Here is a 121,896-nt window from a genome sequence, read left to right on the forward strand (position 1 = left end):
CTGCCAATATGATGTCTTCCTCTCATTTACAATGACGAGAGCTTGTCTACCCCACTGGCCGTAAGAGAAAATCGTTACACTGTTCCATTGACCTAGTTTATTTTACAATTTTTCTCATTCTTGGTGAAAAATCTCGTACTATAATAATGGAGATTCAATTTAAAGTGCGAGAGGCTGCCCATTTTTCTTTAGAAAATACTAAGGTTTTTAGAGATAAATTCAGCTGAAATGAGAAATTTTAAATTTAGTTTCGACATATTTTTGCCACCCACACAATATTCTAAATATGCTTAAATCATCTACTTCAGTTAATGTGTTAGAAATCAACAATTTTTTACACCTCTCAAATTTTGCTTTGGTACTTTTGATGCATATTTATATTTACAGTAGAAACTCATTTATCTGCCTCCCGTTTATCCAGATCTCCGGCTTCTCCGGATCAAATTCGTAGAGTTAAAAAATATATTCACTATAAACTGACAATTCTAAATTAATGATAGTAAGAACGAAACTATAAATGTGCCAAATATTCACTTATTTTGATTAAATACACAACTGCTATAACATGTATATAGGTCCTGCAATAAATTATAGTCATCTAATGAACTACTTGACGTATTTGGAGTGTCAGTCTGAGTCTGACCTGACACCACTGCAGCTGAACTATTAATGACTAAGTATTTGCGAGTAACAATCCTATGTAATTTTTCTGCAAAAGATCGTTTTTCGCTGCTAGTAAAAGATAAGTCTTCTTATTTGCGAATTAATTACTGCTTTTTATTCGTACATTCCGGATTTTCGTTTATTCAAATTGTCTTTGGTCCAAGTTAGTCTAAATAAATAAGGTTGTACTGTAAATGGAAATAAGCTGAAAAGAAACTCACTGAAAACATGTAATGTCAATATGTTTAAGATTTGTGTTTTTAAAAAAAGGTTAATAGAAAGAGTTTTGATATCAAGCACATTAGGTATCTGTTTTTCTAAAAAATGTTTTTCATATGTATGCTAAATACCAGAGGTGAGGAATGTGCGTCCTTTATAAAAAAAATAGCTCTTTTAATAATTAATATTTAACTATACAGATTATACGGCAGTTTAAAATGTGTTGCATGTAAAATTTTCAAGGTAATGTTCAAATAAGAAAATCTGTTCGATTCGAGCTATTGTATGTTGTCGGATTAAAGTCTATATACTAAGTAGAAGCAATATTCAATTAATTTCACGTGAGAAACAAAAACACGTAGCCCACTAAATATTTCATCGGAGTTAAAATTATTTCACACATTATTGCGACATATTGTTGAATACTGTTATTTTTCTTACAAATGTTTTCATAGTAGTATAATATAAATACTTAAAAATAAGTAATTGAACCCATTTCTGTTTTATTGTTTTCATTTGAAGTGGTTATTTTAAATTCGCATCGCGATACATTTAAAAAGAAGTAACGTCAAAGAAATTGTGAAAAGATGTCTGTGGCGTGCCTGCGTCCAGGAGACCTCAGAGCACCTACAGCCTTAAAATTTTGTACAAAATTACTTCGATCCCCAAGGATTTGAATCTAGGGTTATTTACTTTAAATTTCTAATTAGTTTTTTTTTTTTTGTAAAATATTTTTAGGCTAAAATTTCACATAAATTGTTTTTATAGGGATGAAAGATTTCTCACATCCCTTCAAAAAATTAGCTCTTCACTTAAACTCTATTTTCTATGGGAGGGAGAGGGGAATTTTCACTTTGTTCGAAACGGAACTCGTATCATGTTTTTCAATCTGATTCTTTCTCACAGACGATTAAAATCTTCGTGAATCAAATATGGTTGCGAAGCAATTTTCGGGCGTTGGTATGAGTCAGCGAGCAGGGGGCAGAGCCACCTGATAAAAGAAATAATGCAACAAGTTGTTAATTACTCCCTTGTGAAAATACAAAATAGTTTCAGTTGAAAAAATTCGTATGTCAAATAATAAATAAAATATTTAGCTATTTTTACCCACTATCGAAATTTTAAAAAATTGCAATCCAGTGATAAAACTATAAAAACTTATAACTACATAAAAGTCGCATTTATAGGCTTATCAATACATGCAGCCTCCTTATCACTGCCTAAGTTATATTTTTAAAATAATAATTTTTTGATACTTATTTTTTATGTGGGGGGGGGGGAGGCGCCAAAACGAGGTCTTGCCCCTGCTCGAAAATGACCTAGTTACGTCCCTGCCCATCATCGTTGCAGCAACGTAAGCAATGATTTTACAAGTGTCCCCAAATGTGACCAAACATGTTTTCAAATGTGTTGACGAACCATCTTCTGCCTGGATTCGTGTGCTGGCACTCGAGGTTCAGTATCCAGAACACATTCGGAACACTTTCCTTCTGACGAAGCTTATTCAGAACACTTCATAGCGCAAATTCACATATTAGGATCACTTTTTCTGAAACAAAGTGTTCCAAATTGTGCAGGTTTATTTGCAGTGTAGTTATTTGATGATTATTTTCTATTTCATATTAATTTCCTGCTCATGGTATTTTAATCCAAAACCTTGTGTGTCTCAAGAGTAAGCATATCAAATACAGTTGAACTCGCTTAATAAATTTAAGTTTAGGTTGCTATCTAATTGCATTAAACATTTCATATTCAGGGTTAACCTGCAACACCTTTATTTTCGCAACCGTTAGATGTATACTTCCAATTGCAAAAATGTTCAAAATCAGATGCAGAGTTAAGATATTGAATGTTTAAAACAAAAATAAAAATGAGTCAAAATATACAAAATTTAACTTTTTATACGGGCCCTAGGTCCCCTGATCAATATTTAGGAAAATAATCTTCATTGAAAAGTAATTCCAACACAAAAAGTTTCAAATCAGTACAACCAATATTCACTGAGATATAAAACACAGTGTTTTGTGACTTAGCACTCGCCATCAATAACACCTTTTGGGGGGAAATATAGCGGTTAACAAGTGTTTAAAATGATATGTGTGCATAGAGTGTGGTTTTTCAAATTGTTTGAGGTTTTATAGTGTGTTTTTGTGTTTCACGGCATAACATTTGCATTTATTTTTGAACAGCAATGGAATATACAAATACCTTGTTTTTCTTACTTTGACGACCTGTCATTCTTCTGAAAGGACGATATGTTCCAATCTCATCTTCTGTATGGTCCCTTGAAACTTTGAAATGGAATATCTCCTTGAGTTTTGGTCGCACAAATGTCAAGTTTCTTAAGCCAGTAATAGTTTTCAATGGAGATTATTTCCCTAAATATTAGTTAGGGGACCTAGGGCCCGTATAAAAAGTTAAATTTTGTATTTTTTGACTCATTTTTATTTTTACTTCAAACGTTCAATGTCTTAACTCTGCATCTGATTTACAACATTTTTGCAATTGGAAGTATACATCTAGGACTAATGGTTGCGAAAATAAAGGTCTTGCAGGTTAAAACGGAACACCCTGCATGATAGATACATTAAATTGAAAGTTTTGGCTCAGACAAACAAAAATTTGACTTCTTTACTCTTAAAGTATTCGTGATTAAATACTGTAATTTTCTTTTTAAGAAATAATGCGCCATTTTATTAGGTAGTAGAAGTCCCATTGCATACAGAGAAGAAAATATTTAATATTTTGTATAGAAAGTAAAGCCCGTCCGTTTGTTTACGTGTGGACATTTCAATTTACTCGGAGGTAAAACTTCATTTTCATTGTGAATTGCAACCTATTCAGCGATTGTCGATTATCATCTTCCTTTTTCAAACATATGTACGACTAGTTAGATTACAATGTGTATTAGTAGTAGCGATGTAAAATACCCGGGTATTTATTTTTAGGGGTAAATACCCAAAATGGGTTTTTACCCGGGTATTTATTTCAAAAATTTATATTCAACTAAAATACTTTTCTGTATGTATTCCACTATGTATATATATAGGGTCTATTCCAAAAGTGACGCAATTGTTTTTTTAAAAGTAATTTATTGAATAGATTTGCTCGAAACATTTAAAATTCTTCAAAGTAATGTCCTTGGGCTTCCGCACATTTCTTCAATCTTCTCTGCCATCACTGAAAGGCATTTTTGAGGGCCTCCCCTAAGGTCTTCGTCACAGCTGATTGAATCTCTTCTAGGGATAAAAAATGGGTTCATTTCAGGCCTGCCTTAATCCAAGGGAACAAAAAGAAGTCTGCCGGGGCAGCGTCAGGACTATAGGGGGCTGGGACAGCGTTTTCATCTGGTGTTTAGCCAGGAACTCGCGATTTGCTGCGTGTTATGGCAAGGTGCTTCGGCATGAACTTGCCTCACACTTTTCTCATCGCTAAATCTTGAGTAATGCGAAGCACAGCAGTAGACGACATGTTCAGTTCATTTGCAACCATCTTGATAGTTAATCAAGGGTAAAAGTCCAACAATTGAGGAACACGAGACAAATTGTTGTCGGTTTCGCTGACTGACGGCCGCCCAGAGCGTTGTTCATCTTGAACCTCTTCCCGGCCCTCTTTAGAGGTCTTTAACCACCTCAAAACTTGTGAATAGGACAGAGAAGAGTCGCCGTAAGTCTTACGAATCATTTTGTTAGTCTTCGCAAGAGATTTTGTTGGTTAAGCAACAAAACTTAGTCGCGTACCATTTTGCCCGTGACACGGTCGATGCGCAGAGGTTAACATTAACTTACGTCCGGCTAGTTCCACAGTTTGGAGAACATCGAGACTGGTTTTCAGGAAAACCTTAGGGTCCCCTCACCTAAACCAAGTACGGTCGGACCTCCATATATCGAAGTAGCAAGTTGTTGGAGAAAAAATTCGATGTATAGAAATTTCGATATATAGAAACGATCTTATTTTATCATAAAAATCTCCTAAAACATTAAAATTAAAGCTAATTTTCATGTATGAAACCCAATTTCTAATTTATACGAGAATTAAAAAATTTACATAACAATACTTGAAACTATCATTCTTCTATAACCAGGTAAACCATTACCTAAAAAAATAAGAAAAAGCCTTTTTTTTTACAAACGTACGCTTAACTACGAGAACACAAGCAATACGTTATATATTTATTAGTATGCTGTAGGGGAATGAGGGGCAAAGTGAAATGGTGAAATAATTACTTTTACTGCCAACAATCTCGTAATATTTTAACTATATAGTAGCACATGTACTCTATTCCAGAAAGGAAAAAAAATACATCTGGAGCTTAAAATTAATGATAATAATGACAATTTTCAAAAAAGGACATTCATATTATAATATTTTTATGTAAGTCAAAAATTATTTTTGTAAGAATAAAATGATAAAATTATTGTTACTAACATTTTAAATATTAATTGAGACCTTCTAATATTTAATGCGGTATATTTTACTTTTTTAAAGTTAATTTTAAGCTTACTTGTATTTCTAATATTGGCAAGGTGAATGGGATAAAGTGAAATAGTTTATTTCGTTTACTCACTCAATTATTGTTCGGCAAAAAAAAAAAAAAACTTCAAAATGTTTCTGCATTTCGTCTGCTGATTCTTATGTAAAATGACCCCCTGAATCCGAATATGACCTCCGTTTTCTCCCTATACGTACCAATTTTTTTAAAGGCCCCCCCCCCCCAGGTTTTTTTCAATTTTCCTCACTTTTAGTTTTTCTTTTTTGGAGGTGAAAGGAGCTTTATATTAACTGCTAACATAGTTTTGGTGGGCAAGAGAGGTTCAAAGTTCAAGATCATGGACACCCATCGCAAAAAAGGGGCACTTGGGGGTATACCCCCCCCCCTCCAAACATAAGAAAAATCACGAAAAATGATCTTTTTATTCTGCTTTTTTAAAAAAGAAGTTTGTAAAAAACATTTCGGTGTAGAATGAGAGTATAAGACTCCCTTCTATGACTCCTATGTCCAAAAAAATTTTCGCGATGTAAAAAAAATTAAAAAAAAAAAAACTGTCTTATGAATGTCGCACGTTGCATACGAGTTGAATCGCAGGTCTTCATTCAAATAGATATTCTTCTGCCTGATTCTTATGTAAAATGACTCCTTGTTTCCAAATACGACCACTTTTCCCCCTATCACGCCCCCTTCTTAGAACCTCCCCCCTCCCCTGATTCAGAGTCATTTATTGTTTTACATTTGGAGGGGAAAATGAGCATTACAATAACCGTAAACATTATTCTGAATGGCTAGGGATGTGCAAAGTTCTAACTCTTGTGCATATATAGCAAAAAAAAAAAATGCCCCCCCCCCCCAAATAAAAAGGGGGGTGTGGCTCTACAAAAATCGGTACATTTAGGAGGAAAACGGAGATCATATTTGGATTCAGGGTGTAAATTTGCAGAAGAATCTGGTGGAATAGCCTCAGAAGCATTTGAGAGTAATTTTTGCTGCACAGTGTGTCTGGAAGGGTGCCCCCCCCCCCTATTTCCCTTTTTGCTACATATGCATAAGATTTTGAGCTTTGCACATCTCTAATCATTCAGAATTATGTTTACGGTTATTGTAATGCTCTTTTCCCCCTCCAAATCAAAAAATGGCGGGGGAGAAGAGGGGGGTAGGTTCTAAGAAGGGGGCGTGATAGGGAGAAAGATGGTCGTTTTTGGAAACAAGGGGTCATTTTACATAGAAATCAGCCAGAGGAGTGCCTTTTTGAATGAAGACCTGCGATTCAACTCGTATGCAACTGCAACATTCACATTTTTTTTTTTTTTAACGTCGCTAAAATTTTTTTGGACATAGGAGTCATAGAATCGAGTCTTATACTCTCATTCTGCTCCGAAATTTTTTTTACAAACATGTTTTTTAAAAAATCAGAATAAAAAGATCGTTTTTCGTGATTTTTCTTTTATTTTGAGAGGTTTTCCTCCCCCCCTCCCCCCCCCAAGTTCCCCTTTTTGCGATCGGTGTCCATGATCTTGAATTTGGAACCTCTCTTGCCCACCAAAACAATGTTAGCAGTTAATATAAAGCTCCATTCACCTGAAAAAAAAAATAATAATTGCTCTAAAACTAAAGAAAATTGAAAAAAACTTGGGGGGTCCTTAAAAAAAAATTTCGGATTTTGGGGGTCATTTTACATAAGAATCAGCCGACGAAATGTCAGAAGCATTTTGAAGGTTTTTTTTTTTTTTTTTTTTTGCCGCGCAGTGTTATTTACAAAATCACTTACGAATTCATTTATTAATTTATTTACATTCCTTCATTCATTAATTCACTTATTTATTTATGCCTTCACACATTTTCTTATTTATTCACTATTTTATACGGTCATTTATTTTTCTTCATGTATTAAGTATTTTATTCATTTAAGTATTCGTTTATTGTTTCATTATCTTTTTATTATTCATTCTACCCTTCTTTTACTCATTCATTTGAACAAATACATTTTTTATGAGTGAATAGAACATTTTTCATTCAGAAAAATATTTTATTTTTCGCTCTTTTTATAAAAAAAATAAAGGGAAAATTTTCCACTTTTTTTTTTACAATGTTCTTTTTTTGTAAAGTGTAATTTTCAAAAGAAATCTCTAATTTGTTCATTAAAAAAAAAAAAAAACTTAGCCAGCTTAGCAATTTTGCTTTACCCCACATTCCCCTATTTTTTCTATAATAATAATTTAAAACCCAAGATTCCTTAAAAATGCCCTAAATGTACAGTTTTAAAACTGCATTCTTACATTTTTCCCTAGAGGTATCCTTTCCCCCTCTACATACTTTTCCCCATCTTTACATAATCAAAGGCAGCTTAAACATACACTGGGGTGCAAAAATTAAGGATGAGACGGTTTTTTCAATATAACTTAATACAAAAGCTTTCCAAATCAACACATTTAATACCGTAAGATCCCCAATACGTAAGGACATGTGTAATGTAAGCAACACTTACTAAAAGAGAAATCAAAGGGATAAAAAGAAGCTTTATTGAAAAAGTAGCATGGAGCGCAATGCAACTGAAGGCCGAAACATCCCTGTGATGGGTGTCCAGCAAGAAACATCCGGTCTTTAGTAGGGGATATGATCTCTCCCGACTGCTAGGCAGGTTTCACAGCGTCTGCCCATGCTGAGAATGAAGGTGTCAATGTGTTATCGAATCCCATTCGTCTTGCAGCGCCAATCGAAGCTCCCGAATCGTTACTGGTGGTAAGGTACGAGCTGCCAAGCGTCTGTCTAGAAAATCCCATACATGCTCGATGGGATTGAGATCCAGAGATCGTGCCGGCCAATCCATACGTTCAATATCCTCACTCTCTAAGAGCTGTTCGACAGCTACTGTGCGATGACATGGTGCATTGTCGTCCATGAAAAAGAACTGCGGACCCATAGCGCCTCTAAAAAGACGCACATATGGAAGAAGAATCTCGTTACAATAACGGGTCCCGTTGACTGAACCTGCGTCGAAGATGTGAAGGTCTGTACGGTTACCAAGCATGATGCCTCCCCAAACGAAATCACCGCGACCTCCATACCTGTCCCTTTTAATGATGTTCGAGGGATGATTGCGGCTTCCCCGCTCTCTCCAGATGAGTATGCCATGAGAATCGCTACTCAGACTGAAGTGCTCTCATCTGTAAAGAGTACTCGTCCCCATTCATTGTCTTTCCAATTCCGGTGTTCCCGGCACCACAGAGAACGCCTTCTCCGATGGGCAGGCGTTAGAGGTACACACCGTGTAGGGCGTCATGCAAACAGACCACCACCGTGCAGTCTTCTGGCCACGGTAAAACGCGATATCAGTCGTCCAGTCGCCTGTGTCGTGTGTCTAGCGATTTCTCCCGCTGTCTGCCGCCTGTTTCTTCTTGCCTGTAAGACAATATACCGGTCATCTGCGGGTGTGGTTCCTCGTGGACGACCACTACTGAACCCCCGGATAGCTGTTCCTGTAGTTTGAAATTGTCTCCAAAGTCGTAAAACGATGCTGTGAGCACACAATTCCGAACTCTGCAGCCACACTTGTCACACTGCGGCCTTCCTCCAACTTCCTAATGATTCGACCTGGGGTAAAAGCATCCAGATGTCGTCTAACAGATTGATTATTCGCCATTTCTCGCTGAGGCAGCAACTCGGTGTGATTTTAACTGCTATACGGCGTGCAATCTCTTTGCCAGAACAGAAATACTGATCTTACACCGACAACATGCTTTTTATACTGCTCAAACACTCCCCCATTACGTCTGCCTGCATATCTGCGCATGTGCTACCGTACATCACCTTACTTAATCTCCTGATTGGTCTTTCTGTGCGCTCTGCCTCTTCGTTCAGCTGATATGCTAATTTTTCGACTTCGTCCTTAATTTTTTGCACACCAGTGTATTTTAGACTAGATAAATCTCCGAGGGAGATCTCCCTACGCCCTTTCCAGAACTGTAAAAATGGCTTAAACTTGCGTTACTAATATTGAATTCGGCATTTTTCTCAGAAAAAGGTCTGATATTTCCTGTTTCCTCAGTCTGTGGTCACCCTTAATCTATCTCTCAATGTGATAGAACATGTAACAACTAAATTACAATTGAAATAGTTTTTACACTGCAACAGACATCACACTGTTACAACCAGGGGTTCCAGACGAGTGAAAATATTCCCTCTAAGGTGAAAGCATACTGCCTGAAGGTGCAATGCAGGCCAGAAAATAGAGCACAGGAGCCGAAACAGCATGCAATCTCAAAAAGACTCATTGCGCATGCGCTTTTGCCTTAGACATTCATTCAACCACCTCAGTATGGCGGACAAATGATGATTGCGTTTGTGTGTCTTTCACACTGAATGAAGTACACTATTGGATTAAGACACAACTTTTCTAGGATTAATTATCTGAAATTACAAGTAAGTACAGCTTTTGATCACTTTGTAGCTTTTAGGGCTTTCAAACATAGTTAAGTGTTTAAAAGTGCATTTATTGCGTTTCAGTTACCGTTACTGTTACCGTTACTAGCGTGAAATTTCCGTCATTCAAAACGCTACGAAAAATATCTGTCATTATTTTCTTGAGTACTCGATAAGCAGCTTTTATTTATCACAAAAAAAAAAAACACCTTCTATAAGTTTATAAATAATCAAAAAGTGAGAATCTTAATAAAAATGGTTCTTGTGCTTCGTAGATTATAACAGAGAGCTAACGAAAAAAAAAAATCTCTCTCAGTCTAGCACTTTTTTTTTTTTTTTTCATTCAAGTGTTAGAATCATTTCCTGTTAGCGGTTAATGTCTCGATAGCGTTAGAAATCTCTTTTGGTTTTTTAACTATCGAAAAACTTCATGTGCATTTCATTCTGTTACTCTTGATTAACGTTTATGAAACGATTTTGTTTTTCCGTAACTGTAATATCCCTGAATATTTTTGACTCTTCATGTAAATAATTCATAGGTACAGCTATGCTTCATTTTCGGAATGCGTCATGTTTTAATGAATGTATAATTTCTGACATTATTTAAATAATTACTCGTCTTTAAATTGGAACGATTTGTGACAGATCTTTGATACCAAGTAAAGGGGTAGATATTTATTGTTTTATTAATTTTTAACATTACTTTTGGTAAAAAAAAAAGAAACTGATCAGAACTCTGAATTTTTCACATGTTTTTAACGGCCCCAGAGTTATTATTAATATAATTTATTTTATGAATTTTTAAGAAAACGATAAAGATTTCACTGGTCCGCAAAGTTTTTCATTTGCTTTTACCGCGCCCGTGGGTCAAAAGAGGTTGAGAAACACTGAGTTAGAGCAATGAGCACTTCTTAACTATGTTGAAAACTCTGAAATATGATCAAATGCTGTAATTACATGTTTTAATCATTTCCAGTACCGAGTTCAATGTGAAAAATGTTCGAAACGTAGAATATCCTAAATCAAAACAAAACTAGAAAAAAGAAAAAAAAACACAACTGTATTCAAAAACGCACACAATACGGGGGAGGGGGGAGGAGGATCTATAGTAAGGGTGCCATTTCTCTCTCCAAAGGTTCCTTTTTTCACTTCGGCTGTCTATTTTTTAAAAGGTGCCTGTTTCTCACCCTATTTAGAGGTGCGATTTCGGCTCCGTATTGGGTGCCGCTGGTGAACAAGCGTTTCTCCCTTGAAAGGTGCCGAATGCATCCTGTAGTTTTAACAGTGCACGTCTAGTTATCCAACAATTTTTACTAAGTCTTTAATGGAACTTTTCATGATTCAAAAAAAAAAAAAAATGTTTTTGTGTTTACCTTATCAGGTTGTACCTGTTTTACAAAGAACTAAAGTTTTTTTTTTTTTTTTTTTTCCCTGAGAAATAAAGGGTGAAAATTTTTTTTCACATGTTTTTTATCACATGGCAAATTAAAAAGTGGGATTAAAGAAAAAACTATTAAGCTTTTTTTTTCTGAACTAGCGGTTTTAACTATTTTTGTGTCATGACCCCATTTTTAAGAACACGAGATCCGATACATGTATTGTACATACTCAAAACACACATTTATATAAGGCACCCTGTTTGCTCTAACTGCTTTAATGATTTCAAAAATTTGAGTAAGATACTTAGTAAGATTTTAAGCTAATGTTTTGAACTCAGATTAGGGTCATTCCATACAGATTCAACGGATGAGTACGCTCTACCATTTTTAATTTTTTTTGAAACTCATATCTCAAAAAGATGAATGTGAATGATGTTTAAACCCACTTTTATTTTTTCTCTTCCCTTAACCCTTGATTTTTTAGGGGTCATCAAAAGTCATTTTCGTAGTCAAAAATGGGACTATTAGACCTTTGCATTTTGGCCCAAATCTAATTGAATAACAATCATGGCAGAACATTTTACATTTTAATGTTAAAGTACATAAGGTAGTAGCCTCACACACTGAGTCATGTAGCTGTAACTTAATAATTAAATAATGGCAGCAGGCAAAAGGTCAAATGTAGAATTTTTCCTCATTTCAAAGGGTCATAACTCGCTTAGGGGATAAAAACACAAAGTGAAATATGGCAAAAACTAATCACTGGAGTCACACTAATGAGAAAATATAGCTGTGTAATAAAATATGTACGCAGTTATATATTGTGTGTTAGTTTACCCTTTATAAATTATAGCTCCTCAAAGATCAGAAAATTGAGAAAAATAAAAATTTTTAGACCCCTGTAAACCAAAAGGGGATGGAATTAAAAAATGAAATTTCTTGGCCAATTGGATATTCCATTCAAGTACTATACATGTTATATATATTGTTCTGTGTATTTGTTTTTTAAAAAAGATACGAATCTTTGAAATTGAGCAATTTTGTTAGTTAATTCACACACTAAAACAGAAATGAAAAGTGTGAAAACTTCATTACGCTTTCTTACGTATAGTATGTAATATATTATACAGGTAAAAGATATTTTAAGTATAAAAATAATTATTTTAATTTGATAACTCAGAAATATTTGGACATAAATGAGTAGTTCATACATGATTGACAGCTTAAGTAGTTAATTTATAGACTATCTACACACACAAATTTTCAATACATACAAATTTTCAATACATACAAACATACGCTCTGTACATTAACTTATGTAACTTGCCTAAACACATGCAAAAGCATTATCTACATAGTTGAAAGGAAAGAAAAGGTGCGTTTTTCATTTCTTGCTTTAGTGTAGATTTAAGAAAATGAACTCACACAGTAGTACTATAGTTCTGGTGGTGACACGGCACGTGGCGTACTGAAATACTTTACTCAAATACACAACAAAAATGGAAAGAACTTTTTTAATTTACGTAATCACGAAACGGGTGTCAACTTGAGAGCTGAATGGCCTTTCTATGCAATATCACACGACAATGGACATTGCAACAGAATCAGAAGAACCGTAAAAAGAATTGATACTATTAAGACTAGCTTGGAAAGAACTACTAGAAGTCACATTTTAATTCCTACAGAAATGTATACCTTCTGCATTTTTGCTACTAAACATTGCATGTATCCTTGTGAGCATTTAGTATATTAAATTAGCTGAAAAAATGCTGCAAGAAACGTTTGACTCTGCAATAAAAATCCCAATACAACATTTAATCACTGCTTTATGCCACCGTATTTAAATATTATCACTGTAAAATTATTGTCCCCTAGCAATAGATATGAAGAATAGTGTGTTACTAAAAAGACTATCAAAAGAAAATGCCCATTTTTGTCAAAAAAGTTATTACATAGCTTGTGTTGATCACTAAATTTAGAACCCCTGTCATTGTCTTGCTCCTAGTACATTTTCAAAGTATCAAATTACGAATGTGCCTTGGTAAAGCATTCCAAAACGCCATATACTTGAGTCTCCATTACAACTATAGGACTACTAGGTGAGTTCATTTTTTCAAAACTACACTCAAACAGGAAATAAAAAACGCACTTTTTAAAATTTAAATTTTGTATATATAATGTTTTTGCATATGTTAGATACGTTAATTATGGCGTAATAATACGTTAATAATGGCAATTTAGATGCGTTAATGTACAGAGCATATGTTTGTGTGTATTGAAAATTTGTGTGTGTAGATAGTCTATAAATTAAATACTTAAGCTGTCAATCAAGTATGAACTAATCATTCATGTCCAAATATTTCAAAGTTATCAAATTAAAATAGTTTTTTTATACTTAAAATATGTTTTTTTCAGTATAATATATTATATAGGCCATTTAAGAAAGTGCAATGAACTTTTCACACTTTTTATTTCTGTTTTAGTGAGTAAATTAACTAGCAAAATTGCTCAATTTCAAAGACCTGTATCTTTTTTACAAACCAAATACACAAAACAATATATATAACCTGTATAGTACTTGAATGGAATATTCAATTGGAAAAGAAATTTTATTTTTAATTCCATCCCCTTTTGGTTTACAGGGATCTAACAATGTCATTTTTTGTCATTTTTCTGATCTTTGAGGGGCTGTAACCAATAAAGGGTATGAAAACACACAGCACAGTTACATATTCTTATTAGCATGGATCCAGTGATTAGTTTTTGCCGTATTTCACTTTGTGTTTGCGTCCCCTACGCGAGTTATCCCCCTTTAAAATGAGTAAAAATTTTACATTTGACCTTGAGCTTTAACCTGTTGCCATTACTTTAATTATTAAGTTACAGCCATGTACCTCAGCATGCAAGACTATCATCTTATGCACTTTAACATCAAAGCGTAAAATTAACTGCCATAAATGTAATTCAACTAGATTTTGGCCAAAATGCAAAGGTCTAAAAGTCCCATTTTTGACTGCGAAAATCACTTTTGATGACCCCTAAAGAGTCAAGGGTTAAGGTTAGAGAAAAAATAAAATTGGTTTTAAACATCATTCATATGCATCTTTTTGGGATATGAGTTTCAAAAAAATTAAAAATGGTCGAGCGCACTCATCCGTTGAATCTGTATGGAATGATCCATTATTCATTCGAACAATACTTTGCTTGGCATTTCTGCAAAACATCGATCATGAAACTCAAATTTCATGATTTTTTTAACCTGCAACAGATAATAAAATTAATTATCCATAAATAAGATGCTAAATGGTACGCAATATTTTATCCTCAAAATTCAAGATAAAATTGATTGATATGAAACATTAGACAATATATTTTGCCAAACATCATTACTTAGAAGAATCTTGATCTGTGGACCTAGGTTCGAATCTCATTCATACTATTGTGGTAGATTTTGATCATATTCAAGTTTAACCTAATCTAAGCCGCAGAACCTTCAGCGATTCATTCTTTTTCGGTTTGTTAAACCAAAAAGTTGTGCACAAGATGATCGATCTTATGGGATGTTTACAAGCAAAAATACTAACGTATCAAAAAATTGCTAACCAGAAAAACAAAATCACCTGAACTATTTGTAAAAGCAAAAAGTAGATGACAGAACTTATAAAAAGCATTTAGATAAAAGAGATGCTTTTTTTAAGATAGAAACTGAACAGCGTAAGAAATGCCCTACGACCTTCATTAGAAATGTTTTTGGGTCATAACCTGTAGTTTAGGAGCCCTTGTTTAAACCTTTAATTCCGATGTTCTTAAAAAATTCTAAATCAGAAGATAAGGACAGGAGCCCTAAATCAATCGTCAAAATTCAAAATTAGAATCGTAACACGTTAGTCTTAACGTAACCACACAGTTTTAAAACACATGATTTCATTTTATTTCAAAATTTAAGCGGTATGGTAAATTATTAGTTTATTTAAAACAAAAGTATGAAGCTCAGTTAATGTACAAATACAAAAATCATCTGTCAAGAACATAAAAAAGAAAAGTGGCGTACCTTTTGAGCATTCAAAAATATCACGAAAATGATTGCGGCCCATACAGATTGTTTACAAACATGGCGTAGCAAAGAAGGTGTCGTGCCCGATGTGGACAGTGTTGAGTGACCAAGAAGAATCGTAGCTCAGGCGGACAATGAAATGTCCATGGTAGTTGAGGCTGACCATCAGTAGGAGTTCCCTTGTCATGACAGCGATTGACACGGTACCTGTTTTCTTGCTCCTTAATCCTTCTTTTGTTAGTCGTAGCAGTGGAAGCCCTCTAATGCTTGCTTATTACTCACACATCAATGAGTAGGTACTACAAACCATTTCCACACTGTACAAGATTAATCCTCCCACGTGGACTCAATTTTGTCAAGCGAAGATAATTTTTCCATTCTCATTTTTTTTATTTATTATTATTATTTTTTAATGCCTAGAATTAAAACTAACTTGGAATGATTTTGCTCCATTGATGTACCATTGCAGAGGGGGAACATCCCAAAAGAATAAAATTAATTAACAATCCCATTAAATATTTTAAATTTTTTTCTCCGTAACATAAGTAACTACGAGTATTTCCAGAAAAAAAGGAAAAAAATAATAATAAAGCCAGCACACACGTACAAGCACTAGGCATATTTCAATAAAATCAATTTGGTTTGATATAGGAGTAATACTGGAGTCGGAGATCAGTGTGAAAGAATGCATAAAACTCACTTTATTCACTGATTTTTAAATCAAGCGTAGATTACATCGTGATTCGTAATTCCTTCTTTATTAAATAAGTGAATATCGTCACCTCAGAGCAACAGTAAGATTTCTTAGTGTTATTTCTGGGATTAGATATCTTACTGTTGCTCTGAGATGACGATGTGTACCTAGAAAAATCATTTCAATGAAGCAAGTTGAAATTATGGATTTTTTTTTTTTTTTTTTGAGCAATCACATTGCTTATTGTTCTCATTTGACTGTTTCGAATTCCTATGTTTCATTTTCCCCCTGCCTCCCTCTGCAGCACCACCGTCGATCGGCCCCTCCCGATGCTGGTCCTTTTGCGAAAACCGTTTCCAGGTTGCGTCCATTATTTGCACACACACCTACACACATACACACACCTATACACACACACACACTCATGCCTGCACACAGACACAAACACACACGCCTACATACACACACACACACACACACTCGTGATTGCGAAAAACATAATCTGAATTCCAAATGTCAAAATTCAAATTAATTTTCATAATTTTTTTTTTAATTCTTTTTTTACATCTTACAAGAGATAAAATTAAGCATACCACATGGCAAAACCATAATACTAATGGAAGCGGCACGTTGTACTAAAATGTAATCTTATCTGCATCATGGTCTCACGAGGAAAAACAGTAACAGCTACGAAATTCGCAAAAAAATAGTTTCTAAATATTTCAAAGAAAAAAACTTAAATAGCGAAGTTATATTCATTAAAATTAATTTTCTACAGTTAAATAAAACCCAACGTCTTTTGAATGCGGAATGCTGGTGTGGGGGGTGGGGGGAATGGAGGGGGGAGAGCTGGGGTATTACACTCTCTCATGGGGCCTCAACATGAAGCTATGGATCTGTGATCTGTTTCAATAAATTCTTGTTTTAATCATTATGCTGCCTTGCTGAGCACAAAAGTCGTATCTGCACTTTTTATCAAAATTGAGTTACGGTACCCAAGGTGGTTCTTTGTCACATATTTCACCTAAATACAATGCAGTCATAACAAAAACTCATCACAAATGCCTTAATAGATTTCATTCAATGTAATATTTTTTAAACCTTAGAATTTTTGTATCATGTATTTATAAAATGTTAGTAGACACTATGAAATAAGATTTTAATTCAGACTACATGTTTGCCCCACTGATTTAAAACTATGTTAACAATGTTTCGTAAATCGTTTGGAATACAAATAGGATTAAATTTTACATTTTCAGTTAGACATATATTCCTCTAGCGTCATATGCTAATTTTTTTGTGAACACTCAAAATTAATCAGTATTTTGAAGACATTTAAATATTGTAGTTTATTTTAGCACTTAATTTTCTTATTTTTTAGCAAACAAAATTATTGCTAAAAAATAAAAAGCCATTAGTTAACCATTGTCATCAAAATAATTTAAAGGACGCAGTCTTATGCGATTATGAAATTTTCTAACTTTTTAAATACTCAGGTTTTTATTGATTCCAAGCAGTTAAGAATAAGGATTAAATTTGGGTATCAGGATGACCTATATAGCATGAATTTTATTATTTTTTTTAATGCACAATCTAGATACCATATTTAATGAGTCTAAGACATACTGTGAGATGCTGTCGTAAAAAAATTTCCTATCAGAAATACCTTTGAATGTATCAAAATTAGTTCAGTAGAATAAACCTGAAGTCTTTTTTTTTTTTTTTCAATGAATTTGACAAAAATAGATACCTTGAAATAAGATTTTTTAATTCAGACTAAAATATGTTCACCTACTGTATAACTACTGTATATCTACTGGGAGCAAAAACACCAATATGAGCTCCTCTGATCAAAGGACCTTGGTGCCAAAATCACTTAAGATCCAACGAAAACTGAATTTGAATAAGCAAAACCTTTTCCAATGGGAGGTGGGATAATCGACCCTGACCCCCCCCCCCCCCTCACCATAGGAATGAGAAGAATCACCCTCTGTGAATTCTTGAGCGTCAAAGTACCTTCGCACAACATTTATAAAATGAATAATCGAAAAAAAAAACCTTAAGCCTTCGAAAAAGAAAATCGCAAAAATCATTGTTCGTTCGATGTTAATGGTATCTGCAGACTTTTTTCAGATTTTACTTTAGCGTCAAATTGTTTTTAAATTTGTGGAGAAATTCTTGAGACAAATTTAGCAAGCTGTGAATGACTCTAAAATGTTTCAAAAAATTCTTGAGATATTTTTGAAGCAAAACAAAATCTTAAAATATCTTCAGATTTCTGCAGAATTTCTCAAGAAAGCGGCACTTTCTAGAGAAAATTTTGAGATCCTTTTTAGTGGAGATGTTTCACGGTCTTTTGTCAATGGGAATCATTTTCAAAGAATTCTAAAAAAGTTGCATTTGAATCAAATACACGGAGGCGCAAAACTTAAAAAGACAAATGTTTCTAAGTAATACTGCGCGTTATTATAACATTTTGATGAAATTATATACGGCGAAGTAATTAATTGAATTAAAAAGTTGAAACAGATAATTTACTTCCCCTTTCGAAGTAAATTAGTATGTAATATTTCAGTACTTCAAGATCAACTAGCTTTATGGGTTCTTCCAAAAATAAATCAACGAATAAATAAAACAAATTTAAAAAAACATTTGAACAGAACTTCATGAGAGCGATTTTCTTTTTCTTTCAAAGAAACAAATTGCGTAGGTGGAAGGGGGCACTTTTTACTCTTCTAGTCCCCCTGCAGAAACTATTTCTGTTCCGCCCCGACTAGATTTCAAGAATCAATTTAACGATAAATAGTTAATGTAATGGTCTCTTTGAGATCACAACCTGGGCTCCCTCTCAAACAGAACCTTGGCTACGCCACTGCAAACTATTGACCAAAAACTAAGGGTTCCACGAAAAAAGTTAGCATTTAAAAGGGTTCCACTGATCAAAGAAATTAAACACTGTTCTATAGGATCGTTACCAACAAGTTAAGAAACTAAATAAGATTTATTACATAACGTAAATATTCAATCGCACCCCTAATGCAACAGAGTTTTTCATAATATCTTTATCTGCATTTTTTCTTCATCTGTTTACCAATTTATATCTTAACCTTCTCGAACCAATATCACGTAACGTAAGATATTAAAGGGGAGAAGCAGTAACAGGCCACTTTTTACAAGAAACGCGATACAGCTCCTATATTAACTCAATGTATTATTATTTTGAAACTCAACTGTTATTACAAGACTCAATTGCGTTTTTTTAATTTTTTTTCCAATAAAAAACAAATATTTGGATTCCTATTAAAAATCTAAATTACATTTGAAAAAGTATATGTATTTTGAGTGGGACAGCTGTGGTGCATAAGAAATAATTATAATACATAGATAAAATTATAGTTTATTAAATGATATTGCAATTGGTCTCATAGAGGTTATTTGGTAAAAAGACAAAATCTTCAAAACGTAATTTTTAGAATTTTTTTGTGATTCCTGAAATATTGTAAAATTTGAAGCTGTCCCTTTCTGGAAAGGAGGCCATGAATTAATGCAAGAATACTTTCCCTTACTTATAATGATTAAAAAAATTGCAGGAATTTTTTATTCTGATTTTAGGTACTTTTCAAAACAGATTTTTTTTTTCTGTTATTGAAATGCATAATGCTTCATTCTTCTAAATATTTTCTTTGGAACTGCATTAGAAGATACTAATTGATAACTTTAAACATTTTCTAAATTATAACAAGAAAATAGAGTGTGCGACATACTAAATCCGAAAACACATCAGCATTATTTTGTTTTACTGATGAAAATAAGATTTTTCTTTCTTTGTAACTTTTTTTTTTTTTTTTTATGGAACTAGATATCTCTCTACAATATAAAATAGAGTTTTTGAGTTAAAGTACATCATTAATATAACTCTGAAACATCATTAATTAAAATATAGGCATATATTTACGTTGGAGGAGGGGAGGGGGTAATAGGCTTAAAATGGTACTTAAAATGATTTACCCTCAATTTATGGTTTAATTCCTATTTTGCTCTTTAAATATTAATATTAAAATTTCAGATGTATACTATTTCTATGAGTTAAATAACTGTATTATATATAGCGCATATTTTAGTCCTTTAATTTCGATACTAAGTTCCTACCCTAAGAAATAGATCAGAAGCTGTTCTTAAAAGACAAGCAAATATTTGCCTATCCCTTAACCAACCTTCTGAAAACATTTCATGCGTGTGTGTGAATAGAGTTAGTAAACCAAGAAAAAATCAAACATTTTATATTATTGTTTTGATTCTTCAATTCCCTTAAATGAAACAAATCTATTTTTGCATCCAGTAGGTATAAATCCAATTTGTCCCATTTATGCAGTCTTTGATGCACATTTGTAAAACACTGTAATAAATTGCATTCAAATGAGAATATAATCTTTCACAAATTAATGAATTGTGATAACTTTAAAATAATGAAAAACGTGTCAGAAATGAAATCATACGCAAAATAACAAAAAAATAGCTTGGTAATTTTCTATGATACAAGTCCACTGCCAGCATGGAAGAATTTCGTTTGAGATAGGGAGGAAGTCTTAATAGAAAAACACATTATATATGCAGCAAAAAGGACATAAGAATGTATTTTCTCCAGTTTAAATTTTATCGATCCGTTTTCAATTGTAAGCAGCCAACAAAAGAGTAAATGCTGAGCAAGAAGACAGGTGCCGTGTCAATCATTGTCATGACAAGGGAACTCCAACTGATGGGCAGCCTATGGACATTTCCTTGTCCGCCTGAGCTACGATTCTTCTTGGTCCGCCCCAGCCACTGTCCGCATCGGGCACGTAACCACAAAGAAAGCAGTGATTTCACAAGCACTCTTAAATCTGCGCGCGACGTGTTCTCAAGTGTATTCCCAAACTTCGGCTGAATAGAGATTCCCAGCAAAACACATTCGGTGCACTTTTGGAACGTTTTCTTTATAACGGAACGGATTAGTAAAACATTTCAGCTTCATTTCTTTGTACATAACACATTCGAAATACATTTTAGCACATATTCAGGCAACTGGAACACTTAAAGAGTTTCAAATGCGTACCGATTATTTGCAGTGTAGGAATGATAATCAACAGACAAAAGGGATAACTTGAAACTGATTTTACAGTGTTACTTGTAACTACTAAGATTGGAAATAGCTTGAAGGGTAAGAACTCCAAAACGGAACAACGACCTATCTACAGACAGCCCTCAACCCCAGATTCCTCATGAGTTTCGTAGTAACCTTCAGTGAACATAGTTTTGTCCCCTAACCTTCATCTTTCATGAGACAAACAGTTTACAATGGGGAAAAAAATCTCCGAATGTCTCGAAAAAAATTTCGATATATAGAAACAATTTTTCTATGTAATGAACATAAATATATTCTGGGATTTCGATGTATAGAAAATTTTGATATGTGGAAGTTCGATATATGGATTATACTCCGACCAATAAAAGCGATCTGGAAAAAACCATTACACTACTTTCGGAATACACATTGTATAACCTACCTCATAAAAACAATAAATTTTTGCCCAAAAATTATATTTTGATCACATAGTTAAAGAATTCTTGTGTGAAACAACTTAGCAAACTAATATGACATTCACATTAAATATGTTGGATATACCTAATCAATGTTGATAGCTAAATTTCAGATATAAAAAGCCATTCTACGAATAGTAAAAAGCTTAACTGATTACAAAAAAATCAATTATGACATTGAAAAGGAAGATTCTTTGGATCACGATACGTTTCTTTCATAATTTCATCGAGTCTTTTAATAAAAAATATTATAAACTGTGTAATACATATGTATGTATCAGTTTTACCAATGTTCTCATATTTAGATTTTTTTTTAATTATCATTCTTGTTTTGAATTTTTTTTTTTTTTTTTTGTAAAATACCCAGTTTTTATATCCAAAAAATGTTTACCTACCCGATTCACATCACTAATTAGTAGTAATGTTTTTAAAAGCATTTCTTCATTTTTTTTTTTTTTTCACAGTATCACTTATTCATGGTTGTTACGAATAACCGCTAATATGAACAAATTCGTGGATTCTTTTTCTTTCGTATTCAAATTCAACTGTATCAACATAATGTTAGTTCAATTTTACTGTTATAGCTTCTGTTCAATAATACAACTAGCACAGCATACTCAATTATTGTAGTAAAAAAAACCTTTGTGGTAGTATAAAGTGCCTTCCGGAGTACTTACTTACCTTTAGATTAGAAGAAAACGGGAATAGTTATCTTACTAAATTAATCTTACACTTTACCACAAGAAGCATCTCATCTCCTCTCTCAATGCAGCAGGTGATGCAATGCTGCCTAAGCGTAGCATGTATTATGTGCCTGTTTGAAAGTCATACACATACAGCAATTAAGAACCAGGAGTGGTTCAAAAGAAGACCAAAAAAAAATCTTTGGAGTTTTCATTTCTTCAAAATTAGAATTTCAAAAGAAAACACAAACTGTTTTTGGTTTTACTTTTTTTTTAATTAAAGAAGTTTTAAACAATTTTTTTTTTTTTTTTTTGAGAACTAGGATTTTTTACAGTTTAACAAATTATGAACTGATATACATTACAAAAGTATTTGCATGTGTGAATTAAAATTTCTTGGCTAAAATTTAGCATGCTTTTATGTAGATAATGAAAATTCGATTAGGTGTCTGATATATTTACTTATCACCAATGTCAATGGTGTATAAATTTTTCATACTAATAAATTTTCACCAAAGAATAAGAAATTCTTGCAAATTCAAAGCTTTATAGAATGAAGCAGCTTCCATTACTACTTCAAACAAAACTAGTTAATCTAACATTCCTTTTCTCCTCTACACACATAACTAGAAATTAAATAAATGTAGTTATATGCTCCTTAGTAAAAAATTAAAAACATGCATATTTCAGAACCAAATGATGGAAAAAACTGAAAAATTGAGAGATAATAAAATAAATTGTGCTTTAGTAATTTTGTTTTCTTCATCGAAACAAATTAATTCTCAGTCTTCTGACGCTAGAGAACATAGGCAAACAACAAGTTTTTATTTTCAGAAAGATTACTGTAAATTTTTCGGAAAAAAAAAAAGAAATGTGCACATTTTTCAAGTTTTTCAAAAACTTATTTTTTACTTTTAATGCTAGAGATATGGAAAAGCAGATACTGAGAAGTATAATTTGGGGAAATTTTAAATAAGTATAAATAGAATTATCAGCAACCAACAAAGTTTAATTAAAATAAAATTTCAAAACAAAAAGTTCTAAAGACTATCAAAAGCAATAAGAGCAATGGATGGTAGAAAAGCAAAAACTAAAAGCATCAGGTTGTAGAAATCATGCTAGGGATGGTAGAAATATATAGATGGTAACTAGCCAAAAAAAAAAAGCATCTGGTGGTAGTAATTAAATGCTGGAACAGCTGCAAGTGGTGCTATTAATTGCTGCTAGGCAAGCAACTTATTAAAACAGCACAAGTTAGAATATGTATGCTAGTTAGCATAAAAAGTGGGCCAAAACAGTGCATGGCATGCTAGCAAGTCTAATAAAACTAGCAAAAAATTAAAGCAACACATGGTAGAAATCTTGCTAGAAAAACGAAAATAAGAGCAATCGATGTTAGTTAGCAAAGAAGAAATAGCATCTCGAGGCAGTAAACTACTGCTAGAATAGCATCAAGTGGTGTTAGTAATTGCTGCTAGGCTAGTAACTTATTCAAGCAACACAAGCTAGAATATGTATGCTAGCTAGCATAAAAAGTGGGCCAAAATAATGCATGGCATGCTAGCTAGTCAACTAAAACTAGCACAAAATTAAAGCAATACATGGTAGAAATAGTGTTAGAAAAGCGAAAAATAAGAGCAATGGATGGTGGCTAGCAAAGAAAATAATATCATCTGGTGCAAGTAAATTACTGCTAGAGTAGCAGCAAATGGTGCTAAAAATTGCTGCTAGGCTAGCAACTTATTCAAGCAACATAAGCTAGAAATTTCATGCTAGCTAGCATAAAAAGTGAGCCAAAACAGTACATGGCATGTTAGCTAGCATAAAAAGTGGGCCCAAATAGTGCATGGCATGATAGCAAGTCGGCTAAAACTAGCAAAAAATTAAAGCAACACATGGTAGAAATATTGCTAAAAAAGCGAAAATAAGAGCAACCGATGGTAGCTAGCAAAGAAAGAAATAGCATCTCGTGGTAGTAAACTACTGATCAATCTTAAATTTTCATTAAAGCGTAGACTTGTTGCGGAATAATTCCATGCAGACCAGCATCATCGGTGCAGGGAGGAACGCGGGGGGGGGGCATCATTTGGAGGACGGTAGGAGCCTTCAAACTAACAAAGATTGAAAACACTCACTACCTTATAACTCCACTTGTCACATGTGTGTCTGTTAGCCAAACAAGGCACACTGTTAAAACCAGAAGTGCCACAGGGGTAAAGAATTTCACCCTAGGGTGAAAAAACGGTGACTCAGGGTGCAACAGAGGCTAGGAAGTGTCGTTAAGGTGCTTTTGGTTCCTTAGTGGGTGAACAACGTTAACTTCAAGTGCTAAAAGACCAATCAATAGGAGAGCGACTCGTTGCGCATGCGCCCTGACAACAACTCCAACGACAACTTCAGTTTGAATGGCGAACGAAGGAAGTTGCAATGAAATTTACTTTCACATTGAATGAAGTACAAAACTGAAAATTTCGTGGATTAATCTTCGAATCCTCGCGTAAGTAAAGGCATTTGATCATATTGTAGCTCTTAGAGCTTTCGAACATATTTAAAGTATGTTGACAACTGCTTATTGTTCCGTTTACCTTATTTGCTATTTATATCCTGCAAAACTGTTACCTAAAACTGTCTATCAGTACTATCTTGAACAACAACATTTAAATTAAAAACTTTAAATCAGTTGATAATTCAATAACTAATTCCGGAATAAAAATGCATTGACGCGACGTGAGCAGTCTACATACCAATGTATATTTCTTCTCAATGAAATAACTACGTAGTAAAAACGAACAGAGCAGCAATGGCGGAGGAAAAAAAAACACGTAAAAAGAAATCTCTCTCACTCAGTGTGACTCATGAGTTTCACATCGTGTTTTGGTTAACGTATCTTTCTTAGGCATTATTGCATGAAGCGAATGTAGTTGTCTACTCGTTTTTATTTTTAATCTGACGGAAAACTTGACATTGGAACGAAGGGCTTTTAAATTAGTATTTATCTTGTACGCATAAGGAAACTCAAGTATTGAATCTTATAATAAGTATTGATATGTTACGCTCGATTAAAATTTTAAGCGTTAATGAAACGCTTTTATTTTCCCATGATTCTAATCTAATGTTACCTAATATTTCTGGTTGTTCCGACAAATGATTGATAACTACCTTCCCTATTCATTTTCAGTACGGATCATGCAGTAAAAGTTGTCAACAACATATTAATTACTGAGCAATCCAAGTGTGAATGCAAGAAAGTTAGTGCACGAACAGACAAATTAAAGTCATGAACACTTCTAAACTATGTTCGGAAGTTGAAATGTGATGAAATGCCTTCGTATATATAAATCAAAATAAATAAAACACAATTGTATTCAAAAACTCACACAACACGGGGGGGGGGGAATCTCTATAGGAAGCAATAAAGGTGCCATTTTTCTCACCTAGAGTACCATCTTTCACCTACGGTGCACGTTACGTGAAGGGTGCCAGTTTTTCACCCTTGCTAAAGGTGCAATTTCGGCTCTCTTTCGGGTGTCGCTGGTGAACAAGCGTTTCACCCCTGAAAGGTGCCAAACGCAACCTGTAGTTTTAACAGTGCATCAGAGGCTTTGAAGTAACAAAATCTTTAGTCATGTCAGAGGAAGCACGAAGGGGAGGAGGAGGATCGCTGGATGCCTTCCAGAAATTTCTCTTAATTTTAGTCTTAAAAACGCAATTTTAGTTAATTTTTCTTAGTGTTAGGAGAAAAAGCTCAGTTGGGGCGGAAAATTTTCAAAGCTGACCCAAAAACTACAATTTTAGGCAATGTTTGGTAATGTTAGGAGAACGGATAATAGGGTTTTCTCTTAAATTTTGAAAAAAAAAAAATCTAAGTCAATTTTAAGGTATTTTAGGAAAACTAAGGGAGTTCAGCTATTCAAGCCTAAAAAAAAAGCAAATTTAGGTTGTTTGATAACAATAGAGGAAAGAAGATGGGATTCTTTCCCGAAGTTGTGTTCAAAACTGAAGTCAATTTCAGGCTATCTTTGGGAAGAAAGGATTTGAGAGATCGACCTAAAGTCTAGCTGAAAACAAAATCTCAAACAAAGTGGGAAGTTTAGGGAAAGAGATGAGGGGCTGAACTTCCTCAGAAAAATTTCTGACTTGAAGTTACAAATCGCGATTTTAGATTATCACTGGAGACGTTATTCGGGGAGGGGGGGGGGACGGATTTGCTTCGCAAAATGTTAGAAACTGAAATCGTTAAGACGCAGGCTAACTTTAGTACTAACTTTAGGTTAAGAGTGGTGTGGCTCGGAGCCTTTCCCTCGAATGTTGAGAAGCTGGGGAAGTAGTTGGGTATAATTTTTTTTGAAATCGAGCTGGTTTAAGGGCTCTCCTCAGAATTTAGGGTCTGAAAACGCAATGTTAAGCAATTTTTGGGGATATCAGGAGAAGGAGGTTTCTGAAACGCTAAAAGCACAAACTTTAAAAGCACAGTTTAAAGCTCTCTTTGGCGATATTAGACAAAAGAAGGGGACAGGGTTTCCATCAAGAAATTGCTTGAAAGAGATTTTCTTCTTAAAGCGTTCGAAATTAGAGTCCTGAAAAGGTAATTATTAATCATCCTAAACTCTCTTTGGTCTCTTAACTTCATATCAATTTGTCACCCTCAAAAATTGCCGCCCGCGACGCTGTAAGCTACAACGAGCAAAAACCTTTTTCCTTTGCATCACCAGAGGTAGCCAAAAACTTTTTTATTCAAAATTGAAATTCGGAAAAATTCAGGTAGAAAATTGTTTAACATAATCAAAAACCCGCTAAAACTGCTTTTTGGAGCTTCAGTTTTGAAAAATGTCCATGGGGGAAATCCCAAGCCCGATTCATTCCTATAATGTCATCTAAAGGTAGCCTACAAGTGAGTATTTTGGACTATATAGTCCGTTGGCCGAATCCCTTTTTCGTTCACTTTCGTTCCGATGCTTTGGGAGCAATTTTTTCTTTGTACGAAAAGACTAGAAATGTTTAAATATTTTAAATTTAATAAAGTTCTCCAAAAATTATTTGGTTATAATTTAATAATAATGGATTTTATTTCGCACTCTTTATTGGACGATTCATACTCCCACCCAATGAAATCAGCAGATATTTTTTTCCTTTGTTAAGGCAACCAATCACACGTGAAGTATTTTCTTCCCACAGTCCCTTTAGCAGCAATGTTTGTAAACAAAGTTTAAAGCCCCAGTAGCTTAGCGTTATTTTTCTGCCGTTTTAATCATTTAAAACGTATTTTGATTTTTAAACAAGTAGTTCTTTTAAGAGCCAACTATACATTTGACATGTAATTACACCCTTTTACTATTTGATTTTAGCTTTTAAAATTGCGCTATGGGAACAATGTCGATAAAGCGGAACTGCTGCTTGCATTCGGAGAACAATTTTTCCGACATTGTTCATCCTTTTCCCAATACTAGCTGGCAGAAAACTAAGGAGTGTATGAAAAAATGGGTTACATTGAAGGAATGTGCCGAATATGAAAGCAGCGCGAAATTATTTGATATTTGTGTTGATGAACATGCACAACTGCCAAGTGAAGATAACGGATATCATAAAAAATTTTATCAAAAGTTCACTGCCAAAACTAGGATTGGCAAGGCGGAAAAACGATGTGCAAAACTTGTTTCAGAAAAATCTGATGAACCTGTTCTAAAGCCGCCAATACGTACTCGCAGCAAAACAGACAAAAGCTTACGAACTTCAGATCGATCATATATTCTTCCTTAAATTTGCATTATTTGCAAAAGTGAAAAAAAAAAAAATTAAAGAAAAAAAATAAATTGAATTTTTTCATCTTGAATTCAAATAATGTTTTTCGCAATCACGAGTGTGTGTGTGTGTATATGTAAGCGTGTGTGTTTGTGTGTGGGGGGTATGTGTATGTGTGTGGGGGGTATGTGCATGTGTGTGGGGGGTATGTGCATGTGTGTGGGGGTATGTGTATGTGTGTGTAGGCATATGTGTTTGTGTCTGTGTGCAGGCATGAGTGTGTGGGTAGTTGTGTGTATGTGAGTGTGTGTATGTATGTGTGTAGGTGTATGAATGTGTAGGTGTATATATGTATATGTGAGTAAGTGCGTGTATGTATGCGTGTAAGTGTAGGATATTGACGAAACCTGGAGACGGTTTTCGCTAGAGGTGCAGCATCATGAGGACCCGGTCGACGGTGATGCTGCGGAGGGTGGCGATGAGAAAAATGATAGGAACGTCAAAAACAGTCAAATGAAAGCAATAAGCAATCGTGATTGCTCAAAAAGCATTCTGGGAAAAGAAAATGAACTTTTGAGTCGCTGTGAGACTCAAAGTAACAGCTTGTTGCAAGCTGTAATAGAAAAGAATGATGAAAATCTTTTGCTATACATCCAGAACAAAGACCTTGTTGCAATTGAAATGCACTACCACAGGTCGTGCTTCAAGAACTACACAAAGTTTTTGTCAATGAAAATAGTTCCTGCACATGAAGTTGACTTCCAGTACGAAAAATCATTCAGAATCTTTTGCACTGATGTCATTGAAGCAAAAATTATTAAAAAAACATAAAATTTACGAAATGAATAAATTGAATAACTTATTTGTTCAAACAGTATTGAAACATGAAAATGAGGACATTTGCGGTTATCGTAATGATATTTTAAAAGGAAGGATTTAAAAACGTTATCCTCAACTGGATTTAGTAAAGAGATCTTCCAAGAATTTATGCGAACTTGTTATTTACTCATCTTCGTCGTCATCCAGTGTTTTAAAATTTGAACAGTTTTGTAGTTCCACTGAAAGCGATAGCTTAACTGATGATTCATTAAATCACAACTCTTCATATACACCATCATCCACTGAAATGTTAAGAAATTTATATTCTTCTGCACTCGCCCTGAAAAATATTGTGATTGAAACTGCGGTGATTTGAAACGGTTTCGGCATGGCCCCCAAATGGTTATGATTTGACTGTTGATGCTGCTGCAGATATGGTTCCAATTGAACTTTTTAATTTTTTAGCGTGGATGATTGGTGTGTCTTCAGAAGAAACCTTAGAAAAATCTATCAACGTCCCATATGATATCAAGCTAAAAATTCTTTCTATTGCTCAAGATATCATATATTTAGCTTCAAATGGCAGGAAGCAAGCACCAAAGCCCTTAGCTTTAGGTATGACTATACGTCATGTTTCAGGATCCTCCACTTTAATAGGACTCCTTAATGGTTTAGAGCACTGCGTTTCTCGTACCACAGTATTAGATCATGATACTGTTTTAGCCATGCAGCAGTTAAATAATAACTGCCTGTATCCAGAGAGTTTTGAAAAGGGTATTTTCACAACATTAGCATGGGATAACAACGACTTCGGGGAAGAGACTTTGACAGGATCTGGTACCACCCTCAACACAAATTGCGGTAACTTACTGAATATACCTGCCTTGCCTACAATATTCGAGTTGAACCGAACTATTGCTTCGGTCACTCGTCTGGTTAGAGCTAATTCTGCATTAGCTACCAGTTTGTATGGCTCTCTTGGCTTCTTAAGAGGTTTTCCACCTCCAGCTCAGTCACTCCTATGCCGGGCTGATGAGTGCTTATAAGCACGAAACTGCAGTCCTCGGCTGGAATTAATTGAGTTGGCGGTGTATTTCATGTACAAACGGCATAATTTTGCAATGGGACATTATTTCCAATGAGTCAGAGACCATTGATAGTACGGTACTTCCAATTCAAAAAATATCCAGAAAACGTAAACTGCAAATGCCATTGCCTGATATACATTATTTCAAAGGGTAAAAAAAAAAAAAAAAAAAAGCCTAAACCTCCTTCCTATGAAAAAGTACCTTCCATCAGTGATGAGGAAAATTTACTTATTCAAAAAGAAGCTAGACTCATTGATGATGCATATTTTTTATGCAAAAATGTATCAAAAAATCTTCTTCCCGGTTGTACTGGTTTCAACAACCAAATTGCAAAACCAACAAATGATATTATGTGTAGAACCAAAGTTGGTTACCTTCCTATACTAGATGTGAATCCCACAGAAATGTGTCAACAGTGAATACCATATTGTATCGTAGCATAGAAATAGCTAATAAACTTGAGCTGGAAAATATAGTTCTCGTACTTGATCAAGCTATTTATGCAAAAGCTCAACAGATCAGGTGGCAAGATAGTGAGTTTAATAAACGGTTCATAATTAGACTCGGAAAGTTTCATACTTGCATGGCATTTTCAGCTGTCATCGAGAAAAGATTTTGTGACGGTGGATTGCAAGATATTTTGATTGAATCAGGTATTGTTGTTGCTCAGAGCTCCATCGGTCGTGTGTTAAACGGCCATCATTACAACAGAAGTGTTCGAGCTCATAAGCTTTTTTGTGAAGCATTGCAAAGAATACGGTTTGAAGTCTTTCTGTCAGAACAAGTATTTGAATGTAATGAAGTAAAAAGTATTGTTGAACAATTTTGTGAAGGATACCCTCATTACTCCTTGGACGATTTAAAACACAGCAAAGAAATCGAAATCATGTGTAGACTGTATAAGGAATGCATTGCTTCCAAATGTGCTCAAAACCCCACCTATGAATTCTGGAGCTTTTACACTGAAAAGATTGAACTATTGCTTTTGTTCATAAGAGCAACTAGACAAGGTGATTGGGAACTGCATTTATCAGCTGTGCGATCAATGCTTCCTTATTTTTTTGCATATGATCGCATAAATTATTCAAGATATTTAACTGTTTACTGGTGAGGAATGCAAAACTTAAAAAGCTCAAATCCCGCGGTATATGATGAGTTCATAAGGGGCAAATTTTCAGTTCAGCAACAAGATAAATATTTGTTTTCAAAAACACCTTGCGATCAAGTCATCGAACAAACATGTAATAAAGCTTCGAAAACTAAAGGTGGATTAACAGGAACATCTGTAAATAAAGGTGCTGTTCATCGATGGATATTGTCTCATCATTCAAGAGCAGTTATCTCGCATTAATACAATGTAATGGGTGGTAAACAAAGTAGTAGCCGCTCAAAAAAAGAACTAGACTTCACTCAAATGAAACAAGATGAAATGCATGTTGTCTCAATTTGCGATACCATACAGTGTATGCACAATCCTTTTAAGGATAATATTAGTACTAATTCCTTATTAAATATTGTTACTGGTAGTGTTGCTCCTGAAGAGGTAACCCAAGTCTGCTGTTGTTATTGATGCAATGGCTTTTATCCAACAATCACCGAAATCATTCATCACTTTTGGAGAATTTGCCAATTACACTTTAGCATCGTTTATCAAACTGGTTAAAGACTATAACTGCACACGAGTTGATTTTGTTTCCGACAGATATGATGATTTAAGTACCAAATCAGCTGAAAGAAACCGAAGATTTGCTGCGGGAATACAAGTAATCAAAATCTATCAGGCAAATCAAAAAATGCCCAAACAACTGAATAAACTTTTGGCTTCTAGCGAAAACAAAGAATTGATTTCTTTTTGATTCAAATTTTGGAAAACATTAAACCCTCACATTTTTGAAGATATTGTGCTTTACGTCACCCATGAAAACATGTGCCATAAGTTTTTTAATCATTCAAATGAGCTTATTGTTCAAAATGTTACTGATCTTGAATGTGATCATGAAGAAGCAGATTCGAGAATGTTTCTTCATGTTGGACATGCTGCCCTTTCCTTTGAGAAAGTTTTAATCAATAGTCCCGATACTGACGTGCATATCTTGGCGGTATCTTTGATCCACAGGGTTAATACTTCATTATTATATATCCACGGCAGTTCTCAAAATCTTAAATTATTTGATATTAACTCTATATGTAATTCATTAAGAAGTGATGTATCCCAAGCATTAATTGGTCTACCCGTGTTTACTGGATGTGACTCTGTAAGCTCTTTTTAGGGTAAAAGCAAAGTTAAATCGCTCAAAACAATGTTGTGCTCAAACATATTTATATTGGCATTCCAAACACTTGGAAAGGATAGGAATTTATCCAGAACTTTAATCGAGAAATTAGAACTTTTTACTTGTTCAATGTATGGACAATCTAAGTGCTCAAGTGTAGATACTTGCCGTTACAATTGGCTCAGAGTTGGTTGAAAATCTGACACTATGTTGCCTCCCAAATAAAGGTAGTTTAATTAAGCATATGCAACGTGCTAATTATCAGACTGCAATATTTAGAAGAAATCTTTCACAAAAAATGGATGTACCATCACCCCTAGATCATGGCTAGAAAATGGAGGGGAGTAGCCTGGAAATAGACTGGATGTCTCTCCAACCAGTTCCTGATAGCATAATAGATCGTGTGAATTGTAAATGCACAAAAAGTGCTTGTAAATCAGCTGTCTGTTCATGTTTTCGAATGAAAATGCAATGTACAGATCTTTGTACATGCCACAATTGTGAGAACTGCGATGAAGTAGAAACGGAGACTGCTTCAGAAATTGATGAAAATGGATGAAATTGTGTTTTGCAGTCAACCTTCTCAATCGGTTCAAGGAAAAAATGTCCCCAGCAAAACGTGCCCGGAAGAAAAGTCCCTGGAAATACGTCCCCCATGAAAAAACGTCCCCCTGGAAAAAATTTCCCGTATAAAAAAAATTGAGATGCTAAGTTTTGTATCATTTTATGCAATTTATTAAAACTTTAGCAGCATTTTGGTTGAATACATTGAATTAAGAAAGGGTTTTAGTGGCGCCATCTATTAAGTAACTAGTCAACAAGAGACATACATCATTGCCTGTTGTGAATTGCTCCAACTTCCTACAATAGTACGGCTCTAGTTAACCAGCTAGCTAATAGATGGCGTAACTAAAATATTTTTAATTTCATTTGTAGTTTTCTTGGCGCTTTAAGTTAAAAACTGAATTTTGAATTTTTTACGGGAGATATTTTCTTTTTTCTCTTATCGCTAAAAGTGAATTTCAGGTTTTAAATATTTTAATGCTTTGATGCTTCCCTGCTATGGACACTGTGCAGAGGAAAATAAGAAGCTGACGTTAAGTGCTCATGCGCTTTTTTGAAAACTACAATTTTGTCGCCAAAAGACTAGTGAAAGTGCTCTTCGTTGCATTTGACGCTAGACGTTCATTGTTGTATTCTACCTCGTCTTGCAGTGGAAAATATTTGTGGAAATGCGAAATGCCTTTGACATTTGCAAAATCATATAAAGGTAGAAATGTTTTGCACGATAGGGGATATTCCTATGCTCAAGAAATTTCTGCATTTAAAAGTGCCTACGAGCCTACGAAAACTGCACGGTGTATTCTATTTTAGATAACCTATTTAGAAATAAGCCGCTGTTGTAAACTAACAATTCTTTTTTTTTTTTTTTCTCTCTTTACTTTAGTTTTTCAATGTGATAGCTTCAAATTAGATTTTCAAAACGAGTTTGGTGTTTGACATTTGCTAAATAGCGTCAAACCAAAATAATTGCGTTGTCATCGTGAACGGGGTATTTGAAATATTCGAAAAATAATGCATTTTTGATAGTTTCAGAAATTTTACAATTTCAAAATTGTTTTTAGTTTAAAAAGAAAAAAGAATGATCTTTTAAATCGCAGGAAATAGTCACCAAAACTAAAACTAGCTTGCTAACACTTAAATAAACGTTTTCCAAATACATAACTTCTCAGAGGTTAAAATTACTGCTGGAAAATAAGAAAATAGTGAATAAAAATGTATTCCTCTTTATTAAACTGATTGAACTTATTAAGGGGTCTAAGGACCTTTAAACTTCCAAAATTTTCGATTTTCTGGAAAAAATATATGTTATGCACAGTTTAATTCTGAACAATTTGACACCTTATTTATTACTATACGCCAAAAACTTTTCGAGTTATTGTAAAAATGCCTAAACTTTCCCCATAGAGATTTATATTAACAGTAGCTGTTTAAGCCTCTTTTTCTCAGGTGCCGGTTTCTTCGGTTTACTCGTTTTGCGCGCATGATATCTCAGAAAGTTTCTTATATGTGTCCGTAAAACTTTTAATGTATGTTTATCTGGTTTATATTTATGACCTGAACCTAAATTTATTTATTTATTTAAAATTATTTATTTATTTTTTTGAAATTTGGTAAGTTAATATCGAAAATTTCCAAAATTTTGGGTAAAAAAACATTTATTTTTAAATATTAACTTTAATTTTTTAGTTGAAATTAAGGTTCAGATCGTTAAGATGTATCAGACAAACATGCATGAAAAGTTTTACGGAAATATCTAAAAAACTTTCTGAAATATCTTGCGCGGAAAACGAGAAAACCGAAGAAATCGGCACCTGAGAAAAAGAGGCTTAAATAGCTGCTGTTCACATAAATCTGTATGGGGAAAGTTGACGCATTTTTACAATAACTCGAAAAGTTTTTGGCGTATGGTAATAAATAAGGTATCAAATTGTTCAGAATAAAATTATGCATAACATATATTTTTTTCCAGAAAATCGAAAATTCTGAAGATTCAAGGTCCTTAGACCCCTTAATTAACAAAAATAATTATAAAACTCATGGCGAAACAATCGGATCGAATATGAAAACTAGGCATTTAAGTAAAATGTAATATTAATAAAATGCTTACGTGTGAAATGTGACAGTTCCTCCCTTGACACGTACAGCAGTAGTGTGCCATCTCGCACTTGTTATTTTGAATTAGAAATTCAACTGAACCAAAGTTTGGCAAACATGATTCCGTAGAAATTAATGACATGGAAGACGTCGTCTGCTACAAAAGCCGTAAGTAATATGATTTGGTTTGTGAGCAATGAAAAGGTTGTCCTTGCTCAGTCTACTCTTATTACACTTTGCAGCAAAAAAGAAAAAGCCTTTCAAAATGCTTCTGACATAATTCTTGCTGATTATTATGTTAAATGACCCACCCAATTCAAATTTAGCCACTAATTTCCTCAATCAAGTGCCATCTTTTGACAATGGTAGCCCCCATTTTTTTTTTTTTTTTTTTCATTTTTCGACTGTTTTATCGTTATTATTTTTATATAGAGGAAAGGAAAATATTATATCAGCCATTAACACTCTTCTGACGGTCTAGAGAGGTACACTGTTCAAAACATGAACATTTTTAGCAAGTTCGGAGACTCAAGGGGGTATTCCCTCTTGAAATATTTTATTAAATAATCAAAACCAGAATTTTTCTTTTCTTTTTTTTTTTTTTTGCTTTCTATGGGAATGTTTTTACATTTTTTTAACATAAATTTTGGCACTAAAAGAGTATATTGCTCACGTCTATAAGAACCCATGTCCAAAAAAATGTTCATTGTAAAAAAATAAATAAATAAACAAGCATATTGAAAACATCTCGTTTTGCATAGTCAGAGTCACATCGTAAATCTTTAATACAGAACCTGTTTTTCACTATATCATGGAGTGATAAACAATGGTGCTAATGCATCCCCAGAAATAGCCACGTTCCATCTAAGCACAAACCTTAATTTAAAAAAAATATGATAACAAAAAATGAAATGCATTGCCTCTTGCCTACCTTAAAGGGGGGGGGGAGTAGCATTTTGAAGTTTTAAAAAAGGGATTTTTTTCTTTTTTGCTTCGTCTTGTAGTTAAAAATTTTAAAAATATATTCCCAACATTTCAAGTCGTTTCGAGCAAAATTTTTCAAGTTATCAAGTATTCAGTCTTCGCTCCTTCAATTTGTAGCTCCGACAGATGCCGAAGAATGCAGCAGTTCCGACTGCTGCGGACACTCAGAATGACAGTCCTGCCTGCGTAGGGTTAGCTAAATATAGTATAAATTAATAATGAAAAAGTAATAGGCTGAGGAGATTGAAGCTGCTCTGTACTCTATGGAGCTGGAATTGTTGCTTTTTAGTTTCTAAAACTTTGAACGCGTTTTTTTTTTTTTTTTTCAAAACCGCTTTTTCAAAGTCTGTGTTCAGTCCCATTTAAAAAGAATTGACCAATTCATTTAAAATTTAGTACACACATTCTGGATATAAAAAACCTCCCCCCTACGTTCAGTTTGCGATTTTTTTTTTATTGGCTTTTTACAAACAAAATAGCGGAGTTTTTCGTGAAAAATAGCATTTTTAACTTCAAATGACCGCCAAACATTTTAAAGACAAACAAAAAAAGATCTGAAAACGTAGGGGGAGGGATTAATTAATACTTTGACTAAATTCAAATAGAGTTTGATTTCAGATAAATGTCAGCTGAGATACACAGTAAACACCGCAAATCACCTTTCTCCAAAGTTGCTCTGTCACCGGCTTGTCTGCGGATATTTTTTGATCCAAAATTTATAAAATAATTTTAAAACCAGACATAATAATGCACAAAAAAAAAAAGGTTTTAATAATTTTTATTTCCTACACGTTAATATTTTTACGTTACTTTTGTAAGAAGAGAAACTTTGAGCGAGGAACAAAAATTTGAGCAATTCCTTGCTTTGGTTAGGACGTTTTTAGAAAGACTTTTTTGCTTTTTTTTTACATCTAGTTGTTAAAATACTCACAAACTAATCCGACATTAATTTTACAAGTCAATGTAATGAATCTGTACCTCAATGTAATTCACACAATCGCTACTTTACAGGAGAAGAGAAAATCATTTGTCTGACGCACGCTCTTTTAACACTGGTAAGTAATTACAGAGGCTTAACGTTAGCATGTGACTAAGATTCTACATACAATGCATTAATAAACAGAAAATCGCAATATTTGAACTTACAACAGTCTGGCTTTGAGATACAGAAATGATTAATTGTATTTATGCTTCTTTGGTCATCTGTAATCAAATTTTACGGGATGTGAAATAAACCGACCGGCACTGTCCAGAGCAAACCGGAACGTCTGGCAAGCCTATTTATACGTAATAATGTTTGTAACAAATAATTATTGTAGAAATCAAAGAAAGATAGCTAATGTGATTTTTAACATATATTTTGACATTTTCAAAATTATTTTACTTAATTATTGATTTTTCAACTTATTATGCATTTAGGGTAAACACGAGTCATACAAAATCAAATTTATTGAGTTCCAAAAAAGTGTCATTAGTACAATTAGCTGTTGATAAAACAAACTTAAAAACAACTTTTTAGAAAAAAAATTTAATAATGCACTTTCATAAAAGATTAACCGCAAATAGCATCACTATATTAAAAAACTCCGATTCTGTCGGAACTGTAGAATCAAGAGGGAAAATTGAATATTCATTTAAAAGCCTTATACTACTAAAAATCAATTCAGGGCCGTGTCCAAGGGGAGGGTTTTAGGGGTTAAACCCCTCCCATTGGGGAAAAAATTAATAAGCCAAATTAAGAAAATGTGTATTTGGTTTTTATTAACACAAATGTAAAAGTTAGTGTGCAGCAATATCGGAAAAAAATAAATAATAAAAAATAAATAAAACTTTTACTTTGAAGTTATATGCAATTTACAACTGTGAGAGCTTTATTAATTAGAATAATACTTTGGAAAAACTATGGAGAATGAACCACAGAATGATTTGTCAATACCAAGCATTATGAACTTGGTACTGTCCAACCACGGATTGCATGGAATTTTCAAACGTCTAAATAAGACTAATCTATGTGAATAAGGGGGAAAAGTAAAAATTTGATTTTTACTTTTCCCCCTCATTTGAATGAGATTCTGCTTTGCAAAAGCTGACATCGGTAAAAAATAATAGATTCGTCCATTTCCGGCAGTAAAACGGATGTTTATCTTTCCATACAATCCGTGGTCAGACAGTACATGTTGCAGCAATGAAGATGCGTTGATTGTGTTTGGTAATGTAATTTGCATCTTCAATAAGCTTTTTCTTGTCTAGTATAATAAGCATTACTTCAGTATATGAAGCCTGATATACATGCTACATTATAAAAGAACTTGTGAAAAGCTTTTTAAACATTTTTATTCCATATATTGGAAAGTAAACAAATTTGAATAGAAAGAAACAAACAAAGTTTTTTGAATTTTGAATAAAAAAAAGCTGTAAAATGATGGAGTACTGCTGTTACTTTCTCAGCCAGAATTATCCTTCAAGTGCAGGAAGGGGGGGAGCAGTCTTTACATGTGTATAAATGTCATACTGGGATCGGCAATTGAACATAAAACTAAAGTTTGTAAGGGATTGAACTCCCTGCCCCCCCCAGTTAAGGATGTACTAGTTTTAAAACCCCTCCCTATATGAAAATCTGGACACGGGCCTGAATCAATTTCAATTGTTTTATTTGCTAACAAATAGAAACTGGCAACAGATAAAAATTTTAAATCATTGTGTTTCATTTCCTTGTTCGTCAACAATGAATTCGGTGATCAATAGAGTGAATTAAGGCTTAGCCGTTATTGAAATCTGCTTTAAAAAAATGTTGTAGGTCGAATTCTATGTAACATGGAGGTTTCAAGAATTCCATCAGACGTGGAAAAAATTTCTCTAAATTTTAAAATATGTTTTCCCTGCAAAAATCACGGAAAACCTTTTAGAGGTTTTTAATTAAAATCTTCGTTAATTAATATCCTCCAAAGACGCAACCTAGCTAAAAACACTCTCGATCGCTCTCCTTTCGAAATTTTTTTTTTTTTTCAAAATCGGTCCACCCGTTAAGGCGCTAGAGTACCACAGACAGATACACAAACACACAGACACGTCAAACTTATAACCCCCTTCCTTTGTGTGTCGGGGGTTAAAAATGAAATAGATGCTTTTTTTTTTCTCCTGTAAAAGTTTTCAAACTGTGTAATATAGTAATACACCGAGTTAGGCCAACCCGAATTACACGAACTTTGATTTTCGTGGTTTCTTACTTTTTATCACATGGCCAAGACAGAATTTGTTCCACCAATGTTTTAGCGGCTTTATTTAACTTTAATAAACCAAAAATACTTTTTTAATATAGTCTCAAATAGCAACCCGTAAAATTTGTTTACCAAATATTAAAAGTATATATATTACAAGGTTGAGTCCTGAACATCAAAAGCTACCAGTTTTTTAAATGTGATTAATGTATATTTATTCTATTTTGCTTCAACACTCATGGTATAAATGTCTTCCTGCAATCTATGTCGGGAGCATTCGTTTGCGTTTCGATGGTACAATGTAATGACTGTTTACATGCTAGTATTCCCGCACAATGATGCTATTTAAGAGCCATTATTTTGAAATTCAGACAAAAAACGGAAATTTTGGCAGTGACCATTTTTGATTTTCCTAATTTTTTTATAGCTCAAAGTAGGCCATAAGAAGTAAACATTCTGAAATTTTTAGCTTTCCAAAAATTTTTTTTCGCTCGTTAAAAATTCCCAAAGTTTGACGTTTTGCAGCGCTTTTTAGAAAAATTCTAAAAGTCGCATTTCAGTGCGCTTTAGCTCTTTACAGAAACACCACCCCACGGTTATGTTTATATTTATTGGTTGTACTGTATCTAGTGATGACGACTTCATAGTTATGCTGGTTGGGGGTTGTTGCTTTCTTCAGATAAGGGGTCGCAAAGTATGGATTTTATCCGTTTTCGCGCAAGTTGAACCTGCGTTATTTCCCCCAAAAAGCCACCCCCCGAAAAAAATGTAACATATACTGAAAGTTTATACTATGAAGAGAGTAAATGACACAACATTTGTTTGAGGTTTAATTTTTTTTAGGAGAAAAATGCCCTGATATTTTTCAAATTATCAAAAATTGTGCTTTTTTGATCACAATTAACTCAAAACAGCATCACTAGGAAAAAAAAAAACCTTTTATATATTATGGTACCTGGCTATGTGTAAAACATCATGAAAAAGAAAGCAGCATGGGATCTCTTCTTGTTTTCCAGAAAAGAATTTTTTTTTGTAGCTCATTTTATGCGTTTTCTCGTACGTAAAACGTGTGTCCAGTATGCAGATTAGATCTTCTAAAACTTTAAGGATGTAGTAAGAATGTATATATGTGTGTATAGAGAAAGAAAAAGACTAGTAATACTTTATTTTTCTGATTTTTACAAATTGATGTTATTTTAATTGCAGGTAACTCAGAAAACGATAAATCGATATCATATATATATATATATCGTATCAATCCCAAAATAATTCTTTCTTATTTATGTCCGTAGCAATGGAAGAAATATCATGAACAATATCTGTTTCATTTTCCTCTAAATGCCTTTTTTTTATGTCATCTTCAAATACCTCTAAAAGGCTGTCGGTTCTTGATAAATCAGTATTATTCGCTTTTTTTCCTTTGTACATCGGTTAAAAGCAGCTTCAATTTGACTTTTTGTCAGATATTCGTTCGGTTGGAATATTTTTATGTCTTCAATCATCTCTATTCTCATTGCATGTTCTGCAACAAAAGAGGAAATAAAGAAGAAAACATTTTGGAAATCTTATGTGAGGGGTGGGCTCTCGTAAAAGTACACAATTTTCATTGAAACAAATAGAATTTCTTTATGAAAAGTTCCTCTATGGTAAAAAACCGGCAGAAAACAGACGTCCGACCAAGTAGAACATGCAATAAGAACAGAGATGATTGAAGACATAAAAATATCCCAACCGAACGAATATCTGACAAAAAGTCAAATTCAAACTGTTTTTAGCTGATATCCTAAGCAAGAAAAAGCGACTAATACTGATTTATCAAGAACTGACAGCCTTTTAGAGGTATTTGAAGATGACATAGAAAATAGACATTTAGAGGAAAGTGAAGCAGATATTGTTCATGATATATATATATATGATATGGATTTATCGTTTTCTGAATTACCTGCAATTAAAATACCATCAATTTGTAAAAATCAGAAAAATAAAGTATTACTAGTCTTTTTCTTTCTCTATACACACATATATACATTCTTACTACATCCTTAAAGTTTTAGAAGATCTAATCTGCATACTGGACACATGTTTTACGTACGAGAAAACGCATAAAATGAACTACAAAAAAAAAAAAAAATTTCTGGAAAACAAGAAGAGATCCCATGCTGCTTTCTTTTTCACGATGTTTTACACATAGCCAGGTACCATAATATATAAAAGGTTTTTTTTCCTAGTGATGCTGTTTTGAGTTAATTGCGATCAAAAAAGCACAATTTTTGATAATTTGAAAAATATCAGGGTATTTTTCTCCTAAAAAAAATTAAACCTCAAACAAATTTTGTGCCATTTACTCTCTTCATAGTATAAACTTTCAGTATATGTTACATTTTTTTCGGGGGGTGGCTTTTTGGAGGAAATAACGCAGGTTCAACTTGCGCGAAAACGGATAAAATCCATACTTTGCGACCATTTATCTGAAGAAAGCAACAACCCCCAATCAAAATAACTATGAAGTCATCATCACTAGATACAGTACAACCAATAAATATAAACATAACCGTGGGGTGGTGTTTCTGTAAAGAGCTAAAGCGCACTGAAATGCGACTTTTAGAAATTTTGTAAAAAGCGCTGCAAAACGTCAAACTTTGGGAATTTTTAACGAGCGAAAAAAATTTTTTGGAAGGCTAAAAATTTCAGAATGTTCACTTCTCATGACCTACTTTGACATATAAAAAAATTATAAAAATCAAAAATGGTCACTGCCACACCTTGTCTGAACTTCAAAATAATGCTCTTAATGACTATAAAAGCGTGTTTAAACAAATACTGAACAAAATGCAATTGGTTAGTGGAAATGGTAAAACACTTTGCATCTCAATTTTGTTTATACGGAACGCATTTTCATCAGGGACGTTTTTTTCTAGGGGACGTTTTTTCCGGGGATGTTTCATCCGGGGACGTTTTTTCCTGTCACCTTCTCAATCTGCAACTGTCTAAAGTCGACACAAGATTTATTTCTAAGTTATCTACTGCATAATTGATTTTTCAGTTTGTAAATCTTAAATCTACCTTTTTTGTATAGAATTTTTTGTTGTTCACCGTGTACTAAATATTTGTGGAAGACATCCACCGGCATTCATTATGAATTTTATGCATGATCTAAAACTGCTTAGAAATTATTCGAACAAAGTTTGTAAATACCATAATGTCCAACGCAAAGAGGTGAATTTTTATGTTTTGTGTTTAAATTAGTTGTTTCACTGTGCTACATGTTTTGAATTTAATAAGTGTTATTTTATCATCTCATACTGCGCGCAGAATTTTTCAAAATATAAGTGTCTTAAATGCACCTTTACATAACATTTGGTCACTTAAGGGGGAATCGTGGAAATCGTTAACACTTGAGTGCTTGGCACAGGCTATGATTGTATTTTGAGGTTCTCTACGGCATAAGTCATTTTTTAGTTTATAAATATTCAATGTACCCATTTTGGATAAAATAGTAAACTTTTTGCATAGTAAATAAATGCTATTATGTTTTGTGTTTAAATTAGGTTTTTCACTGTCCTACATGTTTTGAATTTAATAAGTGTTATCTCATCATCTCATATTGCGGGCAGAATTTTTCAAAATATAAGTGTCTTAAACGCACCTTTACATAATATTTGGTCACTTAAGAGGAAATCATGGCTCACACTTGGGTGCTAAGTGCAGGCAGGTTATGATTGTATTCATAGGTTCTCAACTGCCCCCCCCCCTCCATACCTCATTTTTCAGTTTGTAAATATAAAATCAAACCTTTTCGAATAAAATAGTAATTTAGTTGCATAATAAATAAATGTATTAACTGCCTTTGAGCAATTTGTATATAACGTTTTACTGTTCACCGTGTTCTAAGTATTTTGTGGAAGGGCTGCATTCATTATGCAAATGATCTATTTTTTTTTACTTATTTTTATTTCCCCATCTCATACTCACTGATAGAAAATCCTTTTGGCTGCTTTGTTATTTGGTTGTTTATAGAGATGCTGTAAACTTTGACTTTTTGGAGGGGGGAAATTATCAATTTGCGGAACAGAACTCCAAATATTACTGAGCGAAAAAATATGGGTCTACACACTTTTGTACATTGAATGAAAAGGGTAAAATCTAAGCGATTTTACCGTCCCTGCAATTGATGAAGAATGTTTCTCATGACCCTTTAACCACTTCATAAATCTTCCCTCACGAAGAACATGCTGTGACTGCATTAATACATTTGAATACTGCCTCACTTATTTTAAGAATATGTAATTATAAAATCTATTATGCTCCATGTATTTTTGCAAGATTTATTATGTGATGCAATAAATACTAGTTTATATATTGCTCTCATTTCTGTTTCTAACTTCTTTGATTGAAAAATTTGAGAATAGTTGGATTAATGCTGTCCCCAATAATGCTGGGTTTTAAAAATGCACAAAAGTACAATACAATTTTAAAAAAAAGTCTGGGATTTTCATCAAAATATTAAGCAGTTGATTCCTAAAACAATTTTAAATACTCGATCAGATAACTTTTCAAAATTTGTTCATAGAAATGCAACATTGAAAAAAGAAAAAAGGTTCTGATGCAGAAAATTGAGTGGAATTTGCATAAGGGTGAACTATTAAATTAGTAGTTTAAATTATGGTTTTGGGTTATATTTTTTTTCTTCACATTTGTTTAATGTACTAATCAGTTTTTCCCTCCAAAATTCTGCTGCAAGAAAAAAAAGGGGGGGGGGGGAATGCATTGGAATGTAAAACTATGAACTTTTGATTACATTATTTTATGGTTTAAATTTCAAAATTTTGAGAGTGAGAAGTGAACCTTTTCTGAAAAATCTCGAAAGACCAACTCCCCCCTCAAATCATTTGAACCATTCCTATATCTAGTCTGGAATTTTCTAAAATATTTTAATAATATATGTTCAAGTTATTTTTCAATGCGGTTTCAACTCTTAAAACGTCAGAAAATTGATTATATTTTCAATTAAAAAATTTTAAGTATTGTAATTTGTTTTTTAAAAACTTGCTTTACATAATAAAAAGCTTTACAGCGTGAACATAAAATTGTAAATAAAAAAATTGCGTCAGAAACTGCATCGAAAATTAGTATTAAATGAAAACAAACATTAACAAAAGCTACAGTACAAAAGTAAACAGCAGTCTCTGTCCTGCTGATTGGTCAATTCCTTTCAAAGTGATGTCATCGCACGATCGTCGTGGGATATTTGTACGCTCAAGACGAAATTGTGAGAACAAAATAGTTCTAAATAATTTTGATTACTGAAAATTAATAGACAATAATATATTGGAGAACTTTATGAATTTGAGTTCCTTAGCCAAGACTGTGTTGTATTTCGGTGGAATAAAATCCACCATGTTGTCAGAACGAAAATTGATTTAAAGCTGCGTTTGCGACTTCGGCCCACAGACTAATTTCAAAAAAAAAAAAATGAATGCAAGTGTACCTCTTCTCCTCCAATTTAAAATAGAAAGAAAGTCAAAAATAGAGAATTTCACAATTGTAACAAAAATAAAGAGAAAGTCATTACACGGAGTCTATGATTGATCGCGCAGGCCATTAAAGCTTTCCGAGTAAATTTTGTTTTTGATCAGTTGAGTCAAGTTTATAGATAGTTGAGGGACCACCTAGCCATCTCTGTTACACATTTAGCACCACCTGGGAGACGTGTGAACTAAGGACATCACGCGCGGACGTGAGTAACATTGCCATCCCTACCAGAGATTGTATAAAATTGTTCTTTTAGAGTCTATAATTTCGAAAATGTTCTGCTCAAAATTGTTTTTAGATAAATAATAAATTCGAAAATTTGCCAATGGGGCGACCTTGAACACTCCTCTCCCCACAACAAAATTAAAGATATTCTACTGTTCTATTTAAGACTTCACTTTTAGAATTAAAATATCGCAAATTTTGCGGAAGTAAACCCCTGGGCCCCCTTCCTTTCAAATCGTTCAAAAATTGCGTTTTTCGAATTAAGGGGTCTAAGGATCCTTAACCTTCAAAATTTTCGACTTTCTGGAAAAAATATATGTTATGCATATTTTAATTCTGAACAATTCGATACCTTATTTATTACCATACGCCAAAAACTTTTCAAGTTATTGTAAAAATGCGTAAACTTTCCCCATAGAGATTTATGTTAATAGCAGCTGTTTAAGCCTCTTTTTCTCAGGTGCCGGTTTCTTCGGCTTTCTCGTTTTGCGCGCATAATATCTCAGAAAGTTTCTTATATATTTCCGTAAAACTTTTCCTACTTGTTCGTCTGGTTTATATTTATGACCTGAACCTAAATTTGTTTAATTTTTTTTAATTATTTATTTTTTGAAATTTTACAAGTCATAATCAAAAATTTACAAAATTTTGGGCAAAAAAAAAAATATATATATATTTTAATATTACCTTTCATTTTTAGTTAAAATTTAGGTTCAGATCATAAATATATACCAGACAAACATGTATAAAAAGTTTTACGAAAATGTATAAGAAACTTTCTGAGATATCATGCGCGCAAAACGAGAAAACCGGTACCTGAGAAAAAGAGGCTTAAACAGCTGCTATTAACATAAATCTCTATGGGGAAAGTTTACGCATTTTTACGATAACTTGAAAAGTTCTTTGCGTATGGTAATAAATAAGGTATCAAATTGTTCAGAATTAAATTATGCATAACATATATTTTTTTTCCAGAAAATTGAAAATTTTGATAGTTAAGGGTCCTTAGACCCCTTAAAAGACAAAAACGTGTAGTGACGGGAAAACGAGGGGCAACGTAAGGGGGTCATAACCCTCGTGAAGCTTTGGAATTATATCCATATTTTATATATTCATGCGTGATATATGTGCACTTGCCGTCTCCATAAAGTGCACTATTGTTTACTATATATTCTCATGTTTACTATATCTACTCATGTAAAAATGAGGGCCCCTTGAAAACATTTGCTACGGGCCCCGCGCTGGCTTAATCCGGCACTGCAGGCAATAGATATATTCAGGCAATACATTACTTTTAACTCTATGAAGCAACTCATTTTCAGGAGTAACGTTTCATTGGCTGAACAAAAAAAGTTCTAAGAAAGGACCTAAACTCCATGTTACTGTTTTATATTTCGTTAATACACATTACCTGCCGAGCCCACATATTTGCATTATGTTTAGCTTCACTCATTGTCCATGTGTCACTTTTGATCAGTTTGAATTTCATCAGGTACCAGAGAAAATGATCTTAACACCAGTACTATCAAGAAGATAATGTATTCTATAAGCTATATTTTGTTTTATATTTAATATGTAATAGATGCAGAGGTATGCATGGCATTCAGTAGATAATGCGCAGCGCAGAACTACTACTTTTTCAAAACGTAGAAACTACTTCTTCAAAAATATTTTTAAAGAAATGGATGTACAGTCGGAACCCGACCTACGCGAGGGATGCGTTCCAAGACCAAACGCGCAAGTCGGAATTTCGCGTTGTAGAACGACGTATGTTTAGAATTTTTTTTATAAGCATACCCAATTATTTCAAACATGTGTTAACAAACCTCGTTTTGTTTCAAACCATTTCTTAACTACATAGTATTACCGTATGTTTTATAAAGAACTGACTTTTTACTGTACTTTAAAAAAGCGTTACTATTTAACATTACTACTATTACTCTGTTATGAAGCGCAAAATCAATGATCAATAAGATACATGCACTTAAGCAGTAGGGTACTTACAGAAAGAACATTACTGCATTATAATAGCACTGAACAGTAGATATCGAAATTTTAATTATAATTTTTAAGATTATGAAGTTTATGCAGTATGGGAATACCACTATTTCTGGTTTGGCTTCTATTTTCATGATGTTTGTATTTTGCTCAGACATTACTCTGAGAGCTTCATCATTAAAACTAAGTTCTACACTTTTGCGGATTTCCTTTTCTTAAACTTTAATTGTACGTATCGAAGATTAACTAATACCGAACTGTCGTGCTACCTTCAAGGCACTTCATAATTGTTCAAGTATCGAGAATCTTTACTTTTCCTTGAATTGTCAGGAACTTTTTGTTTTTCTTTCCACTTTTGCTGATTTTAGATGACAGTCCTCGTTTGGGAACCATTCTGTTTTATCAACTTTCATAAAAAGGAAAAAAAAAAAAAAACCGTTAAAAGCGCCACTCCTTTCCAAAAAATTTCATGTTGCAAGAGATTAATTTGCGTCAGCAATAAAAAATTCATTACTCATGGAAAAACTTGCGTTATAGCCATTTCGCGCAAGTCGGATCGCGTTGTAACAGAATCCGACTGTATGTATGTGTGGTAGAGAATATACTACTTGAATGCAGTTTAAAAAAAAATAAATTTTAATATTTTTATGAACTCTTAAGACACTTTTTCTACAATTACTAATAAATTATAAATAGGGAAATGTGGGGCAAAGTGAAATTAAAGTTAAGAGAACTTAACTTTTTTCAAAATGAACAAATTGGAAATATGTGCTGATAATTATGATACATAATGAAGAACAATGTATTTGAAAATAAAACCTGCATTGAAACATTATTTTTCATTTTTGGCAATAAATGAATAAATATGCACCCCCAAAAAAAGTGGAAATATTTCACTTCTTTTTTTATAGAGCGAAGTGAAAAATATTATTTTTTCTAATGAAATATTTTCTATTTGATTGTTGAGCCATTGATAAAATAAATGAGTACTTAAAGAATAGAATAAATGATTTAATGAAAAGGAATTGAAGTAATAAACGAATAAATATATCAGAAAAAGTAAATAGAGGAATAAAATTGAATTAATTAAAAAAAGAGTAAATGAATGAATAAATAAGGGAATTAATACCCGAAAGATGATAAAGGAAATAATGAAATTAATTAATGAATGATTAATGAATGAATGCATAAGTGATTTTATAAAGGATTGTATAAGTAAATGAAATGAACTATTTCACTTTGCACATCCACTTTGTCCTGCCTGCATGCACTTGACTAACTATACAAAGTATTTAAAATATAAATAAGTATAACATTAAGCAAATAAATACTGTACCAAATATTAGTAGGTCTAAATTAATATTTAAAATGTTCAAATGAGAACTTTATCGTTTAATAATGACAAAACGAAATTATGAATTACAGCAAAATATTACAGTATCAGTATCAATTTTTGAAAATGGTTTGCGTTATCATATTCTTTGATTTTCAGAACAAATTCTTTCTTGCCCCATTCCTTATATAGTTAAAATAACTACTAGATAAGTGGAGATAAAAGCAGAGTAAACATTTCCCCATTCCACTTTGATCTCCTATTTCACTTTTCCCCACATTCCCCTAAACCGTAATGTTATTCAAAATATGAAATAATTATAAAATAAGCCAATTTAAAGTAACATGGGTGAAAATAACTTCCACTTTTCAAAAATTGTTGACAAATTTACAACGTGCAAAAGGATTGAAACTTAAAGCTCAGCACGCAATTTTCGGCGAATATAAGCAATATCTTTTACTTATATGCCTCATTTTAGCTTTCAATGACAAAAAAAAAGAAAAATGCAACAGCTATTTTTTCTTGTTGTGAATGATTTTGTTTAATAAAATCGCATTTTTAGCACAAAAATTGCGATTTTTGTCGTTTTGTATCAGGTTGTATCAGAATTTGAAAATTAGCGCAATTGGCACAGATTTTCCACCCCTGCAATAATAACTATAAAGGGAAAACATACTATTGAGAAATTACATAAATAATAATTACTATTGAGAAATTCTTGGATTTCGTATGCATAAGTACACATATAAGGAAAAAAAGCACCCTTTGTACTATGGAATTTCTATTGAAGGCACCCTTTAAGTGCTCTTTCATTTGGAAGCATCCTGCCGCTTTTTTGGTCTGGAGTAAACACTACTGCATATGGGTGTGCATAATAATATAAAAATACTTTCCTTTTAAAAAGAAAGCTTGGCGATGAAAAAATATTATAAAAGTAAAGGAGATATTGTTCTGACTACATATTATTTAATGTAATCAAAGGAACTTTCTAAAATTACATATTTCAAAAAAAAAAAAAAAAAAAAGGAACTTGAATATGAAAGCTTTTTGAATGGCATTTAATATGATCTTAATATTTCAAAAAACATAGAATTTGCAGTGAAAACCAGGAAAAGTTAAAGTTCTGATCTACTTCTGGTTAGCATTAGCTTCAAAGTGTATCACCAATAAATTCCCTCCTCAATAATGCATATATCATCGCATCAGAACAATAGTAAGATACCTTAGTGTAATTTCTAGGATTTAAGATATCTTACTGTTGCTCTGAGATGATGTTTAAATTTTAACGACTCATGAAATGAGGTCATATTAAAGAATGGATATATATATATAGAGAGAGAGAGAGGGAGAGAGGGTAAGGCCACCAGTAACACAGTCAATAGTTTGGATATAAATAAGCCCTTTAGGCGGGTAAACCTGATGTTGCTGTGTCCCATGAATATGATACAACCATCTACGTTATCAGAGTGAATTTTATGATCCAGTTGGTATTTACAAGGCAGTGGTGGAAAGTCATGAACAGCTACCATGAGGTCAGCAGGTATTTCCTGTTCATTTGAATTCAATGAGGCCTTTTTAGTCTTAAAAATAAAGAATTTTTGCACATTTTGAAGAGAAAAAGGAATTTTGTCCATCACTCATCCTGTGTGTGACTGGGTATCATCAGATTCGTTGGTCTGTTTTTTTTTTTTTAATTGAGTAAATAAAACCAGAATTAACTAATTCAAAGAAACCCGAAGCAGCAAAACACTAGATGAGATGTTGTTGTTCGAGAGAAAAATAGTTCTTAAAAGTCTAAATACATTAAAAGGCTCAGAAAATTGAGTTAACCTGAGTTTTAATAAGCATGTCCCCCCCCCCCCCCGTGACTGGTGCCCTCACCCCATCATGAAAAGTCATGCACACCATATTTTGTTCTAAATAAATTAAAAACAAGGTCCTAATTAATTTATTTATTGAGAAAAACAACAATGTATTAAAGGGAAATATATCTCAATTACAAATCAAGGTACTTTTAAAAGTCATTTGCAAAGAAATTATGGCAAAAATTAGTCATTTACTTTAAGCATTATTTTCATCAGCATTTAAATCATTTTTATCAGCATTCATATCATCTTTGTCAGCATTCAGATCCTCTTCATCAGCATACGAAACCTCTTTAATAATCTTCAAACCCTCTTCTTGGGCATTCAAAACTTCTTTATCAGCATTTAAAACTTCTACTTCAGCATTAAAAATCCCTTCAACTGAATTCAAAACATCTTCAACAGTATTCAAAATTTCTTTTTTTTCATCATTAAAAACCTCTTCAACAGCATTCAAAATTTCTTTCACAGTCTTTGAAGCTTCTTTCAAAACTTCTTCATCAGCATTCATAACCTTTCCATCAATAACCAATTGAATTGGGTATAACTTTGATAGTCCTTTAACATCATGTTTGCTACATCTTGTGCCAGCAGCATTACATCCCATTTTAATAGCAGTTTCCATGTCGTTTCCTTTCATCAGACATAGAATTGTGACAACAGTGAATGTTTCATCAGCATCTAAAGTGCTGACATGCCCTCCTGTATTACGACAATCTGAATAATATAAAGGACCAGCATATTCTCTAGCAGATGCTGTACCACTCCAGAAACAAATGAGGACAGCACTGAAAACAATATGATGCACATAAAATTATAAGAATATTACATTAAAGATATGCACACACATTACTAAATGAAAAATCAAATAGAATATTTAAGGCAGGAGTTAGAGAACAGATTTTAATTTGGTATACATGATTAATTGATTTTTTCTTAAAATTTTGTGTTAAATTTCTCAAAACAAAATTTTTTTTTACACATAAGTCATTCTGGTTAACATAAATTTATCCAATTAAAGGAGATAAAATTACTTCCAGCACATCAGCTGTTTTAAACTGCTGAGCATTTGCTACTTTTAAACAGTTTCTCATATTTTCTAAAGTTTCATTACTCAACTAATATTGAACTTTGATATCCAATTCACTTATTTACCTAGTTTTTCAAAGCTTACAGAAGGTGGCCAAATTATTGGAGTCACTACACAAAATCTCATAGTTTGAAGTTCAGGCTCACTTTTTGAAGAAATTAACCACAAACCACGAACTTATTTTATTTTACATTGCTCTTGGTATCATTTTTAATGGTTTTCAGAAGTTACAGCACTACTGGTCTAGGTCATTATACAAATAAGTACGGTTATTCCTGTTTTAGTCACCATTGCATAATAACGACTGTTGTCATGATGTTATTTTAAGTATTCTAGAAATATTTTTCTGAAAGTTTGTTTCTGCTATAGTCAATACATAAGTAACACTTACTAATAAACTACTATTGCTACAGTTTGTGATGGAATTGAACCAAGCATATTTGAAATCTTCCACCCCCTTTCTATCTTCCCCATCCCCCTGCTTAAAATTAAAAGCATTTTATCTTGATTTTAAAAGCTCAACTAAAGCCTCTTTAAATCTGTATTTAAAGATTTAAAAAGTCAAGCTTATAAAAAATGACTATAAATCTAATTACTGATCTCAGGTACGTTATTATAAGATACACATAAGAATATCCTCATGTATACAATAACGAATTTACTGATCAAACAACGCTCCTGATGACTTCGATAATGAAACTTGAGCCACGGCATGAAAATTTGATATTTTTTTATTATGCTTCATGTATATGAAGGGGATTGCTTTATTTTGATAAGGCTGAACTGAATGTGGTAACTTGGCTGTTTTACTGGTAAGACTCATTTTAGGAGAGTGAAGAAACAAAAAAGAGGTCAACAATGAATGATAACTATTGGAGTTTAGGGTTAATCCACTGGACTTAGGGTTAAAATTTCAACTATAAAAATATCACCAAACAGGCAAAGGTTTCAAATGTAGGAGCAATTTTCACCCATCATACCTTGATGGGCAATTTTCTAGTTTTAAATAACACAAACAATATGCATATTAAGGTATTTAAATCAATAGGCTCTGAGTACTATTTCATCATGACCCTACAATTTTATGACATTTGATGTCTTTTATTCTTTAATGTTTTAAAAATATTTCCTTTCATGACAATGGAGAGAAATTATTGAAAAAAGAATCATAGAAAACAAGAATTAGACCAGTATACAGGCACAGGGTTTACAGTCCAGTCATAATCAACATAAAAAAGGGCTAAAAATGCAATGTAGTTCTGATTTTTTAATATATGATTTTTGTGCTTGATGCGTAATCTGCGAAAATATGGGTCTTTTTTTAGTTTTTCCTTTTTAACACCCTAAACTATGCAACTTTTTATATTAAAAGTGAATATTTATTGTAAAGTACATTAAATTCCGTACAATTTAAGCAGAAGTGGCGCTCTGTATGACAATTAGTTTAGGAGATATCATACTTTAAAAATTAACCATTTTTTATAAAAAGTGAAAAAATAATGCTTTGATCACATTTTGGGCCAAAGATCTACATAAAATTCTACTCTACAAGAAAAACACCAAGTACGCTGTTACAGCAAATTTAGCTGGCTTTCATTAGGGCCCATAGTGAAGTCTGTAGGTTAATTAGTTCTTTTAGGCAGTGCGCACATTGAGCAGACATGTGTCTGTGACTAAAATGTCTTCACAATAGCGCATGGAGAAACCAGTTATTTCTCCCTTTTGTGCCCACACCGAAACGACCACGACAAGTTCGTCGTGTCTTGCCCGTGTTTCATGTCTGCCCTCTGAATAGCACTTGTGCTATTTTGGAACATGTGTCTCACCCAGTGGTTGGAAAAACTACATTTTTTTTTGTAGCGAACTACAACTACAACTCTTTTAGCACAAATGTAGTTAACTACAACTACAACTACTTTTTTCAAAATGAAGCAACTACAAACTACTTTTGAAATGTAGTCGCTACTTCGCTCTTTTTTAAAAATTAAATAAATAAATAACATACACATACACACCGTTTGAGATTGAATGAAAAAATTAACAAAATTTTCAGATTGATATATTGGCTCAGTTGAACATGGAATATTGCTATAAATTATTTATTCTTTCTTCCTTTACTGAAACGATTCGTCAATCGAAACATTTTTTACCAATTGCACGAATATTCCCTGTAAGAAAGGATTTAAAAGTGGAAGGAGTTCAACCTTCAAATTTTTAATCCTTTCCTGTCAGTAAATAGTATTTCATTCAAGAAGAGCAACTCGGCTACTTGAAATTGAGATAAATCCAATCGTAATTTAATTTTAATTTTACATAGACTAGACATACATATACATAAAATTGATTTAGACGATGAAGTGCATCAACAAACGAGAAAAACTTAAATTTTCATTATATGAGTTAATTTTAAAGGAACTTATATTTCATAGTTAGGGATTCATAGGATAACATTAGTTATTTCATAGGAATTGATTGTTTTTGAGCTTCAAGCTAGGGTTCCAGACCTGGACACCATCTCTTTTCTTATGCCCCTGATAAAATGAAATAACAGCATTTTTCTATTTTGCCAATAACCTCAAAAACTCACAACATTTAATAATTGACTTTTAATATGTTAATATATCAACACTCAATCAGTAAAAAAGACAAAATAAAGAAAAATGAAAAATATCCAAATCGGTACTAATTATCCGAAACATGAAACATAACTAAAAATGATTACTTTACTTCAATGTGCAATTTTTAACAACAGTGGACTAGGACTACAACGCAATTCGACTAACACGAAATGTCTATATAGAGAGAGTTTTACTCGAGGAACGAATTTTGCAGCTGACACAAATTCCTCACCCGCTACACGAAAATTTTCTTAACGGAAGCGCAGGGCTTATATCATCTTCTTTCTTGGGTACTAAATATTAGTTCGACTGCATGTGCAAATGGTATTAATACCGAAAGCTTTTTGCTTAACGGGCAAAGTTTGCAGGAAACAGGAAAAAAATTGTTTCTTTCTTTTTAAGCCATGCTCTATTCAAGGCGAATATAGGGAAAATGTGAAAGTTTCTATGCCAAACAAAGTAATGGCGTCAAACAGATACAACACATGACGTCAAAATTATATGTTAGAGGTCAGCTCGAATTTTTCAGTCTTACGAATCTGATTGGTGCAACTTTTACTTGCGTAAGACTTGCACCAGTCAGATTCGTTTGAAAATGCGTTTTTTTTAAAAACTTGATTCAAAAGTTGTTTCCGGAAATCGCTACAAACTACTTTTTTTTGTAGCGAACTACTCGCTACTCTACTTTTTTTAAAAAGTAGTGCGCTACACTACAAACTACTAAAAAATGTAGCTACTACAGTAGCGTCGCTACTTGTAGCGCGCTACTTCCAACCACTGGTCTCACCCTTGTCTTCAAATATGGCAACTGCTAAGGAATATGAAGTCAATAATAGCTGGTTAAAAACATGATGAAATATTGCATAATTACACACTTAATGATTATTCGAATAAATATGCGACTGCAAAAGAGTGGCACGAGATGAGGAAAAAATTAACTTTTTCTACGAAGTTTTAATTGCTGTTTAGGGCTAGTTCACGGAAAGCGGTTGTTTTGTCCCTCAGTGCCGCCACCTATATTTTAATAAAAATACTTTAAAATTCTTATGAACATTTTTTTTTCTGCTTAACAAATCACAAACTTATCTATAATTTCTTAAACAAAAAATGTCGCCATTACCATTGTTACTTTTTAATGAAATATATGAGCCGTTATGGGAGGGATAGAGAGGGTTGACTTTTCCATAAAGTGGGCCTGTAGTTTAATTTTCCCATTATTCTGTAAAAATTTTTGGAAATAATTTAAAGTTAGTGACAGCTTTTTACTGCAATAGCAATTCTGGTTTTTGTCAGTTTTCAACAGTTAAAACTAAATATTTCACACTTGTCAGCAATGTTCGCTGATTCATATATATCATATATGTCTGATATTTATTTTGAAAAAAATTGTAGTATCTGATATTTTTTATGCTTTTTTTTTGTCTAAAAGGTAGCTTTATTAATTTGATTCATTTATTAAGTTACTGGTATAATTGAATTCTTGAAATACATTTTGGATGATTTTTAAAAAATTATCAAAAGTACGGTAACTGACTGACACCGTACTTTTCAAAATGTCATTCAATTACCATGTTTTTAACAAATTTTTAAAAATCAGCCAAAATACATTTACAGAATTCAATTTTAGACCATAAAATTTAGCTTAAAAGATACAATAATCCAGAAGAAAATTTCGTTAGCTCAATGCATATTTTGCATTGAAGTTTACAAAAATAGTCACTGTTTTGCTCTAAAACTGTCAGTAGATTACCCGTGGAATTGCCTATACATTATTGTACCCTTAAATATAATATAAAATAAAATAATAGAAAAAAGGCAATAGTGATTTGAGCATGCAGTTCCTTTTTTGAAAAATTCAGTTTGTTATGATCGAAAATATTGGATGTATCGAAATATATGATTGATATCAGAATGATTACCTGATGGGGGGGGGGGAGTAAGCTTTGTTATGGGCAGCAATGTGTGGGTGCAACAAATTTACCCTATTGCTGTTTTTTTAAAATTATTATTTATTTATTTTATTTTATTTTTTATTGATATTCGATATAAAACTCGAAAGAAAAGATAAGTAAGTGCGGCAGTTTCATGACTTTGTTTTGGCTTGAAAACCTGAAGATCCGGCCCGCACTGACCAAAATATCGGACATTTTCGAAATTTTGGAAAACATCATGATATTTTCGGACCCTGTTGTCAAATCAAGCCAAAAATTAGTTTTTGGCTTCCAAAAGCCAACCCTGATAATGTCCAAGCATTTTTGGAAGGGGAAAAATAAAAATATATATACGTCTGAACCACCAAGCTATCTTTAAATATTTATTTTTAATTAGTTCAAATTAAAAAGATAGAATTTTAATTCTTCAGTTAATTTCAAACATTAAAATATTCATGTAACATTTATTGTAATACATGATTTAAAATTTTTCTAGTATGTTTATTAATAAATTTCTAATAGGTACATAGCATTTATTTGAACTTTACAGCCTAAGCAAATACTAAGATAAATTTCAGTAAGTTACCGCCCTATAGCCAGGGCTAAGGCAGAATAGGACTAACTGAGCTGGAGGTGGAAAACCTCTTAAGGAAGCCAAGAGTGCCAAACAAACTGGTAGCTAACATAGAGTTAGCACTGACCAGACGAGTGACCGAAACAATGGTTCGGTTCAACTCGAATATTGCAGGCAAGACAGGTATATTCAGTAAGTTACTGCCCTATAGCCAGGGCTAAGGCAGAAATACATGAAATACCCCGCCAGCTCAGTCAATTCCAGCCGAGGACTGCAGTTTCGTGCTTATTAGCACTCATCAGCCCGGCATAGGACTAACTGAGCTAGAGGTGGAAAACCTCTTAAGGAAGCCAAGAGTGCCAAACAAACTGGTAGCTAACATTGAGTTAGCACTTGTGCTAACTCTATGTTGCACTCATTCTTTTTGAAAAAGAAAATGAAACTCTCCAGGTTCATCATGTCAACATGTCAAACATGGAGCAGCAGATGACCACCAGTGATGAAAAGGGCTTACTTGTATTTTTTGGGTGCAATATTATTGAATGACTGTACTTATTTAAGAAATCTTTCAAGCAGAAAAAAGGGTAAGAGAAGGATACACTTGGAAATATTAATCGAAATGCCTCCATTCTTTCACCAGGTCACGTTTTCATCACTAATAGTGCTCTTTTACACAGTAAACTCCAGATTATCTGATAGTCAATTAACAATCAGGAACATGTATTTTTACAGTAAAAAGCGAATACCAATGGCTGTTTTTTTTGTTGAAACATTGTAAATTCAATTGTTACAAACAACTTTAGCTTTATTCCATTTGTATTGCAGGTACCACCAAGTAAACAAGTGGTTAGCAGGGGAGAAGAATGTTTCAGAGTCACATTGGAGTTGATTGAAGACCAAAATAAATTTGAGATTGGTTCATCACCAATCACAACATTAAAAGAACTAGCCTCACCAGTCCCTTTCAGATTTTTATTATGTTACTGGAAGAAGGGATGTATGGGACATGCTGTTGCTGCATAGTTGGTTTTAACAGTTCAGCTTTGTGCAATCTGCCATTTGAAAAGACTTGTTGCCACAATACGACAAGGATAAAAACAAATTCGACCAAACATTAGGTAGTTCTTCTTCAGACAGGGAGTATGACCCTACCCATTAAGGACACTTTAAAAACTAAGACATGAAGTGAAGTTAATTTATAAGACTTGTTTTAATGATAAAAATACTATGCAAACATAGTTTCATCATTTTAAAATCATTCTGTTTTTTTTTCTTTGTTTAGATCTTTGTTAGTCTAATGAGAAGTATTTTGTTTTGAAAATATTATCTATTCAAAATAAAACTCGATAGTTAACTTTCAAGTCCCAATAACTTTTCCCGAAGAAACACTTCAACATGAATTAGACCTACATTATTTACCCCAAAGTATTTTGAGATCACAAACACTGCGAATTACAAAGCATGCACAGCTTTTTTGAAATTTACAAACTTAGATTTTCACTGCCCTAACTAACCCAAATAGCATAATAAAAAATCAGAGCTACATCACACTTTGCAATTTTAACGTCTAATATGACCGGACCATTAATTTCCGGAAATAAAAAATCATTAAATAAAAACAAAAAACCCGATTGCGTAATCCCCCCTCCCCACAAAAAAAAAAAAAAAACTAAAAAGAAAAAAGAAAAAAATATAAGCCATGTAGTTTAGAATCTTATCAAGTACTACTGAATAACTACACCATTGTAATACTTTTACAATTGATTCACACATGAGACAAATCATAAATTCAAAAGCAAAATAGAAGGATTAACAGTCAGGGTCCATTCAATTTTACGGGGTTCCTTGATTGGTCAAAAAGGAATGGGCCCCAACTGTTGATCCTTCCATTTTGCTTTTGAACTTATGATGTGTGTATTGATTGTTAAACTATTTCAGTGCTGTAGTTATTCAGTAGTACTTGATAACATTCTAAACTACTTGGCTTACATTTTTTCTTTAGTTTTTTTTGTTTTTTTTTTGTTTTTACATAGTTGGGTTTTTGTTTTTATTTAATAATTTTTTATTTCACTCTTTTTAGTTAATTTTCATTGACTTAGTTAATACAATTATACGACGTTAAATTCCGAAATTTTGTCCTTTCATTCGAACAGTTTATATCATGAGGATTAATAAATAACTTTCAGTGTTCTAAACTACTGATCATTTTAACTCGGCTTAAAGCTACATGAGCTTGACCTTCAGCAAAAATGTGCAAACTTAAGTCAACCACATCACTGCTATATAAACAGCCTGCATAATTCACGATCACGCGAAATCAGAAACGTTGTCAATTAAATCTTTCTTGCAAAACTAAAAACGCGCATTAAGAAAGTATATATCGCGAAACTCAGTCCCTTGAATCAAGGCAAAAAAAAAAAAAGCAACATGCTAAAGATTAAAATTGAATTCCTAGACTTAGTAAACAAAAAATTCAGGCAGTGAAAACGCTACCTGCATTTTCGCTCGCTGTGTCGCACACAGGTAGCATGCAACACGATCCCGAAATGACAAAATGACAACTGATGGTTGATATGGTGAATTTTGATTACTGTCATGTGTTTAGTGGCACTCCCAAGGTTAAGACAAATCGATTGACGTAAGAATTATCAAAATTGGCCAAGGCATTTAGCCTGTAGAACGCCACATAGGAACAACCATACACACATAGACTGATAAACACATTACCCTCCTTTGCGTTGTGCACGCGCAGTCAGGTAAAAAAAGGTGCTGAAGTTCTAGACTTTGTAACATCTTTTCATCTCTAAATAGGCTGAATTACTGAGTTATATACAAAAATTCACATGAAATTAAAAACTGCACTCATGGAGCTTGAATGAGCTTCCATGGAAATTAAGCCAAAACAGGAAAAAATCTAATGATATAAAACGGGATGATAATGAGCAGCAACGAAGATTTTTCCAAATGAAAAGTAAGAACTTTTAAAAACAGCAAGTTTAGTTTCAGAAAAAAATAACTATCTTTATTGAGTTGTTTCACCATAGGCAAATATTACATATCTTTAAACATTCATATGTTAGGAAGAACATAACTAAATGTTTTACTTAAATACTCCCTCATCCATTTTCAATTTTTTGTAACTGTTTTTCATGAGTGGAGAAACTAACAAACAAATTTTAACAGTATTGGCACCTTGAAGGTCCAATAGATTGATTTTTAGATTCTGACAAAAGCAAATTTAGCAGCTCAGCTCAAACATTCCAAAAATACTTAAGTTATTTATCAAATAGAAATTACTATTTTTAAAATGTACTTTGCAAATATTGTTTTTTTTTTCCTTTACCCCCCCCCCTCCTTTTTCATTAGGGAAATTAAAAAATAAATAAATAAATAAAAAAGGAAAGACATTTTAAGCAAAAAGATACTACATTTTATTTTTATAACTGTTTTTGATCTTCAGCTTGATTTCATATGGTTATAAACATCTAATACTTGGTAATTTTCCCAATACTAAATTGATAGTATATTACTGGTATTTTGATTGAAAACGGACAGGTTTAGTCAATGAAGAACTCAGACCATGCTAGCCACATAAAATGGACCAATACTATATTTTCCAGCAGCAAAAATGCTGCATACAGTCAATTCTCGACAACTCGAAATCAACCAAGGTACCGGCTAAAACATTCGAGTTATTGGTAGTTAGAGTTATGGGAAGTTTCCACAATAATCTTAAAAGTTTGGGACCTGATGAAAACTTCAAGATAAATTAATATTTGAGTTATAAGCTTCGAGTTAATGAAGATTCGACTGTATGAAAATTATTTTTCAAAAAAGTCTACAAAAGCTTATTTGTTGAAGCTTCCAAAATTTAATTTTATTATGAAGCACTTACATTTTTCTTTGCCTTAAAGGTTGAAAGACTCAGCTAGGTCAGTGTAAGAGAAAATATTTGAAAATTCATATGCTGTTGTTCAAACACTTGAAAATTAGTTAGTTCTACTTCATTTGAAAAGAACAAAAAAAAGTACATTAGCAGAGAGCCAAATGACTCAACTTTATTATTTTTTTTCATTTTTGATGTATCAAGAAATATTTATGTCACTTTAATCTAAAGATTACCAGAAGTTCGCTTTTTTTACTGTGTTTAGAACAACTTGACGTACATGATGCTTTTTGGTTTGGGGATAATTTGAGAATATGAAATAAATTAGCTTGCAAAGTTGCAGAAGTTAGTATTTTGAAAAAGTTAATATTTTAAACAATTCTGCAAAGATAGTAGAGGGAAATTCTGAGCTTAACTTTTGTAAGTAATTGCACTTACTGTAATCTTAAAAGACGTCTAAACTTGTCCACTGCAGCCGTCGAGTTTGGAATTCCCCAAGTTTCAGCAAACTCTTTTGATATAAATATAACATCTGCAAGGCCAATCAATTCAGCTTGTGCTGGACTGGGATCCACAATTGCAATAGAAACTGTTACGTAATTATTTTTTGCATTTTCATTCCAACGATTAATGACCTCTAAATTCCTTTTCATTTCTTTAAATTCAGGTCCACTCTAAAATAAGATAAAACCATACACAAAAGTGAAAATAATAAATATTCATTTAATATATGCACTTTAATTTTAATATTCAAAAGAGGTAACATAAGTTAATTGATAACAAATTGGGAAAATGATACATATTAAGGCCTTCTCTCTAGAATAACATATTTCATACAAAGGATTGTTGAGTATTTGAAAATTTCAGTTTACTGAGAGTTAATTTGCATTCCGGTACTGCATAATTAAAAATTACATATGTGAAACAAGGTTAGCATAAAAGAATATCCGGGTTTTAAAAATTCATATTTCAAAAACTATTACGCACTATGAATGATACATAAAACATACACAAACTGTCCAAGTTTTTTTTTTGACTGCCTGTAACAACTGAAATGTGCACGTTCTGCACTAGAAACTGCAGCCAGAAATTCCTTCAGGAACATTTTGTTTTTGACACATCAGTCCTTACACCTGTATTAACTACTTTATTAGGATTGGCAGCAATGTAAAATCAAGACCTCTGGGGGATATTCGCCCTCCCCCCAACCTCTTCGCTGTGCCACTGATGTTCCGCAACACTGGATTGGCCGTGGATGAGTTACCCTTCATGCGTTGGCCAGCCAGATCCCTAAACCTAACTGTACATTAATTTTTTACGAAGTTTTTTCAAAGACTGTTCAAACACCACCATTGACTACAACATTGGAAGAACAGAAAGTTTGCATACATGTAGCATTATAAAAAGTTGACAGTGAAACACTTCAAAATGTATGTTATACTGCCGTGCTAAGCACAGATGTGGTATCTGCACATTTTATCAAAAATGAGTTATTGTCACCAGGTGGTCGTTAGTAATTAAGTTTACCTTTATCTCAAGTTTTTTGGCGATTTGTGAACGCGAAATATTAAAAAAAGCTTTACGAAAAAAGTAGTAACTGCAAATTTGCTTAGTTTGCTAAGGCAATTTGAACGTAAGTGATAAATACTAAGCCTTTAAAGTGGTATCTGCGCAGTTACCACTTTTTTCCTTAGTAATTTGTAGATACGACTTTTATACCTTAGTAAAACAGCATATTTAATAATGTAACAGTTTATTGTAACACAGAATATTAAAATTAGTTTACCGTTGAATAGTTGATACAGATTGAAAATAAAAACTAATACTACTTTCCATAATTGTTAAAGTAAATATTCAGCTTTTTCTATTTAAAAAGCAAATTCTAAAAATGAAATGCATGTAAAATATTTATATCTAATTCTTTCATGCAAAAAAAAAAAAAAAAAAAAAAAAAAACGCATTTCATTCTTCGACCAGTAATATTTTTATTTAAGTATCGTCTGCTGCCAAAATTATCTTCATGCTCGGTAAAAATGAATGTAGAAAATAAAACATTATAAAAAAAACACATTCCTTGAATATAAAAAACAGAAAATTGCTATGGATTAGTTTTAACTGTCCGGAGTTTGAAAATGGTATCTTTCAGAAGTTTGATTCTGTTAGATTAGTATTAACAAAATAAAGCGAAACAGCTAAGTCTAAAGAAAGAAGATGTTTTCAGTATTATTTAATGATACATTGAGCACGTTTTTCTAAGCTACTTTTGTCGTATCTGTGCAGATACCCCTAAAAATGCCTAGTAATTGTCAGTTACGGTGAAAATAGCTTAGTATATGAAAAGGTTTTGAAAAGAAAATTTGTCGTAACTACATTTATTAATTTGAAATTAAGATTTTTACAAAAATACTCTTTTACGGTTTTTAGATAAGTTATTTACGAAACAACTACCGCAAGTTGAGCATTTTAATTTTTGACTCATAAAAGAAAATGGAATTTTGCTTTAAAAATTTAAAGTGCGTGTTCTAACAAAAATAGACTTTTCATTTATTTGCATCTTAATAAAGCGAAGTTAGTTTGAAAAAAGAATAAAATATGATTCTTATATCGGATGTTAAAAGATTGTATTTTTCAAAATGTAGACATCTAAAGAAAAGAAAAAAGGCAAGTAAAACAGTAAATTTAAAGTTAATCATCCTTGTTAGCATCAAAAAATTAAACCCATAGAATTTCTTCCAAAATAACAGTTAAACATTGCACCGCACCATAAAAACGTAAATATCGACAAGCTGGTAAAATGATGAGAATATTTTCTAATCAAGTCATTATAAAGGTTTAACGCCAGATGCTAAATGGCGATAATTTTGAAGTTGGTAACCCTATCTGAAGCGATCATATTTTCCCCGCACCCTTACTACCCCTTTGCAGTTCTAAGTTCATTTCGCTGATATATATTATTGTTGTTTATTAAATCATCAGTGGGGGAGAAAAGTGCTTACCAACGCCTTTTCAGAAAAGATTACAACACCACCACTGCTAATTAGCTGTGATAAAACAAACAAAATTTTTTAAAACCCAACTTATTTTCATCTGTTAATTTCTTTCCAAGAAACAAACAAGCATTATATTTATTTGGCAGTACAGTGAAACCTGTGTAAGTTGACTACTTGCGGTGCAGTACTTTGGTGGTCAACTTAGACAGGTGGTCAACTTATAAAGGGCGGTAATGATTTTTTTTTATTTTTGTCATTTCTAGCACCATGTATTCATTTTTTGAGTAGTTCTCCCTTCTTTTTTCTGTTTAACTCACTTTCATTGTTTAACATTATTGAAAGTGAAACAATAATTAAAAATACTATTCAAATAATTTTGTTTTTTTTTTTCTTTTTTTAACTATATTAGACACTGTAGTTTTAGAAACTCCATATGTGCCGGCTAATTTTCTCTGGCTTTCTCCATTTTCAATTAATTTTAATATAATATTTCATACTTTTTATTAATCTCAAGTTCAACAACTTTCTTTTTCAAGTCTTTTTTGTACAACTTATAGCACAAAGAGCAATAAGCGCGACTCTCATAGTACATAAAAGCAAAATTAAAATATCCTATCTCTTAATCCCTTGCACCAGTTATATGTAACTTTACTTATTAGCAGGCATACATCTGCGTACCGCAGAGCGAGGGGCACGCATCCTTAAAGGGGCTAACAGCCCTAGAAATTGAAAAAAAAAATAGAAAAAAAAACTAGCACTAAGACTTATTCACTTTACAAATAGGCACTGCTGGCCACTAGGGAGGGGCCCTACATATTTTGTTGCAGGGGAATTTCTGACAACTTTTTTTTTTTAGCCCGACTCTGCGGAAGAGGGGAAGTAGATCATTTGTTTCCATCCATTAAAGAAAGTAAACAAACACCAAGAAAAAAGAAACACCAAAGACTAAAGACACAACAAACACGTGCAAAGCAAGGAGCAAGCGAACAAAAAATGCAATGCCTGCAGAAATTCTTATCTCTCCTTCTCTCATAAAGCATGGTTGCTGCAAATATCACCCAACGTGGTGGGGAGAATTTCCGGTGAAAACCGGATTCTTTTGCTTTCTCCCGTTGCTATTTCTCCATCTCCCATTGTCTGCGGCTGCAGACTTCCATAATCGTCAGTACTCGTTCGCTTTGGCAATCGCCAAATTTTTTTTTCATTGCATTTAGTGTTTGTTGATGTCACAAAAATTTTCCGTAGAAAAAAGGGCCTTTTCCATAATTCGTAGTTAACTTACTTTTTAAAATTTTTTACGTAGTAACTACAGATAATCCGTAGCAATTGGCATGTCTGGTAGTATATTCAAAAATGTATGTTATACATTGATAAAAAGAACAATGTTTTAAAACATCAATGTTTGGAAACATGGATGTGTTTTGGTTTGGTTATAGTGCCTAGAAAGAGTAGTGTGCCACTCGACGGGGAAAAAGTGAGGTCGGATCTGAGGAAAATCCAGATGGCGCTGCGGTTGAGGAGTACGTTATGGTCCTCAATCAGACTCGTTTTAAATCAGCGATTGCATGCTGATTTTGCAGTTTAAAAGCCCCGTTTTTCGGATTGAACTTATTTCTGCGCAAAAAGACAAATTCTGTAATAAGTGCTATTTGTTACATGGGTGTTCATTTATTTTTTGAAGAATATAAAATTACCTTATGCTAATTTATCTTCAATGAAAATAGTAGAATATAAGGGGCCATTCATTAAATACGTAAGGGTCCCGAGGGGGAGGGGGATTGGAAAAGCCTTTACGTACCTTGGGGGGAGGGGGGTCAAACTCATTCTTACGTAATATTTTCCAAGTTGGTATTTCACATTAGAAATTGCGCGGTCAACAAGTAATTTGGCAGAGATTATGTTCCATTTGCGTCTGGAAGGTAAGAAACGTGTTAGGATAAGATGTTTTTTATTTTTTTTACAAAGAATGAAAAGTGTAAAATATAATAAAAGAGGCGCATTGTGTATGGCATGTTTTATTTTTAATTAATATTACATCAAAATATAAAACAAAAAATTGCCGAAAAAACATTTAGTTTAGATTCTAACTTTTCAGTAACTATTTTTTTTACGCAAAAGGTTTATTTAATAATGTGAATTTAATAACGATTACAGTAATGTAACGACTCCAAGATTTGTTATTTTATCATTTTGAAAAACGAAATGGAATCTTACGTAAGAATAGAGGGGGGGTTTAAAAATCTTACGTACCCATACATGGGGGGAGGGGGATCAAAAATTGCCGAAATCATCCTAAAATAATTAATAAATGGCCCCTAAGTATTCAATAACTGCGCGTCTCTTATTTCTCTACTAATAATAAAGGTGAAAGTCTCTCTGTCTGGATTTCTGTTCGGATTTCTGTCTGGATCTCTGTGACACGGACAGCACCTAGACCGCAGAGCTAGATAATGTACACGCACGCGCGCACGCCGTGCGCGGATACATCCGCTGACGTGCGGATATATTGGCCGACGTGCGGATACATTCGCCGCGGAGTTGCATGTTGTCTGATAATCCTGTAAGTTTTTAAATACAAGATAGAGATTAGATCAATTTGAAACAAATAAGAAGTAAAGATAATATCTTTACTTCTAATTCGTTTTAAATTAAAATTTATGTTATTTATTTAGACTGTAAAAATTATTACAAGATAGTATACACACTTGCGCCATGGGTGCAAGTTTGGTGATGTGTTCAAGACGGAAAATATTTTCAGCTCCCCCCCCCCCCCCCCCGCCCGCCCGCATGCGGGCTTAAGGAAAATTTTGTATATATAAATGTTGCAGATTTTAACAATGCCAGTTTTGGAATCTGTTTGATTTAAATTTTAAGCCTTAAAATTGTAATATTTAAGTGTTTTGACATCATAATTCCAAAAAATCTAAATTCCGGCAATAAGGGGGGGGGGGGTCTGAGGGCTCTTCCCCAGAAATTTTTTCAAATTGAAGTCCAAAAAACGCTGTGGTAGGCCATTTTGGTAAAGTTCAGGGAAAGGAGGGGTTCAGGGACTCTTACATCAATTATTTCAAACTGATAGTCCCAAAATCACACTATTGGGCAACCTTCAAAAAATATTAAAGAAAGAGGGGGGGGGGAGGAGACGCTATGGGCTTTTCCGAAGTCGAAGATTTAAAAACGAAATTGTAATTTAAATTTCATAACGTTTATACGCTTTTTGAATGCACTATTGAAGGGATGGATTTCAGGAACCCTTCTTCGGCAATATTTCGAAATTGAAGTTTCAAAAACGCAATTTTAGACGATGTTGGATAATGTAAGGGGTAAAAGCGTTTGCAGCACCCCACCATTAGTTTTTTACTGATCCTAAACATTTTTGTTGTAGCAATAAAATCGCTTAGGACATAAGATTTTCACTTTTGCAACATAAATCAGTTCTGATTTGAAAGTCTACCCAAGGTAGCGCCAACAAACTAGAAAAGAAGGAAAGGTGGGGGAAGGGTAAGGCCGACTAATGATAATGAACTGTCACCATTCCCCCCACAGTCTTCATTTGAAAAAGAATTCTTTTATAAGATAGCAGGTGGTGAAATTAGTAATAAAAAATCGCTTCAGTGAAGTAGATATATTTTTTAAATAAGGTACCCTTTCCAACATTCATTAATTAAAAAAAGAAATAGGGGAACTGAATCCTAACTCCAGGCAGGGTTCCCGAATCGCATCCCTCTTAAGGCACTCAAATATAGCCTAAAGTGGCGCTTTAAATATTTCAGCATCTAAGAATTTTCGGAAGAGAACTACCGAACCCCTTCCTATGAGTTCATCACAAATGTCCTAAATTTCAATTTTTAAGGCTTCACTTTCTAAATTGTTTTGTAGGAATAGCACCCCTCTTACCTATAAACATGACTTATGACCGCCTAAAAATTTTAATATTTTAATTTTGGAAACTTTTTGAAAAAATCTTCCTACACCCTTCCCCCTTAAGTCACCCAAAGATAGCCCAAAACAAAGCTCTTAAAATTTCAGAAACTAAAATGTTTCGGGCTGGGGGTGCGGAATACCCACCCCCCTCTCACTGTGTTTACTAAACGCAGTGTAAGTTTTTGTTTAAGATTTATTTTTCTATTGAGAGAGCAACTCCCTTCCAAACATCGCCAAAGACAACCCAAAGTTTTAAGACTTCAATTTCGAAAATGTTTCGAGAAAGACCTCTGAATTCCCTAACTCTTAACTCACTCAAAAATAGCCAAAATAGCATTTCAATACTTCAGGGAGAGAGACCCCCCCCCCCGAACTCTTTCCTCTAAGTTCATTAAATTTTACTAAAATTTGCGGTTTCCCCTTTTCATCACCGAAGATTTAAGAATTTAAATTCTGAAACGTATTGAGAGAAAGCCTTCGAATTCCCTCTTCTTAAGTCTTCCAAAGATTACCTAAAGCTGAGTTCTGAATACTTCAGCTTTGAATATTTTTTGGGAAAGGAGGACCCCAAGACGGTTCAAAGTTGCGCTTTTAAGACTCCAGTTTCGGAATTTCGCCTAAAGAGAGCCCCCTCCCTCCCTCTTGACAATGCCAAAGACAGCCTAAAAGATTTAAGACTTCAATTACAAACAGTTTTCGGGAGAGGGTCACAAATGCCCTTTAACTTAAGTCATTTAAGTATAGCCTCAAATAGTTTAATACATCAGCTACAAAACATTTTCATGTTAGAACACCAAAACCATCTCTCATAAATTCACCAAAGATTGCCTAAATTAGTGTTTTTAAGACTCCAGTCTTCGATTCTTTTTTAAAACCCTATTTTATATCATTAGAGACAGCCTAAAACTTCTTGACTTTTATATTTTTAAGAGTTTGCACTGGAGAAATATCGAACCACTCCTAGCTTCAAAAATATTTTCAATTCAGTTTTTCGATATTTTTTACTGTAACCCGTGAGTAACCCCACACCCCCTATATTGTCCAAGATATCAACGTTTTAAGACCTTAGTATCGTGGGTTAATTTGCGGACAGATTACCCTCTTTGCAAAAGCAGCAATTTTTAGCAAACTCGTGCTGCCGTTATTTTTCTCCTTTCTTTTCTCTCCCTCCCCCCACCCATATTTCCATTTTAGCGAGTGTTCGAATCGATGACATTAGAATTTAATGATTCCTCAAGTCATTGTCAACAATGCAGGAACGGTTTGCCCATCGGTGTTTCCAATCAGCTTGAAATCCCCCCCCCCCCAATTATTTCCAAAATTCCCATTTTCATTAAAATCTTCAAAATCCTTGATAGTTTTCTGTTTTACCTGGTATGTGACGCCCTTTGCTGTGGCGAAAATATTTCATCTTGTCAGCAATCACTTTCAATCGGTGATGCAGATTCAACTTTTAAGACATTTTAAGAGCGTACATAATTTTCATTTATGCGTGTCAAGTTTCCAAAAAAAAAAAAAAAAAAACCACAAATGAAAAAAACGAAAGGATGATCGAAAATAGCATGAGAAAAGGCTAAATTTTCAATTAGAGCCGATTGCTTCGAAAAATTAGGGAGAATAGCGAGCAACTCCTCGGTCTGCAATGCAGCGAGTTGGAAATAAAGCTATATTAAAGTTCCGAGTACTTACAAACAGGCTTTAAAATCAAAAGAATGGGATCAATGGAATGCATCAATGAAAGAGGAATATGACGTGATGTTAAATCGCGAGGTGTGGAAATTATCTGAATTGCCTGAAAATACTGTACCAATAGGATCGAGATGGGTTTATTCGGTAAAGAAAAATGAGGAAGGCCAGGTAGTACGTTTCAAAAGTAGATTATGTGCTCAAGGTCATACACAGATCAGGGGCCTAACTTTTTGGGAGACCTACTCTCCGGTGGTCCAATTCGGCATAATTAGATTTTTTTTCGCACTATTAGTAGTATGTGAAAAATGGATGCATGTTCAATGTGATATTAAATGCGCGTATTTGTATGCACCATATTTATGACACAACCCCCAGGTTTTGAAATTAAAGGTAAAGAACATTTATACTGTAAACTCAAAAGGGCTATATACGGCTTACATCAAAGTGGCCGTTTATGGTATTATGAAATGGAAAAAGTTTTGTATAAAATTGGTTTTTCAAAATTTTCAAGTTGTAATTGTGTTTATTTCAATGAATATGTAATTTTACTTCTTTATGTCGACAACATTGTTTTATTTGGTAAAAATGAATGTTATATAAATAGCGCAATCAACATGTTGAATGAATACTACGATCTAAAAGTATTAGGAAAAACACCCAAATTGCTAGGGGCAGATTTCTTAAACGAAGAAAATGATTTGTGTTTAAGTCAATCGGAATATATTCAGGAAATTTATGAACGTTTCGAAAATTTTAACATTCCTGTAGCATCTTTACCCATTAGCAAAGGAATCATTTATTCAAATGTTGATTGTCCTAAAACTGATGATGAAGTAAAAGAAATGACAAAATATTCGTATAGAAATTTAGTAGGTTGCTTAGCATTTGTAGCAAATAGAACTCGTCCAGACATCGCGTATGCAGTAAATATTTTTAGTCAGTTCCAATCAAATCCTGGTATAATTCATTGGAATGGCCTTGTCAAATTACTCGGATATGTTTGGAAAACGAGAGATTTAAAACTAAAGTTACAATGTAGGAAAATTCAATTGATTACTTTCTCGGATTATGACTTCGCGTAAAATCGAGACGATCGCACATCCTTAGGCGGACAAATTGTTTTTCTAGACAAATCGCCGATTGAATGGCGTACATTTAAACAGAAAAGTGTAAGCTTATCCACTATGGAGGCTGAATTTGTTGCAATGACAGAATCCGCTAAGGAATTGATGTGGTTTGATAGGGTATTAGATGAATGCATCGAAAATAAAGTAATCAAAAGATCTAAATTTAAATCTATTCTTTTTGTTGACAATCAAGCATCAATTGATTTTGTAAATTCACCTATTGAAAACCATAGAAGCAAACACATAGATGTGAAACTATTTTTTTATTAGAGATCTAGTTTGTAAAAATGTTTTTGACATTAAATATATTCGAAGTAAGAAAAATTTGGTAGATATTTTCACGAAATCTCAAACCCGTTTTGAATTGCAAACATTTATTGAAAATATTTATTGTGAACAAAAATAACATTGTTTTTAAGAATTTTTTTCGCAAATTTTGAAAATGTTTTCTGTAACTCTTTTGAGTATTCGTATTTGCACTTACATCATATATTTTTCATGTTAAATCTCTTACAAGGTGAACAATTTGATTGATTGTTATCTTCGTTAAAAGTCAAGTAAAAGCCACTAGATCGTTTTCTAGTGGGGTAGTTGATGAAGTGATTAGGGTTAGTTAATTTTTGAACGGAAAAATGGTAAAATTGTTAAAATTACTTTTTCGAAATATTTTAAATTCTTTTTTTGCCTAACAAGAAGTATAAAAACATTAAAACTGGAATTTTAAATGGTCACAACTTTAAGGGTCAAATTTTTAAAGGACCAAAAGTTTATGATAAATTGAAAAAAAAAAAAAATTGTTTGAGTTTCTCTTAGCGATGCAGAATGCTTTATGAGAAGTTTAAAATAGAACTCAAACATAGTACATCAATTTTTTTTTTTCAAAAAGTGAATTTTATCATTGATCAATATTAGAAATCCTAGAGTTTTTTTTTTTACAACGTATTACGTATGCTAATTTGAACAGTTACTTGTGTATTTTTTTTCATGTTTTTCAGGCAAATGTGTACAAGGAACTTTCAATCGAGAAGAAATTTAAATTGATTTAACAAGATGAACTTCCCTCGAACATGAACTGTTTTCTGATGTTGTGTTTCTTGGATGTTACGGATCTCCCTAATTCCTTTTGTTATCAATGTTGAATTAAGTGTTCTAATAATTGTTGTTCTATTAACATTGTTATTGTGTTTTGTAAAAGGATATGGCTAAATTTTTAAAGATTGTTTAATATTATACTGGTTTTCAAAAGTTTTTTAGATTATCAAAATGATAATGGGGAGGCCTTGATAGACATAGTATGTCAATCTAAGTGAAGGTTTATTATCATTTTGTATGTTAGATAACATTTTACATATTTGCAGTTTTCATATCATTGTTCCTTAACGAACGCTAGAATCCGTGACGTAACTAGTCTTGGAATAGAGAACGGTATGTGTAGTGGACGTTGCCCATGACGTGACTACTTTAACGTCGATTCTTCTAGAACATGTGACGTCACGTGCACATGCTTCGGGCTTGGCCACTGAAGATCACGATCAGGTAGCATTGAAGTGAAGATATGCTAATGAGATTCTGAATATAAGAAAAGCTGTTATCAGTTGATCTCTCTCTCACTTCTTGCACAGCCTAGACGCGTTGGCTCATGTCAGGCAAGCCAACTTGCTGTCTGTTCAGCAAGCTTAGGCTGTCAGCCTTTTTTTTGTTTAATTGAAGTAGTATGACGTTTGTCCATTGAAGACTTCGTTCCTCATGAACGATAGTCGAGTCAATTGATAATACTTATTAGTCTAGGTCAACGGGGTATTTGCAATAATGATATACTTATCTTTATTTACTTTTTGTCAAAGCCATATACTTTGTTTTTTATCTTTTAATAAATTAATTGATGTTTAATGAGCTATTCGTCTTCAATTATACTGATTCACGAACTCCAATTTCACTCTGCTAAATGTACTACGTTGTTTGGGCAAGAGTTAGTTCCAATCATACCTTCCCATCCAACAGTTTGTAGCATGGGGGTGTGCACCTCAAAGCGATTCTTAAAAAATTCGATTTTTTTTTTTTTAATTTCAATTTTAAAAACAGTTTCCGGAGCAAAGTTATCATAAGATGGACAAGTTAATACGAAATTATCATGACATGGATCCGTAACATGGGAAGAGCGAATGAACATAGCCAATTGGCGAGAAATTCATCATAAATTATTTGTAAATATACAAGCTAATCAAATGACCTTTTAATTTTCTCCTCCAGGCAAAGTCCTGCAGGTACCACTAGTTTCAAAATTAAACTGCTTCTAAATTCTTAAGCTAATTAAAATTATCAGGGCTTCTCAGTCTGAGTCGAAGCGTCGGAGTCGCTTGAAAAACCTACCGACTCCGACCTGTTTTTTTTTTTTTAATTTCAAGGACTTTCCTTACATTAAAAAAAAAATAGGGCCACTTGCTCCGATCACATATATAACTACATACTAATTTTCAAATAACTGCAATTGGTAAACAGCTGGCTTGATTATTTGTTGAATTTTTGGTAATACTTATCAACGTCAAACTGCTAGTTTGCTTATTTTTATAATATTCTTTAGAACCTGTCAGCAAACGGTTTTGTTGTCAATAATTATCGAAATAGAAGGGTTTTTGAATCTGACATTATCATTGTCAAAAAAACTATTTATGTATTTTTATCTTTTATATCATATGTAATATATCGAAAGAAATGTTTCCTTAAAAACTAAAAACAAATGGGGAACCTCCTCGTCCCTCTCCTTTGTCTAACATTGCTTATGATAGCTTTAAAATGTTCTTTTAAAAGGAAGCGCAGCATCTGAATCTCCCTACCCTTAATTAGGAAACAATAAGACAGTGTTACAATTAAAAAATCTAAATAAGTAGCAATCAAAAGAACATTATGATACATGTTTTTGGACGCAAAAAATATTTTCCCACTGTTGATATATGAGATTTTAAAGCCTATGGGAATTTTAAGAAAAGCGAGTCTCGTCGTTTGAAATTTAGCGAGTTTCGATGGGGACAAACATCTTTCACGCTCTGTAGATATGGATGTCCTGCCACATGCAGACGAGGAAATCGTCTGTGAGAAATTGGTATCTTCAATCCCTCGCCAAGTGTTTAAATTTTCCACTTTTCTTAAAATTTCGGGAGACTTAAATACCTTTTATCTCAATAACGAGGGATGAAAACAATAATAATTATCAATTTCGTACAGGATTTTAAAAGGCTGAAATTCAAAAAAAAAATTTTTTTTTAAATATCTTACGTGCTTGTTGATTCCGTTTGTCCAAAAGTGAAAGTCATATGGTCGGTCGCTAACAGTTATCAGGCGTAGCGTTGCTGGAGATTTCCAACCTATTCTCCAGACCTATTAACTGTAGGGGTGGTGTAACCATATTCCGTGCCCAAGTCGAGCTCTTTCTCATTTAGGAGCCTCATTGACTCAGGAGTCACTCCTTTCTGTTTTAAGCTGATGCTGGCTACATGAATGGGGCTTGAGTCTCCCAAGTGGCATTAAAAACAACAACAAACTGCACCCTTAGCCATCTCGACTGATAATACATTTGCCTTAAAATATAAGTATCAAATTTTCAGTCAATTGTGTAAAATTTTGTTTTGAAAACATCCTTGTATTTGTGTCTACTTCAATAATGATCTTTTTATCGTCAATATTATTTTTCACATAATTTTCATTATATACAAAAACTACAATATTTGGAGATTTTTTTTAATTTCATACAAACCCAATATTCGTTAGGCAAATTAATATGAACACTTTCATTTATAATAGATTTATACGTGGTTATTTTAGTTTCATGTGCGGAAAGATTAAGTTTTATTTTTTTCAAACAGGGAACATTTTTCTTAACTGCATGATTCCTGATGGACCATTTCTGTGGTAATTTTTTAGTAAAGTATATGGCAGATTTGGGAAAATTGTCGGAATTGCCTCATCTTTCAAAAAAGTTTTTCCCCCGAGGAATCAAAACTTCCTCACCATTTATAATATGCTTAAAATGCGTTTCAATAAAATGCTTTTCGAAATGCAGAGCACAAATTGAGCAATATTTATCAAAAACTTTATCCAACCTGGGAATTAACAAGTTCCACTTTAGTTTTTCTTCATCTGCTGGAGCTTTAAAAAGCATAACTTTTTCCTTGCATGTTTTGTACCCACTTTTGCATCCTGGTACGAAACAAGATGAAGCTTTATTTCTTCCAATGTTCAACTTTGATGCCTCCATTAAAAGCCTTAAACGCTGTTTCATGAAATATTCACGAAATAAAGGTAAAAAAGAGAAACGCGGAACTAAAATGTAACAAAATCCCGCGTCTAACAATGTAAACACTGTGAAATTGAACGTGCACCTCGACTGCACTGCCATGTAGCGGTTTTCATACAATTCGTCTAGAAGAATCGCAGGGAAAAAAGTGCCGGTCCGCACACTACTCTTTCTAGGGACTGTAATTTGGTGTATCAATACCATCGATGCTTTAATTTCTAACATCAATGTTTTGCCATCGATGTCGCACTTCTAATACACTGCTTTAAGTGTTAAATGTATTAAGATGTGATTTTCAACAACAAAAATGAAAGGTTACTACAATACTTTTGTTAAGATAAGAATATATTGGTAACTAAGTAAACTGTTTGTGTTGATAAAAAAATTAGTTACTAAGTTTGCAATTTGATATGACAAAGCATGCCACAGTAAAAATGTTGCAGCATGATCAGGTGATCATGTTGGTATCAAGAGTGCCATAGTAGTTAGATTAATGACGAGTGTCATTTAATACTAGTCCCTTGTGTTAGGTGACTTTAAATATCAAAAATAATCAAATCAGCAAAAATTTGCATCAAAAATCACATTTGAAAATTTTAATTTCAGTCCTTTTCCTCGAACTTTTCCCCAATGCACCAGACTCACGTATTTTTACTTTCATAATATTGATAAAGTATGTCAAACATTGCTGCGGATGGAAATGAGAAACTTTCAGTGAGAGACTTATGTTATTTTTTTTTATAAAACATTACAATAAGTTTAATATAAGCAGCAAAAATGCCTTTTTTTTACTGACAAAGAGATTTTTTATCATAAACATCCACTGGTATGCAAATGTAACAAATTGTACATTGCTCAATACAAATTGATAAGTCACAAACTTTATCATGAGTTTTAGCACCAGTAATTTTTGTTTTAAGTTTGTTCATGATAATGAGCAATACCAGATTACTTTGTAGTGTAATGCTAGGAATTGGATTTCTGTCTACAAATTAGCAGAAGTAGAGACTATTGCACACATGATAATAGTTTTGAAGATTAAAGGTTATTTCAACATTTTCATTACAAAGACAATTTAATGACCTAAGACTATTATTCATTTAACTTAAAGTAAAATTGTCTCATCTTTTATGAGAGTACTATACATTTCAGGGAGAATTATGTATTTCATGATGAACAATATAGAAAAAGCTGAACAATCAATTTTAAAAATCATAAACTAACACAAGTCAGTAAATATGAAAAACTTAGAATTTGAAAGTTCAATCCTGAAAGAGTAAGAAGTAATAACAAAAATCACTTTATAACTGCATTTCTAAATGTATTATTGATACTTAATTTCAACTTTTTGAAAAGTATTTTACTGCATTAGCACTTACTTCATAATGTATCCAAGTGTACTCCTTTAAATCTACCATCCAAAAGTCTTCGTATGTAACTTCAGGCAGATATCTGAAATAAAAATGCTTAAAATTTAAAATACCTTTAACTACAATAAATAACAAAATATTCTGCTATTACACATCAAAAAAATTATGAAACAATCATTAGATATGTGTGTAAAAGCATCTGCTTAAACGATGAGTCAGTGTACAGGTGTCCCTTGTATAATACTTCTACAACACAGTTTTGACATTAAACGGTGCAAAATTCACGACCATTATAACACAGATTCATTATTACACCGTACAAAATTTGAATTTAATACTACATGGTTTTGATATAAATTATCATTAAAAGATTGAATTCTATTTTGTTCTACACAGGGGGTTTGGGTTATTAGGGGGTGTAGTGTGAATTGGGACTCTTACCTGGCATATTTTTAAAGTAAGACCCAAAAATCCAGATGAAGGCCACCTTTGATGATGTTAGAATAAGGGTTGGAGTACACTTTATCCAAGAATTATTCAAAATTGAAACAGAAAGAATGAAATTTAGATAACGTTCAGAAGAGGCACAATTTGTAGAAATTTTAGTTTATAAACCAAAATTTTAGATGCGTTCTTTAAAAGCGTTGAGGGGGATCTTTTCTAGGGAATGCAGCCCCATAGTCACTCTCCTGAATTAACCATTACATATTGACACTACTCAAAAATAATGCTATTTTTTTCTGCATATATTAGTTTTAAAGCTATGTAATAAGAAGCATTTTTTAATGTAGTGATGTTCCTACTATTCCGAACCTCTGATCTAGACCAGTCTTGCACATCCTTTTTTACCCGAGAGTTGCACCTCATGCTATCAAAGACCATATAGCTTCGCATAAGACTGGACACTTCCATAGAGATCAATGCTTTCACTTTTTCTCCCACTTTAAGGAAAGTTAGTAATTGAAAGATGCAAAGAAATTTGATACTACTGTCCTGATTGTGACGTTGGCTTCTGTATCTCATGCTTTGAAGTTTATTGCACAAGACAAATTTACTTATCTTTACTTATATTACACAAAAGATTAATAAAATTCTCTTTTAATGTTTAAAAGACATATTTCTTAAATTTCGGCTGCTTGCTTGGGCTTACTTGTTGACTTTTCATAAAATTTAACTTTTAAAATTTCAATCTAAAAAATTTCAAAAATGAAAAATTGAAAGCACATGTTGTTTATACACTTATTGTTATATAATTTTCTTAAATAAAAAAAAATAGACACTTTTATGACCATTTTCTTGAAAATTATTTATCGTTAAGGGGTTAATCATTCTTTCCTCATCTTACTGGGTATAATCAGGATTGTTGGTGTCTTACTGGGGCTTGGACCTTTTTTCAAAATTTGAGCATAAAAATAGAATTAACTGATTCAGAGGATGCAGAAGCAGCCAAATGTTAGTTAATATGTAGTTGCATGAGAGAAAGTTTTAAAAGTCTAAATACATTAAAAGGATCAGAAAATTGAGTGAACCTGAGAGCAATGTCTTAAACATGTCTGTTACTGGTGCCCCTTCCCTCCCCCCTTCGAACTTTTCGAACAAGGAAGAAAGTTTCCTTATTTTTTTTTTCTGTACTTTAAGGGGCTTAGAGTTAGCTCTTTCATTCACTGGAGAAGCTTGCAGTCCCTAACTACAGCTAAGGGTTAGGGTCTTTTTCTTGTCTTGCTCTTGCCCTAGACCAGATTTGCATTCCTTTTTATACTCCCTCATGTCTAAAATTTGTTGCTTTCAGAATTTACACTTTCTTTCTCTTGAAGTGGCATACACGGGCTATAATACAACAAGTCTTTTATTGCTTATCAGAAATTAAAACAAATAACCTTTTCCAGATATTTTCTTTATTTTACTGAAAATATTTCAATTATAAGACAAATTCTGTCCTATCTAAACCATTACAGTGTCAGGGTAGCCATAGTTGTACAATAAAACAGTCCTGAAATGCAAAACCACTTACATAAAGATTATATGCCATAAATTCGGGACTTTGGAAAAGTGACAGTCAGAGTGTCATGAAATTTGGATGTGGTGATAGCAAGGTTTGCTGTATTCTAGTTTAAAAAATAAACTTGAACGCCCAGTGCTGTAATCTGCTGGCAAGGTTATTAAATCTGTTTTCTACTTTTTTTAGGTACGCAAAACTTTACCCTTGCAAATTGTAAAATACAACCAGAGTTGTCTCTAGCAGTTCTGCCACCCTAGACAAATTTCCAAAGTGTGCCCCTCCCCAAGCTAAAAAAAAACTTGCAAAAAAAGAGAAAAGTTCTAACATTACAATTTTTCATTTTTGCATTACAAAACATGGATTATTTCCCTTATTTTTGGAAATCCTTTTTTTTAATATGAAACATTTTCCCAAAAATAAAGCCTGCCCCTCACCCCCCCCCCCCTAAAATGGTCATGATTCAAAGCAATTGTTTCGGTTTGTCTTTACATAGTCATCAAATCATTGCTCCAAAGTAAGTTCCAATGCTTCCTGCACTTGGACTGTGCCAGCAGAAAATATTGATAGGTGCTGGGGGGGCATGTTTTAAATTTTGCAGATCTGCTAGAGGGGTCTGGGGGCTTACTACACTGTCCGAAAGTGGCACAACCAGAAAACATTTTTAAGGGGGGGGGGGGAAGGTCATGCCAAAAGTGACCTGTATCTGCTTGGGGATCTGGAGGTTCTTCCCTGGAGAAATTTTTGAAATTTAGTCCTAAGAACACAGTTTTAGACGGTCTCTGGCGGTTAAGATGGTGGAAAGTTTCAGGGGCTTTCTGAGGGAGTTTTAAGAAAGTGATGTCTTAAAAACGTGATTATAGGCGAAATGTATGATGCGACTTCCGTGCTGTCTTCGATTATTTTCTTTTAAAAATAAATTTGAGTTATCGTAAACCTCTCACCACAATTTTTCGACATGGAAGTTCCAAAGGGCAGTTACCGGCAAACTTTGATGCTCACAGGAAAGGGGGCTCTTTGGTTCCCCCAAAAAAACATTTCGAAATAGAAGTCCTAAAAAGCAAAGTTTGTAAGCTATATTCAAGGACTAGGGTGAGGGTTTTAAGGTCTCATTTTAATTTTTCCGAAATTCTAGTTTTTTTATTTTCAGATTTCATACGGGAGCCTCGTCTCACTGTATTTGAAGAGGACTGCGCAATAAGTCCCTGAACAAATTTTCATTTAGAAAAATCCATTTTCAGACGATTTAGATGATATCAGAAGGACGGGTTTGAGGAGCGAGGCTTTTGTCCGGAAATTTTCAGAAATGGAAGTCTTAAAAATGCAACTGTACACCATATTTGGTAACGTTAGGGGCTCTGCAACTTTTCAAAATTGCAGCTGCAAAAAAGCGGTCATAACGATTTTTTATGTTGTTAGGAGGCAAGGTGTTAGGTAGTTCTATCCATGGCAATGCTGTAAAATTGAACCCCTGGAAATGAGATTTGAGATGCCTTTCAATGATTTTGGCTGATGAAGGAGGCTTCCAAAGCGTAGCGTTGTAAGGATTTCCTTATTTATGGATTGTGTGGGGTAAAAGAAAAATAAAAAAGAGGAGAGGTGGGGATGTAAGAAATATGAGGTGTGGAACATGATTAACTGAGCAATAATCTATAACTATTAAAAAATTTAATTTTAAGGATTTTTTAAAAAGAAATTAAGATTTTTTTACAATATTCTATATTTTTTCCTGCTAAAATTACTTCGTTTTCCCAAGGAACATTCGTTTCTTCTCTTTAATAATATGGAATATTTTTCAAAAAACCCCTCAGTCCTGGGAGGGGGGGGGGGGGCCTGTACACGATCCAATTCTGACGACATGCAGAAGGTTAAAAACTGGATCACCAAAAGTGTATCATTATTTAAAACGTCGTAAATAATAATTACTTGCTATACAATTACAATATCCCACGGTGCCCCTGTAGATGAATTATGGTTATCCGGGGAGGCGGAGGCACACAGTTTGGGGAAAGTTGACTGTCGTCACTAAATCAATTTGAAATTAATTTAATATTTAACAAAATTAGTTGGAGACAGAGATTAAATTTCAAAATCTGAATCTTATGTTCAGCCTGTTCAGAAAACTTGACCTCATGTCCAAGCTGTACAAAATCAGAATGCTATTTTCCTTTCTACACTGCTTGACAATTGCTAAGGAAAAATTACGTTTTTTGGAATAGTTAAGACAATGATTAAAGCAACAGAACGAAATATATAGTTAGTACGGAGGATGTGCCTTTATTATAAGTACAAAATAATACAGATATTACTGCATTATTGAAGTAAAAACTTAAAAATAAAAAAATAATCCTACTTAAATGATTTTCATACAACCACAAAAAACTGATCTAGGTCAGAATGATGGAGACATGAGTACCTTAATATGATGTAGGGAAATTCCATGATAAGGTCAACCAAAAGATCAAATTTTCAAAATTAAAATTTCTAAACAAATGAGGTGTCATTTTAAAGGTAAAGAGTTGTATATTTCAAAATGCCTGTCTAAAATTTGATCACTTCAGTAATAAATAAGTTATAGGAGGTTAAACTAAGGCCAACATCTTGAGTATTTTCAAACCATATCTGGGGACTCTCAAAGAAATTCTGTTTTTTCCAAAATATACATACTGTAATGGATTCCGGTGCGACTTCCAACTTTCTTGAAATGAAGACACGGTTCTTGATAAAAACACAGGAGCTTTATTTACACTATGTACAGGAGAGATCATTAACAACTGCTAAACTAATCATCAGCAATTAAGCAAATATCACCCAACACCATAAACTCAACGGTTACACACGTATTTACTTCCAAATACGAAAACAACAAGCGAAATGCCTCGCAATAAACAGAGCTAATACACTCTCAGTACAAATTCTCAATCGAAACTCAACTTTTTATCCAGCGTAACGGCTTATATACACACCGAAAAGAGAGCTCTCAAATATTCCACGAGATTCGAAATGCTTCTCGAAAACCGTAGACCGTTATTTTATTTTTCTTCCAAATTTTATCAATGAAAAAAAGAAATAGGGGAATCGTATACTTCAGCCGAATGTATAGGGGTTGTATATTCATTACAAGAAGCTATTTACAGGTTACGTTGCTACAATGATTACTATTTATAGAATTTGTAACAATACTGATATTATGAATTGAGATGAATAACCATTTAAAGATACAATGTGTTGCTGCTGATGTTGAAAAACTGTCAAAATATAATTCATTTTGATTTGTAAAAGAATTCCTCTGGGGTACATTAAGTGTTTTACGTCCAACACCAAAACGTGCAGTTAATTATGCTGAGCCAATTATTTTAGAGCTACATACATGTATTTTTGGGTACAAAGTAGGAATTTCAATCTCTTTGATGTAACCTATCTTCATTTTGTAACAAGTAAATATTTTTTACTAAAATCTAGGTTACGTCCGACACTGTTATAGTCCATTAAACAACATATGTTTTCAACTGTGTTTCTCCTTTTTTTGCCTTTAATTTCAAAGTTAAAGTGAAACCAGGGGCGTAGCTAAGGGGGGGGGGGACAACCCCCCCCCCCCCCCCGAAAAGTTAGTCTCAAAAAAAAAGAGAAAAAGAAGAGAGAAGAGAAAGAAAAAAAAAAGAAAAGGAAAATATTCCAAGCTATTATACATATATACATATATATATATATATATATATATAAAAGTACCCCCCCCCCCCGAAAGTCGGGTCTAGCTACGCCACTGAGTGAAACATGCATAAAAGACAATTTAGTGAATTTATTGTATATACATTTAGGGTTGATAGGGGTAAGTAGGACCCCTTTTGAAAAAAGGTGTGTTGAATGAACGTAATACAGTCGATTAAGATCAATTTTGGCAAATTTGCCAAAACTATAAGTGGAAAAAGAAATTGGAAACACTAAATGACTGCGTCTACGTTGGCTAAGGAAGAACCATTATCAACATTCAACCCATATAAATCTTGATGGTTTTTCTTTCATCTAAGTTTCACAAATAACTAATCACCAGCTTTTGCTGCTGAACTATCAATTCCTACTAAGTCATCATAGTTGTCTTGTATTTCACTAATATAAATATTTCATCAGAGTTGCTTTTGATTTTCAAATCCTCACTGTTATGGGGGAACCACTTACCCCATAATGTGGGGACATAGCGAAATTTTACGGGGTAAGTGGGGCCCCTCCTCTAAAGGTTTTTAATAATATTTTACTCAAAAATTCTGAGTGCAGTATGCGCTTTAAGTTACATGAATGTTTAATGTTCATAAAAAATAAATGCTAACCGGGAAACACTTCTTTGAAAAATGCTGCTTAAAATCGCCAAAAAATATTTTTCAGATTTTTTTTTTTTTGACTAAGTTCTCTGACCTAGGAAAAAAATTCCACTTAATCCAAATAAATACAAAACTAATCACTGGGATGAACCATGACATGATCAATGTAAAAAAGTGTAAAAACCATATGGATATTTTAGTTTTTGGGGTCGACCCACTTACCCCAGTGTCCCACTTCCCCCAATCAACCCTACTTTTGAATTTACTTGGTGATTGTTGTTTCGGTATATGTAACCTACAATTTACATATTTATAACTGTAATCATTGTTATGTATTCACATTTAAGAGCAATAGTTTACGTCCAATATGAACAATTTACGTCCGACACCAAGCTAAAAATTCTTTCTAAATAATTATATTCTTTATAATATTATTTGAAAACTGAAATATGCTTCAATCATGAGTATACTTTAGAATTATGCTGTTTTTAAAATTAAAATGTAAGCCAATTCACAGACTTTTAATAATTTTTAAGTGAACCATCAATTTTACAATTTGTGTGTTTACATCCGACACCAACTCTTTAAATTTTTTTAATTTATACTTTAGGGATCTATTTTGAAAAACTAACATGATTTTTTATTCAGTGGGATGTAGTAAGTATCTTGTAAATAAATTTGATCATTTTGGAACAGTTTATATTTGTTAAATGCAGTAAACTCACAATTATCTGCGGAATTGGGTGGCACAAGTGCCGCGGATAATAAAAATCGCAGATAACCGCAAAAAGACTAAAATGGGGGACAAATCAGGTAAAAATTGTCCTATCTCAAATTCTTAACTGTATTGATGCATAACACTTTCTGCAAACAGTGAAAATATATATAGAGTACAGTACAAATGTTCTGTATTTTTGCACAACCGAACTTAACATCAATAACAAACAAGTGTATGTACGATGAAGAACGCACAAAAATAATAATAATAAAATTAAATCAGATCAATCAATCAAGCAAAAACAACTGAGTGTAAATTTACAATTTTTCAAAAAAAAAAAAACACCCACTGGTATTTGCTTTTTACTGCGAAAATACATGTTCGTGATTGATGATTGATTCGTGGATAATCCGCCCCGCGGATAATCGGGAGTCTACTGTAGAATTAAAACTGAGAAATTTTTCTTCATTTTTACGTCCAACACCATGGAATTGCCCTGTATGATTACCAGGATACACAATTTACATCTGTTTTCCACCCTTCCCACTAATTGTTGAGGAGTGCTTGGGGGATGTTTTCTGATTCCTTTCTCAATGCGGATGTGAGTTCTTGTACTGTTCTAGGAGGGACAGTTCTTCTCGCAGTACATCTGCCAAGAGCCTCCCAGGCAAGTTCAATTGGATTTAAGTCGGGAAAATAAGCAGGCTACTGCATATGGAAAATGTTTTCACTTTGCAGTGTGTCTGACACTTCCTTGCTCCAGTGTGGTCGTGTATCGTCATCCATAAAGAGAAAGTCTGAACCTACAGCCCCCCTAAAAAGACAAACATGGTCCAGCATAACATCTTCTCAATACATTTGCGACGTATCACTTTCTTATTCAAAAATGTGAAGCGGTGTTCTGCCATTGTGCATGATGCCTGTCCACACCATGATGCTTGGGCCATACCGATCAAGTTCACAAACAAATTTTTGTGCATAACGTGTTCCATGCTCTCTCCACAGTAATTGGTGACGAGAAACACTTGTCGCACAAAAACGAGATTCGTCAGAGAACATCAATCTAGACCAATTTTGCTGATCTCACCAACATGTTTCTTACACCAGCGTAATCTCTCTCAACGATGACATGGTTGAACTTGGATGCACCATACGGGCTTCCTTGCATACAAACCGACATTATTTACTCGCCGTAAGATGGTTCTTGCAGAAACATGTGTATCAGTAGCGGTTGTTAGATTTGCAGCTATTTGTCCAAGAGTGAAATTTCTGTTCCTTTTTGCCACGAGGGCTACATCGCGATCCTCTGAAGGTGTGGTGCTCCTACCACAACCCCCGGCATGCTTTTGCAAAACATTTCCACCTTCAGTGGCCCTCTTTAATCGGGAGATGGCACTTTTTTTATTCACCCATTGCAGCAGCCACAGTGGTGACACTTTGACCTGCTTCCAGTCGTCCAACCGCTCGTCCACGATCGTAAGTACTCAAAAGATGTCTTGCTGACATTTTACTCTTAAGTATTTCAAGAACCAAACAGAATTTCAGAGAAAAACCTTTTTTAACATCTAGCACTATTTTTTGTTAAATACCAAACAGCGTGAATTTTCATACAAATCTACAGCGTGTATGCACTGTCTTTTATACAGGTAACGAGTCTTGATCTACCACGCTATCTGAACTTGAATTTATTTCCATTGGCCAGGTGGTTAAGGTACAAATTTGCATAAATCACTTGTTCTTTAGCAAATTGTCAAGCAGTGTAGTTGACTTTTCTCGTAGATCCAAGAAAAAAGTAGCTAAACAAAGCTTTGTTGGCTTTTGAGTTGATATTAAAATATAAAAATTATCAGTTTAAATAAACGTTAACTGAACTAATAAATACTAGCATTCATGCTAATTTTGTAATCCAGGGCAGCCCAAATGAACATTTTTGGGAGGACAAAATTATCAATATGCTGTATGAAACTCCAAACTTTTTTCCCCCAATGAGAAAATGCGAGTATGTACACAAAACTGCACCTCATGAAACATGAGATGCAGTTTTTTTTTTTTTTTTTTGCAATTCGGTTTCCAAATTTGCCAAATCATCAGACAAAGTTTGCTGAATAAGGATTTTTTTGGAGGTCACATTGACCTCTGTGAGGCTCTTATAGGGATGCCCCAGCATATAATCAAGGGTTATTTATTTGGAAATGAAAGTACTACATTTTTAAGATCAGTGTTTTGAATCTGAGAATTTCACTTGTAAATTACTTTTATCTGAGAATAAAAAATATATACCTGAGATAACAACACTAACAAATTTAAAATCTATACTATCTTAGCATTTACTTTGTTTCATAAGTACAAGTTTAATATAAGTTCAACATGAAAGTAAGATTTTTTTTTCTTTAAATTATAACATTATTCAACCTCATGAATGAATGCAACACAAGAAAGAAGAAACTAATAATTACTAAAAAACATAAAACTTACTTCAGAAAGATACTTTCTCTGCGAAATATATACTATGTGTTTATATTCTTTAATTTTTTACTTTGCTTAATTACGCTGATGGCAATGGTATTGAGCTAAGTTGCAGTAAGTAACCAATAATATTCAGTTCTTTGACTACAAAGATATAGAGCGGACTTCCAAAAATCACTTAATTGATTGAAAATTCCATTCTCGTGTGTGTGGTATACCTGTCAGTGTCAAAAGATTGCTCATAAAAGCTTTCCGCTCCCCTTGTTGAAACAATTAACAAGAAGTAAGCGGCATATGGACCAGCTCCTGAGCACGGACAATAGGGCTGTAAAGTACATGGCCTAGCGTCCAGGATCAGGCAGAGGATTATGATTGTAATCAGACCCCACTCATTCTGTCACGCTTTGCAACTAGACACATGACCGTCTGACGTTGGGCGACAGCAATTACGGTGCAATAAACACAGGAGAACAACAAGAGCTACAACCTTCATACTTTTCAGACTCCCAAGCTACAAAAAAGGAATTATGTTTGCAAAATAGTTTTGTACAAGTTTGTCCCTAGTGAAAAATGTGTTTTAGACACTCAAATCAAAACCCCCCCCCCTAAAATTTGCTGCACCGGACAGGGGTCCTTTTTTGTCCAACACTAGAGCCGCACCGAGATAACAAATCTAAAGTTACTATTTGGATCATGATGCTCATTTATCAGGTTATTTCTTATATATGGTGAATTTCTCAGTATCTAAGTTCATTTAGCAATATTTAGTAAAATGACAAAAAAGTAAGGCATTATAGTTTTTCTCCAGTTTTTGAGTCACCTCTATATTTTGGCTTAACATTTATTGAGCAATCAAGATTGCTTATTGCTTTCATTTGACTGTTTTTGGCATCCTATCATTTTATTTTCCCACCGCCACCCTCCGCACCATCACTGTCGACTGGCTCCTCACGATGCTGCTCCTATAGCAAAAGCCGTCTCCAGGTTGTATCCATGTCCTACACACACGCACACATACACACACACATACACCTACAAACACATACGTATACATACAGACACAAAAACATACACACACATACACACAACTGCCCACACATTCATGCCTGCACACAAACACATATGCCTACACACACATACACCTTACACACAAACATACATACTCCCCCACACACGCCTACATACACACAATCTTGATTGCGGAAAACATAATTTGAATTCAAGATGTCAAAATTCAAATTAATTTTTCTTCTTTTTTTTACCTACTAAGGATGCATTCCTATACATTAACGAAAATGTTATTTTTTTAACACTTGTTTTTCAAAATATAGGGTCTGGTGGGGTAAAGTGGTCATAAAATCGTAGGTTTTCAACTTATGTGAATAATAGATACAATAAATCCTTTAAACATTTAAACTTTTTTTGTTTTTATTTTACATTACATTATTAAAGAACACAGCACATTGAATTTTAGGAAAATAAATATTGATTTAAGTAGTTTTATAACACTTTCTTTTCCCTTTGTATTTATGACCACTTTACCCCATGTAGGGGAAAGTGGTCATAGCATGGGGTAAAGTGGTCATAGTTAAAAATAGATGCAAAACCATTATAAACGACCCTAATATTTGTATGTTTCAGTTATTTTTATAGTTACAAGTATATGCACAAGCATATGTGTGTGTACACGAGTATATACGTGCCGTGTAAACATTAGTAAACACGTTCATATATAAGTAGATACATGTATGCATCAGATACATGCATGCACGTGCCTATTCAAGTGTACGTGTATACACTGGTATATAAGCATGTATACGTGATTACCTAAAGGAGTGCATACGTGTCTACACGAGTATATACGTATCACGTGTATATCATATCACATATCACATGTATATACGTGTCACGTGAACGTACGAAAATATACGCGTGTAAATGAACATTATATGTGTGCATGCACTTGTATCTCGAGTACATACATGCATACCTGAGTATGTACGTGTAGAGTAGACGTATACATGCATATATAAGTGTACGTACACACATTAACGGGTATACACCAGTTAATTCGTGATACATCCAGTGCGTGTTTGGACGTGTCTACTCACACATATATATATATATTGTGAAGCACGAGTGTATACGTATGTCTACGTGCAAACACGATTATATACCTGTGTAGACGTATATACGTACATTTACGTGCATACACCAGTACATGTATGCATACACGAGTATATAACTTATATACATGTATGCCTACAGAATGAATCCAAGTTCTTGGGTAAAAATCTAAGGAATGTGAGAGGGGAGGATAAGAAGCAAAGAATTATAAGAAACTTACGTTCGCTGACGCGCTACATGCACACAAAGCCAGAAACTGATAAATGCAAACAAATCTCAATTTTGTTACACAAAGATGATTTTACCCAAGATTTTAGTTTTTAAGAAATATTTAGAGCAGTTGTTAAAAGTTACGGCCTGTAGTAGCTCTAATACACGGATTGCAACAAAGGCGCAGCGGCTGATGAAAGTTTTTCAAAAGTCTCGTTATTGCAACAGAGCGTGCTTTGTGATTGCGACGCACATGTATCACAGCTGCAGGCCGCAAATTTCATCAATCGCTTTAAAATTTTCTTGAGACCTAAAATGTTGTGTAAAATTGTCTTTGTGTAATAAATTTGTGACCTGTTTTGCATCCATCAGTTTCTGGCTTTGCGTGCATGTAGCGCGTCAGTATTGTGTTTGTGACCATATGTTCCTTATTATTCTCGCTTCTTATCCTCCTCTCTAACACGTTTTAATAATATGCCCAAAAGTTTAAACTCACCCTGTTTACTTGTATATCATTTGCTTGTATATATAAGTGTCTACTCGAGTACGTACGCGTAAATTCGTGTCTACCTGAGTATATAAGTGTTGTATATATAGAGAGAGACTACAAGCGAGTATATACGTGTGCAAGTATATACGTGTATAGTCGAATGTACATCTGTATTGATTAAAAATACGTGCAGATACCCATATACGTATTTATTGGTGCATTTATGTGAATACGTCTATATACGTGCCTACACGAGTATATGCTTATGCATATGCATATACTCGTATATTTAACCCTGTTTACGGTAAAAACAATATATATTAAGTGAAATTAATATTTGATTTATACCTGCTTTATAATTAATGATTAAGTGACATTAGAAGAACAATATATGTTTTAAGACTAATATTATGACCACTTTACCCCATCTTACTTAAATTGTTCTAAAAAAATATCTAAAAGAGATTCAGCTAACTGCTAATGAGTAAGAGTTCTTGAGACATGTAGGAAGCTTCCTATGCAGTCAATCTGTTCATAATTCTAACAAACAAAATTTCCCAAGGAAGTTAAAAGAGGTGTTTAGATTTAAAAACTTTTCATATTCACACAAAATATTTTTTTTAACCAAATAAAATTTTGCCAGTTGTAAAATTTTGTATTCAAAATGTAGTTTCTAACTGCTCTACCCTATAATAAAATTTTTACATTCACTCGAACATTTATTTCCAAGCTATAGACATTTATTTGACCAATGACCACTTTACCCCATTGACCACTTTCCCCCACCAGACCCTACTATTTTTTGTTTTGTTATACAGCTGACAAACAACCAAAAAAAGTCATTTTTTATCATTTCTTTCCATATTATTTTCCAGAAAAAAAAACTTGTGCTTTTCAACATTAGGACAATTTAACAATTTCATTAATTGCTGTAACACCATAATTAGATTTTTAGATATAGTATGGTTTACTGTAAAAGATTGTGCACAGTTAAAATGTTTATTACGTGCATTTGTAAAAAAAATTCTACTTCTAGACTACTTGAGGGATATTCCAGGTGATCTGAATAACTGGCTCTTTAATTTTGAATGCATAAATTGTAATTTGTGGTTGATATGCTTTTAAATCAATATTTAGTTAATATAGAATAAAGAATTTTCTGGATGAAATATTTCAAACCATAACACAAAAGCAATTTTCTACATTTTTTTATGACAAGTATACTATGGCCATGGGAAAATAAAGAATAGTAACAGCAAATTTTTCATTTTTAATTACTTTGCATTTTTGTCATCTGTTGTACTTGAAATAAATGTCAAATTCTAAGATTTCCCCATTGTTATTGCATGGGCATTGTTATATATCAAATATCTCAAAAACTGATATCTGCAGATACTGCCCTTTACCTTCCGGTAACAGAATAGTTTCTCACATGAAAATGGAAAAGAAATCAATGTAGTAAGGTTAAAAACATGCAATTACTCAAACAAGACAACAAGAAATTACATTATTTTAAAACTAAATCTGCTTTCCCAAAATTGTGTTAAGGGCACCGATTCTAGTTTTGTCTAGGGCAGGCACTGTTAAAACCATTGATTGAAATCACTGACACCTGTTAAGTATAGTATAACCCTGATTTAAGGATTGTCAAGGGGTTGGAAAACTTATCGTTAAATCAAGGATATCATTAAATCAAGGAGACATTCAAAAAAGCCAAACTCGGGCCAGTGAAATGGACCATTAAATTCAGGAAATTGTTAAATTGGGTATAGTTAAATCAAAGTTACACTGTACCATAAATATGTTTAGGATAATCAAACACGAACTTACTTATAAGGACCAACAATAGTGTTCGATAAATTTTCAGTATTAAGCCATATATAGGAAATAGGACTTTCTTCTTCGCGGTAAAGAAAATTTCTGATGATAATATTATTCTCCTCAAAATCTTTTTTCAGAAATCTATTAAAAAAGTAAAATATAATCAATTAATTTTCAGCAAATAGCAATAAAATATTAAACTTTATTTTGTTGAAGTTTCCTTCTTTTTTAGTCATACACTAAATATACCATCACCGACATGATTTTAAAGTAAATTTGCAGTAATAAAACTATTTGCAACCAAATGACCCTAAAACAACCCCGAAAAAAAGAAGTCATATAAGCTTTGTACGCACATAAATAGCTTTTACTACACCAATATTTCTTCTTCGTTCAATTTTTAATTTCAATTTTATTGACTGCTTTTGAATTAATCTTAATATGAAGATTTTAAAGTTAACTGCAATTATTGACTGTTGTAACCAAGAAATCATACACTTATTTCATTTCATACTTTTTAGTGATAACCAAGCTTATAGATATAGTCTTTAGATTTAAAACCAACACTTTAGATTTAAAACCAAGCCTTTTTTTTTATTTAAAGCTTCCGAGTCAACACTTATTTGAATTTACTTTCCTCCTTACGGGTCCTGACTTGCTCAAGGGATATACTCCTTTTACTATTTTATAACCGAGATCGAAGTAAAAAGTATATAATTACTTTTATTTGAAAGTGATTACTTAGAAAATGTTACAAAACAAAACCGTTTGCCGACAGTTCCTATTAGTTAAAGAAAGTTTTAAAAACAAGCAAACTAGGGGACGGCATAGATAGCTATTCTAGAAAGTTTGATGAACAATCAAGCTAACTAGATGCCAATGAGTTATTTTCTTATTAGTAGGTCTTTACACATGTAATTAAACCAATAGGTAGTCAGATTTTTAAAAAATGCAAGAGAGTAAGGGAACATCAATGCAAAAAAGAAGATTGGAGTCAGAGTCACCATTTCTAACAACTCAGACTCCTTTACCCCAAAATCAGTCCGACTCCATAGCCCTGGTTTAAACAGCTTCGGTGTGCTATTTCTGTATTCTGCAAGTGCTGAAAAAGAAAGTAAATTTTTTTTTTTTTTTTGCAAGTTTGGGGCAATTTTGGAGTACTTTATGACTGTCTGGAAATGCTAGTTTTGTATTCTGTAAGAATTAAACCGATAAACAAAAATATTTCCAATTTGCCTAAAGGATGGATTTTCTAATTGATTTCTTGCAAGGGCCCGATAAAAGATGGGTTTTTTGGTTGACTTTTTGCAAGTTTGGGACTGTTTGTGGGTACTTTATAATTGGAGTGCTATTTCTGTATGCTTTGAGAGCCAAACTAAAATAATTCCAAGGTGCTTCAAAGAATAAATTTTTTGATTTCAACTTTTTGCAAATGTCACTAGCTGTGCAGTAACAAAATAACAGCAAATGGCTCACACACTCTTGATTTAAGGTTCAGCAACATCCAAATTGTACATTTTTTCCAGTTTCTTAACTTGGCTAAAACACCTTCCCCAAATTCATCACCAGCTCTAGGGCTATCATAACTTTTTAAGTAAACATTTGTTGAAAATATATTTTTTTTTAGTTGTTGCTAATAGTTTGAACTTTAAGGTTCTTCAATTTTGTTGATCAAATTTTTATTTTTTGCTAGTTGATCCTAATTTGAGCTTTGTATTGAAGAGCCACTAACATTCATTGCAAAGTGTAAGCCATCATGTTTCTCCCTTTGCACTTCCTTTAGCACTATAATATAGATAATTGTACTTCATTCTCTTCACATTAGCTACTTGGAATGTATTTAAAACATTGAATATTTATTAAAATGTTTATAGAATTAGTTATCAGAGTGAGAAACGGAACATATTTTATGAAGAACATAACTGCTTGTTGCCGAAGAAACAGCTTCTATTGAACATATAGTGAAATAAGACATAACTAAAATGTATATTTTGAAATAATTAAGTTTTTTAATTTTCACAGAATAATACTTATTTATAAAAGAATATATTCAATTTTTGAATGTTATTTTGTTGAATTTTTCATCGCACTCTAATAAGGAAAACTGTCAACTGTATTTTCAATCTCTCTCAATATACTTTAATTTTTCTCCTAGTTAAACCATATTTCTGGGGCCTGTGTATTTTTCTATATACTTAACTCTGATTTTCAGGATATTTTTCTTTTTTTAAAGAAAAGAAAGGTAAATGGTAGAAAAGGTCGGTGTGTCGGCGGCCCCTGAGAATCATATTTTTTTTATATAATCATTTTTTAAACTGAAGGGTCTTCAATTGTGACACAGTGGGGCAAAAACGAAAAAACTGTTTAAAAGGTTTTTTTTTCTATATTCAACCAATTGAGGATTAATATATTTACACAGGCCTATATCTTAGGCGATCAAAACTGGAATTTTAGAGCACTTCGTCCACTACAAAGCTAAAGATAAGCTTTAGAGGGTGAAAACCAACCGTGAATGAAGGGGATTTAAACAAATTGCTTTTAAGCAATCTATATATTTTTTTCTTATTAATGGCGAGTATATTTAATTTCTCTCATGTTCAACGATAGTAAAAGAACAAAAAAAAAAGAATGATCGAATATTTAAACCGATAATTGGTTTTGATCAGCACCGAAAACTGGGGAATTCAAAGTTAGTTTTTTCAAAACTTAACCAAAAAAAAATGTCCTCTTAGAAATTAATATTAATTAGTCATCAATGGTCTGTAGAAAGACCCTGAAAAGGAATCGGCTGCGTAAACCTGCAAACTTTGGACCCTGAGTCCAAATAAATCGAAAAAACTCACTAATTAAATGCCTGTGTAACGAAACAAGCAAGAGAGGGGAGATCCTTTAATTCTTTACGCTCTGGCTTTGAAGAGATGGCACTTGACTCGTCCTTTTTTCAGAATTGTTCATTTTTATGTAAGGGTGGTACGCAGAGGAAAACAGAAGAACGGCTTCGCAAGTGTGATATTAGTTCTAGAAGATATTGAATATGTCATCCAATTTAAGAAATTAGCCACAAAGGGAAAATATTTTAATTTTGTGATGCCGAGGCAGATGTCTCATTGGACAGGTCATATTCCTAGAAAGTGGGTGTGTCTTGGTCTTACTTCTTTGAGCAGCCATTGGTCAAAGGCTGCAATGCCTCCGATAGTTCATTTGAATTGGAAATTGGCGAAAGCTGGGTTAAAATAAAAAATGTAAATCTTGCCATTTTTCCTTTTTCACCAACTTCAGTTACTGCTGCAAATTACATTCCAATAATAAATAATCACACAGCAAAAAATATTTGGAGCATTTTTATTTATTTATTTTTGTTGATTCAACTGATTCTTAAACTTATAATCTTAGTCACCGAAACTTCATTCGTTATTCTTAATAATAATAACAAAAACAACAAACTTTAACCAGCAAACGATAAATTACAAAACTAAATCCTCTCACTCAAGGTACTAAAATCAATCTCAAATGAAGTAAATTATAATGTAATAAAATAAATGATGCAGACGGCAAAATTAGAATGATTTGCTGCAATGTTGAACCTTTTTGGCACATTATGTCAGTTGCCATTTATGTATTTGATAACACTTACCGTGTCAATAATAAAAATAACAATCCTTGTCCTTGTGAAAGAATTATTCAAGTCAAAGGAGCAAAATGCACATACTTTGTATAAATATTTAGTGGATGAATTTTACCTGTCTGATCTGTATCAACAGTTAATTGAAGAAAAGTTAAGAGTGAGTGCTTTTAGTAAATTTAAAACAAGATGGGCCTCGCGTTCACGCAATAAAACTTTCCGAAAATAATGATTTTTGGCTTAATGATTGTTGTTTCGAGTGGGATCCACCGGATGTCAGCACCAGCAGTTCATCCATGAAATACAGGAGTGCTGGTTCTAGTAATTGTCGTCCGGAAAAAGATTTTAGTGCCCTTAACAAAAGCTCAAAGAGATGTCGAGTTTAACTTATTAACAAAAATTAGTCTTTCAAACTGCAATATGCGCTGGAGAGCAGATTGCATGACGAAGGTAGGAAGCACATTGTTGATGCTATTTAAAATTTAATGTCAGGTGTTGATGAATTAGATGATGAACCATCAGCATTAAACTGGGATGAAGCATTGGCATTATATTTTGATGCAGGATTGACACAAAACCAATACAACCAGATTTGATCAGCTATTAAGAAGAAATTATGCAACGTTTTGCCATCTTAACGCAAACTACAAGAAGCCTAAAAAGGTGTGCTATCCTTCTATTTCACTTTCAGAAGTGGACGCTTGCATTCCCCTTCAAACTCTAGTGGATATCACAGTTAACAGATTGTTTCCATCTTTCGCTCATATTGAAAATCTGCCACAGACTCAAGATTTATCATTGTTTTGGAAGTGGGGTTGTGATGAGGCTTCAAGTAATTGCACTTACAATCAAGGTTTTACCGATGTTTGTATTTCAGATGAAAACATTTTTATGGTTTCAACAGTACCACTCCAGCTGACATCCACGGAAGAAACCCAGTATTGGGGTAACCCTCTCCCAATTTCGACGAGGTTGTGCCGACCAATCACTTTCACATTCGCCAAAGAAACATGCAGCCTAGTTCTAGATGCAGTAACAAGGGTGAAAACAGAAATTAAAACCTACAGCCTACTTCTGTCACAATCAAAACGCGTGGTGTTCATAGTTCACCATAAATTCCATTTAACTATGATAAATGGCAAGGTTAGACAATTTATCACTAATACAGTATCCTCCTCCTCGTGCTGTGTATGTGGCGCGAGACCTAATGAGATGAACAACCTTCCTTTGGTAAGTGCGAAAGCCGTTAATGATTCATCTACTGCTTACGGAATGTAAACACTTCACGCATGGATCAGGTTCTTGGAGTGCGTCCTCCATATACGGTACCGACTTCCTTTCAAAAAATGGAGTGCAAGATCTCAAGATGTGCCGAAGCAGGGAGCAGGGATGAGTAATAATGGCAACACTGCTTGTCGTTTTTTTCGCAACTGAAAGTTAGCTACAGAAGTGACAGGTGTTAATGCAAACCTCATCCATAGATTCTACATTATCTTCCAGGTTCTTGTTAGTGGTAATGATGTAAATTCAGAAAAAATGCATAAATATTGCATGGAAATATACGAACTCTATGTTTGCTGTTATAGTTGGTACTATATGTCATCATCGCTTCATATGAGTATGCTTCATGTAAAACCTTTGTTGGATTCAACTCCAATGCCAACTGGTTGGATATCTGAAGAGGCACAAGAAGCACGGAACAAGGGGTTTAGAAAACTCAGGCTGAAAAACAGCCAAAAATATTCCCACACTTCTACAACGAAGACGTACTGCACAACCTCCTCGTTCCTTCAGACCCTTTAGTTTCGTCATTACAATGTCAATGGCTACCAATTGCACTGGACCTTGAAGATGATACTAAACAGCTAATTGATGATAATATGGAGGGAGCAGCAGATGAATTTAATGAAATTTCAATTGATGTAGTTTAGTTTTAAAATTTACTTTTTTTCTGTATATACATCAAATAAAATTTCTTTCAAGTTAATCCTCACATTTCAAAATACCTATAAAAATATCATTTGTGTTACATATCATCGCACACAAATTAATACAATACGAATTTATACATTGGAATGATATTTCACACACCGTTTTTAAAAATATCTGTTCTATTTCTCGACATTTACCTTGTATACTGAACATTTCATTATCCTCAAATTTGTTTCATAGTATATACTATCCAACTACTTGATAGCACAAAGAAATCAACCAAATTTAGAATCCATACTTCAAATTCCTGAGGATTTAATCATTTTTAAGCGTTTTCACCCCATTGTGAGTGGGTTTGAAGCTTTCAAGGGATATTGAGTGAGAGAAACTGAATATTTTACTTTTCGCAAAAAAATGTTAGAAACGCACATTTAGGAGGTCTTTACTTAAATAATCTTCATAATACAGAAATTTGGATGCTCCTAATTATGTTTTAAGATTACATTTTCTGTTAAAGCTTTGTTGAAAAAATCCTTTTTGTCACTTTTATTAACATAAAGAGAGATTGAAGCTAGAGAATTTATGTAGCAGTATTTACATTTTACTGTTTGTAGACAGGGCAACTGATCGGTCCACCAGGAAACATGACCGGCCCACCAGGCAAATGCCGGCCGGGTGTATCCGCCACTGACTGAATCTAAAAAATCACTCATGAGTTCGACCAGACCAAGTGAAACATAAGACCTTCTAGATATATTATATACGAAAGGATATGAATATTGCACATGTTCTCAAACAGTTGAGGCAAGCTATTATACAGCACGAGGATTTTGATTTCCAGGGACGACATTTTATTTCATTTGAAAAAAGAAAGCAATAAAAGCTCCAGGACCTGATATATTAATCCAAAACTTTTAGTGAAGAGGAATTAGAGTGGATGCTATTTTAAATATTTTCAATGTGTCTTGTAACTCAGAGACTGCCAGAGGACAGGAAGCTGCCTGCCATAACACATCTCTTTAAGAAAGTGTCTAAAGGTAATCCAGGAAATGATAAACCTATAAGTCTGATTTCAGTTCTTTGTAAAATTTTTGAAACTTTGATTAAAATCACAATTATTTCTTTGTTGACTAGTCTGCAGTATGGTTGCAGAAAAAGTTAAATGTGTGATACTAATTTATTGCATTTCTATAACAAAGTTACCTTGGCTTTTGATAACAAAAGGTATGCAGATGTTGTTGGGGTCTGGTCAAGGAAATAAGCACACAAGTTGTTTGCAAAGTTCAATCATTTAGTGAGGCAGAAAATGTTACTGATCTAGGTGCCTTAATAAATCATGACTTCAAGTTCAGTCAACAGTGCAGCATAGCAAATATCAAAGTCAATAAAATGCTTGAGTTTATCATTAGATCTGTTTTAAAACAATTCTGAGAAGGTTCTTTGTCTTTATACAGGTGTTTAGTAAAAGCTCATACAGAGTATGCTGTTCAGTTTTAGTCTCCTCATCTCAAGAAAGACATTTCTTTATTAGAAAGGGTTCAAAGGAGGGCTATTAGGGTAGCCAGAGGGAACTTAGAGATTCAGATTATACAAGACTTAAAAGGCTTAATATGTATATTCTTGAGCAAAAAAGAGTCGGAGGGGACATGATTAAGTTGCTTAAATTCATAAAAATGAAGGATGATGCTGTTGTTTAGTGTTCCAGCTAGGCTGTTTTTGCAGGGCGCAGCACCCTGCCCTTTTCCATATCAGCAGAATGCGCCCTGCCCTTCTTTTAGATCGCGAAATGCGCCCCGCCCTTTTCAGAAATAAGAAATTGCACCCTGTGTTTTTAAAAAGATGCCTCAATCATCGTTTCGACCTTCCGCAATATCGGGGCAATTTTATTTGTCCAACGACAGTCTGCAAAAACACCCATGTCTTATCCTTGTTCCCAGAATTTCATCCTGAAAACGGCCCCATAAACAAAAAGAGTAGCAAATACCTAGGCAAAGAGGGGATGGGAGGTCCCCTGGGAAGGGAGAGATCTTTGTTTCATTCCTTCCCATCCTTCTGAGAATTAATAATGAGAGAGAGAATAGGACACTATCCCAACATTTCAGCCCTTTGTGTCCGTTTTTCATTTGCACGTAGAAATTAGGCTTAGCTAATTTTAGGGCATTGCTAGTGATTGTGTAGCAATTATTTCACATCTGTTTCTGGAAAGTTAACTTTCTGATTGTTTCCTAAGAAGAACATAGTGCAAAGCTTACTGGGCTAAAATGCAAGGGTATTTTTTTAACATCTTGGATTTTTAAACCCCATCCACAGCTCCTTCCCCCATAAAAAACCATTTGAAATGGAAAGATATCGCATTGACAGGGCGTTCATTTAATTCTTTCCTTTTTGCTAAGTATTTTTATTATCTTTGTATATGATTCATATAACAGATTATCTAAAACACTTATTGACATAATAAAAAACATACTTTTGACATACTTGTGCTTTTTTCTAACTAAAATGATCTTGCAGTTTCTTTTTCTTTTATAAATATTATACAATTGATTTGAAAATCACAAAATTAAAATGCCGATATATTAAATTTTCACAAAAATTGTCTGAGATAAAAATCTTACCTTGGCCCAAGCTGCTTATGCATTGCATTTAGGAGTGCATACATCTGCCAACACATTTGTGTTATGAATTTGAAAAACTCCAAGACTAAGAAATAGAGCTCAAATAAAGTCTTTTTAGTTTTGCAACTTGCTACCACTGCATTTTTGAAGCACTGCACACAGCATTTTAAGTTAATTATTCTATTTGAAGTGTAATATATTTAAAAAAGGAGAATTTACACTCATCACGATTTTGATGTCTACTAAAAAAATTAATGGCACAATGCACATTACTAGGCAGTTTCTTTGGTAGGAAGAGGAGATCAGTAATTAAATACTGTTCTTCTTAAATTAAAATTCAAAGGGTTTTGAAAAGCCTAGATTTTTTTTTACTCTCATAGGTAGTTAAAATTATGACCTTAAAAGTGTTGAAAAACACTCAAAGCCAAGTTTCAGTATTAGCTAAATGTTCCTATGGAGTGTGGAAAATGTGCTTAGCTTAGTTGGCATTTGTGTGGGGGAGGGGGAACTAACCCTATTCTGAAGACGAGTGCATTTTCTGGATGAAATCATATTAATACTAAAGTCAGTGGTGATGGCGATCAAGGTGGGGGGGGGGGGGGGTATGGTGCAGATGCAGACTAGACTGTTTGAATTTTTGCAAGCTGTTTTAAGTGTTATTTCTCCTTCTAATTTTTTTTTTTTGGGCAGGGGGGGGGGTGCGCTCTGTACTTTTTGAGTGGTGCATCATTGTTCTTGGGCTGGGGACACTGCGTTGAAATAGTGCGTTTTTTTTTAAAAAAAGTGCAGCACCCTGCCCTGTTTTTTTCTAGAGTGAACACTACTGTTGTTGTTGCTGACATGTCCTTAGTTAACTATAGATAAATATAGGATGTCATTGCCTCGAGAGGTTGGACTCCTTTATTTTATTTAGACAACACAAAGAGGAGGAAATAACACCCACAGCACCTGTGAGAATCGAACCCACAACCTCTGGCTTCTGAAGCAAAGCTTTTACCCAGAGGCATGGAGATTCGGGCTAACTTTTTCCACCCTAAACAGGAGAAGGGGTCATTGTTTTAAGCTATATAGATTTCATACAAATCTGGAAGTTGAGAAAATTACAGACTCAGTAGGGTTATGGGTACTTGGAACAGCTTACTAGAAGAGGCTGTAATGAGAAAGGGGGGAAATAGTTTTTAGATGGTCAATGATCTTGAGTAGTTCCAGACTAGATGAGACCAGAGCCTTCTCTGGTTGTCACTTTAGTGTTTTATGTAAAAATGATGACTAAGTGTAAAATTACGGTTAACAAATTGAACTTTTCATAAAGGGTCAAAAGCGATGACTGTACATAAAATTATCGTTGTGCAACTAATATTTTTAAAGGCAAAATGCACCTAATGACAGCTAACGCAAACTTTGTTTATGTTTTTGATATGAATGGTAAAAAAATAATGTTCCAAATGCTTATTTTTAGTTAAAATTATGAAATTTTAAAAATAAATGCTAGTTTAAATTACTTACTGACCAATCATGTCACGGCTCATTGGCCCAAAAAAATCACACTTCCTTCCATACTCCACAAAAACATTAGCAGCTTTTGCAGCATTACCACCACGCAGCCATCGATGAGATATGAACCTGTAAGTATGGTCGTAAATAAGTAGTGATGTTTTAAATTAAATTTCGTAAAGCATTTCAGAACTCAAGTACAAAAACTTTTAGTAATTACAGATTTATAATTTTAATATGAAAATAAATCTAGTCAAAATTGTTTCAAAAAAAATTAATTTTTTTATACGTTATATTTATAGAAAAAGTACATCTACTTACTTTCATAAAAATAAAATGATATTTCATTTTCATTTCATTTTATACTTTCATAAAATGCTTTGCAATATAAAACCCAATCAGAAGACTTTCATTTAAATTGAATCGTACTGCATTTCAAAACTGTCAATCATAATTACATTTCATTTTTTTAGTAATATGAACAAAACATAATTCCCCATTTCTCAACAGCAACTATCCAAAATTTAAATTGTACTCCACAATAAGAGAGTTAAAAAGTAAGAGCTGAAATAAATGCATTGAAACTGAAGAAGAAAGACTGTTTTAAAATGATTATGAGCAGTTCTCAAAAGGTGGGAACAAAAAAGTTAACTTTGAGCAATTTCAAAAATTTTCAAATTTGACATCAATTTTGCTTTTATTCTACAGCATGCATACCTAGAACACAATATATGAACATGAAAAGACAACAGGTATTTGTAAAAATTGTTAGTTAGCAAATCAAAACAGCAGTCTGTAGGTAACAGATTTTGGACATTGTTGTCCTGTAGGTAACGGATTTTGGACATCATCATAATGTAAGTTTCACCGTTTTTCAATGAAAATTTTATCTACCACTTTTTGAATTTTGAAATTTAATAATAAAGAGGATATTAATGAAGTACTTGAATGGCTATACATACTGCTCTTTACATTTAATAAACTTTTGGAATGATTTTGAAGAAGTTGATGAAAGGTTAAAAAAAGCTTCATGGAAATAACTATACAAACTCGTAGCATCTTTTATTACATAACATTTGTATTTCTCTGGATTATTAACTTTCATTTCTGCAGATATTTTCCAAATTTAGAATGTACTTCTACCAGAACTTCACTTTTTGTTCTACTTCTAGGAGACATAATCTCGTGTGAGCATTTAACTTTGCAATAAAACCTTTTGCAAATAGGTATTAAAAATCAATAATGACTTCAAAAAACACATAAATACAACACAAATTCCATAAAAGAACTTAATTAAATTGTTTAAAGCACTTTTTCAAAACATGTTGTTAATTCAAAAAGTTTACTATCTCTCAAATCTCAAGAAAAAATAAAAATTACCAACTGATATTTGTTTACAAATCAACTGTAGACGATTTTTTTTTTAACTCTAAAAAATTTTAAAAATGCTAGCGCAGGTGATATAGTCGCCAAAACTGGTGCAGCTGACGATAAACTACATTTGTCAAACTAGAATTCCCCTCTGGTAACCATTAGCTTATCATTGTGTTGTCGCCAATGGAGGTTTGCTTGGCGATTTTAGCGCAAAATGGCTTTTGTTACGAACATAACCAGCCATGTTTCTACTGTAATTTATGTATTGTTTAATGTGTGTAACATATTATTTATGCAAAATACCAATGGATTAAAGAAGATAACATTATAATAACCTTTTTTATTGAGGTTAGAAGACAGTGGATCATCAAAAATTATGAATAAACGGACAGAATTATCGGCGTCAAGATCGTAACGCCCTTTTGGACATCTCACATGTATGTTTAAGAAAAATCATTTTTCTTCTAAGATACTGCATAACAGCTTATGAAAACACTTTTAAACGATTAAAAATTGATTCTCAGGATCGATAAATATCTTTAAAACAAAAACATCATATACTTAGTTCTCAAATAATAGCATTGTAAAGATCGTAACTTTTGGACATACATCAAATTTCAAACTTACGTTTTTTTTTTAAATCCTTTACAAATAAATTGTTGGGCTAAATGCCTTTATTTTTGGTTTCTTGGAGGATTTCACCAATATTGTTTTAAAAAAAAATCATTTTGTGACTTACCTTTTGCCATTCCAGGGAAAAACCTTGCGCGTGAAATCCCATCCACCTGCTACCGACACTCAAATGTCCGAGTTTGAATCGGAAGTGTTCGGAAAAACATGTGGCACGCTATGATTGGTTGCCGTCATTCGGCAGACGTCGGTAAACTTCCGACAGAGCACATGTCGATCAGATGAGGAAACCATGTTGAGGTGTTAAGTGCTGAATGTCAAATTAAATAAGAATTGTGCAACCTGCAAGCTGTGTTTTCTCCGAGTTGAGTTGTTCTTGCAATATGCAAATAATGTAACGTCACATTGTTACGTGCAAGGTCGGATCTGGCTATAAATACTCTGACGATCGGGCTACTTTTCTTTTACTCGTCTCGTGTTGTTGGTGTTTGTAAATGTGTTCGTCAATGTCATCATAAGTTTTTTTTTGCTACTGGCCTCTTAGGTGAGGTCTGATCTTTTCTGAATAATTCACTGCCGAGGTCTTCAGTTTGGAAAGCGCGTGCTGTTATGACGTCTATCAAAGTGAAAAGTTATAATTCTCCCTGATGTGGGTCGTTTGGTCTCCGAGGAAAGAGGATCGTGTCCATCTTCGATATGTTTTTCTCCTGATGTGGTGAACTTTGCTCACATGGTATAAACTGACCAGCCTGCAATTCTGGTGGAAATTGCCATGCCGTCCATCTACCTGTGAGGTGTCACTATGGAACATCGACAGGACTTTTGATACCTGCATGGACTTATTGTAAGATCTCTTTTTTAATTTTCTTCGGAGAACCAAATCATTTTGTTGTAATCATTTTCTCAACATATGTTAAATAAATGTTTTTCAGTGTAAAGAATGATTCATGTTTTATTTTCTTCGGGCAGACCACTCCCTCAAATTTTTAGTTGTAAATGAGTTGCCTAATTTTCAGCTTAGCTGTAGGCCATTAACCTCAAATTATATCCAACATAAATAATCTCTATCTTTACTTTTGTTATTCGTGTAAAATATTAAAAAGTTATTCAGTGTAAGATTCATACCTTTAATTTTTTTTTTTGAAACGTATGGAAATAATTTTTAAAAAAATTTTTTTAATGGTACATTTGTTCAGTTAACGTTTTGATATATCCAAAATTGTACCTTTTAGCAAAGAAAATATTCAGTATTAAAGTTTAACTCAAAAATTTTCGAGTTAGATAAAATGAAAGTTATTTGGTGTTGAAGCTTCAAAGTTGAGATCTGTGTTTGCTCCCACATTTTGAGAACTGCCCTTATACAAAATATACTTAATATATTTAGGGGGAGGAGGGCACAAGTGAACATGTTATGTTTTACCAAGTTAACTTCAAGCAAAAAATTTTGAAAAATTCCTGAGTAATGGTAGTACCAGTTCTACCGCTCCTTCACCAAACTTATAGAGCAATTAGGCATTTTATGCTTCTGTGATGGAAATTTCTTTTCAGGCCCACTGTGTAAATGGATGTATATTGCCTGTATTGTACGCGTGAGCTACCTTCAAGGGGCGCCAAATTCAGCCTCTACTTGCTAAATTAAAAAAGGAGAAATATAATAATCATAAATAAAAGTACAGTCGGATCCCACTACAACGCCATCTGACTTGCGGGAATTGGCTATAATGCGAGTTTTTCCTGAGTAATGCATTTTTTATTGCTGACGCGAATAGCTTGCTTGCAACATGAATTTTTTTGGAAAGGAGCGGTGGAGCGTTAGAATGGGCTTTGTTGACACTAAATATTGGTTTTGTGACTGGACTTTCATTAGTTTAGCATAACTGAAAGCGGAAGTTCATACATTGTATTAGTCTAAACAACGCTTTGCTTTAATTTATACAAATAACCACTCTGATTCTTAACGTTTTTTTTTCCCTTCTACATATGAATGTTGATAAAACAGAATGGCTCCCAAACGAGCACTTTTATCTTAATAGTGAAGTTGGCAGAGTAGTGTCTGAACAAAATACAAAAATCATAAAAATGGAAGCGAAGCCAGAACTAGGGGTGTTCTCACACTGCGTAAACCATCATCTTCATAATTTTAAAAACTGTAATTAAAATTGCGATATCTATTGTTCAGTGCTATTATAATGCAGTAATGTACTTAACGTTACTGTTTAAGTTAACAACAACAGAACTTATGCTTAGAATTCTGCTATGAGTATAATTTTGCATATCAATGGAAACTTAGATAAGAATTCTGCTGAACGAAAAAACCCCCATTCATATTTTTTGACCCAGATATGAACCCAAGCAGCTTTTCCCCTTATTAGCAAGCTGCTTTATCTGATCAAGCCAATTTGTCTTTGCTCTCGGCTGCGATGTAATATGCAATAAAAATGGGTAAAAGAAAATTTAAAAAAAAAAAGAAGGCAATATTTCGACCTTGGATTCATTTTTCTTCATCAGCAGACACGATAAGCATGAAAATGAGGAGTAAATCATGGAATTCAATAAAGGAATAAATAAGGTCTTGTATAGCAACAGGAAAACAGGATAGAGGAATCATATATAAGATGTTCAATGATATTTTCAGGGAATTTTCGGGGACTCGTCCCAGAAATATTATCAGAGTCTAAGCCATAAATGCGAAATTTTAGACAGTCATTGGTGATATTAGAGGTAGGAAAGGTTCTGGGACCTTTAGGATTTACTCGAAGTCATAAAAATGGAATTTTAGACTATATTTAAGTATGGGGTAGGGCTGTTTTTTGAGAGTTAGGGCAGTGGGGCACTCATAGATGCTTCTTGAAATTGAAGTACTTATGCAATTCTAGACCATCTTTGATGGTGTTCGGAGAAGAAGTGGGATTCAAAGACTTTTTCAAAGTCAAAGTTTCAAAATTGCATTTCGAGGCTAGGTTTGATAGCGTGAGAAGGAGAAGGGATAGAGTTCGGAATCTCTCCCCCTCCTGGTTTTTTTGGCAATGTCTCTATCTTTTTTATTTGATTAAATTATTGATAAAAATGTCCTGAAAAACTTTCCATCAGTTTTTCTTTTCCAAAATTATTTGACTGCTTTGGTTTTTTCATAATGAAATTTTCAATTTACAGAAATGTATATTTTTATTTGTTTGAAATACAACCATTTGCGGCCCCCGTCAAAAAAACTTTCAAGATTAAGAACTGATGTGATGTGGTTCTTTTCAGCGAAACCTTTTCGCTTTCTTCTGTTGCAAATATTATGCCTCCTGAATATATTTGTAAAATTCTTGTTTTTTTTTCCGGTTCTTATAAACACTTAGAACTACTGGCGTGCCTAGGCATGATGTTTTCAAAATTTTGCTCACACTGTTTGAACTTTTTCTCTATTTAAAACATATTTTGGTGGCACAAATACTTTTCTCCACTTAACTGCGATTTCCACAATATTTTTATTTAAAAAAAGGCAAAAGAAGAAAAAAAGATAAAGATGTAATTATGTCAATGGCCCCTATGGAGCTATGTTTATTCACCAATTTATTTTTTACTTGACTGAAGAGTGCTTAAAATAATGTTCCAAACATTTGCTTTAGTGGCCATCAGTTAGGTAAAGCATAATGCAGAACCTTGGACGTTACTAAATAATATTCAAAGATTGCATTTGCTTTCAAAATTTTGCTGAAAAAGACCCTTTTTTGAAACACCTGTATTCTATTTGTTTACTTATTATTTCTATTCCATTTTCTTAAGATCACTAAGGTTTCCTTTTTAAAAAACAAAAGTTTAAATCACGAAATTGGTGACTGGATTTTTGAAAACTGGAGGGGGGGGGGGGCAACACCTTTCTTGGTGAAAGCCCTGGTGCCCCCCCCCCCAAATGTTTGGTCACGCTAGGCCTCTGACTGAGCTATGAAGTTGAGCGACTGGACATGATATTTTCTTTCTATCATCTGTCAATGCAAGGTCATTTTTAACATAAGGAAACAGGGCAGTCCGAAGAGAGGGATGAGCAGGGCACAAAGATATGAGAGGGTGCGTTGGAAAGTTTTAAAATCGCTAACACATTTTAACATTAAAGGATTAACAGGATTTAATTCCTGTCATTTTTTGATACACAAGGATAACATGTTCAATTACGAAATGATTAAAATTAGTTATTACATGCGCACCCACTACGTACCTCTCGTGAATAATAAGGGTTATTAATGGATACTTTAGGTAATATAGGTGATATAGGAATAGGAGGGAAAACTTTCATTTGGGTAAAAAATTGGCTGACCGGAAGGAAACAAAGAGTAGTTGTAAGGGGAAATTACTCTAATTGGAGTGAGGTCTTAAGCGGGGTTCCTCAAGGATCAGTGTTAGGGCCTGTTTTGTTCATTGTCTTTATGAACGATATTCACAAAAATATTTCTGGGAACATGAATTGTTTTGCTGATGATGTCAAAGTTATGGGGACTGTAGAAAATGAAGAACAAGCAAATCAGCCGCAAGAGGATCTAGATCATATTACGGAGTGGACTGATAAATGGGGTATGGCTGTTAATGTTGGGAAAGGTCAAGTGCTACATTTAGGGCATGGAAATAAGTGTACAAGATATTATTTGCAAGGTTCAGTCATTAGTCTGGCAGACAAAGTTACTGATCTGGGGGTCCTAATAAGTCAGAATTTAAAGTTTAGCCAACAGTGCAGCATTGCTAGCAACAAAGCCAATAAGATGCTTGGGTTTATCAATAGATCTATTTCAAATAAATCTAAAGAAGTTCTTCTGCCCTTATATAGAAGTTTGGTAAGACCCCATTTGGAATATGCTGTTCAGTTTGGGTCTCCTTATCTTAAGAAAGACATTAATGTATTGGAAAGGGTTCAAAGGCGGGCTACAAGGCTAATAAGTGGAATTTCCCACTTAGATTATGATTCCAGGCTTAGAAGGCTAAAAATGTACAGTCTTGAGCAAAGAAGAGACCAAGGGGACATGATTCAGCTGTTTAAATTTATTAAAACGAAAGATGTTACGGGGCTAAAGTTTAGCACTGAAAACAGGACACGGGGTCATTGTTTTAAGCTATTTAAATCTCAGGCTAACATGGATATTAGGAAAAATTATTTTAGCAGGGTAGTGGAACCTTGGAACAGCTTACCGGAAGAGGTGGTAATGAGCAAAGGAATAGGGTCAGGTGGGGTGAAATGGGGCGGATTTTGTCTATTTTTTTAAAATGATGCCATTTGCAAACCCATAAACGTTTTTTGTACTATTTTCAAAATTTCTTCTTTACATCTGATTCTTCCCCTTTAATTTAAGCTGCTTCTCATTGAAATTTGTTGTCATTGACAATCTGAAAATTGCAATTGAAGTATCTGACCCATTCCACCCCACGGTGGGGTGAAATGGGTTTTAATGGGGTGAAATGGGTCATTGCAATAGAAACATACAATAACTAAGAAATTATTACCAAAACACGTACAATAGCTGAGAGAAATTGTTTCCAAAGAACCATTTATTTATTTTAACATATTCAACACCAAAATATTTTTAACTAAAACTCAAAAACATAATGTCCGCAACAATCGAATTCTGCTCATTCAATGTCTTCAGAATTTGACAACAATGTCTGTATCTTCCTACTCAGGAAAGATGTAGTATTTGCCAGCGGCGTACGCAGACAAATCAGTTCGGGGGGGGGGGGGCAGGGATACTTATGAACTGTAGCTAAGAAAAGTTCATGTATCGCTTTTCTGATATCAATACGAATGTAAGATTTCAAAAATACATCATAAAAAAAAACTTGTTCTTTATTATAATTTTTATAATTAATTTTGAAAATTTCGGGGGGGGGGGTGTAGCCCTATCAGCCCACCCTGGGTACGCCACTGGTATTTGCCTGAGTTGGCTTTTTGTAGAAAATTTACTGTTGTTGTAATCTTGGTCATTAACTTTATGTCAAGTGATCAACAAATTCTTTTGATGATTTCTTGCCCGTGTATTAGACAAGAATCCACTTCCCAGGTGTTGGTTCTTGCACAAGTAACTCAGACATTTCTTCATCTAAGAGTTGGGTTTCATTCGGTTGCTGCTTTTTAGAAGATGTCCAGGCTCTTGCTTTCGTGAGCAATTCTTGCTTTCTCTTGCATAAGTGGCATGCTGATCTTTTTTCAAAATTCCTGGCTCACTCTATGCCAAGAGTGCCACAATTGCATTTTTCAGAATTAGTCTTTATAAATACCTTAGCAACCATAATCGTATCTTTCTATCAAATGGGGAATCGCACTTTGTAGAGCTAAAGCAATACATTTTTCTTCTTCACTTAGCGTTGTACGTCTAACCAACCTTTTCGACTTTGTGCGCCGGAGACCCATCTCCTCGATGTTTCTCTTGGCATATTATATTTCCTTGCAGCTGCAGGAATTGCTAAATCATCTTCAACTTTAAATTAGTGCAGCCTCTAAATCATAGTCTGAATTTTTTCCCCCCCTTTTTCTTACATACATCCCAGGCATTTTCATTGAATAAATAAAAAATTTGAATTAGGAAAGAGTAGGTAGGTAATAGGTTGTAAATATGGATGGCAAGTTTAGCTTTTGAATTCTACACATTGATAATACATACTTTATTTTTGTTACATGTAAAAATCTTCTAAATTTCTGTTTAAGACCTGTTTATGGATTTTGAAAGTCAATTTATTCTCATTATGAATTAAAATTCGCTAAGCCTAACTATGTCCCATTTCACCCCACCACATGAAAATAGCAACAAAAAAAGAAAGAATTGATACTCTTTCTACCTGTTTTTTGCAAATTGTAGATGAAAGTCTGTTCTAACTGATAACGCTTGAGAATTTCAAGAGAAAAAGAATGTATAGCAAGATTTTAAGAAGTTTGTCATGCTTCCTAAAAATTCACATGTGACTTGAGAAACAAAATGTCAGTGTAGTGCTCCCAGCAATTTACACAGAAACTTTTAAAAAATCAGAATTGTAGCCAAAAAGCCCCTCATAACTTGTGTAAAGTTTGAGAAAAATTCAGCCAGACCAAAATTTTTTATTAATAAAAATACACAGCATGACCCATTTCACCCCATGACCCGTTTTACCCCACCTGACCCTAGACAGTTTTAAGAGGGCCATTGATCTTCACTGGGGATTGTAAATTGACTAGGACCAGTCTAGCTGGGCCCAGAGCCTGTTGCTGGTCGTCACTTTTGTATTTGTATATTTGTATTTGTAATCTGTGCCATATTTACAGAAATGCTCGACAAATATATTTCTTTTCATATCAAAAGTTAAATTGGTGCCCCCAAAAATGTGTCTGCGGAGCCAAGGGTCCAATCAAATTAGAGGTTTTCTCGCCTTTTTTTTTGCAATGTGCCCCCCCCCCCTGAAAACTTTTTCTGGTTATGCCACTACATTACACTGGCATTGGAAAACTGGGTAAAGTTGGTTTTTTGCTCGTTGCAAGAAATCAGGACTCGGATCTCACCCCAGCACCGACTAAATTCCGAAAAAAAATTAGAAGGCAAAAAATTTTCATTGTAATTTTTTTTTGTCATAAATGTTTTTTTTTTCCTTTTTAAATATAATAATGGAACTACCTCCCTTCCCCGAAGCTTGTTGATTTAAAAATTTTAAAAAGTTATGATTTTCTGTATTGTTAATATTAGTAAACAATGTCATTTTTGTTGTGCAGAGGGCCTCCGCATCAGGTGCGCCTAGGGCTTCAAAATCCATGATCCACCACTGGGAATAGCCTAATACGAGCCCCAATATGGCCCAGTATTGAGCTCAACTGCAGATGCCACTTTTGTGCTTATATGCAATATATATTTGATCTATATATGAAAATTATACTATCACACAAGAACTTTCAATATCAAATTTAAACAGTATTTTAATATACAAGGGGGGGGGGGGAGAAGAAAATAGCATCAGAATTTTAAGTATGAGGAATTTCTAATTTTATCACATTTTGATGAAAATATTAAACAAATTTAGTGAAATTTTTTATGGTTGGCCCATATAGCAACTTTTCAGCACTATCCAAAAAAAAAAATTTTCGGCCCACCCTAATGCATATACACCAACCATGAACACAAAATCAACTAGTTTACAGCTGGAATCTATCTCCATTTCGCCAAGGAATTAAAAAATACGAGAATGCTGGGGCCGTTTAATGCTCTCAAGGTTTAATAGAATCAAGATTAGAGTGAACAAGCGTGGATAAACTATTTTGAAGCATTCATGAGTTTTAATGTGAACAGAACGTTCATCCTCAGTACAGCCATTAACCCTCTTATCTGCACTATTGTCCATTCACATTCAAAAATAGTAACTTTAGGTGCACCAATTTAATGACTTTAATCCCTTTACTCTACTGTTTTGTTTCACCACAAAGATATACATGATTATTACTTTAATTTCAAATGCTAATAGGCATAAAAAGAGATTAAAATGTTTTCATATGCAAAGACACTACTGTACAGTAGGGTGGAGCGAAAAAGATAAATTTTCGACGTTCGGAAACGGGTTCCTTTCTGTTATGTACGAAGCTAAGTTACAAATCTGTAAAATATTTCATTTTTAAAACGTCATCTTGAGTCTGCACAATTGACTTAATTTTGAATTATTTTAGACTTTTCAAAAAATTTCCGAAGTATTAGAAATGAAACAAAAAAATGATGATGGGTAGTTAATAACTGACAGAACAAAGCTTAAAATATACAGTCGACGCTCAATATAACGACCATCTCCGTCCCAGAGAAAAAGGTCTTTATAACGAGTGGTCGTTATAAGAGGTATAAATTTAAAAAATGTACACCGTCATCATGCATGCCCAAGTAAATGCCAAAATGTTTTTTATCATAGGAATTTTTAGAAAAGTAGTGCGCAAAATATTATGACAGAATATTAAACAAGTTTTAAAGTAGAAAATATAGGGAGGAAAATGTTACACACTTTCAGATCTGCTACTACTACTACTACTACCACAACAATTTCTGAAGATAAAACCAGAAACAGAGGTCTGCCTTTTTAGCAGATGTGATTTTTGCATAACATTATTTCTGTTTCAGATATAGGTGATAAATTGTGTTTCTCTTGCTTTCCAAAGAAACATTTAAAAGTCCCTCGAGAACCACAAATCTTTAAAAATACTAGATTCAAACACCAAACTACCAATATATCTGCCAACTCCCTTTTCTTAGGAATCTGGAATTTTGTTGATTTTTCCTCCCATTATTTTTTCTGTGCTACCTGTAGTGAATGGTAATTCCCTCCCCCCACCACCCCCTCTTAAAGTTAGATTTGACATTGAAAACTTCAGGCAGATGTCGGTAAATCAATGTCATTTTAAGCTACAAATTTGTTTTATTGGAAAGAACACAAGAAACCGCTGATTTGGTCGCTGTATTGGATTAGACAATACAGAACGGTCGTTATATCGAAAGCAAATTAACAGAGTTTATAGGAACAAAGTTGTGACTTCTAGCATTACACCCAAAGTTTATCAAATCTCTCAAAATGGCTGATATTTCCAATCAATACTCAATATTTACTTAAAGTATCTTCAAAACTCTTTTTCATTTCTTTTGTTACTATTGTTCTCACATTATGCAATGCACAATGCAAGTTATCTTAAACATTATTAGAAAGTTACTCACCAGAGCAGGCCGGACGAGAGGCCATGTCAGCCTAGTCGGAAACTAAGGGCCTGGAGACACTGACGCAAAAAAAGAAAGAAAGAATAGAAGGAAAGAAAAAAGAAAGAAAAACAGAAAGGAAGAAAGAAAAAGAACGAAAAAACCCTGAATGAGAGAAAACGTAAAGATAAAGTAAAACTTACCCTTTTGGTACTTACTGTTGTGGCACTTAAAAAAGAGTTAACTGTTTTCTAGTAAACAGCTTTGATATTTCTCCCCCCCCCCCCCATTATTTTCTTCTCTTTTCTTTTTTTTTGGGGGGGGAGGGCGGGAAGGACCCGGCGACATAACTGACAAGGGCCCACCTTGGCTCTCTGTCGCTCTGCACCAAAGCAGCATTCTGACAGTTTTATCCTGAGAAACTCTAAACTAAGTGTATTTCATCAACTTTATGAATGTAATAAACTTTCCAATTTTGTTTATTTAAGTCTTGAAGTTATTTTTTTTATTCCTAAATTCAGTTGTTCTCAAAAAAGGAAAGATTCATGTAAATGGCTTCCAGAACTGTCTGTCCGTGTTTGAGGGTGTTCATAGTAGAGGTTAAATACATTAGGCTCAATGCCTTATTGCAGGGAATTATAAACTGTCCTCATTTGACAGGTATCTGTTAAAAGGGGTTTTCCTGTTTTTGAAAGAAAACTTTCAAATTACAGAAACACGTGCTAAATGCCGAATGAAAGCTGAAAAAACAACGAAAATTATATGATTTCCTATGAAACAAAAACCCGTTAAAACAAACCAAAACAGGGGTGGGGGGGAATTCAAGATTGTTTTTTTTAAATTTGGTTTGAAATTATAAGAATGAATTAAATTTGGGTTGGGGAGATTTGTTTAGTTTCTGACAAAACTTGTAAGTAATAAATGAGTTTCAAACCATCAGGATTCAAAAACTTACATAATTACTTAGAAGCACTTAATTAAATAAATTAAAAACCTTAAAATACTAATAATAAAAAAGTAAAAACAAAACAAAAGAATTCGAAACTAAAGAATAAATATTAAAGTGGTTGAAAATAAACAACAAAAACTCGTTTAAAAACGCGTAGCCCTTAATTAAAAAACGAATCGACTTGATTTGAAAATCGCATAATACCGGATTAGCATAAGTCGAGGTAACTGTACTTGTACTATACCTGTGATCCTTATTTTCTTCAGGGTAGGATTCGCACAAAATGACTACATCTAACTTGCAAAATCCTATGCAGAGGAAATTTCCATCAGGATCCCGTTTCTTGTTTCTAAACTCTTGAATTAAATTCATAATGTCACCGTTCAGTTCGAGGTAACTAAAAAGAGATCGCAGAACAGAATGCAGATTTAGATTGTATTGGCCCGCCGTAAACTGGTGGATCGCAGTTAACTCCTTCCACCTAACTGTTGGGTTTTGACGGTTGAATATACGGTTGCGTTCGATGAGCACGACCGAGAGCGACCGGTTAGTTAATCACGTGACAACTAATGATCACGTGCTCCAATCAACTAATCAACTGCTTAGAATGGTAACCAGTGAGGTAACCGGTTGATCATAGAACGCTGCGGTAAGTAACCAGTTACTTACTGGTTAACCGGTGAGGTTCGTCGAACGCACCCTACGTGAATCCTCGGGCCTTGTGATTGCAGAGGGCAAACGGTTATTAGGACTGAAAGTAACCAACACGTCATCACATCTGGCGAGAGAATCTAAATTAGAAGCAATGGCGATCAAAGAGTTATTATAGTGCTATAGTGCCCAGAAAGAGTAGTGTGCCGATCGACGGGGAAAAAGTGAGGTCAGATCTGAGGAAAAACCAGATGGCGCTGCGCTCGAGGTGTACGTTATGCTCCTCATTCAGGCTCGTTTTAAATCAGCGATTGCATGCTCATTTAGCAGTTTAAAAGCCCCGTTTTTCGGATTGAACTTATTTCTGCGCAAAAGACAAATTCTGTAAGAAGTGCTATTTGTTACATGGGTGTTCATTTATTTTTTGAAGAATATAAAATTACCTTATGCTAATTTATCTTCAATGAAAATAGTAGACTATAAGGGGCTATTCATTAAATATGTAAGGGTCCCGAGGGGAAGGGGGGTTGGAAAAGCCTCTACGTACCTTTGGGGGGGGGGGGGTCAAACTCATTCTTACGTAATATTTTCCAAGTCGGTATTTCACATTAGAAATTCCGCGGTCAACAAGTGATTTGGCAGAGATTATGTTCCATTTGCGTACGGAAGGTAAGAAACGTGTTAGGATAAGATTATTTGTTTTACAAAGAATGAATAATGTAAAATATAATAAAAGAGTCGCATTATGTATGGCATGTTTTATTTTTAATTAATATTACATCAAACAAAAAAAATGTCGAAAAAACATTCAGTTTAGATTCTAACTTTTCAGTAACTATTTCTTTACGCAAAAAGTTAAATTTAATAATGTGAATTTAATAACGATTCCAGTGATGCAACGATTCCAAGATTTGTTATTTTATCATTTTGAAAAACGAAATGGAATCTTACGTAAGAATAGGGGGGGGGTGAAAAATCTTACGTACCCTTACATGGGGGGAGGGGGATCAAAAATTGCCAAAATCATCCTTACGTAATTAATAAATGACCGCTAAGTATTCAATAACTGCGCGTCTCTTATTTCTCTACTAATAATAAAGCTGAAAGTCTCTCTGTCCGGATTTCTGTCTGGATCTCTGTGACGCTAAACTAAAAACAAATGGGGAACCTCCTCGTCCCTCTCCTTTGTCTAACATTGCTTATGATAGCTTTAAAATGTTCTTTTAAAAGGATGAGCAGCTTCTGAATCTTCTTACCCTTAATCAGGAAACAGCATGACAGTCCTACAATTAAAAAATCTAAATAAGTAGCGATCAAAAGAACATTGTGATACATGTTTTTGGACGCAAAAAAAATATTTTCCCGTTGTCGATATATGAGATTTTAAAGCCTATGGGAATTTTAAGAAAAGCGAGTCTCGTTGTTACAAATTTAGCGAGTTTCGATGGGGACAGACATCTTTCTCACGTTCCAATAGGATGTCCTAGAATAGGTAGATATGGATGTCCTGCCACATGCAGACGAGGAAATCGTCTGTGAAAAATTGGTACCTTCAATCTCGCCAAGTGTTTAAATTTGCCGCTTTTCTTAAAATTTCGGGAGACTTAAATACCTTTTATCTCGATAACGGGGGACGATAACAAAAATAATTATCAATTCCGTACAGGATTTTAAAAGGCTAAAATTAAAAAAAAAAATTAAATATAACTTACGTGCTTGTTGATTCCGTTTGTCCGAAAGTCGAATGGTCGGTCGCTAACAGTTACCAGGCGTAGCGTTGCTGGAGATTTCCAACCTATTCTCCAGAACTATAAACTGTAGAGGTGGTGCTAACAAATACCGTGCCCAAGTCGAGCTCTTTCTCATTTAGGGGCCTCATTGACTCAGGAGTCGCTCCATTCTGCTTTAAACTCATGCTAGCTACATGAATGGGGCTTGAGTCTCACAAGTGGCATTAAAAACAACAACAAACTGCGCCCTAAGCCATCTCGATTGATAATACATTTGCCTTAAAATATAAGTATCAAATTTTCAGTCAATTGTGTAAAATTTTGTTTTGAAAACATCCTTGTCTACTTCAATAATGATCTTTTTATCGTCAATATTATTTTCCACATAATTTCCATTATATACAAAAACTACAATATTTGGAGATTTTTTAAATTTTATACAAACCCAATATTCGTCAGGCAAATTAATATGAACAATTTCATTTATAATAGATTTATACGTGGTTATTTCAGTTTCATCTGCGGAAAGATCAAGTTTTATTGTTTTCAAACAGGGAACATTTTTCTTAACTGCATAATTCCTGATTGACCTTTTCTTTGGTAATTTTTTAGTAAAGTATGTTGGCAGACTTGGGAAAATTGTCGGAATTGCCTCATCTTTCAAAAACGTTTTTCCCCGAGGAATCAAAACTTCCTCACCAATTATAATATGCTTAAAATGCGTTTCAATAAAATGTTTTTCGAAATGCAGAGCACAAATTGAGCAATATTTATCAAAAACTTTATCTAACCATGGAATTGACAAGTTCCACTTTAGTTTTTCTTCATCTGCTGGAGCTATAAAAAGCGTAACTTTTTCCTTGAATGTTTTGTATCCACTTTTGCACTCTGATACGAAACAAGATGACGCTTTATTTCTTCTAATGTTCAACTTTGATGCCTTCATTAAAAGCCTTAAACGTTGTTTCATGAAATATTCACGAAATAAAGGTAAAAATGAGAAACGCGGAACTAAATTGTAACAAAATCCCGCGTCTACTAATGTAAATACCGCAAAATTGAAAGTACATCTCGACCGCACTGCCATCTAGCGGTTTTCATACAATTTGTCTTCAAGAATCGTGGGGAAAAAACGCCGGTCGGCACACTACTCTTTCTTGGCACTATAATAGTGCCTAGAAGGAGTAGTGTTCCGATCGGCCAATGATCGTATGTTACAAATATCGCCCTCCGAACGAGGAAACCGCAAGAGAGCGCGCAATTTCGAAATGGGAAGATTGGGCGCCGAGCACTTTGGGCACCGAGAACTTTGGGCGCCGAGCGTTTTGGGCGCCGGGAACTTTGGGCGTCGAGCGTTTTGGGCGCCGGGAGCTTTGGGCGTCGGCAAGCGAATTTTGAAACCCTCTCAATTACAGTGCATTGGCGAAATTCGGAAGCTGCCAAAATGGTTGGCGAGAATTTCGCAGTGCTGCTCTTTGCGGAGCGCAATGCTGCTTATGCTCTGCTCAAGCGCCTCTGCTTGCAACCTGAGTTTGAAATATAGTGCCTAGAAAGAGTAGTGTGCCGATCGACGGGGAAAAAGTGAGGTCAGATCTGAGGAAAAACCAGATGGCGCTGCGCTCAAGTAGTACGTTATGCTCCTCAATTAGACTCGTTTTAAATCAGCGATTGCATGCTCATTTCGCAGTTTAAAAGCCCCGTTTTTCAGACTGAACTTATTTCTGCGCAAAAGACAAATTCTGTAATAAGTGCTATTTGTTACATGGGTGCTCATTTATTTTTTGAAGAATATAAAATCACCTTATGCTAATTTATCTTCAATGAAAATAATAGACTATAAGGGGCCATTCATTAAATATGTAAGGGTCCCGTAGGGGAGGGGGATTGGAAAAGCCTCTACGTACCTTTGGGGGGGGGGGGCAAACTCATTCTTACGTAATATTTTCCAAGTCGATATTTCACATTAGAAATTGCGCGGTCAACAAGTGATTTGGCAGAGATTATGTTCCATTTGCGTATGGAAGGTAAGAAACATGTTAGGATAAGACGTTTTTTTATTTGTTTTACAAAGAATGAATAGTGTAAAATATAATAAAAGAGTCGCATTATGTATGGCATGTTTTATTTTTAATTAATATTACATCAAAAAAAATGTCGAAAAAATTTCAGTTTAGATTCTTACTTTTCAGTAACTATTTCTTTACGCAAAAAGTTAAATTTAATAATTTGAATTGAATAACGATTCCAGTGATGTAACGATTCCAAGATTTGTTATTTTATCATTTTGAAAAACGAAATGGAATCTTACGTAATAATGGGGGGGGGGGGGATCTTACGTACCCTTACATGGGAGAGGGGGATCAAACCCAATGAAAAACCCAATGAAAGATCAAACCGCGGACACCGTCGCTAAAACCCTAATAATTTTCTAGATTTCTCGTGGTATTCCGGGGAGAATAACCACGGACCAGGGCCGGCAATCTGAGAGCCAATTGTTCCGCAGTCTTGCGGCTTTACTTAGGGTTTCAAAACTACACGACAACGGCGTATCATCCGCAATCAAACGGGTTGATTGAACGTCAGCATCGTACCCTCAAGACGGCTTTAAAATGTCATTTGATGTCTCAATCTTCATCTTGGGTTTCAACCCTACCGTTGGTGTTGTTTGGACTTCGAACTGCCCTTAAAACAGACTTGAGATGTTCCTCCGCTGAACTGGTCTACTGGTCGCCGCTTCGGCTACCAAGAGAACTGTTCACACCGTCAAAAGACACGAGTCACTCAACTTTTCTTGGGCAATTGCAAAAAGTCATTCGTTCCCTGAAGTTAACACCCACTACGACTCATGGAAATATGGGCATTTTTCAATCTAAGGACCTTGCCACATGTACACACGTTTTTGTGTATCAAAACGCTGTGCATGCCCCTTTACAACCAACGTACAAAGGGCAGTACAAAGTTAAAGCCGCAAGGCTAAATATTTTGATCTCGAAATCGATGGCTCACTGGCCCCAAAACGAATATCAGTGGATAGATTAAAGCCTGCCTTCCTATTGCAAGACAAATGCTCATCTCAAACGACCGTCCCCGCTTCTGCGCCTCCTGTCGAGTCCGCGGACGAAACGGGCAGCCATTCGGCAGTTCCCACTTTTCAACCTGCTCCAGACCACGAACACTTAACTTCTTCTCCACCACCAGTGACAACAAGAACAGGGAGCAGGGTTCGTTTTCCGGCCAGATATTTGGAGTCCTCCAGCCAGGCCCGTGTCCAGGATTTCATAAAGGGAGGGTTCCCCTTTGTAACTTACGTTGTCAAAGGAAAACTAACTAACGTGTTGAATAGTTCATTTTGGTTCGATAACTAAGCTTTTTTTTTAAATACGTTTCGTGTTTTTTTTTTTTTTTTTTGAATGAAATCTTATTTGTACAGATGAACATTTTGTAAAAGCGAAAAAAAGGCACACATATTCCTTTTACGCTACCTAATGCTAGTTTCTTTTTTTTTTTTTTTTCTTTTGTTTTTCCATCAAATAACATTGAACAGAAATTTATTAAAAATAAAAATTTTATTAAAAAAAATGCTGTTTCGCATAGAAATATTTTTCTAATGTGTGAAACGACTAATTCATCCAACACTAAAGGCGTACTGTAAAAAATCTAATAGTAAGCAAAGTAACAATTTTTCCTGCCCCTAAGTTTTTTTTTGGGGGGGGGTGGGGGCACATCATTGTCTAATATTCTTTTGAATAATATTCCCCCCTGCATGCTTATAGCATTGCCGGACGCTTCAGCTATTCCTCCATCGTTAATTTTTTCGAGCACTTAGAAGCGAAGTTACTTGGGAATTCTACAATTCAGGAAAATGTTAATTGTTAATGGGAAAATATTAAAGAGGTTGAATACTGTATCAGAGTTTAACTCTAAAATTAATTAAGCTTAAAATATGTTTTTTGGAAAATCGTTTAATGATTTATTGATTTTTTTTTTCAATGGGAGGGGTTTAACCCCTAAAAACCCTCCCCTTGGACACGGCTCTGCCTCCAGCTCTGGGGATCGTGGTGACTATGTGTAGGGAAGTGAAGAGTCATGACGTCACTGATTCCAGCGAGCGGGCAACTCAACTCGAGCAGAGAGAAGAGGAGAAGAAAAACAATTTGGCGATCGAATAGACGCGTTGATTTTTTGGTATGTGTTATTGTAAAATTAATAAATAATTGGAGTGGGATGGTAGTGTTTACTGAAACAACAACTACACTAAAGCTACACTGTCATTCACTAAGCTTCAAAGCAAGTTATAAGTTCTGGCATTTGTTTGTTTTACCTTTTTTATCCGCCATTAGACTGTGGTTGCAGCGCTCCCTATAGTTTACTGGATAGTTGCGAATATGGTTATGCTCACATAGGTAATGAAAAGAGACATTCGGGCATTTGAAAATTGCAATTTTAAGTCTCGAAATTTGCCAAACCGTCAGAGAAAATTTGCTGAATAAGGAAATTTGAGTAAAGTCACAGTGACCTCCCATCGGAGGTCGGGGCGATAATTTTTCCTCTATGACTGCGGCATGGACCTTATTCACGGTTTGGCAACGGTCCCATCAGTTGTCCGTCTGCGGGTATTTTGACCAATTACGTAGTGTCAGTAGTGCTAAAAAAATTCGTTTTATTTAAGGATTACTAGACTTCATGCTCATAATGAACATGTTTAGGGCTTAAAAAGACTTACGAATGCATGAAAAATGGCGAGAAACGGGGGAAAATAAAAAGGGAATTCGAGTTTTCACCATGTTTCTGATAAGGAACCAAAGAGGCTTAAACCCATGAAAATACGATAATAAAGAGAGTATTTCGTATCAAATGAATCGTTCATCATTCTTTTACAACATTTCTTCATCTCAACTCTTTTTCAACATTTTCAACATTCAGGTGAATACTGTCCAATGGACAGTATTCACCTGACGTCACTGCGGGTAAAAACCCTCACTGCAGTGCATTGTGGGAACTGTAGCAGACGAAAATCCGGCACTACAGCGTATAATAACACTTGCTTTTGTGTGGCTTATAAACTCTTCTTTCTATTTAAAAATGGGAGGTTTTTTACGTTTTTAACTAAGAAATGTTGTAAAAGAATAATGAACGATTCATTTGATACGAAATACTCTCTTTATTATCGTATTTTCATGGGTTTAAACCTCTTTGGTTCCTTATCAGAAACATGGTGAAAACTCGAATTCCCTTTTTATTTTCCTCGTTTCTCGCCATTTTTCATGCATTCGTAAGTCTTTTTAAGCCCTAAACATGTTCATTATGAGCATGAAGTCCAGTAATCCTTAAATAAAACGAGTTTTTTTAGCACTACTGACACTACGTAATTGGTCAAAATACCCGCAGACGGACAACTGATGGGACTAGAGTCCCTCAGAGTTGCGACAACAGCTACGCTCGGAAAGCGCAACCGGTTACAGGAGATAGATAGGGTTGCCGCCGAGCTGCAAGATTGGCTCCTTGTTCGCTTTCGAGTTTCATTACAAAAAAATAGTCACAAGCGGGAGCGGGAAGAGTGGCTGAAACGGGTTCTGAAGTATGTAAGCACGCGGATTCGAAAATGCATGCTGTCAATAAATGAAACGCTCGATTTTGATTCAAACATTAGAAAAAGACAAAATGGCCCTGTGTTAGCAGAATTAAAAGCAGATTTTTTCTTTAACCTTTTTCTTTTTAATACGATTAATTTTAAATTAATCAAAAGATTCTGAGACAACGAAAATTATATTATAGTTTGAATTGATTCAAAATGAATGAAGGAATAAAAAATGATTAAGAAAATGAAAATAAATAAATAAGCAACAAATTACGAACATAAAAAATTGCTTGTTTTTGCTACATTAATTAAGTTTTATAAAGATTTTTGAACATAGAAATATTTCTTGAATTGATATCAAAAAGCATTGCTTATTTATTTTTTTTTATAAAAGGAAAAAAAAATACAATTTTCTGCTTTAAATGGAAAAGTTTAGCATTAGCTTAAAAATTCCGAAAGGAAATATATGTCTGGGATGTCCACCTACGGGGGGGGGGGGGCACCCATGTATATGCAAAGGAAAGTTTGAAAGAGTAATACTAGAAATATGCAGAAGCTTAAAACAAGGTGTCCTATCCAGGCCCGTATCTATACATTTTGGGTCTCCCTGCAGCAAAATCTGTATGCAGCTCCCCCCCCCCCCAAAGGCCATCAGTGTACTATTTGTAACATTAAATAAGTCTTAGTGCTAGGTTTTTTTCAATTTTTTTTCTTCAATTTCATAGGCCGTTGGACCCCTTAAGACCTGGGACACCCCACACTGCAGGGATCCTATCTCGCTCCCCCCCCCCACTCCAAAAAAAATTAAGAACCTCTGAATATTTCAATGGTTTGGTGGGCACACCTAGTTAATAGATTAATTTGTATTTAGTTGAAAACGAAATTATATTAATCAGAGGTCATTTTTATTTGAAACTAGATGCAGATAGAAATATTCAGAAATGAATTGGGAAGTTAAGGGAGGGGGGCATGTATTTTGACATATATTTTTTTAACGTTTGTATATGCATAAGAAACAGATGTCTCCATTGTCTTATAATTATTTCTTGAAAGTACACTATCTATTATTTAAAATTTTCAACAACATTTTTATACCAAAACAATACTAGAATGAAAGGTAGTTAGGTAGTAGACATTTTTTTAATGAAACAAAATTAAAACAATTCAGAGTACCAAAAAAGGACTTGTACTTATTTTGAATTTTTATGAGAAAACAAAAACTAAAAACCAAAAACAATTTAGCATGAGGAAAACTCATTTATTTCATGCTAAGTTTTCAAATCAATAGCATGATCTCATAGTTGTTATATTGTTGTTGTTGTAAACAACATAGATCTCTGTTGTTCAATTTATTTTTTGGTGTTATTGTATCTATAAACTTTATTTAAAACACAAAATTTCCAGCATTTTCATCCGAAAAAGAAAACATTAGTTTAATTAAAAACTTCAGTCACTAATGGGCTAATCTTCAAAAAGTGCAACTTTGCTGTCACATGCCTTTTACAGTTAAAACTAAGGAATAGTTTATTGGTTTTTAATTTCAGCAAAAATATATCCATTTAAATCTGCCGACAGTTTTTTTTTTTTTTTTTTGTAATAATTTTTATTTATTTATTTATTTATTTTTGGGAGTTTGCAGCATGTGAATTCTTACCTCCATGTATTAGAATTTAATTAATTCAAAATAAATGAAGTGATAAAAAAAAGATAAGAAAATGAAATTAAATAAATGAACGACAGATAATGCACGTTAGAAATTGCTTGTTTTTGTTTCGGAAAGGCAAGCGTTATAAAGAGTTTTAAATCTAAAAATATTTCCTGTAACCATCTAAAAAGCAATATTACTAATAAAAGTGGTTTGCTATTAAAAAAATTGCATGTTTAAGTTTACCCTGTACAATTTTCTGATTTAAATGTGATTAAGTTAAACATTAAATTAAAAATCTGAAAGGTAAATATGCAAAGGAAAATTTGAAAGCTTAACACTAGAAATAGGTAGATGGTTAAAACGAGGTACCCCCCCCCCCCCCAAAAAAAAAGAAAGAAAAAATACCAAGAACCTCTAAATATTTTAGTGGTTCAGTAGGTAATCATGGTTAAAATATTAATTTTAATAAAA

General features: G+C 33.7%; 1 protein-coding gene across 2 annotated transcripts; it reads right to left on the reverse strand.

Moving 5' to 3' along the window:
* Window positions 1–50,036: 50,036 nt before the first annotated feature.
* Window positions 50,037–112,258, reverse strand: LOC129231690 (ketohexokinase-like). 2 transcript variants are annotated; one of them, XM_054866053.1, is made up of 6 exons: window positions 112,063–112,258; window positions 99,225–99,341; window positions 89,559–89,690; window positions 75,415–75,487; window positions 60,453–60,688; window positions 50,037–50,703 (listed from the first exon to the last, which is right to left on the reverse strand). In XM_054866053.1, exons 1-6 carry the CDS (start codon window positions 112,188–112,190, stop codon window positions 50,112–50,114), a joined length of 1,278 nt encoding a protein of 425 aa, XP_054722028.1. In that variant the 5' UTR covers window positions 112,191–112,258; the 3' UTR covers window positions 50,037–50,111. The 2 variants fall into 2 exon arrangements, with proteins under 2 accessions (XP_054722028.1, XP_054722029.1); XM_054866054.1 differs by lacking the exon at window positions 112,063–112,258 and adding an exon at window positions 110,891–110,943.
* Between the last annotated feature and the right edge of the window lie 9,638 nt (window positions 112,259–121,896).

The sequence above is a fragment of the Uloborus diversus genome, chromosome 10 (genome assembly GCF_026930045.1).
Source record: "Uloborus diversus isolate 005 chromosome 10, Udiv.v.3.1, whole genome shotgun sequence".
Lineage (NCBI taxonomy): Eukaryota > Metazoa > Arthropoda > Arachnida > Araneae > Uloboridae > Uloborus > Uloborus diversus.

Coding starts and splice junctions, on each gene's coding strand:
- LOC129231690 (XM_054866053.1), bottom strand. CDS start 112,190: ATGAATTTAATTCAAGAGTTTAGAAACAAGAAACGGGATCCTGATGGA. Junction 89,691..99,224: donor AGCCGTGACATGATTGGTCA/GTAAGTAATTTA, acceptor CTTTTTTAATAG/ATTTCTGAAAAAAGATTTTG. Junction 60,689..75,414: donor ACACTTGGATACATTATGAA/GTAAGTGCTAAT, acceptor ATCTTATTTTAG/AGTGGACCTGAATTTAAAGA.